The sequence below is a fragment of the Trachypithecus francoisi genome, unplaced genomic scaffold (assembly GCF_009764315.1).
Source record: "Trachypithecus francoisi isolate TF-2019V2 unplaced genomic scaffold, Tfra_2.0 Lachesis_group9, whole genome shotgun sequence".
Lineage (NCBI taxonomy): Eukaryota > Metazoa > Chordata > Mammalia > Primates > Cercopithecidae > Trachypithecus > Trachypithecus francoisi.
Genome location: NW_022681474.1, coordinates 72,922,793 through 73,066,971, shown reverse-complemented (window position 1 = coordinate 73,066,971; position 144,179 = coordinate 72,922,793). Strand labels below are relative to the sequence as shown.

Here is a 144,179-nt window from a genome sequence, read left to right as displayed (position 1 = left end):
CTTGATATTTAATATGTGTCAGTGATGACAACTGTGTTTGGTGCTTGTGCTTAAAATTGGCCACCTGTAATCAAAAAAAATGCTCATCTTTCACTTTTTTTTCCCCTGAATCTGAATTTGGCCTCAGAATCTTTCCCAACACAGTGCCAGTGGGATCCGTAATACCTGATCAGAGCTGGCCTGTGAGTTTAAACCTATTATTTTCTATCTCTTGTGCCTTTCCAAAGTCTGTACTCTAGCATACACAGAAGCAGATACATATATTTTAATAAAATTAACTTATTTGACTGGCTTCAAAGCATGCACTTGCCTTATTAAAGTGATGCCATCCATCCTGTTTTTTATAAAAGGTACAACTCTTGAACACCAATCAAAGGATTTTCTCTGCAGCTTCAGGGAATGGTGAGATAAGAGTAGAAAGTTAAAAGGACTTATACAGACAATCATAAAAACCAGTTCTAAAAATGAACTTTAATTTGAACAGTTTAAGTGCAAAATTTTCAAAAAGAGACTTGTGGTGAAACCACTTAATACCCAACATTTCGTGTTAAGTCTGCATGCGTTCCAAATAAGGTGTCCCCCCGTCCTTCTAAATTACTGAGCATAAAAGCTGTAATGTTATATGTTCCCGAGGGGCAGAGAGTAATTCAGACATGAAATAATTTTAATAGAAATCATTCCTCTTTTCTTGGCAAGAGAAGAATTTCAGTAGGAATTTTTCAAAATTACAAAATATCCTTCCCTGGGGGATCCATGCCGCCACTTAGCAGATTTCTCATTTCATTTAACACAAATATTTTGATCCTCAAGGGGAAATCTGCTCAGTTACAGTTTCTGCGTTACTGTCTCCCAAAGATAAACGAGGTGCTTTTCTCCAAAATGGACACAGGAGAGGTAAGGTGGGAGGAAAATAATATAAATCCCGGGAAGAAATTTCTAAAACCGATTGACCAAAGCTCTTAAGAATGGAAACAATATTCAATTTCTATTTCATTTTCATCTCAGAATGCTTTCAAACAGGAGAGATACTATTTTTTTTTCCTCCTGGGAAAATTAGCTTGAAAATCTGCCTGGAGGGAGCAAAGAAGAAGGTGATTTTGGAAAGCAATAGGGCTTCTCTTTCCTTCCTAGTTCAGGTTATCACAGTGGCCTTCTGGAAGGATGGGCAGAGAACACTTCAGGCCTGCATCTGGGTTTAGCTGAAAAGTGTTCTCATAGAGAAGCCGTGTCTGCTGGGGAGTTGAGGGCGAGGATGCTTTCTATTTGCTGACCTTGAACTGGGTGCCATCGTTAGCATTGAGTGCTAGCACACCTGTGCAGAAGATGCAATTTGTCATCTGTGCCTGTTGCCAAGTGTCCTCTGCTCTCCAAGTCTTCTGAAACTGAGTATTTAAACCTGCCCTTCTCAAGCAATGTTAAAAATGATAGCTTGTCTTATTGATAATTGTATTGGGACTCCACTTTGCCAAATGACAGGCAGACTGATCTCCCATTTGGGATGGTGAGGTGTAAGTGGGTTATACTCCATTCTCTAGTGGTCCTGTAAAAAATGCTGGGCTTGAAGTAAATAACTCAGTGGTGATAAGCACCAGGAGTTGGTAGGGAAAATAGGTATTTCTGTGTTCATCAAACTAGGCATCTCTCTATTCTGTCACTCTGAGAGACTGACATTGCTTTTAAGGTCAACTTTAGCACCATGTTTTAGTAATAAAATCATTTCTTTCTTAGAAGGTAATGCATTTAAGGCTTTCAGTGGAGGAGGCACTAAATGAGCTTTCAACTAAACTTTGGTGTCTTCAAATAAATTCAGGTTCAAAGCCCCTTACATGCTAACCTTAAGCATCAGGTTTCAGGTCCCAGCATTTGAATTAAAAACTCTAAACCTTAAAAACATGAAGCCATAGACCTTGTATATCTTTTCATCATTTTACCCCAGTAATGATCACAGTGGCTGGGTACATAGTGATCAATACGTGTTTTTGCCCCAGCATTCTAGAAGTGTTAGCGACACCAAGGGAAATTGCTTAAGAAGACTAATCAGAGCTCTGCTTCAGTCATGCAACATGTCTACCATGGATTCATGGTCGTTACAAAAATTCAGGGTCAGAAACGATTCTAACATACTAATAGTCCAATGTCATAGTGATCTTTATTTCCTAATAGAATATTAGAAGTTTCATTGCTTGACAGATAGACATCAGTGTCCAAGGTAATTGCCAGATGTTTTGAAATTAGGCTGTAAGCCCTTCTGCAGGAGAAGAAAAGCAGCTCCCCAAAACCACAAGCAGCCATTAAAAAAAAATACCATTACTCTTTAGAGTTTTTATGACCATTTAAGTTCTAAGAATTTTTAAAGTGGTATGTAAAAACACCATAATGTCACAACTTTAAATTAGATTTCAAATGAGCCCCTTTGTAAGGAAGCAGACTTTATTAGGCCAATAACCTCTTTACTCTTTTCTGTTGTTAAAGGGAACTAAATATGGCCTGAGAAGGAGTCTGCACTTCTACATTGGAGTCCATGTGGACAAACTGCAGCCTAGCTTAATAGCTAGACAACACTGAAAACCTAATTTAGGATTATGTGCCTGTAACTGAGTCTTGACCAATCCCAGTACTGCTGAGTGTTCAAACTGTGTAAAAATAATGCAAATGCCCACTTGTAACTAATCCAGCCATTCTGTACCTCACTTCCAATTTCTGTGCCTCATTTCCCTTATTTTGTCTATAAACCTTCTTCCACTACGTGGGTATGCTGGAATCTCCGTGAATCTGCTGTGACTCTGGAAGCTGCCCAATTCATGAACCATTCATTGCTCAATTAAACTCCTTTAAATTTAATTCAGCTGAATTTTTTCTTTTATCACTGTCTTCTGTGTTGACTATTGTCAATTTTAGGCCTAGCAGAAGTCTCTCCTGAGTCAAGTACATAATTTAAGCCCTATACTCATGAGGCCAGGAAGAGGGTTAAATTTCCCGTGGCCAATTTCAAGAAGAACAAAGGCTCACCTAGTTCTTTTCATTTTTGCAAATGTGGGCTACACAACTTATCCCCTGAAATATGGAACAAGACAATATGACTATGTGAGTATCAACACATCTCTACTACTAGTGAATTAATATTAATAATAGCAGTTATTAATATTAAGAACAAATATATTTTGAGTGTTTACTATGGACCAAACTCTGTGCTAAGCATTTAACATAAAATCTTCATGACAAACTTGTAAGGTAATATAAATAATACCCTTTTATAGAAGAGTAAGATAAGGCTCTTAGAGGTTAAGTGTCAGATTTGAAGCCAGGTTTATCTAACTCCAAGACCACCTTCATTTTGTTATGCCAGTCTGTCTCCCATACTACTACTTGTGAAGTAATTTATTATTGATAAAAGACTTTTAAAATTTATTCTGTTTCATTGAGTGAGGATTACTCATCAAGTGCATGATCTTTGTGGATTCCCTTATGGGTAGGGAAGCAAGGTTAAAAGTAGTGCAGTTCATCCAGATTTGTGCAGCTGGGAAAAGTTGCATGAGGTGGGCCCAGTATCAAGGTACTCTTACTCTTCGTCCTGTGCCGTTTTCATTACATCAAAGATATCCAAGATTTCAGGGCCAGTGAATGTCCATAGCTTGCTACCAATGTACTTTTCCTTGGAGGTGCAACTTGAACTGAGAATCAGAAGACACAGCCAAACTTAGCAAGTGTTTATCAGACATACTGCATTAGGCATTTCATCCACATTCCTCAACTTCTGGGAGTTTACACAATGCAATACCCAAGCATACTTATGAAAGTTAGCTCTTGGAAAATGGTAAGCAATTCATATATGTGAACCCAAGTATGAAATAAATGAGTAAACGTATGCATAATTTAAAAAATTACTGAGCACAAAAAGGATTCAAACTGTAATTTCTGCACAATTCCTTAGTTTAAATGATGGATCCCATTTCAACTCTTGCCAGTTCTAAGATAAGTAAACTGTTATTTATACTTAGCATGAGAGAAAGGCCTGAAAGACTATTCTATATAGGTGAGTTAGAAGAAAGATGAAAGGTGTTGGGTGGGCCTGAGAAAAACTATTGGTTCTTATTTCTATGACCTTTTGCTAAAATGAGTTATTCAAAGATGGGGACCATGTGTTATTTTTAACTTCTTACCCCACTTCCTCCAATGCCCAACAGTGTCTAGAAACAGCATTCTAACCAACAGTAATGAATGGGCTTGGGCATTTGTTTACCCCTGATATTGAAAGTAGAATAAATGGGATATGTGGATTTTTCTGGAGAGTATGTTCACAGATCTTGTTGGATCCTTGGAATGTATGACTGCAAATAATAATAATAATAAAAAAACCTAAATTGACTCTCCATCATGACTGCATATTAAAATCATTTGTTCAGCTCTTGAAAATTGTGGATGGCCCCTCACTGGGACTACTTAATCAGAATATCCTGGGAGTGGACGATGAGGGGTAGAAATCAACAAAATACAGATTAGTACAGTGCACTAAAACTGTTGACCATCCCTAATCTAGAACATAGTATTGTCAGTTATTTGAATGAGGAAGGAAAATAAAACTTGGAAAATCTTGTGCATGTTTCTTGAGGGTGGTGTAAGTGGAGAAGAAAAAACAAACAGAAGAAAATACTTGCTTATCCTCAAATTTATTGGTTTTTATCTTTTGTTTTCTGCGAATAACTTTTGATCTATTTTGCCAATGCTTTTCTTATGAACTGCCGCAAATATTTTCTATAAGTAGGTGGAGGTGTGGTATAGTGTTTGTTTTGGATTATTAACTGTTGTTTTAATGGCAATCAAGAGAAACAGATTTTGACTAAACAAAAAATGAGAGTATTGAAATGATTAGGGATTCTTACACAACCGGAGAAAATGCGGAAGATCCAGGCCTCTGGGAAAGCCAGAACATGGAATGCCCTAGCAAGCCCCTCAAGACCTCCACTCCCTGTGTTGCTCTATCAAGGTTCAAAATCTGAGAGGCCAAAACTGGTTCAGGTGTCTTCCAACTATGCCCAAAGGATGTGTATAGCCAGTGGGAGTCCACCTTTGTGTTTAGGGAACAATTCCAGGAAAAAACGTTTTAGAAACTTGCAATCATGGCAATAGATGTCTACTCTATTCATCAATGAATTCTGGTTTAACCTAGTCTAAGACAACTTTCAAGATATAAAAATGCAGAGGAGATAGACAAGTCATGGCTTCAGAGGAGGAAGTCCACTAGAGGATTACATGTATGGGTTATGGATTGGATTGGTTGTGGTTCACATTGAAACATGGTTATCAAAGGACAGCGATTTTATGATACTTACCCTCAGACAACTGGTAAAGGATCCACAGTATGAGCCATATAACTGGTTAATGCAGGGCTTACATGGTGGCTGGCAGGCCACAGAAATGGAGAGGGCTGGGGCCTAAGCAGGGTGTCTCAACTTCAGCACTGTTGATATTTGGGGTCAGGATAATTCTTGGCTGTGTATGTGTGTGTGTGTATATATGTGTATGTGTGTGGGGGGGTTCTGGCCATTCTAGCAGCACCCATTCCCATCTTGCTTAAATAAAGAAAACTAAAGAAGGGAAAAGGAAGTTGCCCTTTTGAGAAAACTAAGCGCTTCTCCCCTCCACAGGATGGAATTTACTATGTGCTAACTTCCCTACAGTCAGAAATGTCTAAGAAATTTATCCCATTAAGTAAGGGATGGGTGATGCTGCCTCATTTGAAAGTTGTGTGTGATGCTGCAGGAGTGTGGAGAAGGGTGCAGGGGAGATTGGGCCCGAGAGATGGAGAACCTAGGAAGGGGTGCAGGGAGCACCTGCAACAATCAGTATGCCAACAAGACCTGGGAGCTGGTGAGAGTAGCTGGGGTTTAAGTCAACTTGCTGGGAGCCCCAAGAGGGTGGAACAGTGGAGTAGGTGGCTGAGGGGATGACATGCACACCTGCTGAGGGTTGAGCCACATTTAGGGCCACAGAGTAGAGGAGGAGGCCAGTTTGCCTCAGGGGTCTTCCGAAAAAAAGTAACGCATGTGCCTATGAGAAAAGCCAGTGTTTGGAGACTGGGTGCCCCAAAACTAAATGGTGTTCAATTGAACACGCATCAGAAAGGAGGCAAAGATCTCATTACCATGGATACATGGGTGGTCCAATTATGTTAATCGGGGTTTATGGTCACAATGGAACCAAATAAAACTGACTTGATGTAAGGTAACGGGGCACCTGGTCTAAGGATCCTCAAATTCTCTCGACTAGAATCAGGATTGGTCTCTGAGCCTGGAGCTAGGCTGAGCCTGAAGTGCATGGGGATTGGAGGTTTGCAGGGCAGAAGGGTGGACAGGTCATTATCTCCAGTTCAGTCTCATAGATGTTCTATGCTTACATTGCCTGATTGCTGGACTCGCACCGAAGCCCCGGCTTCTGTAAGAAAAAGGGTCTCACCTTGCATTCTATCAATAGCACCAAAGGGAGTCTTCATTTCCAAAGGTAATTGCCGCAAACGTGTTACACAATATCATTCATTACTTACTAGGATTGAGTGCTGGAAGTACATTTCACAAGATAATGAAGTTGTTTCCCAGGACTGAAATAACCGGTTTTCTGACTCCTAGGTTCATCCCACATTAGGTGTATTACACACACACCTGTCAAAATAAATAACTTACTTGGGATGTGTCAGAACTCACAACAAGATGATGAGAAATGTGTAGGGTTGTAGAAAGCAAAGCAGAGAGGCTGAGTGAGTGAGGGGAAAATAATGGTCCGTGTCAGCAAAGGGATAGCCCAGCAAGAGAGATGAAAGCATAGTGAGATTTTAAAATGTCCGTCCACATTCCCGTTCTTGCAGGTTTCAGTGAACAGAGCCACATGTGGTCACACCAAAAATATTGGTTGGAAATGAATTCCTGGCTGCAGTGGTGTCTCATGAAGCCAGCTCTGTAATTTACAAAGCAGCCAAAGCCGTACAACTGAAATGGGAGTTTTCAATCAGGTAGACTGAGACTAGTGTGGGGGAAATCATACACTAGTTGGAGAAATACATTTTTGTCAGGCAACAGGTGTCATTAAAAAAAAAAAGAAATTGAATAATCTGCTCCAGACAGGAAGAGTTGCAGGCATGGGTTTTCAACCATAATTATTAGATGGAAAATTATTTTAAAGGAAGCTTTAGGAAATATTCAGAATAGCTTCCAAGGAGAAATGATGAGCTTAGAGAGGCATGAGGAAACCTGTTAGCAATAATAATAATGATGATAATAATAAATAATAGTAACAATGAAGGAGGAGGAGAAAGTGCAGGAGAAGAAGAATAGGAAGAGGAAGAGGGAGTGGGAGAGAATGAGAGAGAAGAAATAAATCTTGCCTGATCCAACTCAATAAAGGAAAAAGTGAAACATGACATATACAAGGTCTAGATAAACAAGCCAGTCACAATTAGAAAAGGTGGTCGGGACGGGAAGATGAGCATGAGTAACTATTGCAGGGTTAAATATGTTTCAATGGCAGCCGTCATGTCTTTTGTGGCGTCCTTGTTGAGCAATACCATGTAATAAAACAACTTGAGTGGCACCAGCAATTTACAGTCATGTCTGTTGTGTATCTAATGAGCTCCAATTCAGTGCAGCAGCATTCCAGTCAAATGGACACATGGAGGGCCCAGTTCTGCCACCTCTGGGCTAACAAAGTCTGAGAAGGAACTGAGCATGGGCAGTTGGCCCAGGCATCTGAGGCTCTGGGTGTCCCCCGACGCTCCCCCACCCCACCCCCACAATCCTGCTGCTGTTTCCTCCTCAGCACAACCAATCATAGTTCAGGAAATTTTGTGATTCAGCCATCAAAACCATCACTTTGCCAAAGACAGAAGAAAAATTAGTAGAGACAGGAAATTCCTGGAAGAGAAAGCTGTTGTGAGAGCTAATAAACCCATATTAGGGTTTGCTTTTTAACCTCCAATAACATGACTGTTATGAACATTACTGTCAATAATAAAATGAATAACAGAGATTGAATCATAGCAGTGAGGAAAAAATCATGGACTGTGAGGGCAGAGAAACATAGATTCAAACCCTGGCTATTAAGGGAAAATTGCCTACTCTCTCTAAGCCTGTGTTCTATTGAATAACACTATTATTTTGTTAGTATTAATTAGAAGTGCCTTTACTGAGTGCTTTCTACCTGTTAGGGCTTATGTGAAAGTATCTACAGCATCTCAGTTAAACCTCACCTTTATAAGATAAGAACTATAATTTTCCCCATTTTACAATTGGAGAGGCCAAGAAAGACAGAATAACCTGCATGAGGTTACAGAAATACTAAGTGGCAGAATGGGCATTTGAAGTAGGTCTGTTTAGCTTCAGAATCTGTGCTCTTAACCTCCACGTAAAAATGCCCAGTGTAGCCCCTGACACATGGTGAACAGCTCCTATTGGTACCGCCACTGCTTTAAATCCATTCTGGAACAAGAAGGCATGTAAATAAAAGAAAAGAACAATTATTGCTGGTGGTGTTTTTTCCATCATAGGAAGTATAAAATGCCCTGCTGGTTCTCACAGACATTTTGCCTGGAAAATTGTGAAGACTTTGCCTTCACAGGGAAATGAATTAAGTGAACAAAATCAAATGGCAGAAAAACTTCTCTTTTCTGAAAGGGCTTAGGGAAATGTGCCACTAAAACATGAGGCCTCTGGAAGAGGCTGATGTTTCTGCTGCAGTCTTAGAAGACTTGGAAGTATAGGCTCTCTTGCAATGGGTTGATTAGATTTTTCCAACTATGCTCTTTTACAGACTCAATAATGTTAACTGTGAAAGTCCAAACAACGTCAAATTTAATCTTAAATTAAAAGCTTTTATTTACTGGAAAATCTGGGGTGGACAAGATTTAAGAAAGAGTTTTGAGTTGCCTGTGGCAGTTGACATTTCCTTGGGACTGGATTTGCTTAGATATTTTATTTCCTTCTGCAGTTGTACTTTTTGATATAAGAAACTATAAACATTATTAAAGGAGATAATTTATATGGAAATAGCTCCTGTTAAAGAATTTTACACTTAATTTCTTAATTAGGTAAGAATTACTGAGTTCTGGCTAAGAGAAAAATAAAAAATAAAAACGGTGAGAAAATAGGCCAGGTGATTAGCAATCTATTTTTAGGACTTGACAGGCCAGTTTTATTCCTAAGAAGAAAAAAGGCTTAATCTATTTGTAGAACTTGATCATAGCCCAGAGCCATTTGTCACTGCAAGTTAAAAACCTTTCTGCTAACTTACTACTTTAAGCAGCCTATACTAATCCCTCTGGAAACCCAATCTTTTTACCTTATCACCAGATGGTACCAAACATCTTTAAGGGGGAGAAGAGAGGTGAAAGGGAATGTTTATTTTTTGATTTTTTTAATCTAAAAAATGAATCCATTTAAAATGTTAAATGCTGAAAGAATGAAACGTACAGGGCAGGTAAACCAATCTTCCACGATCAGCAGTTTCATAGCATTTGTTGTCTTTGGCCAGGATCACTTTCATGTTTTCTAAGAGATTTAATTTGATAATATCAGGAAAAGACAGTCTTCCTAGAGTCATGTTTTAAAATGTAGAAAAATATACATTACATAGAAGTTATCATTTTAACCATTTTAAATACACAACTCAGTGACATTAAGTACACTCACAGTGTTGTGCAATCATCACCATTATCTATCTCCAGAACTTTTCCATCATTGGAAACAGTTTTTAAAATAATTATAGATTTCCAGAAAGTTACAACGATAATGTAGTGAGGTCCTGATAACACCTCACCCAGTTTCTTCCAGTGGTTATAGGTTATACCTTTGTCCATTCAGGCTGATATAACAAACTACCATAAACTGGGTAGCTAATAAACAACAGATGTTTATTTCTCATGATTCAAGAGACTGGGAATTCCAAAATCAAGGTGCCAGAAGATTTGTTGTCTGGTGAAGGCCTGCTTCCTGGATCGTCAATTACTGTTTTCTCCCTGTAACCTTACATGGAAGAATTGCAAAGGAGCTCTCTGGGTTTTGTTTTGTTTTGTTTTGTTTTTTTAAATAAAGGCACTAATCCTATTCAAAAGAGACCGACTGTCAGAGCTAATCATCCCCCAAAGGCCCCACCTCTTCATATCATCATATTGAGGAATTAAGTTTCAGCATATGAATTTGGGAGGGACATGAACATTTCATCTATAACATCTTATATAACTATAGTTCAATATCAAAATCAGGAAACTGACATAGGTAAAATGTGTGCATGTAGTTCTAAGACAGTTTATCATATGTGTAATTTATGTAACAACCACTGCTATCAAGATACAGACAAGTTTGAATGAAGGTTACAAACCTCACCTCTAATAAAGTCCTTTAATGAAAGTCTTCATAAACCCCTGTTTATAATATAGTTACCTTATATATTTACTCTATATATGTTGGGAATCACACCACACTTATATCTTTTGCTTTAATCATCAATTATAATCTAAAAGTCAAGAAGAGAATAATGTATTTTATTTACCCATATTTTTGTTCTTCCTGTTGTTATTTCTTCTTGATATTCCAAGATTCTTTCTTTAATCACTTCCTTTCAGTTTTAGGAACTTCCTTTACAAATGGTCTACTGGTGACAAATTCTCTTAGTGTTTGTTCATCTGAGAGGGTCTTTACTTCCCCTTTATTCCTGAAAAATAATTTTGCTGAATATAGAATTTAGCATTGACAGTTCTTTTGTTCCATGACTTGAAAAATGTATCACTTCTTTCTGCCCTTTCTGTTAAGTAGTTTCTGATGAGAAATTCATTGTGTTTGAATTGTTTTAATCCTATAGATAAGGTGGCTTCTCCCTCTTGCTGATTTCAAGATCTTTTTCCTTTATTTTTCTGAAGTTTGAGTATAATGTGTCTTTGTATGGATGTTCGAGTTTAACCTGTTTGGGATTCACTTGGCTTTTTATTTATTGTTTATTACTTTTGCCAAATTTTGGTCTACTTTTTTTTTTAATCACCACCCTCTTCCTCTCCTGGTATTCCAATGACATGAATGTGAGCTCTTCTGTTTTAATCCCACAGGTCCCTCAGAATTTGTTCAGTTTTTTTGTTAGTTTGTGTTGGCTCTGTTATTCAGACTTGGTCATTTCTGTTGCTCTATATTCAACATAACTGATTTTTTTCCTCTGTCTGCTCCATTACTCTATTGAGATGATCCCTTGAGTTTTTAATTTTGGTTATTGGATTTTTCAGTTCTAACATGTCCATTTGGCTCTTCTTTATGTCATCTATTTTTTTTTAATTTTGCTGTAACTTTCTAATTTTACTTTTTTCATTGTAATGGCAATTGCTTATAGAATCACTTTTTGGGACAGTTGCTATAAAATGTTTGTTGGATGATTTGTACATATGTATTATCTTGGTGTTGACATATGTTAATTGTCTTTTCTCATTTGAGTTTAGATTTTCCTGGTTCTTGATATGATAACTGATTTCTGATTGTATGCTGAGTATTTCAATATTATTTTATAAAACTCTAGATGTTATTTAAGCCTTCTGTTTTCACAAGCCTCATTTGACACCACACTGGCAGGTGAAGGGGGATCCTGCCCATTACTCCAGGTGAAAGTGGACATCTAAATTCTGCAGATCACCTTCATTGACACGACTGTGTCATTCTTTGGGCCCCAAGGTTTTCTCTACCTTTTGACATCTCCTTGTGTTTTCCCTCTATATAATGTAGTGGAGAGTTTTTAGCTGTAGTTAGCAGGAAGAATAAGAAATGTGTCTATGGCATTCCATCTTGGTCCTGAACCGGAGGTCCTCTGGTCATTTTATTTTATTTCTTTTTTTGTGTGTAGTTGGTGAAACATAGCCTCCAAGTGAAACTATAGCAATAATGATGCTTTAGGTTGAATCATTCAGATGCTTGTAGACCTTACCAGTTTATTAACTTCTTTTTTTTTTTTTTTTGAGGCGGAGTCTCGCTCTGTCGCCCGGACTGGAGTGCAGTGGCCGGATCTCAGCTCACTGCAAGCTCCGCCTCCCGGGTTCACGCCATTCTCCTGCCTCAGCCTCCCGAGTAGCTGGGACTACAGGCGCTCGCCACTTCGCCCGGCTAGTTTTTGTATTTTTAGTAGAGATGGGGTTTCACCGTGTTAGCCAGTATGGTCTCGATCTCCTGACCTCGTGATCCGCCCGTCTCGGCCTCCCAAAGTGCTGGGATTACAGGCTTGAGCCACCGCGCCCGGCCATTAACTTCTTAATGAATTGTACACTTCCAGAGAAGAGCAGCACCTATTGGTCAATGACTGTTTCTACCACATAAGGCAGAGGCAAACTGTTTGTTTTTATAAAAAATGTGTAAGGAAGATTAATATTATTTTCTTAAAACCGCAACTGACTTTTTTCTTAGAAACCATTTAAAGAGTCTGTTTAAACACATCTGGAGACTTGCAAATGATAGCCTCATTCTAAGCTTTCGGGTCTTGACAGGGAAGAATTATGCTCTAAAGTGACACATGTCATTGATTATTAAATAAAGACACTATGGAAGGGAATGGAAAGCATAGCCTTCAGTGTATTTTCTTCTTCTTCTTGACTAGAATAAATCTGCTGAATTATGAGCTTTAACTATCATGTCACAGAGAAAGCAGCCAAGGTTGAGTACACCTGCTAATTATAGGCCCAGCTCAGCAGGAACACCCAGTTGCTACCAGCAATCCAGCCAAATCACAACCTTTTCTTAGAATGAAAATATCCTTATTGTAGTCTGAAAGTTAGCAAATGGATTTAAGAGCTTTTAGTTTTAAGTTTCTATGATTCCTACCTCCAATGACACTGTGTAGGATGATATACATCTGAAATTGGACATTTTTTTAAGAGTCACATAATAACATTTTAGTCTTTTGCAAGCTGCAGTCTGTTGCAACTACTAACTCCACCATCGTAACATGAGAGAAACCGTACAACACAGAAACAAATGTGTGTGGCTCCATTTCAATAATACTTTATTTACAAAACAGGGAAGTGGGCTAGATTTGGCCAGTGAACCATAGTTTGCTGACTCCTGGTATACACCATGGGGCAGGATACTTTACTGAAATATTAATTTATATTTTTTTCCCTGTAGATTCTCATTTTTTCATTCCCCTATAGATAGCTTTTTTCATGTTTTCTTGCCTTAGGAATTTTGATACATAAGAAATCAGAAGTAGCCTGAAATCAACTTTTCTTCGCCCTTCCTCTGAAATGCAAGGCAGGGGTTACAAGCTGACATCTGGAAGCTTGAATATGGCCAATGACACATTTTGCTTGGCCCAAGTGATGTTATTTGATCTAGTAACCAGTATTTAACAATCAGGATGTTTTATATAAAAACACAGATTCCTGACTTTTCTTTAAAAAATAAGCAGATCTGGCACAATGGGGCCTACATCCCTCATGATAACAACTGGCTACAGCTGAACAACAGATACCTGTTTTAAACAGTTTTCCCCAGTTCCCACTACTCCTTCTTATCTTCTGAAATAAATGCAACTGTTAGATGACATTATATTTTTTCCTTGACTTTTTTATGATAAAGAATTATTTATTTATCCTAGTCCCTATACCAGTCTCTATATTAATACACATAAACCTTTGAGTGCGTTCTTTTCTTGTCTGCCATCCTTGATCTGAGACCATTGTAAGAATAATGCTAGGTGTCCCAGATGAAGATGGAAGAAGAAAAAGACTTTAAAAGGATAGGAGAAAGAAGACATTTCTCTAAACCATCAAGTGTTAAGATGACTGTGGAACCCCAAGACAAATAGAGTCAGCAGTATTCTGTGTGGCTCTGGATGTTTTAAAGCATGTTGCAAGTGCTTTGGTACTCTCTGTATGAAACTGGGTCAGCCATTGTGACGGTCTCAAGGAGAATGTTATGGAGGTTATACTGGGTACCTTTTGTGGCAAGAAACCATGCCATGTCTTCAGGTTTCTCTTTGGCACTCCTTCTGATAGCGTTCACCAACTATGTAAGAAGTATGGCTATTGCGAGGTGGCTATGTAGAAGGACAACGTAAAGAGACCCCATTGAGAAAAAGATTTCCCAGGAACCCCAGGAGTTCTGGCTCCCAGCTTCCTGAACATTCCCAGCCCAGATCCAGATATATAAGTGAGAAACCTTCAAAACGACACCAGCCTCAATCACCATCTGACTGCAGCTTTGTGAAAGATCCTGAGCAAGAACTACCTGGCAGAGCCAGTCAATCTTCAGAGCAAGATAAATGGCTGCTACTGCTTTAAGTTACTGTTCTGGGATATATATATTTTTTATGCCAAAGAGATGCCTGTGCTCTGGTGTTCATGGCAGCATTATTCACTGTGTGTGTGTGTGTGTGTGTGTGGTGTGTGTGTGTGTGAAGTGCAATTCTCAATTTGCGTTCCAGTCCAGGGCTTTGGATGAAGATTTTGGAAAGTTCTTGGCAAGCTCTCTGGACTTCTTTCCACTTTGTGTAGTTGCATGGTAAACAAATACATACACACCATAGAGAGTTATTTCTCTAAAGCTCCTCCCATCTTGTCTATGCTCCTATATACAATATCTTGAAATCACAACAATTTGGATATGGAAATGTGTGTGACATCATTTTTGAAAAGAAAAGTGGTGGGTTCAGAGTCACTCTGAGGGAAAAGAATTTTTAAAAGTAGTTGAGAAAGGAACCTGGGGAGAGATTTAAAAGTGAGAGAGGAGGGGTTTGATGAGGTCCCAGAAAGCTTTCCTGTAAATGAAGAACAGCTAAATGAGCCATTTGTAAGCAAATAACTGGAGAACTGAAGAAAAATGAGGAGGGGACTGGTTTTTGTTCAGGCCAGGCAATACAGGTAGTGCTAAATTTGGCAGCAGCAGAACTGAGAAAACAGCAAGACTCTTAATTGCTATTTCTAAACCTTCTTGTTGAGGAAAGAAAGAGGAGAAGCTGGGAAAAGATGTCTAAGTGTTCCTTCTACTCATCAGACGTCTCCACAAAAATAGATGGTTAAATTATCTTTTGGCCCCCATAATTCCTATAACTTCAGCTTATGGGCTCTGGGGAAAAGGAAGTATTGTAGGATTTCTTCAAAATAAATTTTTCTCAAATCCTTGGCCCCTTATATTAAGAAGTCAAATATGTGCCTGCAGAGAATGCCATATGCAAAAATGTAGCAAAAAAAAAAAAAATTGTGCAGCTGAAACTACGATATACAGTCTTCTGTGGAAAGCAATACTTTCAACAGACTTGGCCTCAGAATTTCATGTATTAAGATGATAAAGTGGCTTATGAATGACAGAAAGACAAAACCAAGCAACAAAAAGGAAATTTGAAGCAGCATATCTTCACAGTCTCTTTAAAAGGCATCATCATTTCATCTGTGGTAGTAAGATCTGGGCCATCTGCACCTGAGTTACCCAACACTCCCCTTGAATACTTCTAATTGCAGGGGAGAGCACAAATTCTGTTTGAGGTCAGGAGAGAGATAACGGCATTCTGACCCCCTCACCTGAGTATGGCAAGAAACAAGCACTTTTGGTTCTCAAAAGTTCATTCTTGTCACAGTATGTAGAGAAAATTACCTCAGAATCATGCCCTGGGCCTCCCGAGGGCCATAAATTCGAGACAGGAGATGATTCCAGAAGGCAGTGAATTTTTTCTCCATTAATTTGCATCCCTTAAGACACCCAAAATGAAATGGTTGTTAGCAGCAAGATGAGTGGTTCCAGAAAGCAGCATGGATGGAAATAAAGGGTTCCTTCTTTGGTTGAAGTTAACTATAAGTGTTTAAGAAAGGAATTGCCAGGAAAAAGTACTAATAGAAACAGACGGAAGGAAGGAAGGAAAAAAGGAAGGGAGGAAGGAAGGAAGGAAGGAAGGAAGGAAGGAAGGAAGGAGAAAGAGAGAAAGAGGAAGGAAGGAAGGAAGAAAGGGTGGGAGGGAGGGAGGATGGAAGGAAGGGAAAGAAGGAGAAAGAAAAGAAGGAAAAAAGACACTTGAGAATTATGTTAGACATCCAGATATAAAAGAACCTCAAAGGACCCATCAAATCTAACCAAGATAAAATCAGAAGTGTCTTATTCATAGCCTTCAATTAAAATATAGCATTTATAATTACCATACAGTGCAATGACCCAATTTTTATAAATAATCTGAATGTTGCTTTTAAAGGCAATGGTGTCAGAAAGAAATAAATTCTTTTGAACAAATCAGTCGATTCCTTGCACTATTTCTATAGCAACTAGAAAGAAGATACAAGGCTTGGCATCAGGAGATTCTAAGTATGAAAACGCAAACCATTTCAGATTGTTTATCAAGTTCGGTACAAATAATAAAGCAGTTAATCTCATTGGACTTCCTAATTAGACTTTTAAAAGTCCTTCACGGTTTTGTCAACATCATCAAAGGAATGAGTTTCCACCCTGGCGCCCTTGAACACCTCAGAAGGCTCAAAGTTAATAGTGGGGTCCTCAAGTTATTTGCAGTATTTCAAAAAGCCTAATGCAAATGGCACATTTATCTGTGTAACTGTTATGAGTTCTGAGCCTACATGATCCAATATCTACATGGAATCACATTCAAGCAAAGCATAGTCCTAAATAGCATTTAAAAAGGGAGTTTTATTTTTCATCTTAAACATATGAACAATACTACTCCATAATCCCATCCATGTTTCTTGGGTCCCCCTTTCTCTCTTCTCTTTTTTCCCACCCTGCACCACCTAGAGCCTTTCACTCAGGAAAACCCCCAAAATGCTTCCTCCACCTGCGGCTCTGGGAACTTTTCTCTTTCACTCTCATCCTTTTTTCCTTCTTCATTTTGTTTTCCCCCACTTGCTTCTTATGTCGCTTTCTCTACCTTCTCTCATACTCTCTTTTCACCTCTTGCCACTTCCTCTTATCTTGCTTGACTACCTATTTTCCTGTTTCTGCCTCTTCCAAGGGCAAGAAGGAGCAGTCTGCTCAGCCGTGGAAACCAAACAGAGACAGCAGCAATATCAGTTCGTTTATTGAGTGGAAAAGTATCTGTTAATCATTTGAGCATTTTACAGGGATTTTTTCTTCAAGTGACATCTTATTTTCTAAGTCAAGGATAGGAACTTAAGCCCTTCCTGGTTGACTTTCTCCTTAGCTATTCCTGCCTTAGAGGTGCCCCTGTGGTACCTTCAGAGAATCTCCATGGCACCACCACATATAGTTTTTAAAAAGTTGTATAGTGATTGTTTTCTTGACCACTGGTTTGGCACTGTCACATTAAATAACTTTTTAGGTGTGTGTGCCATACTTTCGAACCAGACTGCATACTCTTTGGAGACAGGAGATAAGGACAGGCTATCTTCTATACTATGTTAATGTGTATCAACATTGTTAACACACATACATGTTAAGGTTAATACTATAGAGTTAATGACACTAAAAATCATGGGCTTACTTTTTTTAAGCAAATTTATTTTTTCTAGCACAAGGCACTTTCTCAAGTGTATGCCAAGGGCAATCATTTTATAAAATATTCTACAATAGAAGTATTCTGTGCAGGTTATGAGAAAAGCCAAAACTATATATACTTCTTTGGAAGTTCCTGGTACTGGTTAGTCTCTTGCTTAACTTGTTTATTCCATCAGATCTAACATGTACTTAGTGGCTCAGTCCATTTGCGCTGCTATAAAAAAGCACCTGAGACAAGGAAATTTATAAAAAGAAAAATTTATTCCTTAGATCTCTGGAGGCTGGGAAGTTGAAGGTCAAGTCATCAGCAGATTCGGTGGCTGGTGGGGGTGCTCTGTGCTTTCAAGGTGGCTTCTTGTTACTGCATCCTCACGTGGCAGAAAGAGTTACCTCCATGACAGTTAACTCAGATGACAGAAGGCAGAAGGGAAAAAGGCCTAATTAGTTCCCTCTAGTGCTTTTTAAAGGATATTAATTTTATTTGGGAGAGGAGAGCTGTCATGATCTAATCACCTTCTATCAGAAGGCCTCACCTTCTACCATCACCTTGGAATTTCACTTCCAACTTACGGATTTTGGAGGGACACATACATTCAAACTATAGCATTTGATCACAAATCCCCCTTCCCCTTTCAAAACGTCCCTCAACGTCCCACAGAGTGAACATGGAGCTCCCTTTGGTAAACTGTGGCCTAAGATCATATAAACCAAGACATATCTAAGATAAAATCTTTTTCTTGTGACTTTTCTGTTTTTTACTTTACCTTTTCTTAACAAAAGTTAATATTGTAATCAGGTGTGAAACAGAACAATGAAAACACAGGGGTAAAAACACACAACTCTAAAATGTTCATTTTATACCATCTGTAGTGTGTTTAATTCTGGCAGCCTTTGTAGAGTCCATTTTCTCCTTCTGCAGGTCAGGCTTGAAGTGATACATGCTTTTTGTTTTCTCTGGACACCAATCAGAGAAAGTTCTTTCAACATCTGGTACTGCTTAAAAGCTAAAAAAGAAAAGGAAAAATAAAAAAATTCACTTCATGAAAAAGCTATTAGTAGGCAGGGAAAGAAGGCCTTGGTGTTCTCACAAGGCAAGGAACACTTAAGGACAATTTAAAAAAAATAAAAACAAATAAACTAGAAATTTGAAGGCAACTGACATCTATTTCCATTGACAGTTCATTGTCTGGTATATAAAATGATCCACAACAAAACACTGTTCCTTTCTTACATAAAGAATAAGCTCTCAGACACGTGAAAAGGACAGCCCAGGGGGGAAATATGGGAATACTATATTGAATTATGTTAAATGGGTCACAGTCAGTCACTAAAAGGACATTTCCTAAGAAGCAAATAATCAGTTATTCAAGACTAGCCCCACAAAGTAAAGAGAATGGTGAGGAACAGACAGTTATGATCACAGGCAAGCATCCTGCTCTGAGAGAGGTCTCATTCCTGGGGAAATTGCTGAGATACTGCTAATCATGCTCAAGGGGGAAGCCCTTGCATTTTATTGAGGCCATGAAAGATTAGAAATAAAATTGATAAACAACAAAAATACAGAAGAAATCATTCACTCATTCAAGAAACACTTTTTAAAGCACCTCTCAGGGAGCAAAGGGAAACACTGAAAATAGCATGATATCTTCCTTCCAGGAGTTTAGATCATAGTAGGGAATAAAGATATTTGCAGGGGTGACTCTAAAACCAGGTAAGATGTGATTAATTCTGTAAGAGAGACAAATTGCTCTGAAAGTTCAGAGAAGGATGAATCCTTTAAAAAAAGTTTTTTTTTTCTTTTACAATGTACTGATAATTTATGTGTAAGTCATTGTTTAGAACAAAGATAAATAAAATGATCTCTACTCTCTAAAGACTAGTATCTCTGAGGATCATTCACAATTCTAATAATCTTCTTTGCACCCAACCACCCACCTTTTAAAATGGAGTTTAGAAAAACATGGTCTTTTGGGACATATCTGGCCCACTGCCTGTTTTTTAAAAATAAAGTTTTATCGGAACATGGGCACATCCTGTTTACATATTGTCTCTGGCCGCTTTCAAGCTACAACAGCTGGGGTAAGTGATTGCAATGGAGATAGTATAGCCAGCAAAGATGGAAATATTTAACATCTGGCCCTTTACAGACAAAGTTTTCTGGCCCCTGTACTAGAAGACAATCAAAGATATTTCATTTATTTGATTATGATAAGGAATGTGATAAGGAATCTCTTTCCTATACTATTTATGTACTAAATAATCTCCATCACAGATGGTGGACAATTGTTCTCATTTCAACATGATGTTAGAAAGTGCATCTACAACTACACGCTCTGATTAGAGCTTGGGAGCTCCTTTAGGATGTCCACATTTCCTTGTTACCCAGATACATTAGAATCTAAGTTCCATGCTTGTTTTTCCTTCACCATTGTAACCCTGTTGCTGGGTGCTAAATTAACATTCCTATGATAAAAGAAGATTAGGCCTGGAGAGATCTGTAAACTCTTCCAAAGTCACACAAGAAATGCTGGCACCAGAAACAGTACTCAGGGCCTTTCCTTCCCCAATGGATGTTACCTTGTCTTTTCTAGAAGTTTCTCCCCTGGGCTGTTGCAATGGCTTCTTATCTTGTCTCACAGACTATATTCTTGCCTGCAAAAATTCATTGCTATCAGAAGGACAAAAATCTCTAGTGCTTTGCTATTATTGAAACCTTACCAACATTTCAAGGTTTAGCTCAACTGTTCCTCCTTTATCATGACTTCTAAACTCTCTCACCATCCCCTCCAAATGAAATGCTGTGTGCCTCCAGAATGTTTATTTGTTGTAAGGAAAAATGTGTGCTGTAGTAGAAAAATATGTATTGTTTAGAGCATCGTCTTCCAAGTTATCTGATTCTAGCTTTTCATTGCCTTTGAGCTATTTTACAACTCTGTAAGTTGCAGATAACTGACAGTAATGCAAAACAATTCTTGTTTATAAATATGCAAACAATGCTATCAGGTGAAGGTTCAGTTGACTTCCCTCCCCACTGTGGAAGAAGTCAGTTTTTTCTCAATTTGCTCGTTTGTTACAATATTCCAGATCGATATATGGATTCTATATACTTACTCTTTTACTTCTCCTTTCAATTGGTTTAATATCTGCCTGACTCCCTTATTAATAATGATTTAGGCTGGGTGCAGCAGCTCATGTTTGTAATCTCAACATTAAAAATTAGCCAGACATCATGACATGTGCCTGTGATCCCAGCTACTCTGAGGCTGAGGCAGGAGAATTGCTTGAACCCAGGAGTTTGAGGCTAAGATGGTGCTATTGCACTTCAGCCCAGATGACAGAGTGAGACCCTGTCTCAAAATAATAATAATAATGACAAACAAAATTGTTAACACATTTTCATTTTATACCTGTATGAGAATCATGATTTGACCTTTTAAAAAATTGCCACTTAATACCTTTGCTTATTGTTTGGTTCTCAGCTACTATATGCCAAGCTTAATGCTAGGAGCTGGGCATACAATGATAATCAAAATAGTCACGGTTCCTGCCTTCAAGAAATTTATGTCTAGTGGGGAGATAGAGTTAAAAAAACAAAACAAAACACAGATAAAAGAAAATATTTAAGGGCCATAAGGAAAAATTACAGAATGTTCAAGAGAAAATCACAGAGAAATTGGTTTAGAGTTGCAGTGAGCAGTGAGGAAGTTAAACAGGTACCCCTTAGAAAGTGTCATCAGAGCTGAGGCCTGAAGGTGAGAATTAACTAGGCAAAGAGAAGGAGGAGGAACAGTTCAGGCAGAGGGAAGGTACAGGACAAAGTCCCTGGAGTGGGGTGGAGACGAATTGCAACATAAGAGGGACAGAGTGACAGCAAATGAGGACCCTGGATGCCAGATTAGGCAGGGCCTAGTCCCCATAGTCCATAGTTTGGATGTTATGTTCAACAGGAGGATGCTAAAAAGTTGTACAAAGATCCCTCCATTTTCACATAGAGAATTGGTCAGATTGGAAGCAGGGGTCGTTGAGAAGATACTAGGTCTAGTAGCATTTCTATAATATCTTTTTTAAACACTTATTTCAGTCTACCTTCTAATATAAGGGTGAGTACTAGAGTTAACCTCCTGAACTGAGGACAGAGATGATGTGTTATTTATTTCTGAAGACATCTAGTTTTTTGCTTACATAAAAGGCGTGAGGTAAATGCTCATTGAATTGAACACTAGTCAGCATTCTGATAATAACAAGAGCTAACATTTATTGGGTGCTTACTATGATTCAGACACTGTACCAACAGCTTTGCATGAATTATGTAATTTAAAACTCATAACAATTCTATCAGGCAACTTTGATAATTATTTTCATTTTACACATGAGATAACAGAGGCTTAGGGAGGTAAAATAACTTGCCTGAGGTCATGTAATCTTCATGTTGGATAAAGGCAGTTTTGCCTAACTCTAGAAACTGAGCTTTTAATCAGAAGCTGTATTCTTTCCCATTCAAATATTTGAATATCAAGTTTACCAAAGCAGATGGTGGTTCACTATATCTGTCTTTCTTTTTAGCCCTTCAGAAGATTTATTAGGTTGGTGCAAAAGTAATTGCAGTTTTTGCCTTTATCTTTATTGCAAAAACCTGAATTACTTGTGCACCAAGCTAGTACAATTTGACACCTGTTTTTACAGATTGCCTTCAAGCTCTGAGTAAACATTTTGGAAATCACAGCCTCCTTCAGACGCTGTCGTTTATACTTTCTGTTGTCCCTTCAAAGGGGTTTGTCATTAACATCCAGCACAGAATCTGTCTTACATCAGTGATTTGTGTCATCTCCAAAATAATTTTATGCCTAACAACATCACCTATATTGTTTGACAGCAGAAGTCAAACCATGAGCAAAATGGACCTATTCACTGCAGCTCCAGTTGAAACATAGATAAAAGAATAAATATTTGCCAAATATAAAGGAGCCAAATTCAATAGGGAAAGGACCATTCTGTTTCAAATTCTTTGGGAGTCTCAAACAATGTAGGAAGGGAAGAAAAAATAAAATGTAATTGAATATTTGACTTCATTACATTAATGCATCTTCACTGCATTCATCTAATCAGACAATTGCACGGGAAAAAATATAATAGTACCAGATTCACTCCACATGAATAAAAAGCAATTTTGGATTATCTTGCTATATTGACTTCTCATCACAAAGAGTTCAGTTTCTTTCTCTTGCATGTAGCTGGGGAAAATTATAATTGCTTTAACTGGTTTTGATTGACCAACTGCTTTAACAGGACCATAAATATAGATGTCAGAACAGCAAACACTAAATGTTTATTTCTGTGATCCTTCTCTAGATATTGACAATCTGACCCATGAACCCGCCAGCAGGTAATCTCATAGATCATTTTCTCTACGGGAGATTCTTGCAGTTGGACAGGTTTGTCAATACCTCTCACAGAGGGTTTTGATCAAGGACTGCTTTGTAATTGTCTGGAAGATACATTAAACACCTCACTTTCCCCAGGGTTCTAAAGACAGAACAGTCACTTCAAGTGTAAATTGCTCACACCAAGATTTTTCTATCTGGCTATTTTAAAAAGTATGTTTCAGATCCTTGCTGCTTAAAAAATTTCACAATCATATAAATATGACTCTCATACATTTTTCTGAAGCTATTCCCTTGCTCATCAAATCAGAGCATTAAAAAAAAAATCTCTAGTTGACAAATCTTTTTAAATTTAAAGAATACGACTGCTTGTTGCTCTAGTCAACCAACTCCCACCTTAGAAACGCCATTAGGTGTTCATATGTTTCTATTCATCCTGACATGGATATACATTAATTGACATGCAAAACAAATAATGGACAAAATCAGCAGGGTAATTTATACCATTGACTCTCTTTTATCAAAAATACTTAACAAAGTGGGGGAGATTTCATGGAGGGTGTGTGTGGAGCCTCAAATGATAGTATGAGATAGTTGAAAGGGAAAAAAAATTGAGTAGGAAATAGAAGAAAAGAAGAAAATGTAGGAACATTGAGGGCAGACCTGCTCCTTACACAGATGAGAGGCAGAGGAGGTCAATGGCATTGTCTTCCTCTTCCTTGTACCCCTCCTACCTCCCCACATTGATCCCAATTTGTATGGAAAGTCAGGATTTGACTACAACATCTGTTCAGTTCCTTCTCTTCCCCAAGCATTTTTTTTTCCAATATTTCTTTTTCTGATGTCACTGTTGCCAAAAATCTCTTTTTGTCAGGTAGGCAGAAAAACAAAATGGAGAACATCTGTTCTGAATTATTTTTCCCTGAGCATGAGTTACTAGTAGGGGGGAATAATAGAACACTTCTAAATTATTAACAGGGTTGTGAAATTTCAAACACATTGGTAGGGTCTACGGTTGAGGGGTGGGAGTAGAGTGGGAATTACAGCATTTGTATAAGAAAAAGTCTGCAAAGTGTACCTCTAGTCTGATCAAAACACTAATCAACGTGGACTAGCTGGTGCCATAGGTCATTAGGAAGAAATAACCCAGTGCACAATTAGATCAGCACAGTAAAGAGAAGAATTTGATCAATTTTAACATGGGCATAACCACCCAATTGCCTTGAGAAAATGTTAAGCTCTGCTACCTGAGAAGACACCTGTGAATCCACCATTCAGATAACAGCCGTTTTCTCTCTAGCTAAGCTTTTATGCTGAACATCAGAAATTCACTGAAAGTCTCTGTAGCATTAAGCTCAGAGGCATTCAGGGTACAGTGGCCTTAAAATAGGGTCAGTATTAGTATTTATTGACCAAAAAAGCTATTATAGATGATGAGGAGGAACCTCTTTCTAACAAAGCCTAGTCCATATACAGTACAGTTAAAACAGGATTCACATTTGAGAAGAACTCATCATGAAGAACAAATAAGCATAAAGAAGACAAGAGATTTAACAGGGAGGGGATTTGGGACTAAGAAGACTCCCGACAACCATTCTCAACTTACTGTACTGACATTAAAAATTGCAAATTTAGGAGGCAAAGGAGACAAAGTCAATTCTTCCATGTATTTCATCCTCCTACTCTAGGAATTAATAAAACAGCTCTTAAACACACAGGTGAAAGTGTGAATCTAATGATTCACACAGACCTAATGATTACTGGACCTAATGATTACTGGAAATGTTCCCCAAAATTCACAATTTGAGAGCAAGTTGTCACGAATTAATTTTATCTCATCACTCTATTCAAATGGATTATAAAATAAACTTAAATTGCAAGCTTCCCATGGGCAATCTTATCACATCTTTGGGGTCCAATCTGAAATGGGAGTTGTGGTATTTGTTATGGTTAGTAGAAGAAGTTACATTTCATGTTAAAATATTCATACAACACCTCTCTTTATCCCTTCTAGCTCTCATGTGAATATGGTGAGAGCTATGGCTAAATCTCTAATCATAGCTGCACAATGACCAAAAACTCACTCATCACGAATTCCCTCTCTAAGTCCTTCCACAGAGGGGTATATCTGCATACTGGTAAGAGATTGGATTTCACAGAGACAAGTTGAGCTGGAGTCTCATCTCTTCTAATTACTGATGATGTGACCCCAGACAAGGTTATGTCATACCCTTGAGCCTCAGTTTCCTCATCTATAAGTTGAGGATAATAATGTATGTACCCTGAGGAGTTGTGAGGATAAAATGATATAATGTGAAGTGGTTGACCCAGTGTCCAGTGAGTACTCAATAAAAATTAGTTGTTGCCATTACACCAGTTTTGACCTGCTACCTGTAAACTTAGATGATACATTGTTTCTGTTTTCTTTAGACTAATTAACAGTCTTAAACACTGTTAAGCAAGTGTCCAGGTGGCATCGTGTCTCTCATATGTGAACAGTGAGAGAAAAGCAAAATTGTGTACATGCTTTAGTATTTCCAGAGTTCTTATGCTTGTCATCTCCTTTGATCGCCACAACATTTTGTGAAGCAAGGTGAACATTATTATCCTCATTCTGCAGGTGAATACATTGATTTACAGGGCAAAGGGACTTGATTGTGTTCTCTGCAGTAGATTCAGCTTACGTTCTCAGATCTTTTTACTTTCATGTAGAATAAACAAAAGAAAACTGGTTATCTCTGGTCAGCATTGAAGTAGGCTTCTACTCAGCCAAGTATTCTAGTTGAATGTGTGTATTTTCCCAGGTTGATGTTAATCCTATCCTGGACTCAGCTGGCTTATGAAGCTCCTGGAGCAACCCTTTAATCTATCCTCCAGGTATATCCTAGAAAACAAGACATCATATTCTGCAATGTAATTTTCATCATAAGGTCAGTTGGAAGAAACCTTATCTGAAAAATAATTTTGCATTCATCTATGATCTAAATATTATTATTAGATGAAATGAAATTATCAAAGTAAGAGATTCATAATGATGTGCTTCTTGGCTGCTTATGAAATTGGTTTTATTGAGTGGTCATCAGTCATTATTTTTTTCAATTTAGCTGATTCATGTAAAAATAAAAATAATTTTAAGGAACAAATGTGTGATTATTACAGCAATATGATAATACTGTCTGTTAAACTCATTCCACCAATGTTTGAGTGACTACATTTTGCCATGATTTAGGTTCTAGGGATGCAATAGTGAACAAGGTACAGTCCCCAGTCTCAGACAGGTAAGCAGGAAAATGCTTCATAGGGTGGTACATGCACCACAGTGAGTGAAAGCACTTAAAAGGTTTGAGAGTTCCCAAAGTTTGGGGGTCCCCAAAACTACCCTCCCTTCTGACACCAATTGAAATTTTGGGGGACTCTGAGACCACCTCAGGATCAATAACTTGCTAGAAATACTCACAAAACTCACAGAAAGCTGTTTTACTCATAATTATGGCTTATCATAGCAAAGGGATACAGATGAAAATCAGCCAAGGGAAGCAGTGCATGGGGCAAGGTTCAAGAGAATTCCAAATGCCAGCTACCAATTGTTCCTGCCCCTCAACAGTGGAATCACAGACATTGCAAACTTCTCCCAGTAGCAATGTGTGACCATACATATGGAGTATTAGTGTCCTCAGAAAAGTTCTCCTGAGCCCTGATGTGCAGAGTTTTTATTGGGGCTCAGTTACATAGATATGGTTGACTATTCATGTTCCTGACCTTAGTTTTCATCCTCTATGGAGGTCAAGCCTATACACCCCATGGTGATCCAAAGCCCTCATTGTAAATCGCACTGTCAACTTGCACTATTAGGTGTGGCCCGAGTAAACAAAGACACTCCTATCAGGCAGAACTTTCCAAGGACTTAGAGATTACCACCAGGAATCAGGACAAAAATCAGGATTGCGCAATATTAATTCTTCTCCAAACAATCACCACACCAATTTATAGTGCCAAAAAAGACTTCTTAGAGTGAAACATTGTAAATGGAGATCTGGAGGACAAGAAGGAGTTAGTCAACAAATTCCAGCCAAAAGGAACAGTGTATACAAAAGCTCTGATTATTATCTAAGGAAAAGCTTAGATTATTTGTGGTACTTCAGAATGTCTGGAGCAGAAGATATGAGAGAGCAAGTAGCCAAAGATGATCCTGGAGAAGATAGCTGGGGACAGATCGTGTGATGCTTCAGCCCTTGTGATGTGTTGCAGCCAGCTTGATATAAGTTCAACAGAGTCAGTTGCTAAATAGAAATTTTTCAAGCTATTGTTCAACAGTTATTATTAAAAATTAAGTTGCTGGGTGTGGTGATGCCCAGGTAGTCCCAGATACTCAGGAGGCTGAGACATGAGGATTGCCTGGGCCCAGAGTTCAAGGCCAGTCTTGTGCAACATAGTGAAATCTCATCTCTCACTTTCTAAAAAATATTTAATTATATAAACTTATGACTAAGTAAATCATATTTTTAAAAATCTTTAAAACTTATCACTTCCTAACTACTGACTTTACTATTATCTAGGTTCTTGAAGTTATTTATATCTATTATATCTGTATAGTGGAAATTATTTCCAATCCACTCTTAGTAGCTTCAAGTTGGCCATGGTAGGATTACTTATACTTCAGTAACTGGCAAGTGCTAAAAGTCAGAGCTGCTGTCTCTTTCCAAGAACTGATGGTTAAACATTTACCAGCACAACACCTCTCAGAAGCAATATTTCTTTGCCCACTTTTTGATGGGGTTGTCTGCTTTTTTCTTGTAAATTTGTTTGAGTTCTTTGTAGGTTCTGGACATTAGCCCTTTATCTGACGAGTAGATTGTACAAATTTTCTCCCATTCTGTGGGTTGCCTGTTCACTCTGATGGTAGTTTCTTTTGCTGTGCAGAAGCTCTTTAGTTTAATTAGATCCCATTTGTCAATTTTTGCTTTTGTTGCCATTGCTTTTGGTGTTTTAGACATGAAGTCCTTGCCCATGCCTATGTCCTGAATGGTACTACCTAGGTTTTCTTCTAGGGTTTTTATGGTATTAGGTCTAACATTTAAGTCTCTAATCCATCTTGAATTAATTTTCTTATAAGGAGTAAGGAAAGGATCCAGTTTCAGCTTTCTACTTACGGCTAGCCAATTTTCCCAGCACCATTTATTAAATAGGGAATCCTTTCCCCATTTCTTGTTTTTGTCAGGTTTGTCAAAGATCAGATGGCTGTAGATGTGTGGTATTATTTCTGAGGACTCTGCTCTGTTCCATTGGTCTATAACTCTGTTTTGGTACCAGTACCATGCTCTTTTGGTTACTGTAGCCTTGTAGTATAGTTTGAAGTCAGGTAGCGTGATGCCTCCAGCTTTGTTCTTATGACTTAGGATTGTCTTGGCAATGCGGGCTCTTTTTTGCTTCCATATGAACTTTAAAGCCGTTTTTTCCAATTCTGTGAAGAAACTCATTGGTAGCTTGATGGGGATGGCATTGAATCTATAAATCACCTTGGGCAGTATGGCCATTTTCACGATATTGATTCTTCCTATCCATGAGCATGGTATGTTCTTCCATTTGTTAGTGTCCTCTTTGATATCACTGAGCAGTGGTTTGTAGTTCTCCTTGAAGAGGTCCTTTATATCCCTTGTAAGTTGGATTCCTAGGTATTTTATTCTCTTTGAAGCAATTGTGAATGGAAGTTCATTCATGATTTGGCTCTCTGTTTGTCTGTTACTGGTGTATAAGAATGCTTGTAGACGGGTGGATCACGAGGTCAGGAGATCGAGACCATCCTGGTCTACACGGTGAAACCCCGTCTCTACTAAAAAAAATACAAAAAAACTAGCCGGGCGAGATGGCGGGCGCCTGTAGTCCCAGCTACTCAGGAGGCTGAGGCAGGAGAATGGCGTAAACCCGGGAGGCGGAGCTTGCAGTGAGCCGAGATCGCGCCACTGCACTCCAGCCTGGGCGACAGAGCTAGACTCCGTCTCAAAAAAAAAAAAAAAAAGAATGCTTGTGATTTTTGCACATTAATTTTGTATCCTGAGACTTTGCTGAAGTTGCTTATGAGCTTAAGGAGATTTTGAGCTGAGACGATGGGGTTTTCTAGATATACAATCATGTCATCTGCAAACAGGGACAATTTGACTTCTTCTTTTCCTAATTGAATACCCTTGATTTCTTTCTCTTGCCTGATTGCCTTAGCTAGAACTTCCAACACTATGTTGAATAGGAGTGGTGAGAGAGGGCATCCCTGTCTTGTGTCAGTTTTCAAAGGGAATTTTTCCAGTTTTTGCTCATTCAGTATGATATTGGCTGTGGGTTTGTCATAAATAGCTCTTATTATTTTGAGATACGTTCCATCAATACCAAATTTATTGAGCGTTTTTAGCATGAAGGGCTGTTGAATTTTGTCAAAGGCCTTTTCTGCATCTATTGAGATAATCATGTGGTTTTTGTCTTTGGTTCTGTTTATATGCTGGATTACATTTATTGATTTGCATATGTTGAACCAGCCTTGCATCCCAGGGATGAAGCCCACTTGATCATGGTGGATAAGCCTTTTGATGTGCTGCTGGATCCTGTTTGCCAGTATTTTATTGAGGATTTTTGCATTGATGTTCGTCAGGGATATTGGTCTAAAATTCTCTTTTTTTGTTGTGTCTCTGCCAGGCTTTGGTATCAGGATGATGTTGGCCTCATAAAAAGAGTCAGGGAGGATTCCCTCTTTTTCTATTGATTGGAATAGTTTCAGAAGGAATGGTACCAGCTCCTCCTTGTACCTCTGGTAGAATTCAGCTGTGAATCCATCTATGAACAGACATTTCTCAAAAGAAGACATTCATACAGCCAACAGACACATGAAAAAATGCTCATCATCACTGGCCATCAGAGAAATGCAAATCAAAACCACAATGAGATATCATCTCACACCAGCTAGAATGGCAATCATTAAAAAGTCAGGAAACAACAGGTGCTGGAGAGGATGTGGAGAAATAGGAAGACTTTTACACTGTTGGTGGGATTGTAAACTGGTTCAATCATTATGGAAAACAGTATGGCGATTCCTCAAGGATCTAGAACTAGAAGTACCATATAACCCAGCCATCCCATTACTGGGTATATACCCAAAGGATTATAAATCATGCTGCTATAAAGACAAAAGCATATGTATGTTTATTGTGGCACTATTCGCAATAGCAAAGACTTGAAATCAACCCAAATGTCCATCAGTGACAGACTGGATTAAGAAAGTGTGGCACATATACACCATGGAATACTATGCAGCCATAAAAAAGGATGAGTTCGTGTCCTTTGTAGGGACATGGATGCAGCTGGAAACCATCATTCTCAGCAAACTATCGAACAGAAAACCAAACACCGCATGTTCTCACTCATAGGTGGGAACTGAACAATGAGATCACTTGGACTTGGGAAGGGGAACATCACACACCAGGGCCTATCATGGGGAGGGGGGAGGGGGGAGGAATTGTATTGGGAGTTTTACCTGATGTAAATGACGAGTTGATGGGTGCAGCACACCAACATGGCACAAGTATACATATGTAACAAACCTGCACGTTATGCACATGTACCCTAGAACTTAAAGTATAATAACAATAAAATAAAATTAAAAAATTAAAATGAAAATTAAAAAATTAAAAAAAAAAGAAACAGCAATCATCAGCCTCCAAAAAAAAAAAAAAAAAAGTTCGATTTAAGAATCACCTTTAAAAAAAAAAGAAGCAATATTTCTGTATTGCTTTTGAGCACAAAAAAGATAGCTGGCTGGGCGTGGTGGCTCATGCATTTAATCCCAGCACTTTGGGAGGCTGAGGTGGGTGGATCACTAGGTCAAAAGATCAAGACCATCCTGGCCAACATGGTGAAATCCTATCTCTATTAAAAATACAAAAATTAGCTGGGCGTGGTGGCTCACGCTGTAGTCCCAGTTTCTCAGGAGGCTGAGGCAGGAGAATTGCTTGAATCCAGGAAGTGGAGGTTGCAGTGAGCTGAGATTGTACCACTGCACTCCATCTCAAAAAAAAAAAAAAAAAAGGGCTGGAGATTTTAGGTTGGGAATGATATAAACTTTGTTCATTGAGAAGATAATTTAAGTTTCTAGTGGAGGATGGATTTACTGGACACGACTGGATGCAAGGAGTCTAGTTGGAAAGTTGTGAAGCTTTCTTCCCTCATAAGGACAAATGGGCAAAATCTGTCTCCAATCCCAATACCAGGGACAGCTACATCTCACCAGAATATCTGCTTTTCATCTTATGCATGCTATAAATCTCACAACTGGTCATTTTTTCTTCCTCCCACTTGGAAATATGAAACTAAATTTGTGGTACTCCACTAACAATTTATGCTGTACATGTTTTATGCCCTTTCATTTTCTCATCCTTATTTTTCCCTTTGCTACAACGTTGTAATTTTTAAAATTTATCCAACTGTATTGTGTGTACTTCTAACACAAGATAGGCAGAGTCTAAATGGATAAAGATTTAAAAGGCAGCCTGTGTCCCCCTAGGTTCACATTTATAAAAAAGAAACACCAGTAAAAACCCACAACTTTTTGTTGTTGTTGAGTGATCTTTCACTGATTTTAGCTTGGGCTTGAGTTTGTCCATATGAACAGGGAAAAGAGAGGATATTTTCCCTCCCTATTAAATCTGAAAGGGTTTCATTTAAAAAGTGAACCACAGGCAGGGCATGATGGATGATACCTGTAATCTTAGAGGTTTGCAAAGCCAAGGTGGGAAGACTGCTTGAGGCCAGGAGTTTGACACCAGCCTGGGCAACACAGCAAGACCCCGTCTCTACAAAAAATAAAAACATTAGCCAGGCATTGTGTGGCATGCACCTGTAGTCCCAGCTACTGAGGAGGCTGAGGTGGGAGGATCTCTTGAGACAGGTGTCTTCAGGGTCAGCTCTGAAGGAAACACATTGCCCTTTTTTCTACCATGATGACATTTTACATTTGTTTTACATTTATGCTTTCATTCAATCTACTAATCACAACAATTCTCTAGGTGGACATCTTTAATCCTGCTTTAGAGAGGACAAAATAAGGATTTGGAGAGGCTAAAGAACTTGTCCAAGCAGCAGAAACAGGATGTGGGTTCATGTATCTGCCTCCAGCCTATCCTTGTTTCCTTCACCAGTAAATCCTCTACACAGAGTTCAAGTTCAGCTTTGAGCCACTGAGAGGAGGAAGTGGGAAGGGAGAGAGCTGTGATTGTCTGCAAAGCTAAGCGGAATAGGTATTTCAAAGCTGTGCATATGGGACACCAAGAAATCTTGGATGTAAAGACCCATCATACTAAATTGTATTTTGGAGAAATCTCAAGACCTTTTCTCCTATCTTCATTAGCACTTGGTTTCTGAGAAACAAAAATAATCATGATAATAGTTATAATAATGATAGAGCCCTTTACTTGAATTGTTAATGAACTCACCCCAACCCCATGACTGTGTTGTAGGTACTATTATTATCCCCATTTTATAGTTCACGAAACTGAAAGAGAGCAAGTTAGGTATCTTGTACAGGATGAATAATTAATATGTGCTGAAGCCCAGGGATACCAAATCCCCAGAGCTGTCTTGCAAAATCTATTATGTGTCGAGGCATTGGGATGATCTATGGACTTAAAAGTTACAGAAGGTAGGCCAGGCGAGGTGGCTCACGCTGCCTGTAATCCCAGCACTTTGGGAGGCCGAGGTGGGCTGATTATGAGGTCAGGAGATCGAGACCAAAATGGTGAAACCCCGTCTTTACTAAAAATACAAAAAAAAATTAGCTGGGTGTGGTGGCACATGCCTGTAATCCCAGCTACTCGGGAGGCAGGAGAATTGCTTGAACCTGGGAGGCGGAGGTTGCAGTGAGCCAAGATCACACTACTGCACTCCAGCCTGGGTGAAAGAGTGAGACTCTGTCAAAAAAAAAAAAAAAAAAAAAAAGCCACAGAAGGTAAAATGTTTATTTTCTTATGATTGTATTCTAAGGAATATTCTGCATATATATAATATCTGCCATCTACAGCACATTCGCATAGAAATTATAGCATTAAATCTCATTATTCTCAAGAAAATAATTCCAGGTATTAGAATTCAGAAGGAGGAAGGTGTCCCCCTTTAATCTTATCCCCACTGGACCCAAAGAGGTACTAAGGTGTTAAGCACAATGTCTAAAATTATCTGTATGTGTTGGGAGTGAGGAACCACACGAGCAAGTGTGGAGAAGGGCAGCGGGTCAGATGAGACTGATGTATTCAGTTTGCTGCACAGATTCTTGGAAACATCTCATCTTTTATTGTAATTCCAAAACTGTTGTAAAGAGTAGTTTCACTTGCATCCTGTAAATTAAGCATTTCCATAAAACTTAAATTTTTTCTTTGCTCCTGACTCCCAACTATAATTAGAATAAGCACAGCCAAAAAAAAAAAAAAAAAGAGAGAGAGAGAGAGAGTCACATGCTTAACACATATATGTTTATTGAATTTCTAAACTAATTGTGGGCAACTGAAACATTTTATCTTTCCTTTTGTTGCTGTCTGGACAGCTCACATTTAAACAACGAGGTCACAGATGGTACCTGAAAAAGTGGGGGTTCTGAAACTGCTTCAATGTGCCCCAAAAGATAAAGCCACCAGTCCCCTCTGATTCTTCCTGACCCTTAACAGTTATTCTCTTTGTTGACATATGACTTTTGATATATCATACCCTCTTAGATAAAGAACGGTGATGCTTTGGTTCTGCGCTATAATGGATAATGTGGGGCTTTATTTGAGGTTTATTTTGAATAAAGAGATTTTTCATCCTATAATTGGGGATTAAAGACAATAGTGATATTGTCCAAAACTTCCCTGACATTCTGATGTCTATCTGCCAAGGTCCTAACATACAAAACACTTTCTCCCTTGTGGTATACTTCATAGATAGGTAACTTTAAAAAATAACAGCAACGAAACTCAACAACCCTCTCTGCAGGTGCCATGCAATAGAAAGAACTCAATTAACTCCATTCATAAATGATCTCTGTATCTGAGAGAACTAGGAGAATGTTGTCTCCCACGTTCTAAACCCCATGCCAGCTGCTCGTTCCAGGCCTCCATAATTAATACCCTGGACTTCAGCCACAATCTTCTCACTACTACAGGTCCCTGTTTTTTTCTGTTTCCTGTGTCCCCTCCGAATCTCACTGCTCAGTACTCTGTGATCTCCTTTAAAGGCAAATTTAACCATATCTTTCCTCTCTACAAAGCCCTTTAATTACTTCGTTGCCTTCAATTTGAAGTTTTACCTTCTTAGCCTGGCACATAAGCCCTTCCAAGGTATGACCTTTGCCCATCCTGTAACTTTTCTCCAGGTGCTAGGTCTAATCGTTAGAGCTAGACCCACCTACTATACATATGTGAGTTAATTTTTACAAAAATCCTATGAGATTGGAAACACAGTCCTCATTTACAAATGGGGATACTGAACCTCAGAAAGATGAAATAAATTGGCCAAATAATGGCACTGGGATTCAACATTTCATGGCATCAACATATTTTGACCAGTTTTTCCCACTATCTCATAGTTCTGTCCTTTGAAACTACATAATGTGGCTAACAAATCCAGTTTAAGAAAATGATGCCTCCCTCTGCACTTCCACCATATTTTGGTTGGTCTTTACACAGAAATTGGAGCATCTCATGGAGCCCTGGAACCTGGACTCAAAGGATTTGGAACCAGGAAAAGGCAAAGCCCCAGAACTTAGGGAAGACACACTCTTAGTGTCTCATTCCTGCTTTCTGCTCCATCCCTTCTCCCACTGCAGACTGGATTTCTCACTGTGTCAGCAGACAGCCTTATCCCAACCCCTGAGGTCAATTTGAATAGGATTTTAACCGTGATTCCAGCTCACCAGGAGGAGGAACCTGATTGGCTCAGCTTGGATCAAGCGACCACAATGTTTAATCAAGTGCAAACCATAAACATGGCTGCCTAGGGGCCGTCTTTATGAGTGATAAAAAATGACCACAAAAAACTTAAACGTTTAATTTTTTTTATTAGTCAATAAAATCTAATCACTGGATTTTGTTCAGATTAGGGTCCATGTTTTTAGTCTGGTTAATTCTAATTTTTTTTTCCTCTTGGTTATTATTTCAAATTACCTATGTGCAGATATGCATTCAAGGAAATGTTGGGTTAATGATAATACAAAAAACAGCCTTTCCTGCCAATGCCTAGAACTGCCATCATTCACTAAAGTGGCAGCATGCTTGTCTCCCCCTCACATCCATTTCCTTAGGAAAAGAGTAACTCTTCTAACTCCTTGCAGACAATTTTACATTGATAAGAATAAGAGTAATGCCTTCCTTGAAAACAAGTTTAAAGAAGGTGAAATGAGGCTGGGCACAGTGGCTCACACCTGTAATCCCAGCACTTTGGGAGGCCAAAGCAGACAGATCACTTGAGGTCAGGAGTTTGGGACCAGCGTGAACAACATGGTGAAACCCCATCTCTACTAAAAATGCAAAAATTAGCCAGGCATGGTGGCAGGTGCCTGTAATCCTAGCTACTTGGGAGGCTGAGGCAGGATAATCACTTGAACCTGGGAGACGGAGGTTACAGTGAGTCGAGATCATGCCATTTTACTCCAGCCTGGGAGACAGAGTGATACTCTGTCTCAAAAAAAAAAAAAAAAAAAAAAGGTGAAATGTTGCGTGGAGTCACTGGTACCTACCAGGAATGAGAAGGACACTCCACCAGAGGCCAAGGATCCAAGCTACAGGCTATACTTTTCACAGCTGTGTTCAGATGTAGAACCACAAAGGCAGGTTTCACAGTTGCTGAAGACACATGCTCTGATCATGCCAAAGCCTGTAGTAATTTTTAGGCAAAGACAGGTGTAGCTGTCTTTGACAGGAGAAAGCTGTCTCCTCCTGGTTTTTTCATTGAAATAGCTCAGGGACAATGGAAACTGCAAATTAACAGCCACACCTGCTTGACAGCAGCTGTGGCCTCCTGTGGGCTAGGTTCTTAATGACTGCACTGGTGAGGTAAGCATAGGGAATACAGTCCAACATGAATGCAGAATCATGTATGATACAGACTCAGACACATCATAGTTACATCTACATGAAAGCAAGTTATTTCTTTTTTCTGGATCTCAGTTTCTTCATCTGTAATATGGGAAGAATAATATCTTCCTTACAAATTTAAGTAATAACTGAGCAAAAATACATGTATTGATGTATATTACATTTCAATGGATACAGCAGGCACATAAGTGGTAGCAATGAAGCTATGTATTTGCTTTGCTCTATCTTGGTTATGAATAACATGAATAATTGGTAAAGACTCAGAAGAAGATGCTTATCAGTGCTTTTGTGATTGCTCTCATCACTATGTTCATTGGAAAAAAAAATAATCCACATCAGTGACGAAACAGTCATTTCTTTTCTTTTTTTTTTGTGAGACAGTCTTGCTCTGTCACCTAGGCTGGAGTGCAGTGCAATGGTGTGATCTCTGCTCACTGCAAGCTCTGCCTCCTGGGTTCACGCCATTCTCCTGCCTCAGCCTCCTGAGTAGCTGGGGCCACAGGTACCCACTGCCATGCCTGGCTAATTGTTTTGTATTTTTTTTTTTTAGTGGAGATGGGGTGTCACCCAGTTAGCCAGGATGATCTCGATCTCCTGACCTCGTGATGTGCCCGCCTCAGCCTCCCAAAGTGCTGGGATTACAGGCGTGAGCCACCCCGCCCGGTCAACAGTCATTCTTTACTATTCTTATTTGTGAGCACTCACCATGTGCTGCCATCTGGAGGCCAGGCTGGTAGAGAAGGGACTGGGTCCAATTTCAGGTCTATCACTAAACTCAGCAGCTGTGCAAGCTCTGAAAAATGGCTTAACTTATCTATGCCTCAGGCTCTTCATCAAACATCTGACTTTTATCACAGGTTTGTTGCAACCAATAGAAACCATAGCTGGAAAAGTACTTTGGGGATGTGTCTACAATATACACAGCAGTAAACATGCTACTGAGATATTCACCCAGACAGACTCCCCATAAATAGAGAATACTCTGGGAGAAGTTCAGAAGGAAAAACCCTGACTTCTGCAAGAAAGCTAGCTGCCTTCTATGGGCTAAATCTACAGATGTACTCTTATTGGAGTTAATTCAATTTTCCGAGGAGTAGGAGTAAAAACAATTTCATTAGGATCCTTGACTATAATTCTTCAAGCATAAACTGGTGCTTGTCAGCTAGTCATTGCTTAGTTGCTTCAATGTGCATGTTCACAGATACTAGTATTCCAAATTTAAATTTCCTCTCCTAGGCATCAACCACACATTTTCTCCTCATTGCTCCTCAGGAGGGAGCATTTCCTCATAGAATTCAAGGCCACCATATTGGTGGAACTCCAGGGGAAGGGATGGAGGGGTCAGAGTCCTCGTCCTGACTATGGTTCTTTCTTCTCATTTTTTTTTTTTTTAGAGCATGTGAGGTTGGGCTGACACTGCTTTTGCTTCAGGATGCACCCTTTATCATTGTCATCATCACCATCCTTATAAAGTATCAATAAATAGCAAATACTCTTCAGATCTATGGTGAAAGTGGTCATATTTATTTTTCAGCAATACTGTTTGAGTTCTATATGTCAGAATAGCATGAAGTTTTCTATCTCTTGATTTGATTCTCCATTCTTTGAATTTTCCAAAAACCAAAAATTAGGTTCTAGGAGCACAAAAAGAATATGAAAGTCATTCAGACTTACACATACACTCAATATCAGGAGAACAGCATGGGGGTAACTGCTTCCATAATTCAATTACCATCCACTGGGTTCCTCCCACAACATGTGGGGATTATGGGAGCTACAATTCAAGATGAGATTTTGGTGGGGACACAGCCAAACTGTATCATTCTGCTCCTGGCCCCTCCCAAATCTCATGTCCTCTCATTTCCAAACACAATGATGCCTTTCCAACAGTCCCTCAGAGTCTTAGGTCATTCCAGCATGAACCCAAAAAACCAAGTCCAAAGTCTCATCTAAGACAAAGCAAGTCCCCTCTGCCTATGAGCCTATAAAATCAACAGCTAGTTAGTTACTTCCTAGATACAACGGGGTACAGACATTGGGTAAATATACCTGTTTCAAATGGCAGAAAGTGACCGAAACAAAGGGGCTACAGGCCCCATGCAAGTCTGAAATCCAATAGGGCAGCCATTAAACCTTAAAGTTCTAAATGATCTTGTTTGACTCCATGTCTCACATCCAGGTCATGCTAATGCAACAGGTGGGCTCCCATGGCTTTGGGCAGCTGTGCCCCATGTGGCTTTGCAGGGTACAGCTCTCCTCCTAGCTGCTTTCATGGGCTGGCATTGAGTGCCTATGACTTTTCCAGGTGCATGCACAGTGCAAGCTGTTGGTGGATCTACCATTCTGGGGTCTGGAGGACTGTGGCCCTCTTTTCTTTGCTCCACTGGTCAGTGCACCAGTGGGGACTCTGTGTGGGGGACTTTGACCCCACATTTCCCTTCTGCTCTGCTCTAGCAGAGGTTCTCCCATGAGGGCTCCATCCCTGCAGTAAACTTAATTTGAATTTCTCCTCAGAAAATGGGCTTTTTTTTCTACTGCATCATCAGGTGGCAAATTTTCTAAACTTTTATGCTCTGTCACCTCTTGAATGCTTTGTTTCTTAGACATTTCTTCTGCCAGATACCCTAAATCATCTCTCAAGTTCAAAGTTCCATAGATTTCTAGGGTAGGGGCAAACAGCTGACAGTCTCTTGCTAAAAACAGCAAGAGTGACCTTTACTGTAGTTCCCAACTAGTTCCTCATCTTCATCTGAGATCACCTCAAGCTGGACTTCTTTGTTCATATTACTACCAGCATTTTGGTTGAAGCAATTCAACAAGTCCCTAGGAAGTTCCAAACTTTCCCACATCTCCCTGTCTTCTGAACCTTCCAAGTTTCTAGGAAGTTCCAAAGTTTCCCACATTTTCCTGTCTTCTTCTGAGCCCTTCAAACTGTTTCAAACTCTGCTTATTATCCAGTTCCAAAGTTGCTTCCACATTTTTGATATCCTTATAGTAGCATCCCATTCCTGGTACCAATTTACTGTATTAGTCCATTTTCATGCTGCTATGAAGAAATACCTGAGACTGGGTAATATATAAAGAAAAGAGGTTTAATTGACTCACTGTTCCATATGGTTGGGAAGGCCTCAGGAAACTTACAATCATGGCAGATGGGGAAGCAAACATGTCCTTATTCACACGGTGGCAGGAAGGAGAAGTGCTGAGCAAAGAGGGAAAAGCCCCTTGTTAAGCCATCAGATCTTGTGAGAACTCACTCATTATCACAAGAACAGTATGGGTGTAGCCAACCCCATGATTCAATTACCACCCACCAAGTCCCTCCCATGACATGTGGGGATTATGAGAGCTATATTTCAAGATGAGATTTGGGTGGAGACACAGCCAAACCATATAAGGTCTCTTAGGGAAGAAAGAGGCCTTAAAAAAAACATGGGTAAATAAATTGAAATATCCCTGAAGTTTGTATGTGATTCTCTGAGGAGGTGAGCTATAATATGAGATAATAAATAAATAACAATAAATATATGTTTATATAAGGTGTCGTGTTTCTCCAGGATTCATGTCTTTCAGAACCTGAAGCATGGTAACAGGTGATGTGCTGAGAAGAAAAGGAACTTCACTATCCAGAAGTCTCATCTAATAGCATCTGCTACCATTGAATTTAGAGCTCTCCTGGGCCAGCAAGTAACCACTTCCACTGAAAATCCTCAGACCTGGCCTGTTAAAGACAATAAGCATGAACAAAACCCTAAACTGTATCAAGATCCATGATGAAAACAACTCACAATCAGTTTGGAACCAATGGCCTCTTGAAGTATGAGAGATCAATCTCAGTGTGTCTAGACCACATAATGACATCTTATCCCTATGTATCAGGAATTAGCAAAAGACTCTAGTGAATAATCTCCTTGTTGTAGGCAAAGGTACTTGTGCCCTGAGATGATCCATGATGAACAGGGATATGATATCCATGGACATCTTGGCCTACTTGATTATTTTTTAAATGTTGTATCATTGTGTATTGACTATTTATCATGGCTAAGGTTAGAGAACAGAGAAGAGAAGGCAGTAGCAGGAACTGGGGAATTATGCTTTAATGGGTCAAAGTCAAATGGTCTCCTTTCTTAGGAAAGCATCTTAGTATGCTCCCCTGCCATCCTACTCCTTCTGACTCTGACTACTCCATAATGTTTATTGTCACCATTAACAATGTATGTCTCTAGGGTCTGGTAGACCTCAAGAAAACAGTGAAAATTCCAATGTCAATTACTCACAAACAATTGGTTTTTGATGGAATCACGAAGTTGGGCTTATTACTGGCTCCTTTTATGTGAATGATTAAAAAGCCAACAAGTATATCAAGACACTAAAAAATCAATGGCAGTTCTTGACTTGCTACATACAGGAAAAAAGATGAGAGAAAAATAACCTTAAATTGTTAGCTCGTTGCACAGGGGCTTCTGGCTGAGAAGTTCAAATTCAAGCTAATCCACCTGTTTCCAGTGTGCTGGAGAAAGAGAGATATTCCTTGTCTCTGATTTATTATGTGTTCTTTGTTAAATACGGGCTTTGTATGTGGTCTCTAACTTTCATTGCCAGGTAAGATGAGACCTATTGGCAGTAGAGCCCTATGCATTTGGTTTGGAGCAATGGAAGTAGTGTTGAACGATGAAACAGGAGACCTGGGTCCTTATCCTGCTCCTGTTTTTTATTAGCTGTGTGACCTGGCATAAATTGCTTAATATCTCAGATCTCTATTTCATTTTATAAATGAGGAAATTGCTTCCTGACTTCCTGGCCTTACCAGGTGGTTTTGAGGTAATTAGGCAATGTGAATTAGAAAATTAGGTAATATGAATTAAAGAACTTTTGTTTAAGCACTTTGAACAAAAAGGATGCAAGCAGTTAACACATTGAAGGACTCATTATTGCAGATAAAATTGGCTCTGGGCTTTTCTTGTAACTCCATTCGGGGCATGCTGCCAAATCTAACAAAACCAATCAATTCCCAAGCACCATTTTAAAGACTCACATTCACATATGCTCTGCCTTTTGACCTCACCTCTATACTAAAACTGGTTTCCTGAAGGTCAACAGTGATTTTTCTAATCAGTACATTTAACATTAACTTTTCCTCAGTTTCTATCCTCAACCTCTCCACAGCTATGATGCCACTTGTCATCTACTCCTTGAAATTTCCTTCCACTTAGGTGAACCTGAACTCTTCAAACTCCTCTCTGGTGTCTCTAACTGATTTTTCTCCACTGATTTCTTTTTCTATTCCTCAAATTCAGGCATTCTCCCAGGTTTTGCTCTTGTTCCCCTTCTCTAAGCCCTTGGCAATTTCTTTTATTTCAAATCTTTAAGTTGTGCCACAGTGCCCCTCAGAACCACCATGTCCATTTGATGTCAGCATCATCATCCCTTCTATGATCTATACACATGATCAGGACTCATATTCTTAGTACAGAGGTGAGAAACTTCATTTAGTTTGGTCTTATGCCTCTGTCCCACCAGTGATTAATCCGGGCAATGTTCCTCCAAAATATTCTGATTTCCCCCTCCCCTCTAGGCTCTCATAACCTCTCACCAAGAGTCCTTTAAAATCGCCAACCTATGGGGGTAATCATCCTAAAAGCAGAGCTCCAGTCATTTCTGATGACACTATTATTCACACATATCCTCCTCTGACTTTCCCATCCCATACAGGGCACCATAGCCTGGTAACTGTATGTTCCCCTCACCTGAGCCCCAACCTACCTGTTGGAGGATGCATTCATGACTTCCCCACATATGTTCAGGATTCCAATCAAACTTAATTTTCTAACCCCAAACACCCAATATTTATCACACAAATAAATAAATGAATGACTGTATGTATATTCAGTTTCCTTCATTTCTTGTGTCTGAGCATAGTTTTTTCTACTTTATCAGCGACAACATTTCCGGTCTTTCCATCTCTCAAAACCCTGTTGATTACAAGACTCAGTACAAATGCCCCTCCTTCTTGAAGCTTTCCCTGATCCTATCAATCAACGTAATCACTCTCCCTCTAGAATTAGGGTGTTACTTCATGGTCATATGGTACTGGCTACAGTCCATTGTATTCCTAGGTGACTTTCCTATTCCTCCTCTTAGATCAAGTACTCTCTGAAAGGTGAAACCATGCCTTTTTCATTCTTGTCATCAACAATGTTGTGCATACTGCCTTATATGTAGTTGAATTAAACTGAATGATATTGCTTAGGGAAACTCTCAATTTTGGTTGATTTAAAACTGGCTCTTAAGCTATTAAAACATGAGCAGAATTATTGGTTTCCCAGGTCAGATCCATTATCTGTAATAATATTCAATTGCCTTCCTTGGGTCTATGTTACTTAACTGAAGCTTACTGAGCACAAGTGTTCACCAAAAATCATCATAACTCTCACAGAAATTCTTTAAATATAAAGTTATCTTCACTTTATAAATGTGGAAACTGAAGCTCAGAGAGGTTAAGTAAAATTAAACGATCACACAGCTAGTAAATGGCAGAATTGAGATTTGAGCTGCAAACGATGTAATCTCAGCCTTGAATATATAATAAATATTAAGGACAGATATTTGACTTCATCCAAGTTTTTCTCCCTAAGCCAAATTAACTTGTTTATCCATGGATCTTAATTTAGCCTCTTGCAAATCAATTTATATTTTTAACTTGTGCTACCTCTTGCTTTCACGAGTTGAGTCTTGTCCTAATCTCCTTTGGCTTAGATGCAAACTTTTGGAAAGTGTTGCTATGTCTGAATGTACTCAGCTGTTCATTGAAGTAGATAAAGCCATAGATGTTTCCAGTGGCAGCTGTCTGCAAACTCCTGCCATGTTTAAAAAAATAACTTAGAAAACTAGGCTCCTGGGGCCAAAGAAGCGTGTGTAATTTATTGTAAGATGGAAAATACTTTAGGAAGCCCAAGAGGCAAAAGAAATCTTTTCACCTACTTCCTGCAGGAGCTCCAAATGGCCAGGCTTATATTTTTCCAGTTGCAAAGGCAGATTTTTCCCTCTGAAACTCACAAAGGCCTTTGTGGTAAGTATGAATTGATGGAAAAGTACACTGAAATAACTTTCATGCTTGTACTGTTTGCTTTCTATAAATCTGATGAGCAATGACCCCTAGCAATGACATGTTATTTCAAAATAAAGCCATCAAATCCATCAAACAAACATTTATTGAGCTGCTACTCTGTGCCTATCTCAGATTATGGTTGGGGCATGCTCTGGGCTTCCTAGAATCAGGAAGTCAGATACATGGCAAGAGCTCAATAATCATGTTAAATTGAAATCAGCATGGCCTTGGAACTCAAGTGTTTGCTCTGAAATAGCCTTTATTGTTTCATATAAAAATGGGAGAGGTAAACCAGGTGATCCAAAGGTCCCTTTCAATTTTTAAACAACACAACAAAAGAATGTTTTCAAAAATTATTCTGTACTCTGGTGGCCTCATCAACGAGGCCATACAGAACGCATAATCCTATGAATTATATATAGATATATCATACAGGATGGTGAATTAGCCATGTTGATGATTCCAATGCAGTAATTAGAGCCAGTACAGGCTGTATTCAACAATATATAATTTAAATAGCCAGTGAGAATAAACAATGGTAAAAATATGTCATTTAGTACATTTAGCAAGAAAAAATATAACATACCCAGGAATATACTTAAATGAAGGATGAAGAATATACGTTGACAAAACTATAAAACTTTACTGTGGGATGTAAATAAGATGAAAAATGGAAAAACTCAATATGTTCTTGAATAAGAAGTCTCAATTTAGTTAAATTAATCTGTAAGTTGAACCCCATTTGGGCTCTTTTTGGGAATATAATTAAAGTTAAATTAGAGGTGACTCATAAGAATGACATGTTTGAGAATACCCAAGCATTTTTGAAAAGAAGACTAATGACAGTAAGTTTTCCCCCAACAGACATCTCTTTGTGTTATAAAGCTACAAAAAAATCAAAGGAGTTTTGTATTGATATCAGAAAAGACAGATAGATCAATAGAAGAGAATGGAAATCCTAAAAAGCATATATTCTTGTAAAAATTTAGTATATAATTTAAAATCAGCAGATATACCAGTCAGACTAGGCTAAGGCAGGTAACAAATTATTCCCAAACTCAATAGATTAATACAATTGACTCTTCAACAATGCAGAGATTATAGGTGCTGGCCTCCACACAGTTGAAAATCTACAAATAAACTTTGACTCCCCAAAACTTAACTACTCACAACCTACTGTTTACTGGAAGTCTTACTAATAACAAAAACAATTGATTAGCATGTTTTTGTATGTACTATGTATTATATACTGTATTCTTAAAATAATGTAAGCTAACAACTTATTAAGAAAATCATAAGGAAGAGAAAATATAGTTATTATTCATTAAAAGGAAGTACATCATCCTAAAGGTCTTTATCCTTGTCACCTTCATGTTTTGTAGGCTGAGGAGAAGGAGGAAAAGGAAGAGCTGGTTCTGCCAGATAGTCTAATGTCAGCTATTTTCTGGTACTGCTTCTTCTATGTTTTCTTCCTCGTTGCCTGATACTGGTTTGGAAGCACTTATCTCTATCAAGTTGTCTTCTCTTAATTCCTTTTGGTGTGGTGTCTATTAGCTCTTGAATTTTTTTTTCCAAGATCCATATTTTGAAACTCTTCACCTCCCAACTTTTTTCATCATATCCACAATCTCTTTCATGAATTTCTTAATGGACTCTGCTGTAAATCCTATATCATGCACAACATCTGGATACAGTTTTCTTCAGCAGAAATTTATCGCTTCAGGTTTGATAGCATTCCTGGCTTTTTTTTTTTTTTAACAATGATGCCATTTTTAGTGGTGTAATTCTTCCAGACTTTCATAATGTTCTCTCTATCGGGGTTCTCCTCCATAGCGTTAACATAGAGTACCATGTGTAATGAGCCTTAAAGATCTTTATGACCCCGATCTAGAGACTGAATCAGAGATATTGTGTTTGGGGGCAAGCATATCATTTTGATGCCTTTGGCATCTGGGTGGCCAGGGGAATTATTCAATATCAAAGGAACTTTAAAAGGCAGTCCCTTACAAGCAAGATATTTCCTAACTTCAAAGAGAAAGCATCAATAGGACCAATTCAGAAAAGGGGTCTACATTGCCCAGGCCTTCTTGTTGTACAATCAAGAGACTGGCAGCTGGTGTTTCTCTATTACCTTCAAGGCTTGGGAGGTTAGCAGTTTTATAGATCAAGCTGCAGTTCTGATTATAATGATCTGACTACATTTGCCCAAAGCAGTAGAGTTAGCACACCCCTTCCTGCCTTAAATCCTGGGGCTCACTTATCTCCCCACTAATAAATGTCATTTGTGGCTTTTTTCTCCCCAGAATAGGACACTTTGTCTGCATTAAAAACCAATTCATATATCCTTTCTTCTCAATGATTTTTTCAACAGGGTCTGGGAATTCATCTGCTGCCTCTTGGTTGGCAGAAGCTGCTTCTCCTGTTATCCGGATTTTTTAAAAACTAATCCTGTTTCTAAAATTATCAAACTATCCTTTGCTGGCATTAATTTCTCCAGCTTTAGATCCATCACTTTCCTTTTGCTTTAAGTAATGACTTCACTTTTTCTCAAATCATATTAGAATCTATAGGCATGTGTTTCTTATAGCAATCCTGCACCCACATAAAAGTTGCATTTTCAATATGACAAAAAAAGGTACTTGCAAAAAGTAGAAGATTTTTGCACCTGCTTGCATAACTACAGTGACAGCTTCACGGATTTCCTTTCCTTTCCTTTTTTTTTTTTTTTTTTTTTTTTGCAATGATCCTTACGCTGGATTCATTTTTCCTGAAATGATGGACAACCACAATTGCAGACCCCAATCTATGGTACATAACAAGCAATTCTTTTTCTTGTAATTTCATGACTTTTCTCTGCTTCTTGGGAGCAGTTCCAGTATCACTAGGGGCACTTTATGTGATTACCATGGTGTTTTTCAAGGTTTAGGGTATTGCACTGAACATGAAAAATATGCAAGAACCATGAGAGATCGCTTTTTAGTTTGATGCACAATTTACTGGAGTGATGAACTGTTCATGTGGAGATGATTAGCTTCGTACATTGTTTTATGCAGATACTTGCCACATGAGTTCACTACAATAACTACAGGAGGTGGCTATGAAATTATTACCATAGTATAGTATGCCCTATAGTTAATTTTACACAGTTATCATTTAATACTGCATCTTTACATTTATTTACATTTCTCTCAATCAAGAATGGCACCATGTGCAGTCTAGGTTTATGTGACTAAGTTTTAATAAACTTTAACTTTTTATAATATATTTGTATATATTTTATGGTAGTAAACGATTAAAAAACTACCTACATATATTTTATGTGTTCTTGACATAGCTACCCTTTCGTTACTTTTTTTATTTCAAGGCTATGTGGTTCATCTGTGCATTTTTCAAATTGTCACAAATCTTCACAAAATTTTCCAACATATTTTTTGGAAAAAAATTTGCATATAAGTGAACCCACATGGTTCAAGCCTGTGTTGTTCAAGGGTAAACTGTACAACCAAAGTTTATATCATGGTCACTCTATATAGCTCAGAGCAAATCACAGGCTGAGGAGAGGAAAGGACTTTGCTCCACCAGTAATTAGCGGATCTAGGCTGATCTCCACTATCCTGTGGTTGAAATATTTTTAAATATGTGACCTCCCTGATTGCAAGGCAAGAGGGCTAACAGAGATCTCATGCGTGTTATTAAATGTTTTTCCTGAATATAACAATCTTAAGAACTTATGACCTGCAAGAGTGCTGATAAATTGAGTAGGTTATGAATATTACATGAGGAATGAATGTTTCTGTCACAATGGAGAATATATGGATCATTTTTCAAAAAGTAGTATATAAGTAAACTTATTCAACATTTTGATTAGTCGATGAACATTTTCAGATAAACTAAAGCTAAGATAATCTGTTGTCAGAAAAAAAAACCCCAAAACAACAACAACAACAAAAAACCCAAAAATGCATTATAAGAAATGCTACAGTAAGTTCTTCAAGCTGAAAGGACATGACAGCAGATGAAACATGAACTCTAGATGTACAGAAAGGAACAAAGAACATAAAAAATGTCAAACACATGGGTAAATTGTACATTTTCTTCTTCCCTTAATTTCTTTGAAAGACAATTGATGGTTTAAAAATGTTAACACTGCATTGTGGGGTTTGTAACACATTCAAATGTAATATATGACAATAGGCAAAGAACCATTCTTTTAATTCCTATAATTAGAAAGAATTACATTGTTGCAAGGTAGTTATCTTTTCTGTGAAATGATAAACTATTAACTGTAAGTAGATTATGATAAATTATTGATACATTTGGTAACCTTAGACCAACCACAAAAAAGTTATAGCTAAAAGGAAATAAAGAAATTAAAAGGGAATACTAAAATCTCTTCAATTAACCTTTTCAATTAAGAAGGCAGAAAATTAGCAACAGAGAAAGATCTACAACAGAAGATAGACAAATAGACAACAAATAACAAAAGAGTAGACATAAACCCAACGGTATCAATAATTCCATTAAACATAAATGCTAAATAAGGAGACAGAGATAATCAAATTGGGGAAAAATACAAGGACGAATTATATGCTAATGACTAAAAGATGCATATTAAATACAAAGATGCAGAGACTTTGAAAGTAAAAAGAGTGGAAACTGTATCATACAATGGTAACTATAAGAAAGCTTGTGTGGCGATATTAATGTCAGGCAAAGTAGACTTAAAGATAAGGAATACTATCAGAGATAAAGAAGGACATTTTGGTCAGTTATATAATGAGGAAAAATCAATAAAGATATAGATAATTTGTACCTCAATGACTGATGATTAACTATTCTTGTTAAGTGCATATGAAATGTTTACTAAAGTAGACCATATGTTGGAGTATAAAACGAGTCACAATAAACTTTAAAAACTGAAATAATTATGGAGTATGTTTTCTGATGACAAGAAAAATAAACTAGAAATAATAATAATAGTATGTTCTCAAACTCCCAAATATTTGGCTATTAAACAACACATTTCTAAATAACCCATGGATCAAGAAAAAAAACCACAAGGGAAATGATAAAAAAATTATGCATAGCTTTCCATTCAACATTAGATGAAATCTATAAATAGCTTAAAACACAAAACTATCAACACTTATAAAAAATAGAAGAAATAGAAGATCTGTATATTTCTTTATCTATTACAAACTAAATTTATTTAAATATCTTTGTTTAAAAATACCTCAGGCTCATTGATTTCAATGTTAAATCCTATAAAACATTTAAGGAAGTAATATTATTCTTACACAATTTTTTTTTTGGTAAAAGAGAGGAAAAAAAGTATACTTTCCTAGTCATTTTAAAAAGACCAGCATAACCCCAGTAGCAAAACCTGATGAAGATATTATAAGAAATAAAAATAAAAGAATAAGCCTCATAATTATAGTTGTGAAATATTAACAAATGAAATACAAAAATATAAAAAAGAAAATATAGCATTACCAAAGGACTTTTATCTCAAGAATGCAAGACTGAGCTACCATTCAAATATCAATTAATGTAATTCACAACATTAGCAGAATTAATAGAGCATAGCTTTATAATGATACAATAGATGTAGGATAAACAGTTGTCAAATTAAACATTCATTTAATTTTTTAAAAAATAACTTCTCACTCTAGGAATAGAAAGGAACATTCTCCATCTAATAAAGGGACCTACAAAAAAAAAAGGCAAAACAAAACACAATGGCCAGTAAATACCTAATGTGGAAAAATTGCATACTTCCTCCCAGCATCAGGAACTAAGCAAAGATATTTGCTCTTACCATTTCTATTCCATTTTGTACTGGAGGCCCTCGCTAGTGCAATAAAGTAAAAAAGAGTAAAGTCATAAAGATGGGAAAGGAAGAAGTAAAACTATCTTTATTCACAGGTAACATGATTGCTTATGTAGAAAATACTAAGGAATCTTTAAAAATACCCTGACAGAACTAATAAAATTATGCAGTAAATTTCTAAGATTCAAGGCAAGTATACAAATAAATTTCTGTATTTTAGCAATGGCAAATGGGTGTAAAATAAAATTAAGAGAAATAATTCATTTCTAAGAGTATTAAACATATAAAATATTTAGACATAATTACAGCAAAAGATATGCAAGATGCCTCTACCAGAAACTAAAAACATTGATGAGAAAAATAGCAGACCTAATAAATGAAGAGACATACCATGTCTTAAATTAGAATACTATATATTATTATTAAGATACTCATTTTCTCTAAATTGCTCTATCAATATAAAACAATTCAAAGCAAAATCCCAACACACTTTTTGGCAGAAATTGACAAGATGGTTTAAAAATGTATCTAGAAATTCACAGGACATTGAGTAGCCAAAGCAATTTTCAAAGAGAAAAAGAGTTGAAAAATCCACAATAGCTGATTTTAAGACTGTATAAATGATATTGTAGACAAGTATGAGGTGGTATTGGCATTAGGAGTGATAAAAGCATGAAAGGAACACAACAGAGTCCAGAAATAGATATACACATAAATGATCGTTGACTTTTTACAAAAGCTCTAAGACAATTCAGGGAAGAAAGGAAAATCATTTTAACAAATGAACTGGAATAACTGGATAAGCACATGGAAAAAAATTAACCTGAGGCCCTACCACACCAAGAAGTAATTTGAGATAGATTAGAGACCTAATGGCTAAAGCTGTTAACTCTAAAGAGAAGGAGACGTGAATGAAGGAGAGGAATTCTAACAAAGTCATGAAGATTTTTAAAGAATGAAAGGACCCTGGAATCATTTTTTTCCACTTTGTAGATGACAAAACTGGCCCAGAGAGGTAAACAATTTGTCCAATATCACACTGGTCATGTATTTTGTTTGACATCAGTATTCTCATTTTATGTATTCCTCCATTTGAGGATTTTTTCCAGAAAGCTAATCTTAATAGTGCCAGGGTACCCTAATTGTATCCCAAATCCAGCTGTGACAGTTTATTGACTGCATTCAAATCTAAGGCTGCCACACATCAATCAAAATAGAGAGTTAGGCAAATTAAAACTGCTGGTTTGATATATGGAAAAAAGTAGCTTGGAATGGGAGTGATGGTCCATGGAGAGATCTGATCCATGACACATGATCTATCAATTAAAGAACCATTTAATAAATCATCTCCTACATATCAGGGAGTCCCAGAGATACAACAAATGGTAAAACATTATTTCAGTCCAGAATCTGCAGACATATTTTTGAAGTTACGTGGTAATATTAATAGTTTTATGCAAAACACTTTATATATATAAATTAATTTAATCCTTATAAAAATCTGGCTGTTAGAAATCTTTTTTTTTTTTCCATTTTACAGGTCAGAAAACTGCTTACAGGACTATTAGGTAGTGGGGTCAAGATTCAAAATCAGGTCTTCTTGATTTCAGAACTCAAATTATTATCCTTTCTACAGTACACTCATACTATTACTACTACTAGTACTACAACTACTACAAATGGACACTAGTTATTGAATTCCACTTTTACTGGGTACCCTAAACTATACATTATAGATATATGTGCACATATATTTGATTAACAGATGTTGGGGATTGGTTCTAGAATCTCCTGCAAATACCAAACACCATTGGATGCTTGTATTTGTTCATTTCGCACTGCTGTAAAAATGCTATCTGAGACTGGATAATTTATTTTAAAAAGAAGGTCTAATTGACTCACAGTTCTGCGTTGATGGAGAGGCCTCGGGAGACTTAAAATCATGGTAGAAGGTGAAGGGAAAGCAAGGTCCATCTTACTTGGCAGCAGGAGAGAGAGAGAAAGCAAAGGAGGAAGCTGTGGAACACTTTCAAAACCATCAGCTCTCGTGAGAACTCACTAACTATCACAAGAACAGGTTGGGAGAGCCATCCCTATGATCCAGTCACCTCCCCACCAGGTCCCTCCCTGGACATGTGAGGATTACAATTTGAGATGAGATTTGGGTGGGGACGCAGAGCCAAACCGTTATCAACGCTTAAGTCTCTGATATAAAATGACATAATATTAGCATAAAACCTACACACATCCTCTCATATTCTTTAAATCCTCTCTAGATTACTTATAATATCTAATACAATGTAAATGCTGTGTAAATAGTTGTTATGTTGTATTGTTTAGGGAATAATGACAAGAAAAAATAGTGCACATGTTCAGCACAGATGCAATTTTAAAAAAATATTTTCTATCCACAGTTGTCTGCAAATAGAAAACATTAAAAAAATCCACAAATGTGGAACCCTCAGATATGGAGTATCAACTGAATATATATCTATTATATCAATTAATTTATCCATAATATATATTTTAATATATGTTATATTATAGATATCACATATTATAGTCACAACATATTATATCAGATATATTACATATCATATAACATATATATAAAATATATATGTTATAGATATATTGTAATAGTGTATAAAAACTAGATTAATAGATATAATAGATAAATTATAGATAAATAACAGCTATCTCATATATAGATCTATGTGACACAGATCTACATCAGATATAGATATATAGATATATAGATAAATATCATATATATATCTTAATTGTGTAACCTCTCTGTTCTCTGTAGAAGAAGTTTACTGTTCCCACAAAGATGAAACTAAGATTGAAATAAGCTCATGTATCTTTGTATTGTGAAGTGAAATAGGCTAGGCACAAAAAGACAAATACTTCATGATCTCACTTACACGTGAAATCAACGTTGAACTCATCCAAGTAAAGAGTAGAATGGTGGTTATCAGAGGCTGGGTGGGAGGAGGGAATGGGGAATAGGAAGATGTCATCTGAAGGGTGCAAAGTTTCAGTTACTCAGGAGGAATACGTTTTAGAGTTCTATTGCACAGCCTGGTGAGTGTAGTTAATCATAATATATTGTATATTTCAAAATTACTTAAAGAGATTTTAAATCTCTCACCACCAAAAACAATAAGTGCATGAGGTAATAAATATGTTAATTCATTTAGCTTCATCATTCCACAATGTAAACATATATCAAAAGGTCACCCTGTACCCCATAAATACATATAATTATTTATCAATTAAAAATAAAAAAATCATAGGAGGTGAGATATTTACCCAAAGTCAAGTAGCCAGTGAATGATATACCTAATATTTCAACCTAGATATATTTAGAGCCAAATTTAGTGGGTCAGTCATTGCAATGACACTGTCTTACTGATATTGGAAACTACTAGCTTTCACAGCACTGAATACAGTGCTTGACGAAACCCGAACAACTGAGGAAAACCAGATTAAGGCACCATTTCCTGGATTTTAAAAGAAAACACTCCGTACAGCCATCTGGGTTTCAAGATTGAACTTTTCCTGGGAAATGAGTACCACCATTCTCATCACCTGTACAATGCCAGGGACACAGGCATGATTGAAAATGTTCATCTAATGCAAGGTGATAATACATTTATGTATATATGGTAGCATAAAGAGTTGAGATTTCCAAATGACTTACTCTATTTAGTTTTATCTAGTTATTTAGCATACTAAAGTAAATGAATGCAGCCTGCCTGGCTATCAAACCAATCTCTTAATTCCAAAGCACCCAAATGTGTGTTATTTTTCTTTCTTTTTAATACACGTCAGTGGTTCCGATAATGTCACTGATAAAGAAGTCAAAGCTTTTTAAAATTAATGTTTCACATGCCCTCAGAAATTCAGTTTTTATTTTAATTTAAAACAAAAATTCTTTTTTTTTAAATCATACTTTATGTTCTTGGATACATGTGCAAGAACATGCAGGTTTGTTACATAGGTATACATGTGCCATGGTGGTTTGCTGCACCCATCAACTCATCATCTACATTAGGTATTTCTTCTAATGCTATCCCTCCCCTAGCCCCCACCCCCAATAGGCCCTGATGTGTAATGTTCCCTTCCCTGTGTCCCTGTGTTCTCATTGTTCAACTCTTACCTATGAGTGAGAACATGCGGTGTTTGGTTTTTTGTTCCAAAACAGAAATTTCTCCCTCCCTCTCCTTTTTTTCAGGGAGTTTCCTATTTGAAAGCAGTCAAGTGTATGTTATCATTATACTGAAAGTCTCTGAATGATTTTTAAAAAGATCAAAGTCCTTTGTTAATTGCTAAATATAAGATATTTAATCATTTCATTGTGATTTATTGGGCTCAAATAGAATATGACAGCCTCCTACAAAATTAATGTAATGGTAATAAGTGAATAAAGTAGCAAAATATAATATGATTTTCAAACGTTAAATCAACATAGATTGTGGAGAAGTTTGTTAAACTCAGTAACTTACTTCTTTCTCTTTCTTGAGAATTAGAAATTTGTTCAGTTGACCCTACGAAGAAAAATTGTGCAAATACAGACCTCTTGGTTGGCTCAATTACATCAAAACATAAAGAGGATGTTATTTTGCTCTTCACAAAATCAAGAGCTATTTTGTCAAACAACAAGAAGTTACTTGACTAGTTCTTTCCCTCCTACTGTCAGTAGTCAGGTAACAGTCAGCTGGGAATGTTTTACACGTCCTCTGCTTTCTTGTATTTTTAGTTTTGATATTTGAATCTATGTAACTGAAAGCACACTCACCACAGTGTGCTAAATCCCAAGTGGATTTCCATGTTTCTTCACCAAAAACTCTATGAAAGCTAAGACTAATGTCTTTAAAATGGATTTTTGAATCACTTAGTCTTATATTTTGACAGGGCTATAGTTTTATTATGACTTCAGTGGGCAATGGCTGGCTCTCAGTATTTCTCCATAAATTTGTGACAGTGAAGTTTTTACAGACTACTTTGCATTAATTTTTAAAATAGCCATACTGATATTTATAAATTTGAATGCATAATACCTTTCAATGCAATCACCTTGAAAAACACTAATTTAATTTCAATGATATGGGTATCACTCCAAATAATATTTTAAAATCTTTCAAAGAATTGGGCATTGCATATTTTTAAAAAATCTCATTGGCAGCAAATTTTCACTCTTTGAGCCTAAAGTAATCGACAACTAGCACTTTAAACTAGTAAATAACTAATATATATGCTGTCATCCTTGAGGAATGATTCAAAGTTCTTTACATAAATATATGAAGTAATATAAATATTCACCTCTTTTCTCCAGTATTCTAAGATGCTTTTACATTTAATCTTTAATTCTCTGTGATTTATTTTGCTGTATGATGCATTACAAGGCTACGTCCTGTTCCTAAATTGTTATTTTCTCCTGCCAGAGAGTTTATTGAAAGAGTATTCCTTTTCCTTACTAGTTAAAAATATTACCTAAAATACCTTGGGAAGAAACTGCTCAGTTCGTGATGGTCACATTTCTCTGAAAACTACCCGCACTCCCAACTCCCAAGCTATAGAGGGTGATCACTGTGTCCTGATGGCCTGGACCGATCATATTTCTCCTAGGGATTTGGAACAGGGACTGAGAGTTAGGTGGTCCTTGTGCCTGGAACTGAGAACATCTAAATGGAAACTAAGGATACTATGTGCATGGAGAGGCAAGTCTGCAAAGGGAAAAGGAGAAAGCAGATGTGCACTGAAAGACAGCGATAAGAACCATGTTGAGGAGCTCAGAGCATGGAGACAGAGTGAGAATGACTCAGAAAATTCTTGACACTTCCTGATTCCAGCCACTGTGAAGTCTCTGCTTTTGGGTGCCGGAGAGTAGCCTTATGGTAAAATTTCACTTTCTTATTCATGTTAACTAGAATTAAGTTTCCTTTGTTTGAATTTAAGAAGCACGTTGACTAAGTGTACTGGGTTGAATTGTGTTCTCCCCAAATTTATGTTCACCTGGAACCTGTGAATATGACCATTTTTGAAAATAGAGTCTTTGCAGATATAATTAAGTTAAAAAGAAGTCATACTGCATTAGGGTGGGCCCTAACCCAGTGACTAGTGTCCTTAAAAGAAAAGGGGAATTTGGACCCAGACACAGGGATAATGCCATTCGCTATGGAGGCAGAAATTGGGGTGACACATTTATAAGCTAGTGATCCCCAAGGATTGCTGATAACTACTGGAAGCTAGGAAGAGGTAAACATGTATCCTTCCCTAGAGCTTTCAGAGAACAGATGGCCCTCCTGACACCTTGATGTTTAATTTCTGACCTCCAGAACTGTGAAACAACACATTTTTGTTGTTTTAGCCACCCCGGTGATGTTAGTTTACTTGTGGAAACCAATATACTAATAAAGTAGTTTTAGAACACACTAGACTCTAGTTTTTAGTTTTGTTTCATTGGTATGTCTGCATAATCCTACAAGAACATCACACTGCTTTGTTTTTGCTTTTTAGTGTATTAATATATGGACTGGCAGTTCCCTCATTATTTCTCTTCAATATTTTCTTGACTATTATTATTCTACAATGACCCTGGGCTCTTTTGATAAAGTCCAGGAGACTTAAAAAATAATTTTTTAATGAGTTTTTGTTTAGCTTTTTACTGTTAGTTTATCAAACTATTTCATTTTGATCAGAAAGAATGATGCCTACACTTCCTACTTTGGGGAATTTATTAAGGTTTCTTTCCGGCCTGGTATTTTGACAATATTGGCATTCTTTTGTGCATGTGAGAGTAGGGTTTTTCTTCTCTTGAAAAACAAAAAGTAAAATCATTGCTGTTAAGCACATGGTTTATTTAAATCCTACTTTTACCCTTATTTCTTATTTCCCTAGTCTATCAAAAACAGTGAGGTGGGTACATATTTCCCAATATGACTAAAATTTTGCTAAATAACCTTTTTTTTTTGAGATGGAGTCTCGCTCTGCCGCCCAGGCTGGAGTGCTGTGGCCAGATCTCAGCTCACTGCAAGCTCCGCCTCCCGAGTTCACGCCATTCTCCTGCCTCAGCCTCCCGAGTAGCTGGGACTACAGGCGCCCGCCACCTCGCCCGGCTAATTTTTTTGTATTTTTTAGTAGAGACGGGGTTTCACCGTGTTAGCCAGGATGGTCTCAATCTCCTGACCTCGTGATCCGCCCGTCTCGGCCTCCCAAAGTGCTGGGATTACAGGCTTGAGCCACCGCGCCCGGCCTGCTAAATAATCTTTACATTTTGGTTTATGTACTTAGATGTCATGTTATTTAGTGCATTATATTTACAGCATTCATTTTAGAATATACTTTTCATCACTACAAGATATTTAGCTTTCCCTTATTGAAGTGTCCTTGACTTGAATTCTGCTTTATTTTCTATTAGTATTATTGGCCTCTTTTCCTTTAGAATTTGTATAAATTTCCCCAATGTTTTACATAGCTTTTTCTATTTTTTATTGTTTTTAACTACCAAATAAATGCAACTTTCAAAAAATTCAAAAACATGCAAGTATGTAGGGAAAAATCTGAAGATTCTTACTATATCAATCACCCACTGCAACCTCTATTCCAATGCTAATCACTTCTACCCAAATAATTAATGTCAACAATCTTGTGGGTTTCTTTTCACATAACTTTCTATTTATTTGTCACTATATATTTATTTACTACTTTATCCAGATACCTGTAAAATAAAAATAAAGTTAATAAATGATTTATATATAAAATACAAATTTACAAGTATGTATTATAAATAATAAATACAATAAATATGAGCTCTTACATATGTTTAGTCATACTGCTCCCACTTACATATGTGTGAAGGAGCTAAGGGCAGGTCAGGAAAAAAGGACTCTGCCCACCGAAAACTACCCTGAGTGCCATATGAAATATAGAAATCATCTCTTAGAATACAGAGGAGACACATTTAGACATTTAGACTAGAGGACCTAAGTTTTCAGAAGGGGGAACCCCCTAGGAGATGAGCCCACCTCTACGGCTTTTGTTCTTTGGCCATTTGTTAATTCTGGGCATTAGGCAGGAGCTGAAACAGTGGACTTTTCACCTACAAGGAGCAACTACCAGAAAACAGAGAACAAGTAAAGCTTTTTGCGTAGACTTGCTGGAAATCTCAAGCACATCACCAGTTTGTATGTGTGGACTTGTGGTGGGTAGGGGAGGGTTTTCAAGTTCATAGCTAATTTTTCTTTCAGGATACTTGCTAAATGTGGAAGGAGTATTTCCAGGGCTCTGTCTCAACCTTGACTCGGCACAGTCCCTGATTGGGTTAAAGTGACTTGACATCGCTCTATTGATCTAGCAGGAGACTGAACATTTTCTGAAGGAAGGTGTCTCCTGAAATTACTAAACATTTTTAATATAGAATATGCAACATTCAAAATACCAGAAAGCAAGGACACATGATTAAAACCAAGAGAAAAATGCACAATAGAAACAGATCCATAGATAATGCAGTTATTAGAGTTAGCTAAAAATGTTTAAATTATCATAATTAATACATTCAAGAAAACAGAGAGAATGATAAAGAAAAATAGATAAAAAGATGGTAAGTTTTATCAGAGAATTAGTAATTCAAATGAAGATTTCAAATTAATATTCCAGAAATTTAAAAACAAATGGTACTAAATAATTTTTCTGAAACTGTTTTTCCATTTATTAATTTCTTACAGACATACTTTACTGGTAATAAATACAGTTCAGTACTTCTTTCCATGTAGATTTGTCAAAAAGATCACTCCATGGAAGTATATACAGGTATCACTTGTTCCTTTTTATGGCTGCATATCATATGGATATACTATATGTGATTTAACCAGTCCCTTATTGAGGAACGTTTGAGTTGTTTATCATTTTTTTGTTATTGTAAATAGTGATGCAATAAGTAGCCATGTGATGTGAAAACGTATACTATTTTCAACAGTATACCTTTAAGTTAGATCCCACAATGTGAAACTCTTAAGTCAAAGGATGAATAATGTCTCATTATTTTGTGGTCACTTTTTTTTTTTTTTGGCACACCTAGAGAAAACTATTATCTATATTACCTGCTATTAAACTAAGTTAACACCTATTATTAAGATCAGTGAATTTCCTACTGATTCTTATTTGATACCACTCAACCAGAAATCTGGTGAGAAATAAAGAGTGGCAAGATTTTGCTATTTTTCCAGGTACTTTCCAAATGCCATATGAAGTTCCCAGTCATTCTTTTATTCTATAAATATTTATTGAATCTTATGTGGCAAGGATAGATTCATTTTCAACTAGCTGTTTAGATGTTTGATATGGTTCTCTCAACTTGATTCTCCAACATATAGCTTAGAAAACAGAGAGAATTTTAAAATACATCTTCAGAAAATGCACATTTATAAAAGTTACATTAAACAAAGTAAAATGGCAAGGTCTGCGCATACTCTGATATTTTAGCAAAAAGAAGTTCCATATCTTGAAAATAAACTATTCCTGGAGATAGTGAAATATAATCACTTTTCATGGACATATTTCAGGAAATAATATCTTTAGTTGGAGATGATTCAGAAATTAAGATAGTTCATTACGAACAGTTTTTAATCAATTCAGAAAAGATAAGCAGAAAGATGTAGGAGACAAAAAGCAGGCTTTGGAACTCCAAAGACAAAGTTTGAACTCTGCATTGATCATTTTCTACTGTGCCCTTGGGTAAGCCTCTAAGCCTCTCAATGTCCTTACTTGTACAACAAGAGTGAAGCTATCCTCACTCCAGGGCTGTAGCGTGGTGACTGAGGCCCGGCTCTTGAGGCTCCAGTATTTCTCACCAATGGCAACAAGTGTTAAAAACCACAAATGTTCGAAACAACAAATGTTGCCATTGGTGAGAAATACTGGAGCCTCAAGAATCATGCTTTTTCCCTCCCTGCCAAGTCAACAATCACACACCCACTAACAACTGCATTCTTAGAACTCCAGCAAGTGCATTGCCACTGTGATACTTGAATTTCATATTTTATGAAAAAGACTTTTCCAATACTTAGTCCCTTGCTCTATCAGGTAATTAGTAGAGCTTTGACAGTGTTTCTTTCCTCTGCAGATGAACCAGTGTCTATTTGTATTTATGGAGATTTTCTTCATAAGCACCTCATCCTGTATCAGTAGATCTTATAATAACTATGCATGCATGCCCAGCTACATGAAGAGGCTGTGACCTGAATGTATGACATATCTTTAGACTAATGTAGGGCATCATTGTGAGTTACCAGTCACTTAAAGGTCCGGTTATATAACATCTCTTTTAACCTCCTGTGTGAATAAAATATTCTTGGCATATTAAATAAGTCACTTGTCAAGAAGGCAAAAAGGGAGCTCTTCACTGGATGGATGAAGTGACATGTTCATATTCTTCCTATTATTTTATGGTCTTGGGATTGTAAGAAAAGCCTTTTTTTTTTTTTTTTTTTTTTTTTTTTTTTTTGCGAAAACGCGTTGTTTTACAGGGATAGGAAGCCTTAAATGCTGGTGAAACTTTATTGTTTATTCTTCTCCAGGGGACCTTGCTCTCTCATTCAGTAATTTAGGAAGCACAGTCAGTTTCTTTTTGAAGTAGGCAAAACAATAGATTGATGCTCATTAACCAAGATTCTCAGTTCCAAGGTTAACTGAATAGCTCTCATCCTCATGGAAAGTTTGCTTGACAATTTGAAGGACAGAGCCTACCTGGGTTCTAAGGCCAAGGTTTTCTCCAAACTCATCTTCTCTCATGTGAAGCCATTGAGCTTTGGGGGATGTTCCAGCAAGCAGCTTATGATGCACAGGAGCTTCACGCTATTCAATCCAGACTCCAGATGGAAGTAATCTGCATTCTATGATTTGACTGCCCCCATCACTATTCACTTTTATTCCCCCTACTCTCTTCAATGATTACATTGATGTTTCCCAAAATGTGCTCCATGGAACCCTAATACCTAAGAATGTTAATAGGTATTACACTTGGTAACACTGGCTCAAGCGAGGATTAATCTGTTCATTTACTGTGGGACCTGTCAGGGCATTTATATTCTTTAGTGTCTAAGAGGGGACTACAATAAGCTGTATTTTTTCAAGTATATTTTGTAATTACACCACTTCCCATCTTCTTTTTGTTGACATCTTATGGAGTATACTACTTTAAGATATTCAATTTTACTAGAAATAAATATTCAATTTTACTAGACTAGTATCGTATGGACAATTAGGTTCATATCATAGATCTTTCTACATGAGTTTTCCTGCCTTTGCACTACTGCATCTATATTAGTGTCATTGGCATTTATATTGTTTGCCATATGTGAAGAGGCACCTATAGGCAATTGGTTCCAAATTGTGTGGTGGTATCTTTAAAAATCAACAAAGACCATTTAGGTATCATCTATGTGTGGTGGTAGGATGGTGAAGGGAGGCTCCTCCACCTCTCAAAGCTAAGATATTTCTCTCTATAAGTGAGGTTTCTGAAATTCCCTTGGTACTATTTATAGGCGCTCATGTTTTTTTTTTTTTTGTTTGTTTGTTTGTTTGTTTGTTTTGAGACGGAGTCTCGCTCTGTTGCCCGGGCTGGAGTGCAGTGGCCAGATCTCAGCTCACTGCAAGCTCCGCCTCCCGGGTTTACTCCATTCTCCTGCCTCAGCCTCCCGAGTAGCTGGGACTACAGGCGCCCGCCACCTTGCCCGGCTAGTTTTTTGTATTTTTTAGTAGAGACGGAGTTTCACTATGTTAGCCAGGATGGTTTCAATCTCCTGACCTCGTGATCCGCCCGTCTCGGCCTCCCAAAGTGCTGGGATTACAGGCTTGAGCCACCGCGCCCGGCCAGGCGCTCATGTTTTTAACCTGAATATCAGGCGGTACGTTTTTGTGGAGCAGCAACAATTAACTGGCTAAGATTTCAGTTGGGATAAGTTGTGATGAATGCATTGTCATATCAGCAATCAGATATTGGGGCAACAGGACACAGCATAGTGAAGTTTTGATTAGAGGTAAGAGAAAGAAGGGAATAAAGAATTAAATCTACAATTACTTTGGGGTGAAGTCCAGACAGCTAGAGGAGCAGCAGACTATGAATCCAGATACATCCAAGCCCTGTTTTCATCACTTAATAATTAGGCCTTGTGTAATTTACTTTATTTCCTTAAGCTTCAGTTTTCTATCTGCAAAAGAAAGGCGATAATAACATGTACCCTACAGGGTATGGAGAATTCAATGAGAAAGTACGTAATTAGCATCAGCTATTATTATTATAGTTACAATTATTAACTTGGTCCTTTGGATGGCACATCAAAAATAAAGCAGTTATTTACCAATGAATCACATGCTTTTGTTGAAGGAAGGAAACTCAAAGGGACATTGTTGAGAAAAGTAAGTGAGTTCTTTGTCATTGACATTCTCTCTTTCATGCAACTCAAAAATTGTGATCCAAACATCTCTATTTATAAATGGATTACATCATTCAAAAGGAAGAATGGGATTCTTTCCTTAGGCTCGAAAAATTGATGGATCCTGTGATTGATATACTTGTATTCAGTCTTCAACTTAGAGGTATTCAATTTGATCATCTATTTTTGGAGTTTAAGGAAGATACATTTTACTTGTATGTGCTTCCTAGGTTTTGTTAGTAGTCAATATCTAATTCAATGAAATGTTACACCATCAACGATCTGTGAAACAAGGCACCTCCAAACCAGTATTCAGAATTGTCCTTTAAACATTGCTCCCTTCACTTGTTGGCACAGCTGTTGTGTTCTATCCAGGAAGACCTGGAGAGTACATTCTCTTTGCGAGAGAGAGTTGTCTTTTTAGTTCTGCTTTAAAGTTATTAAGAGAAGAATCAAGCTGACATTGAATGCTGATATATAAATACACTGAGGAAGAAAAAAGTCCTCTTGGGATAAAGGTGTGGATGAAAACGTCTCTCCAGATAGCTCGGTGAAAAATAGAATTATTTTTATTGATGTGTCAAATAGAAAATCATCTTGAAAAAATTCTCTTTCTTATTTCCCTTCAACCATTTTTCTGTTTTGTCGTCATTTAATCATTATCAACGGATACTTACTAAGCATCTAGTACAAGCAAGGTGTACTGTTTAGCTCCAAGATTTTTGTTTAGCTCTTTGAAATAGTTAAAGTATTTAAAACACAGACCTGTCTCCTGGTTGGAGCATTAAAATAGAGAGACACACATATAGGCCACATATAAAACCAAAGGAGTGATATATAACCAAAATAATAGTCCACATTTATTGAGTGACTACTATGTGCTAGGCATTTTTTCTGTGTTTTATGATTATTAGCCATTCAAAGCTCAGACTTTTTATCCCTATAGTGTAGATAAGAAAATCAGGGTTTATGAGTTTAGTAACTTTGCTAACAATTTATTGCTGGTAAATATTGGAGACAAGGTTTGAACCAATCTATCCTCTGAGTCCTCTCAACCAACATAGCACACGTATAATAAAATGTATTGAGATACCTAGAAGATATCAAATACCTTAAAGACTGTTACTGATATCAAGAAGAACAAGGATATTTTACCATAACTATGGAGGCCACTGCAGTTTTAGTTTTACAAAAATTTCACCAGATACAGAGTGCTCCCATATATTATTACTTCCTCTTCTTCACCCTTCCCCACCACCAGTTTTCCCTATTATTGACATCTTTCATTAATGTGGTGCATTTGTTATAATGTACATGATGAGTAAATATTGGTACACGGTTATTTAACTAAATCTCATAGTTATATTAGGACTCTCTCTGTGTTGAACGGTTCTATGAGTTTTATCTCATGTATTCTCCATTAGAGTATCATACAGAATACTTTTGCTGCCCTAAAAATCCCCTGTACTCCTATTTATCCCTCCCTCCCTCCCTCTCCTTAGCCCACTGAAAGCCACTAATCTTTGTACTATCTCTATAATTTTGCCTTTTCCAGAATGTCACATAGTTGGAATCATAGAGTATGTAGCTTTTTCAGACTGGCTTCTTTCCCTTAGCAATATGCATTTAATGTTTTTCCATGTATTTTGAGGGCTTAAGATCTCATTTCTTTTTATCACTGAATAATATTTTGTTGTCTGAATATACCATAGTTTAACCATTCACCTAAAGAAAAGTGCCTTAGTTGCTTCCATATTTTGGCAATTATGAAGTTGTAATAAACACTCAAGTGCAGATTTTTGTGTGGACATGTTTTCAACTCATTTAGGTACCAAGAAACGTGATTGCCAGATCATATGCTAAGATTATGTTTAGCTTTGTAAGGAACTGCCAAACTATCTTCCGAAGTGGCTGTACCATTTGCATTCAGCAACAAATGAGAGAGTTCCTATTACTTCACACCCTTGTCAACATTTGGTATTGGCAGTGTTTTGGATTGTAGCTATTCTAATAGGGGTGTGGTGGTGTCTCATTGTTTTAATTTGCAATTGCCTAAAGATACATGATGCTGAGCATCTTTTCACATGCTTATTTGCCATCTGCATATCTTTTTTTGTGAGGTGTCTTTTCAGATCTTTTGCCTATTTTTTAAGGGTTGTTTTATTTTTTATATTGTTGAGTTTTAAAAGTTGCTTATTTTGGGTAACAGTTTTTTTTTTCCTTTGCGTTTTGCAAAAATTTTCTGCCAGTCTGTCACTTGTCTGTTCATTCTCTTAACAATGTATTTGAAGAGCAGAAGGTTTTAATTTCAATAAAGTTCAAGTAATCAATTACTTTTCGATGGATTGTGCCTTTGTTGTTACATCTAAAAAGTCATCACAGTGGCCAAGTCAGCTTGATTTACTCGATTTTGTCTTCTAGAAGTCACACAGTTTTGCATTTTACATCTAGGTCTATGTTCCATTTTCAATTACATTTTAAGAGAGCTATAAAATCTAAAATAACTTTTTTTTTTTTGCAAATGGATATCTAGTCATTTCACATCATTGTTGAAAAGACTGTCCTTTCTCTATTGAATTGCCTTTGCTCCTTTGTCAAAAATCAGTTGGCTATGTTTTTGTGGGTCTGTTTCTGGCCTTCTACTCTGTTTCATTGGTCTATCTATCAGTTATTCACTAATATCACACTGTCTGGATTACTGTAGCTTTGTAGTAAATCTTAAAGATGGGTAACGTCAGGCTTTCAACTTTCTTCTTCTTCCTTTTTCAATATTGTGTTGGCTCTTCTGAATCTTTTGCTTTTTCATATAAACCATCTAATCAATTTATAGCTAGTCACAAATTAACTTGTTTGGATCTTAACTGGAACTGTGGTGAATCTGTAGATCAAATTAGGAAGGCTGATACCTTAATAATATTGTGTCTTCCTATCCATAAACATGGAATATCTATCTATCATCTATCTATCTATCTATCTATCTATCTATCTATCTATCTATGTATTCTTTGTATTCTTCATCAGAGTTTTGTAGTTTTTATATTTATATACACACAGTTTTTATATTGATACAGACATACACACACAGAAAGAGAGACAGAGACAGAAAGAAACAGAGTGAAAGATTACTTACACTGTATAGATCCTAAAGGAAATATAAAACTATATGCTATGAAAATAAGCTAATATAATCCCTTATTTTTAAAATGGAGAAACAGAAGCCCAGAAAGAAGATGAGATTGGCCCACCAACTGATTAGTGATGGAGGCAGGACTAACACCCAAGTTTTCTGACCTATAGAAGAGTCAAAGACTAATAGACCTTTTTTGGTTTTTTAGTTTGGTTTTATCATAACATCATGTAGGATCCTTGTACTAGTTACCTATTGCTGCCTAACAAATGACCTCAACATGTAGCAGTCTAAAACAACAAAATGTATTATCTCACAGTTGTGGGCCAAGAATTCAAACCTGGTTTACATGACTTAGCTGAGAGCCTCTGGCAGAACATACATATTGGGTTAGAACAAGATGTAGTCTCATCCAAAGAATCAAACGGGTGAGGATGCACTTTCAAGCTTATCCACGTGTTTATTTGTGGGCCTCAGGTTCTGGCCACTTTGTCCTCTCCAAAGGGCTACTGGCTTCCCACCAGATAAATGATGAGAGAGAGAGGAAGGGAGAGAGAGAGGAGAGAGAGAGAGAGAGAGAACGAGTTCAAGATAGAAGTGATAGTCTTTTATAACCTTGAAAATGACATCTTGTCACTCCTGCCATATTCTATTCATCAGAAGTGCGTCACTAAATGAAACCCATGCTCAAGAGAGGCGATTAGACAAGAATGTGAATACCAGGAGGCAGGAACCATCAGGTGTCATGTTCAAGGCTTCTACCATAACCCTGCTTTCTGGCTTCAGTCTTTTGGCGACAAAGTAATCAAGAGATAGAAGCAATTGATGGTGGAATCACACTCAGTAGCATTCTTTCTTTACTCAGAGAAGAACTGAACTATTGATCATGGAGGAGATGACCACTGATACTTCTGCATAATAATATACTTTGATCTTTCATGAAGTCACCAGCAAGCTCTAATTTAAGATCACAGCAACACTGTTAAATCTATTCTTCTCTGCACATATAGGCCTGACCATATGTAGTTCTCTCACCAGAGGACTTACTACACACACACACATAAAAAACCTATCACATATCAGAAAAGACTTTAAAATTTCAAAAACCTTTAATCTGAAATAGTTTTCTGATACACCTTTTAAACGTGGTTTTAGAACACATACATGCAGAGAATATATGATTATAAAACTCAATAATGCTAAACTGGGAGCATCATAAAAAAGCAAAGAGAGATATATCTATTTTTTTATCTCTTAAAAAAAATCACCTTGTCTTCAAAACAGCCCTGTGAGCTATGTAATACTATTATTTTGCACATGAGAAAGGGAGATCTGAGAATTTGCTCAATTTCATGCATCTTTATTTGACCCAGAACCTTGATTACATGGTAGCAGGATTAGATTGAGGTAATCTATATGCTTCTGAACCAAGCAAGAGAGAGAACGAAAAATCCTGAAAGAGGGGAAGAAATCCTCGTGTGCCTTCATCTCATAATTGGACACTCCTTCTTTGGCCACTTTCTTTGAAAAGATGCCTTTTTAAAAAGACTGCTGGAGGCAGAGGGAAAAAATGTGATTTAACCTAGGGTTTAGAATAAGTCCTGTGAATCTCTAAAACTTTGTTGGAGATGTCATGCACTGGAAAGAACTATACTTAAAAGCTTCAGGCTTTTCTCTGATTCTTCTTTTTTATGATTTGTGAACATAAAGTCATTATGCAGATGTTCTCTGCACTGAAAGACCACTTTGATAAACCTTGAAGTTTTTCAAAGATAAAGCAAATTTGAAAATAGAGAGATTCAAGAAAATGTGGACCCAAAAGCCGAATAGTTCTCCATAATAATGTAGAAAGCTATTTTTACTTTAGTTGGCATTTCATCCTACTGTATTATGTTTCCCTTAGGAAAATGTGTTTTCCAAGTTAACATTTAGATTGATTAAACTCCAAAAAATATTTACCGTACTTGGATAATGGGCATGAATTATTTTGCCATAATTGGGGCAGAGGTCAAAAAGACCCTGGAGATAGAAAGTGTCATGGCAATGTTTTCATCTGATCTTGAAATGAATTGGATTGAAATTTCTAAAGCTCTATTTTGACTGTTTTGTAGAAGTATCACATATGGTGTTTTCCAGAATGAATAAACCAGGCTTTTCAAAATATATTGATGTTATCTATTGTGCTAATTTCAAGGAATGAAGAGAGGCAGATAATAAGGCCTAATTTCTGTGAGACCTAGTGGGAATTGCTCTGAAAAGAATGGACTTCCCTGATGCCAGTCACTCCTGGAAGAAAGGTTGCCTTCCATGAAAGAGTAAAAGGGTCCAGATATGCCCTCCTATTGTTAACAACTAGAAAACAGTACAAAATATATGAAACAATTGTCTTCCATCATTGTACAACAGACAGTTCAGGGCTGTGATTTCTGAAAGAAGATAAACAAATAAAGTGAGCTTCACAATTGCCCTGGCTTTATGCCTGGAGGCATTTTAAAACTATGGTACAGGGAGGGGGAATCCAAACATAGTCTAGAAGCCTTGTTGATCTGGAGATACAGCAATTGGAAACCAGAGATGGTGAGGTGGCTATAATTTGAAAGGCAGATTACTGAGAAAGGGACATATGCAGAGAAATGGCTCCAGAAATATGTGTGTGTCTGTCCTTGAGTCTTTGACTAAATACCAATCTGCACATGCAAGAGTGACACAAAGTTGGACAAAGAACAACTTCTGAGAAAAGAAAATTTAGTAGGGTGGGAGGGCAGGGGGTGCAAACCAAACAATTCTCAGATTTTTTTTTTTTTTGGAGATGGAGTCTCATTCTGTCACCTAACCTGGAGTGCAGTGGTAGGATTACAGCTCACTGCAGCCTCACCCTCCCCTGGCTCGGGTAATCCTCCCACCTCAGCCTCCTGAGTAGCTGGGACTATAGGCATGTATCACCTTGCCCAGTTAATTTTTTGTATTTTGTATAAAGATACACCTCTGGCATGTTGCCCAGGCTGGTATTGAACTGCTGGGCTCAAGCAATCTGCCTGTTTTCACCTCCCAAAGTGCTGCGATTACAGGCATTAGCTACCATGCCCAGCCAATTCCCAGGATTTATACAGGATTTGGCATCATGTAAATTCCAAAGCCTCATGAAGAAACCTGAGTGATTACACAGTTCATCAAAGACTAAAGGAAAAGCTATAGTCTACACCCAATGAAAATGGTTAAATTCAAGACTCAAAAGGATCAAATTGATATGCAAATTGTTTAATTACCTGTGGGAATACAGTAAACATTATTTAAAGAAACATAACAAAATTTAGAATTCTACAAAATAAAATCACAACTTCCAGGATCCAATACAAAATCACTAAGTGTACTAAAAAGCAGAAAAGTTTAATACATAGCCAGGATAAAAATGAGTCAAGAGACATCTGGTTTTTAGTCTGAAAGGTAAAGCGCTTGAAGGTTGTCATTCCCATCCTCACAACAAGAAAAATCAGCCACTCTTCTTAAATCCATCAGAGAATTGATGCCACAGGACAAACCACTAGTACTCAAATTACGAGATCACAATTAACCACAGCAGAAGCCCAGGAGCAGAAACCTTGGTGGCAACCAGTATTGGGGTAGGAAAACTTAACCTGTAATTGATAAATTGTTAGAGGCTCAGTATGGGTGAGTGTGACAGTTAAAAATTCCAGATAGAGAGAGTAGTCTTGGGGAGGGGGACACATATTTATGTGAATTTAACTTCTAAGAGCTCTACAAGTTCTCACAGCGAAGATTAGAGAAAAATCTCCTTGTTTCAGCAGGAAGAAGGGAAAAGCAGGCATTTTGGAATATGCCCAGATAATTTTGTTTTTCTTAACAATCTCTCCCTTCAAGAGAAAGTATTTTACCACAGTCTAGCGAACTGGGGTTTTACTAGGGCCTAATTGACCCAAGAGAAGGGAAATACCCAGTCCCTACTGGCCTTTCCATTTCACCAAAGAGTGAAACAAAACAAAACGTTATCAAAAAGCATTTGTGAGTATCACAGCTTGGGTGTACAAGCAAGCTAAAAGAATGAGACCAAATTATAGGATGATAGAATACTTTACCTTTCCCCACATGTTACAAACACATTAATAGGTCTTTTGTATAATAAAAGTGTAATGTAACTATGTCTCAGAACTTATTTAAGAGGAAATCTCTAGAAAAGCCTCAAAACAATAGGGAGACAAAAACAGTACATCAGAGAAAATTTTTGCATCTGACATCTACAGCTGTAGCAAACAATAAACACAACCTAAGCCCTAGCCATCTAAACATAAAGCCTCATACTCCATGCCTACTTAGTTCAGATTGTTTTACCCAATACATCATATCCGGCTTTCAAAAAATTACAAAACATACCAAAAGACAAAAAAGACAGTTTGAAGAGACTGAGCAAGCATTGGAACAAGACTGAAATGTGGTAGAGGTGTTCAAACTATTGAACCATTAATTTAAAATAACTATAATTAGGGCTGGGTGCAGTGGCTCATGTCTGTAATCCCAGCACTTTGGGAGGCTGAGGCAGGTGGATCACCTGAGGTCAGGAGTTCAAAATCAGCCTGGCTGACATAGTAAAACCCCATCTCTACTAAAAATACAAAAAATTAGCTGGGCATGGTGGTGGGCACCTGTAATCCCAGCTACTTGGGAGGCTGAAGCAGCAGAATCGCTTGAACTGCTTGAAGAGGGTGGAGAATGCACTGAGCTGAGATCACGTCATTGCACTTCAGGGTGGCAACAAGAGCCGAACTCCATCAAACAAACAAACAAACAAACAAACAAAAAACCACTGCAATTAATATATTAGGCATTCTACTGGAAAAAGTAGACAATATGCAAGAGTAGATGGGTAATGTAAGCAAAGAGATGGAAACTCAATATTGTTAAAATATCAGGAAGAATGAAAAAGAAATACTAGAAATAAAAAACACTGTAACAGAAATAAAAAATACCTTTGATGGTCTCATTGGTAGACTGAACATAGCTGAGGAAAAAAAGTCAGTGAGCTTGGAGAAGTTAATCAAAACCTCCAAAATTGAAATGCAGCATGTAATGACACCTTGGTAATGCTGTAGACTCCTGAGTGTGCAGTGAAGAGGTGAACTTTGAAAAGTCACATATGTGAAAAAAAATGCACAGAGCGAAAAATGAAAAATACAGAACAGAATACCTAAGAACTGTAAAACAATTACAAAAGGTGTAACATATATAATAAGAATACCAGCAGATGAAGACAAAGAGAAAGGAATCCAATGAGATATTTGAAATCATATTGATTGAGAATTTCTCAAAGTTAACACCTCCAAACAACAGGCACCAAAAAAATCAACCCTTAGGCATTTAATGTTCAACCCTCATAAAATCAATAACAAAGAAAACTATGAAAGAAGCCAGAGTGGGAGGGAAGCACCTTCCCTGTAGAAAAGCAAAGATTAGAATTACATCAGACTTCTCTTCAGAAGCCATGAAACAAAAAGAGAGTAGAATGAAAATATTTAATGTGTTGAAGAACAAAAATAGCCAAACTTGAAAATTTTGTATCTATGAAATTATGCTTCAAAAGTGAAGAAAAATTGAAGACTTTCTCAGATAAAATTAAAGGAATTTGTTGCCGGTAAACCTACCTTGCAATAAATGTTAAAAGAAGTTCTTCGGAAAGAAGGAAAATGCAATAGGTTAGAAATTTGAATCACATGATAAATGTGGATCATAAATAAATACATTTTATTTTTATTATTCATGATTTACACAAGATATAAATATTGTTTAAAATAATAAATAGCAACAGTATATTCAGTGATTATCACTTACTGATAAATAAAATGAATGGCAGCACTGTTATGAGATACAGGAAGGGGGAATTGAAAATATCCCGTTGTAATGTAACTGCAGTATCTATGATGTGGTACAGTGTTATTTCAAAGAAGGCTTGGATTAGTTGTAAGTGTACATTGCAAACTTAAAGGAAACCACTAAAAAAGTAAAAGTGGTATAATTGATATTGATAATTGACATTTTGAGTCTGATCTTTCAATGGGAGAGATAAACAATGAGCAAATAAATAATAAGATACGTAGTATATTGAATGATATTGTTATGGAAAAAAATAAAGCAGTGTATATGTTTTGTTTGGGGCTTTATTCAAACATATCAACCATAACAAGTTATCTCTGAGACACCTAGGAAATTGGAATATGTAATGGTAATTTATGTTACTGTCAGCTATGTTACATTTGATGATGACATGGTGGTTGTGTTTCCAAAACAAAACGTGTTTATCATTGAAAGATGCAGACTGAACTCGGATGAACAGAGCAGCATATAGAGACCCACATCATGAACTATTGCTCCAAGAACTACAACAGGAACATACCAAGAAAGCTGAGATAATCCACAGACCCTTTGAAAAAGGTGGATTGCCACTGCAGGCTCCGTGGAATAGTTGGGAACTGCGAGTTGGCTTGCTTTCTCAGCCAGGAGGTTTGTAGCCTGGGCAAGCTCTCAGCCGTGCTCGCTGGCTGCCTGGGAATAAACTTGGTGCTGTTGGGGAGTCAGACTGACCTTTTGGGCTGTGGGTTACATAAGAGCTGGGTGGGGCCTGTGACTGCTGACTTTCCCCCACTTCCCTGGTGACCTGTGTGATGCAGCAGAGGCAGCTATAATCCCCCTGGGAACAACTCCATTGGCCTGGGAACCACATCCCCATTCCCCACAGAGGTCACAGCAAGTCCCGCCTGAGGAAAGTCTGAGTTCAGACATGCCTAACCCTGCCCCAACCTAAAGGTGTTTCTCTACTTGCCCTAGTAGCTAAAGACAAAGGACATAATCCACTGGGTGGTCTATGGCCCTGCCCACCACCTGAGAAACCTGAATATTCATCCAAATGCCACCTAGTGCAAACTTGTATCCTCCCTATACAACTGCAGCTGATGAGCTTTTCAAAGTGCCACTTCCTGGATAGAGGCAAACCAACACAAAACTAGTGCACTTAACAAAAAACAACCAAGGACCCTTCACTCCTCTGCTACTCCACCAAAGCAGGTGCTGGTATCCATGGCTGAGAGACCTGAAGATGGATCACATCACAAGACTCTTTGCAGATGCTCCCCAGTACAAGCCCAGAGGCTGGTAGCTACACTGGGTGGGTACATCCCGAAGAGAAATAACAATCACTGCAGTTCAGCTCTCAGGAAGCCCATCCCTAGGGGAAAAGGGAGAGCACCACATCAAGGGAGCACCCCATGGAACAAAAGCATCTGAACAGCAGCCCTTGAGTCCTAGATCTTCCATCTGACATAGTCTGTCCAAATGAGAATAAATGAGATAAACAATTCTGGTAATATGACAAAAGAAAAGTTCTTTAACACCCGTACAAGGTCACTCTAGCTCATCAGCAATGAATCAAAACCAAGACAAAAATCTCTGAATTGCCTGAAAAAGTATTCAGAAGGTTGACTATTAAGCTCATCAAGGAGGCACCCAAAAAAGGTAGACTCCAACTTAAAGAAATCGAAAACATGACACACGATATGCATAGAGAAATCTCCAGTAAAATAAATAAATAAATAAATAAACATTCACAACAAAACAAAACAAAAACAACTTCTGGAAATGAGCAACACACTTAAGAGAATTGCAAAATGCACTCAAAAGTTTCAGCAATCAAATTGAGTAAGTAGAAAAAAGAACATCAGGGCTCAGAAACAAGGATTTCAAATTAATTCAATCTGATGAAGGCAAAGGAAAAAGAATTTTAAAAGACAAACAAAGCCTCTAAAAAGTCTGGGATTACGTTAAATGACCAAACCTAAGAATAATCGGTATTCTTGAGAAGGAAGAGAAATCTAAAACCTGCTTGGATCTAGACATCCAAATACAAGAAGCTCAAATAACACCTGGGAAATGTATTGCAAAAAGATCATTTCCTAGACACATAGTCATCAGGTTATCTAAAGTCAAGATGAAGGGAAGAATTTTGAGAGCTGTGAGGCAAAAGCAAGAGGTAACCTATAAAAGAAAACTTATCAGATTAACAGCAGATTTCTCAACAGAAACCATACAAGCTAGAAGGTACTAAGGTCCTATGTTTAGCCTCCTTAAACAAAACAATTATCAGTTAAGAATTTTGTATCCAGTGAAATTAAGCTTCATAAATCAAGGAAAGTTACAGTCTTTTTCAGACAAAAGCTAAGAGTATTTATCTTTACCAACCCAGCATTATAAGAACTGGTAAAAGGAGCTCTAAATTCTGAAACAAATCCTTTAAATCCACCAAAATAGAATATTCTTAAAACATAAATCTCACAGCACTTATGAAACAAACAAAAAAGGCCAAGATATTCAGGTAACCAATAGCTCGATGAATGGAATAGTACCTCACATCTCAATACTAACATTGAATGTAAAAGGCCTAAATGCTCCACTTAAAAGATACAAAATGGCCGAATAGATAAGAATTCACCAACCAAGTTTCTATTGTCTTCAGGAGACTGACCTGACACATAAGGACTCACATAAACTTAAGTTAAAGGGGTGGAAAAAGATATTCCATGCAAATGGTCACCAAAAGCAAAGAGGAGTCAATATTATTATATCAGACAAAACAAACTTTAAAGTAAAAGCAGCTAAAAAAGACAAAGAGGGACATTATGTAATGATAAAAGGATTAGTCCAACAGAAAAACATCACAATCCTAAATATATATGCACCTAACACTGGAGTACCCAAATTTATAAAACAATTACTACTAGACCTAAGAAATGAGATAGACAGCAACACGATAATAGCGGGGGACTTCAATACTCCACTGACAGCACCAGACAGCTCATCAAGACAGAAAGTCAACAAAATCAATGGACATAAACTGTATCCTACAACAAGTGAATTTAACAGATATATACAGAACATTCTACCCAACAACTAAAGAATATACATTCTTTCATCAGCACAAGATAGACCATATGAAAGATCACAAAACAAGTCTCAACAAATTTTAAGAAAGTTGAAATTATAGTAAGTAATCTATCAGACCACAGTGGAATAAACTTGGAAGTTAACTCCAAAATGAACCCTCAAACCATGCATATACATGGAAATAAAATAACCTGCTCCTGAATGATCATTGGATCAACAAAGAAATCAAGAAGAAAATTTAAAAATTCTTTGCACTAAATGATAATGGTGACACAAACTATCAAAACCTGTGGGATACAGCAAAAGTGGTGCTAAGAGCGTTAAATGCCTACATCAAAAAGTCTGAAAGAGCACAAATAGAGAACTGAAGCATCAAATTCTTTTTAGACTAAAGTTAGCATTAACTACCAGCTGGTGTTAATTTCTGCTTATACTTAGAGCGCTCAGAAATTGTATAATTTGTGTGATCCTTGTTAGTTTAGCAGCATTTTGTCCTAGCTGAAACATGATAATGAGATTTTAAAAGATTTTTTTAAAGGAGCTCAGTGGTTAAAAGTCAGCTTACTTAAAATGCTAACATACAAGATGTGTGTGTATGTGTGCATGTGTGCGTGTTTGTATTTTAAGGACTTTATGTTTTTGTTTTTGTTTTTGTTTGCTTGTTTGTTCTTCTCTCTTAAGATCTTGCTTGTTTTTCTGGAACAATTTTTTTTGTCTTCTCAGTTGACGGAATTTTGTTTTCACCTGATTTTTTGACTAAAATGGTTATTGCAACAGAGGCTACTTTTAGGTTTTTAAGGAATAATGTAATTTAGACACTCAGAAATGTCTTTGTTAAAAAAAAAATCTTTTAAGTGCGCTGTGAAAGTGTCTCCCTCTAGCACCACCAGACCTTTTCTCTTTGTATCTTAGAATGCAAATTTTGCTATGTGATTTTCACCTGAGTTGTTTCCTTTAATATGAAAATTTAAGGCTATTTAGCTGACAACTGCTTATGGTTATAAAACAGGTTTATCAAGAATCTGAAAGTCTAAGAAAAAAAAGTGGGAGGTCTTTATAAGTCTATAAAATGTATTTCTACTGGCATGCCTAATATGTCTATATATTTATATGTTGTGTACACAATGTTTCACTACTAAGACATAAAAGAGCTCCAATTGGCTTTTAAAAAGCGCTTAAATGAGATACTAAAACAGTAAAGACTAGTCAAATGCCTTTTCAAATGTATGTGGTTTAAGTAAAATTTTTAATAAATAAGCTAGCCTTAAAATTATTGGTAAAATAATATTAAAAATGTATTAAGAATTGCCAGCATATGTTTTGGTTTACATTTATTAATAAAGCAATTTCATACTTATCCCTGCCAAATACTGTAAGGTGTCAAAATTTGGCGCAGGGCTTACAAAACTATAAACCCAGTCTAAAACAGAATGATCTTTGCTTGTGTAATTTTTAATAAATAAAGCATTGATATCAGTTTAATGAAAATAGCTGCATCTTAAATTTAGTAAGATTACCATAACTTCTAATCTTGTGGCTTTAAGCATTCTAGTCCACAGGCAATAGGGAGGCTTGTTTCAGGAAAGTGCTATTATCATCTTGTTTCAAAACTAAACTACAAACTAAGTCCTTTCCAAAGTTAGTTCTGCCTATGCCCAGGAATGAACAAGGACAGCTTAAAAGTTAAGAGCAAGATGGAGTCAATTAGGTCAAATATTTTATCACTGTCTCAGTTATAATTTTTCAATGGTGGTTTCATAACTTTAAATGATGATTATCACAGTTTTCATAAATAATCTAGGTAATCAATTATAACAATTTGGTAAATGTAATGAGATGAATACTTATAGATAAACTAAATTCATAACTTCTAAATTCATAATTTAGAATGCAAAGTTATATTAAATTAAATAATAGATATTTCATTATTTGGGTATTTTCCAATAATTATATATTGTAGGAAAACATTCTTGCTAAAAAAAAAAAAAAAAAAAAAAAAAAAGTGTGTCCTTTTTAAAAAAAAGGTGAACAAGTTTTGTCTAATTCAAAGATTATTTAAAGGTTATGTGTAAAACAAGATAAAAGGAACCAGAAAATAAAAAGAGATCCAAAGAAAGTTATAAAAACAAAGAGGTATTTTTTTGTGGTAAAAGAGCTTAAAAAGAAATAATTTTATGTGAGAAAGAATCTTGTATGGTAAATTTAGTCCTAAAATAAAATGATTGTTTAAGAAGGAGGGATGTTCAGGACAAAGCAGAAAGTCCAAGCATGTCATGAGTGGTTGGTGCAAGTCACAATAGGGGATTTATATTAAAAAATCTTTAATGTGATCAAGTTGTCATATTGTTATTAAGTTTTGGTTTGCTTAGAAAAAACACTGATATTAACATTTTTAAAAATTAAGTTTATTACATCTATGTATCTCCCTTTGTGTGCTTTTAAAGTCCTTATGACATTGAGTTACAGGGCTTTGACTCCTGGATCTAAAAATGACACCAAGTGCTGCTAAATCTTAAACACTGACAGCAATTAAAGCCTCATCTTCAGGCCCCATAGAAGATACCAATCAAAATAAACTACATTCTTGAGACACAGGGCAAGAAATTAAAGCTATTCAACTCCTCAAGGCCCAGGGACTATTGTGGAAGAAGTGGGCACATGAGATTGTAAGGGCCAATTTTGAGATAAAATAAGTTCAATTTTTCTATAAATTAATCATTAATGTCAAGGGCATATTGATGTAAGACTGACATATGGGTCCCTCTGTCAGATTAATGAGATTTTCTTGAAGCATTAACTAACACTTTAATACAGGTTACAAAAGGCTTATGGAAGTTATATCTTATGGTCAAGATTAAAATGTTATATATTAGTTATAAAATTTAGAAAAACAAATTTAATTGGCTTCATGCTGTTTTTATTAGGACTCATTGTTTGGAAAATTAAGTCTTCTCTCTCAAAGAATAAAGGTTTTAACCTTTTTTTTTAATTTTTAGAGTTATCACTTTGGTTAAATGAATGATTTATTTTACAACAACCTCTGATCCTATCTTGTGATATAGTAATAATAATATAAGAACCCATTTCTTAAATTATTTATTTTACAAATACCTCTGATCCTATTTTGTGACATAATAATTATAATTCTTATTATTCTTATTGCAAATAACTGTTTTGCCATAAGTTAAAAATAATCACAAATAGTTTCTGAACTCTAGAGAAATCATCAAAGAGAAACATGCTCCAAATTTTGTTCGTAAGAGTATACTAAAAGCTGTGAATGATGTGCTTTCCTTTAAGGAATCAAACTTGACTTATGGAGCCAATTAAGCCCTTGGAAAAACTGGCCTCATTTTGTGTACACAGTCCACGTACAGGGTTTCTAACCTGTGGTAACTAAAGAATGTCACTTTCTGACAGGCCCAGAAGTCCCAAGTTTATCTTGAAACCTCAAGAGAAGAAAAAATTCACCCAACTCATAGGTATTTGATGACACAAACCTGTGACTGGGCTTGGCTTTAAAAATTCTTATCTGAGGTTTTAAAAGTTCCACCAAAGCCATTTTAAAAGTCTATGTAAAAAAATAATTATTCTTGCTTCACCATATACAAATAGTTAGGCCAAGTGTAATAAAGCAAGCCAGTTCTTCCATGATTTGTTTTTAGTAGAAATGGAAAACTGGAGAAAGAGAAATTTTTTTTTTTTTTTTTTTTTTTTTTTTTTGAGACGGAGTCTCGCTCTGTCGCCCAGGCTGGAGTGCTGTGGCCGGATCTCGGCTCACTGCAAGCTCCGCCTCCCGGGTTCACGCCATTCTCCTGCCTCAGCCTCCGAGCAGCTGGGACTACAGGCGCCCACCACCTCGCCCGGCTAGTTTTTTGTATTTTTTAGTAGAGACGGGGTTTCACCGTGTTAGCCAGGATGGTCTCGATCTCCTGACCTCGTGATCCACCCGACTCGGCCTCCCAAAGTGCTGGGATTACAGGCTTGAGCCACCGCGCCCGGCCGAAAGAGAAATTATGTTTCAAAACTATAGTATACCTGTTGTTACATTCTAGTCTTGCCTAATGTTTTTTCAATTTTTATTATTTTCTACATTATGAACCAAATTCTAATTTTTCTTGGCTACATGTCTTCAAAATAATGTTTTCAATTTTTTCCTTCTTTTTTTCCATTTTTCTTAATTTGGAGTCACTGAAAACTAAGTTGTGCTTTCTTAAAGCCCTCCAAACTGAAGCCAGACAATATAAACTATTAAAGAAAACAACAGCAGCTTATTTACATACATAAGCCACTTTCATACCTGCCTACTAGTATATGGATTTCAGAGTAATGTGGCCTAAATCAATTTTTCCAGGATTATTCTTTTGTTTGTTGTTGTTTTTCCTCCCTTCCTCCCCACTATTTCTCTTTATAGGACATGGGACTTCACAACCTGCTAAAAATTATCTTTTGGGACCTACCCATCTGAAAATTAACTGTTCTAGCCATGAGAGATTGGATGAAACCTGAGACCAGAGACTCAATTTCGTATAAAATGCTTTTGCCAAAATATTTTTTAAAAGAAAAAGGGGCAAATAAGAAAGGAAAATATCTTGGGCCCCCAGAATCACTAGGTTAAAAACAAACAAACAAAAAAAACTCAAGCTGGAAACTGCTTAGGGCAAAACTGCCTCCCATTCTGTTCAAAGTTATCCTTCTGTTCACTCAGATAAATGCATATCCAATTGCTTCCTTTGGAAAGGCTAATCAGAAACTCAAAAGAATGCAACCATTTTTCTCTCACCTATCTGTGACCTGGAAGCCCCCTCCCCACTTTGAGTCTATCTGCCTTTGCTTCAAGTTGTCCCACCTTTCCAGACTGAACCAATGTACTTCTTAAATATATTGATTGATGTCTCATATATGCCTAAAATGAATGAAACCAAGCTGTGCCCCAACCACCTTGGGCACTTGTCAGGACTTCTCGAGGCTGTGTCACAGATGTGTCCTCAACCTTGGCAAAATAAACTTTCTAAATTAACTGAGACCTGTCTCAGATTTTCTGGGTTCACAACTTTATGATCAAAAGCCTCAGCAAATTTTGCATAGAAGGGACATACCTTAAAGTAATAAAAACCATTTATGACAAACTCATAGCCAACATTATACTGAATGGGGAAAATTGAAGCCATTCCCCCTGAGAACTGGAACAAGACAAGGATGCTCACTCTCACCACTTCTATTCAACATGGTACTGGAAGTCCTAGTCACAGCAATCAGACAAGAGAAAGAAATAAAGGGCATCCAAATTGGTAATGAGGAAGTGAAACTGTTGTTTGCCAATGACATGATTGTATACCTAGAAAACCTTAAAGACACATCCAAAAAGCTCCTAGAAATGGTAAATAAATTCAACAAAGCTTCAGGACACAAAATTAACATACACAAATCAGTAGTGCTGTTATACACCAACAGCAACCAGGCTGAGAATCAAATCAAGAACTCAACGCCTTTTACAATAGCAAAAAGAAGAAAAGAAACCACCTTAGGAATATACTTAACCAAGGAGGTGAAAGACCTCTATAAGGAAAGCTACAAAACACTGCTGAAAGAAATCATGGATGACACAAATGGAAACATCCCATGCTCATGGATAAGTAGAATCAGTATTGTGAAAATGACCATATGACCAAAAGCAATCTACAAATTCAATGCAATTCCCATCAAAATGCCACCATCATTCTTCACAGAACTAGAAAAAAACAAACATGAAATTCATATGGAACCAAAAAAGAGCCCAAATAGCCACAGCAAGACTAAGCAAACAACAAATCTGGAGGTATCACATTACTCAACTTCAAGCTATACTCTAAAGCCACAGTCACCAAAAGAGCATGTCACTGATATAAAAATAGGCAAATAGATCACTAGAACAGAACAGAGAACCCAGACATAAAGCCAAATACTTAGAGTCAATTGATCTTCAACAAAGCAAACAGACACAAAAACAATAAAATGATGAAAGGACACCCTGTTCAACAAATGGTGCTGGGATAATTGGCAAGCCACAAGTAGGAGAATGAAACTGGATTCCTCATCTTTTACGTTATACAAAAATTCAACTCAAGATGGATCAAAGACTTAAATCTAAGTCCTGAAACCATAAAAATTCTAGAAGATAACATTGGAAAAACCCTTCTAGACATTGGCATAGGAAAAGACTTCATGACTATGAACCCAAAAGCAAATGTAACAAAAACAAAGATAAATAGATGGGACTTAATTAAACTAAAAAGCTTCTGTGCAGCAAAATAAATAATCAAAAGAGTAAATAGACAACCCACAGAGTAGGAGAAAATCTTCACAATCTATACATCTGACAAAGGACTAATATCCAGAATCTCAAAGAACTCAAACAAGTCAGCAAGAAAAAACGAACAATTCCATCAAAAAGTGAGCTAAGGACATGAATTGCCAGTTCTCAAAAGAAGATATACAAATGGCCAGAAAATATGAAGAAAATGCCCAACATCACTAATAATCAAGGAAATGCAAATCAAAACCATAATGCGATACCACCTTATTCCTGCAAGAATGGCCATAATCAAAAAATCAAAAAATAATAGATGTTGACATGGATGTGGTGAAAAGGAAACACTTTTACACTGTTGGTGGGAATGTAAACTAGTACAACCACTATGTAAAACAGTGTGGATATTCCTTAAAGAACTAAAAGTAGATATACCATTTGATCCAGCAATCTGTCTCCTGGGTATCTACCCAGAGGAAAAGAAGTCATTATACAAAAAAGATACTTGCACAAGCATATTTATAGCAGCACAATTTACAATTGCAAAAACATGGAACCAGCCCAAATGCCGATCAATAAATGAATGGATAAATAAATTATGGTGTGTATATGTATGTGTATATATATGTGTGTGTGTGTGTGTGTGTATATATATATATATATATACACACACCATGGAATATGACTCAGCCATAAAAAGGAATAAAATAATGACATTTGCAGCAACCTAGATGGAATTGGAGACCATTATTCTAAGTGAAGTAACTCAGAAATGGAAAACCAAACATTGTACATTCTCACTCATAAGTGAGAGCTAAGGTATGAGGACACAAAAGCGTAAGAATGATACAATGGACTTTTGGGACTTGGGGGAAAGGGTTGCAGGGGTGAGGAATAAAAGACTACATATTGGATACAGTGTACACTGCTTGGATGATGGGTGCACCAAAATCTCAGAAATCACTACTAAATAACTTAATAATGTAACCAAATACCACCTGTTCCAGAAACACTGGACAGAATCACTTATATGAAAGCAAGATGGAAACCTGGAAAGCATCCTCCAGTCAGAGAAAGGTTAGGATTAGGAGAGCCCTTTGAGAAGTGGAGAGCTACCTGATGCCCACAGAGGCCAAAGAAGCACCAGTAAAGCCTTCTTCATCCTGGATCATTTGCTTGTAAGTGCTTGCAAAGCAATAAAAAGGAATGGCTTGTTCATTTCTCCAGTATTAGGGTTAGCTTACGATAACAGGTTAATAGGCCCCCTGAAAGAAAAATGCTGGAGCATAGTGTAATGTGTTCCAATGCTCCAGTATTCCTCAGAGCAGCAGTGTAAGAGACATACCTATATGGCAATATAGTTTAGCCCCAAACCATACTGTGCCTGGGTTGTGCCCAGTCCCAGAACCATGTTCTACCTAGAGAGGTAAGCTCTAGGAATATGTTCACAATTGTTTCCTTCATGAGAAAGCCAATAAATGCATTAGGGGGATTTTAAAAAGCTTTTCTCTTGTTTATGAGAAAGATAAATAATTGAATTTGAGTTTAGGGCCTCAGTTTGGGGGCAGGTTTTAAAGATTGGTTCTAGTCCTACTGAATTTGCAGAGACAGTGAGAGAGCACACACACTTGCCTGCACACATACACATATGATGGCATTTTAAGGATGCCAGCCTATTATTCACCCAGGATGATTCCAGCTAAATGAAGGGAACAGGAAGGAAACAGTTTCCAGAAAACAGAGGTATACCAAAAGGAAGCCACCGCTTTGGGGAAATTGAAAAAAGGTTAGTGCAATTACACAGACGGGCTACAACACTCTTCATGAATAACACATGAGCAAACTAAAAATAAGACAGCCCTCCATAATGCTGTGTATTTATGAAGCGATAGAAGATGTAAATAGGTCACTTATTGGGGACATCTTAGGCTAGTTGAATGGCTATCTCATTAAGAGAAGTATTTGGTATTTGTAGATATACAGATGGGGCGGAGCTCCCATTGAATGATATAATTCACATTTGACACTTAAATTGGCATATTGAAATATTTTAGAAGGACTGTAGTAATTCTATCTCATCACAATCTGTGAAATGACTGAGGACCAGTATACTCATCTAGACAGGTGACAGGCAGGATTAGAGGAATGAGACAAGCCGAGCTGTAAAATTTCCTTTTACCTCCTGTCCAGAGGTCTCATGTCTATTTAGGCAGAGGTTGTAGATCTGTAGACCAGCCTCTGGTGAGAATTCTGTTGCTTTTGACCCCTCTACAGTCCTGGTTTAAAGAGTCAGATTAGTAACCAACGTTTTAAAACTAGGATATCACTGGAATTTCCAACTTCTCTGGTTGAAATGGAAAGACCCAACAACATCAGTCTTGTGTTTTTGCATGTCTATAATTAATTGGAGTTCAGCAGCAACTCCCACATGAAACTGGACATGTAGTTTTTGTTTCCATAGGTCCTCACCTGCTTTACTTCATTTATAGGCTTTCCATTTGCATTTGTAACCCCTGATTTGGAGACGTTTATGCATGCCTGTCCTTTTACCACCGCTGTTGTTGCTTTGTGGGGAAATGTGGGGAGGTAAGGTAATCCCAAAGTGCTGGGATTACAATGGTAAGCCACCATGCTTGTCCAGAAATACATTATTAATTCAATTTTACAAATATTAATTCAATACCACAAATCGCTATGCAAGGCATATGGGAGGGAGGACACATGGGAATAAGGGCATGAGAAACAAAAGACATGGTTTTTACTCCCAAAAAATCCAGGAAAGGCCATTAATATTTATTTAAAAAGTAGTGAATTTGAAACGAAAACATAGTAGTACATATAAATAATTTGTAATCACTTGCTAGATTAGAGGAAAAAGAAAATTACATGCTATTGGATTTCATCATGAAAGCTGTTTTCTGTGGATAAACAAAGATAATATAAAAATGGTGAATACTGTCAGTTTTCTGAAGGAAACTTTTGAGTAGTTGTAAAGAGGTTGATAGTACTTGTTCCCTTGGAATCACGCTTCTTAAGGTATTTTTAAAATAGTTTGAACCATTACATTCTTTTCCTGTATTTTTTTTAGGGACCTAAAGAAGGTGGAGTGGAGGCAGAAGACAGAAGTAGGCAGGGAAATAGGAGAAAAGAGTAAAAAGAGAGAATGATGAGAAAGGGTTAAAAAGGATAGCATATGTGTTAAAAGTAGATGTTTGAGTTGAAACTAGTTGACATGAAAGAGAAATTGAGAGAGAGAGAGGGAGCTGCTTATATGTTCTTCATTTGAATATTGATGAAAATGCTATAGACACTTCTCTTATCAAGACCAACAATATCTTCACATTGGTGAATCCAAAGATCAATTCCTCAGTTCTCATCTGATTTCTTAGAGCCATTTGAAGTAGATAATCCTCCCATCCTCTAGAAATACTTTGGCTTTCAGGACGCCATACATTGCTGGATTTTCTAACTTACCGGCTGCTCCTTGTCCATTTCTTCTGCTCATGTTCCCAATCTTAGTGCTAGGGGACTCTGAAGGGTCATTGCTTGGGCTCCTTTGCTTCTCCACAGACCCTTAGGGATCTAATTGCCTCATGGTTCTAAATGCCATCTGCATGGTAATACACCTCAGCCTTGAACTTCAGACTTTTGGATCCACAACATACTCAACATCTCCACTTGACTGTCCCATAAGTGTCTCAATTTTAACATACACAGAAATAAATTTCTCATCTTTTTTCTTAAAGTGGCTTCTCCCTCAGTTTTTTCCAACTCAAATAATGGAAACTCCATCCATTTTGGTTTAGGCCCCGAACCTTAGAATCATCCTTCACTTACTTGTTTCTCTCATCCCACATCTAATCTGAAAATTATTTATGACCTTAAAAATCCAAATTCATACTACTTCTCACTTCCATCACGTGTCATGTTTGTATAAGCCAGCGTTATCTCTTCCCTGGGTTGTGGCAATAACTTTCAGACTTTCATTCTTATCTCAGCAACAGTCAATCTTCAACACACACAAAAAGGTAAATTATTTTCATCTAGGAGATCACGTACATTCTCTGCTTAAAACCAACAGCTCCTCATCCTACTTGGAGAAAAATTTAAAGTCCTTAGAATGGCCTCCATGCTTGTAAAACCTGGTAGCCCATTATCTTGCTGAGTTCATTTCCAAAAATTCTCTCTGCTCACTATATTGCAACCATACTGCCCTTTTCGGTATTCACCGAACATTCTAGACAAGCCACTGCCTCAGGCCCTTTGCATTTACTGTTCCCTGTGGTTAGATTGCTTATACCATAGGTATGTATTTCCATTATTTGCTCAAACGTTAGCTTCTCATTAAGACCTTTCTGAACCACCCTATTTAAAACTGAACTTTGTCAACTTGCAAGTCACCTCCAATTTCTTTTTTCTTAAAATCTTTCTCTAAAGCACTTATTACTATATTACTCTTTTAATATATATCTTCGTTTTGCTTGTGTTTTTTACACCTCCACTAAAATGTAGGCTTCCTAAAGGAAAGCATTTTGTCTGTTTTACTCATTGCTCTATCCCCAGTACTCAGAACAATACTTTACAAATAGAGGTTCAATAAAGATTTATTAAATGAATGAATGAATAAAATGAGGAAGTAGTGTGACTAGTTCTTGGATCACATAGCTGCCTCGTTTAAATTTCAGGTAGCATCATGGCTTCAGGAGAATCAGTTTCCTAAACCATTGCTATGGTTGAAATGTGTCTCCCAAAATTAATGTGTTGGGACCTTAATCCTGAATGCCACAGTGTTAGGAGATGGGACCTTTTGGGGAAGTGTTTACATCATGAGGGCTCCACCATTATGAATGAGTTAATGCCATTATAGAAGAATTTGGTGAGGGAGTGTGGTCCCGTTACCTTTCTATCTTCTATCACGTAAGGACACAGCAAGAAGACCCAATGCCAGCACCTTGATCGTGCACTTTCCAGTCTCCAGAACTGTGAAAAATAAATTTCTGTTCTTTATAAATTATCCAGTCTCAGATATTCTGTTATAGCAGCACAAATGTAATAAGATAACCATCAATTAGGATGCAGGAAGAAAGTGCAGGGCAGATTCCAATGTGTCATCATACTAGAACCCATTTGGCCTTTTCTGTTCTTTTTCACTTGGTGATATGCCCTGCTCTATTCCCTCTCCACCCACCCCCCTGCTGTGGGGACATATGCATAAACTGAGAGAAAGGTAGTTGGTACAACAGTTGAGGGTGATATGGGAGTCCTGCCATTTGCCCATATAGCTTTCTTGTGCTCTCTAGACTTGCTTGTGTCTGATACCAGTGGTACCACTTCCATCTTATGAGGATTTCTGTTGAGCCCTCCGAACCTTATGCCTTGATGAGTCTGGTGAGCCAGCCCCTGATGGGCATTCATGTCACATGGCCAGTTGCTGTATCATATCTAATACTGTATCTGTAATAGGGTTCAGTAGCATGCAAAGGAGCTGTTTTAGAATGGCCTAGAGTTCTCTGCAGTACATAGAACGGCCTTGCTACAAATACGGACCTACGTTTCTCCTAATACGATTTGCCATAAACTCTACATAACATACATTCTTAGCACAGGTACATCTAATACCATAAAGCTTGGTAAGTCCGTGCCCCAAGTGTCAGGGTTGCTTGTACCCTATCTTAGGTTTTTTTCAGATCGCTTTCCTGCTCTGGGACCCATTCAAAGCTGGAAGTCTTTCATGTCTCAGTAAATGGGGGAAAAGAGTCTTCCTCCCTCCCTCCCTCCCTCCCTCCCTCCCTTCCTTCCTTCCTTCCTTCCTTCCTTCCTTCCTTCAGATGGAGTGTTGCTCTGTTGCCTGGCTGCAGTGCAGTGGTACAATCTTGGCTCATTGCAACCTCCGCCTCCCAGGTTCAAGCGATTCTCCTGCCTCAGCCTCCCGAGTAGCTGGGACTACAGATGCCCGCCACCAAGCCCAGCTAATTATCTGTATTTTTAGTAGAAATGAGGTTTCACCATGTTAGCCAGGATGGTCTTGATCTCCTGACCTTGTGATACGCCCACCTTGGTCTCCCAAAGTCTTGGGATTATAGGCGTGAGCCACTGTGCCTGGCTGGAAACAGTATTTCTAAGTGTGGAATACATTACATCCAGAGGCTACAAAAACCTACAAGGCATTATGCTTCCTTCATAGTTGGTGCCAGAGGGCTGGGGAGAAAAGTTATGAAATGCTATAATTTGTCATTTACTTTGGTGGGGATGTCCCAGCATAACCCAGATCATTAGACTTCAAAAAATGTTCTTCAAGTGTCAAGCCCCTGAATATTCATAAGGTTTATCATTCTACCTTTTGGAGCATATGTGTCTTACAAGGCTTTGTAGCATACTTCCACTTCTTATTCATACCATATAATTGACATATGTCATTGACTGAGAGGACTCATGTTCTGATCCAGACACATATGGTTCAGGTCCCTTCAAACGATATCTTTTTTCTCTCTGTCTTTTATTGTTATTTTTAAAAATAATTTTGAGACAGCATCTTGCCCAGGCTGGAGTGCAGTAGCACAATCACAGCTCACTACAGCTTTGGTCTCCCAGACTCAACTGATCCCTCCACGTTAGCCTCTCGAGTAGCTGGCTAAAGTGACTACAGGTATGTGCCACCACACCCAGTTAATCTTTTTTATTTTTTGTAGAGACAGCATCTCACTCTGTTTCCCAGGTTAGTCTCGAACTCCTGGGCTCAAGTGATCCTGCCACCTCAACCTCTCAAAGTGTTGGGATTACAGATGTGAGCCAGTTGGAAAAGAAGTATCTGACAGGTTAATATCAAGATACAATATGGCTGAAATTGTAATTTGCCCTACCACATATATATCTGGCATTGCAGCTGCAATTGCGGCTACTTGTTGAGTTGAATTTTGGGTTATCTATTCTCACCCTCCAGGATCCATTTGGTTTTCACAGGGGCATATCTTGGTTGGAAAAGGGGGAAAATACAGTTTCTTAGTCTTCTACTTGGCTTTTCCCACTACAATAGTTCTTATCCCCACAGCCCATAGAAGCAATGTATAGGTTCTGACAATTCTCAGGTATGTTTATTTCAATTATACATTCAGGGTCTGGGAGAATGACCAGGGAGTAGGTCCATGGACCCCAGTAGACTCATAATAGGCAGGACCTGGGCCCGAACTGCATTTATTACATGACTCCCATCTAGCCCTACTCTAATAGGTATCCATGATGATACTCTGGGTCCCCAGATATCAATGTTAATTTAGACTCTCTTTCAAACAGTTCTTGAAATATTTGGATATTTATCTTTTTCCAGTGTAGAATTATTTGAGTAAATGCCTTGAGATTCCTTTATGGATGAACTGATGGAATCATTATCAAGTAACTTTCCCATGGTATTATGGAATCTTTTTCCCTGGGGACATGACCTTTCTGTCAGTCAATATATTCTAGGTTTGGGAATGGTTCCAGTCAGGATATTGGACCAAAGATTGTAAATTTTTATTGGGGTATCTACCATCAGCCTCTTGATCTTCTGCCTTTGATTTCTTCTCACTGTATAATTCGAATGATACCCTCACATTATGCCCATCTATCTTGGGAATATTCTATTCTATTTACCAACTTCTTTGTAGTTTTCAGCGCAGCCTCTTTGACTACCACTTTGACCTTAATAGATATTATGAGAATGGTATCCTCCTTGCTTTTGTAATTTAAGTGGAGCCACCTGGCTTCTAAGAGCTGAGGATCCTCTCATCCTCATTGTTTTCAGGGAGCCAGTTCTTTTTTTCCCCCCCTCCTCCCTCCCCATGATAGGCCCCAGTGTGTGATGTTCCCCTTCCCGAGTCCAAGTGATCTCATTGTTCAGTTCCCACCTATGAGTGAGAACATGCGGTGTTTGGTTTTCTCTTCTTGTGATAGTTTGCTAAGAATGATGGTTTCCAGCTGCATCCATGTCCCTACAAAGGATGCAAACTCATCCTTTTTTATGGCTGCATAATATTCCATGGTGTATATGTGCCACATTTTCTTAATCCAGTCTGTCACAGATGGACATTTGGGTTGATTCCAAGTCTCTGCTATTGTGAATAGTGCCACAATAAACATACGTGTGCATGTGTCTTTATAGCAGCATGATTTATAATCCTTTGGGTATATACCCAGTAGTGGGATGGCTGGGTCATATGGTACATCTAGTTCTAGATCCTGGAGGAATCGCCATACTGTTTTCCATAATGGTTGAACTAGTTTACAGTCCCACCAACAGTGTAAAAGTCTTCCTATTTCTCCACATCCTCTCCAGCACCTGTTGTTTCCTGACTTTTTAATGATTGACATTCGAACTGGTGTGAGATGGTATCTCATAGTGGTTTTGATTTGCATTTCTCTGATGGCCAGTGATGATGAGCATTTTTTCATGTGTCTGTTGGCTGTATGAATGTCTTCTTTTGAGAAATGTCTGTTCATATCCTTTGCCCACTTTTTGATAGGGCTGTTTGTTTTTTTCTTGTATATTTGTTTGAGTTCTTTGTAGATTCTGGATATTAGCCCTTTGTCGGATGAGTAGATTGCAAAAATTTTCTCCCATTCTGTAGGTTGCCTGTTCACTCTGATGGTAGTTTCTTTTGCTGTGCAAAAGCTCTTTAGTTTAATTAGATCCCATTTGTCAATGTTGGCTTTTGCTGCCATTGCTTTTGGTGTTTTAGACATGAAGTCCTTGCCCATGCCTATGTCCTGAATGGTACTACCTAGGTTTTCTTCTAGGGTTTTTATGGTATTAGGTCTAACATTTAAGTCTCTAATCCATCTTGAATTAATTTTCGTATAAGGAGTAAGGAAAGGATCCAGTTTCAGCTTTCTACTTATGGCTAGCCAATTTTCCCAGCACCATTTATTAAATAGGGAATCCTTTCCCCATTTCTTGTTTCTCTCAGGTTTGTCAAAGATCAGATGGCTGTAGATGTGTGGTATTATTTCTGAGGACTCTGTTCTGTTCCATTGGTCTATATCTCTGTTTTGGTACCAGTACCATGCTCTTTGGTTACTGTAGCCTTGTAGTATAGTTTGAAGTCAGGTAGTATGATGCCTCAAGCTTTGTCCTTTTGACTTAGGATTGTCTTGGCAATGCGGGCTCTTTTTTGGTTCCATATGAACTTTAAAGCAGTTTTCTCCAATTCTGTGAAGAAACTCACTGGTAGCTTGATGGGGATGGCATTGAATCTATAAATCACCTTGGGCAGTATGGCCATTTTCACGATATTGATTCTTCCTATCCATGAGCATGATATGTTCTTCCATTTGCTAGTGTCCTCTTTTATTTCACTGAGCAGTGGTTTGTAGTTCTCCTTGAAGAGGTCCTTTACATCCCTTGTAAGTTGGATTCCTAGGTATTTTATTCTCTTTGAAGCAATTGTGAATGGAAGTTCATTCATGATTTGACTCTCTGTTTGTCTGTTACTGGTGTATAAGAATGCTTGTGATTTTTGCACATTAATTTTGTATCCTGAGACTTTGCTGAAGTTGCTTATCAGCTTAAGGAGATTTTGGGCTGAGACGATGGGGTTTTCTAAATATACAATCATGTCATCTGCAAACAGGGACAATTTGACTTCTTCTTTTCCTAACTGGATACCCTTTATTTCTTTCTCTTGCCTGATTGCCTTAGCCAGAACTTCCAACACTATGTTGAATAGGAGTGGTGAGAGAGGGCATTCCTGTCTTGTGCCAGTTTTCAAAGGGAATTTTTCCAGTTTTTGCTCATTCGGTATGATATTAGCTGTGGGTTTGTCATAAATAGCTCTTATTATTTTGAGGTACGTTCCATCAATACCGAATTTATTGAGCGTTTTTAGCATGAAAGGCTGTTGAATTTTGTCAAAAGCCTTTTCTGCATCTATTGAGATAATCATGTGGTTCTTGTCTTTGGTTCTGTTTATATGCTGGATTACGTTTATTGATTTGCGAATGTTGAACCAGGCTTGCATCCCAGGGATGAAGCCCACTTGATCATGGTGGATAAGCTTTTTGATGTGCTGCTGAATCCAGTTTGCCAGTATTTTATTGAGGATTTTTGCATCGATGCTCATCAAGGATATTGGTCTAAAATTTTCTTTTTTTGTTGTGTCTCTGCTAGGCTTTGGTATCAGGATGATGTTGGCCTCATAAAATGAGTTAGGGAGGATTCCCTCTTTTTCTATTGATTGGAATAGTTTCAGAAGGAATGGTACCAGCTCCTCCTTGTACCTCTGGTAGAATTCAGCTGTGAATCCATCTGGTCCTGGACTTTTTTTGGTTGGTAGGCTATTAATTATTGCCTCAATTTCAAAGCCTGCTATTGGTCTCTTCAGGGATTCAACTTCTTCCTGGTTTAGTCTTAGAAGAGTGTAAGTGTCCAGGAAATTATCCATTTCTTCTAGATTTTCTAGTTTATTTGCGTAGAGGTGTTTATAGTATTCTCTGATGGTAGTTTGTATTTCTGTGGGGTCCGTGGTGATATCCCCTTTATCATTTTTTATTGCGTCTGTTTGATTCTTCTCTCTTTTCTTCTTTATTAGTCTTGCTAGCGGTCTGTCAATTTTGTTGATTTTTTCAAAAAACCAACTCCTGGATTCATTGATTTTTTGGAGGGTTTTTTGTGTTTCTATCTCCTTCAGTTCTGCTCTGATGTTAGTTATTTCTTGCCTTCTGCTAGCTTTTGAATGTGTTTGCTCTTGCTTCTCCAGTTCTTTTAATTGTGATGTTAGAGTGTCCATTTTAGATCTTTCCAGCTTTCTCTTGTGGGCATTTAGTGCTATAAATTTCCCTCTACACACTGCTTTAAATGTGTCCCAGAGATTCTGGTATGTTGTATCTTTGTTCTCATTGCTTTCAAAGAACATCTTTATTTCTGCCTTCATTTCATTATGTACCCAATAGTCATTCAGGAGCAGGTTGTTCAGTTTCCATGTAGTTGAGCGGTTTGGATTGAGTTTCTTAGTCCTGAGTTCTAGTTTGATTGCACTGTGGTCTGAGAGACAGTTTGTTATAATTTCTGTTCTTGTACATTTGCTGAGGAGTGCTTTACTTCCAATTATGTGGTCAATTTTGGAATAAGTGCGATGTGGTGCTGAGAAGAATGTATATTCTGTTGATTTGGGGTGGAGAGTTCTATAGATGTCTATTAGGTCTGCTTGGCGCAGAGATGAGTTCAATTCCTGGATATCCTTGTTAACTTTCTGTCTCATTGATCTGTCTAATGTTGACGGTGGAGTGTTGAAGTCTCCCATTATTATTGTATGGGAGTCTAAGTATCTTTGTACGTCTCTAAGGACTTGCTTTATGAATCTGGGTGCTCAGGGAGCCAGTTCTTTAAAAGAATCTTTTACTGCCCTGGTCTACCAAGGACAGCTGTCACTGAGCTTAAAGCAGCTTTCAGTAGCACGTTCCTTATCACTTTGGTAAATAGATTGTCCTCTATTCCCTTCCATGGGGCATTATTGACTTGTGCCTTTTCTGGGTTTATGTAGAATATCCAGCCTAGCAGGCCTTTTGATCACTCCCTCCACCATCTGTCACATTTCTACTTCATTAGGTACTGGCTACTGCTTTTTCCAGGCTACCAAGAGCCATCCTAGCAGCGAATTAGTACTGTCTCCTGGGGTTCTTGATGGGGTGTAAATCCTGTATCACAGGACAGTGCTCACATATTTGATGAACTCATCCTATTCCAGCTTCTTTTTCTGTTCTCCTTAATACAGAATCTTTGGGATGCTATCTCATATAAACTTTCCTGGCTCCTGCTGGCACATGCTAGTGAAATACTGCAGTTTCCTTGATATATAGCTCTCAGTGTCTCTTAGCAGACTCAGATCTTTCCCAGGTGTATTGTATTGCAACTTTTTCCGTGATCCAGTGGCCAGGAGGGAAAGCAGGTAGATCATGATGTGTGCCATTTTGCATAGCAGAAGCTTGAGCATCTTCTTCAAACAAAAGTGGCATGCTGAATTTAGCATTTAAGAGAGAGGAATGGACCATTTATGAATGACTAAAGGGCTCAAGGGAAACTGAAGGAACCTAAAGATTCAATATTTTCCAGTACATCAGTCAATATGCTCCCATCCAAGTCTTAATGTCCTACTCCTTTCTGATCAGGACACTGCCCTTACTGTAGCAGATATGCTGGCATTGAAAATTCAGTCTTCTGTGCAGTTTCGCCTCTGTGAGGTGCTCAATGTTTTTCGTCCTCTGGCTGTAAAAGATGAGTGTTTCTTTTTATATTATCAAGGAGGCCCTCATGTTTTCACACCTCATCTTATATTGGTGATATTTCACCCTTAGACTTTCATTTTCATCTCAATTCTCCATTAGTGGGAGTTTTAACAAGTTCTCAAAATTGCATAACCAGTGATAGGATTCTTACTCTGAGGCTAGATGATCCTTCTAAATCTCATCTTATAGTTGTGTTCCTGGAACCACTTTGACAGATACTGTCTCAGGTTGACTTCCTCAGGAGACAAACTCCAAGATGTTGAGATTTGCATGCACGAGGTTAATTGAAGAATGTGTTAAGTAACAACATCTCTGATGAGTGAGAGTTGCAGAATAGGGCAAAGGAAGAAGTAGAATTGTGATGCGGTTGCAAGAGAGGACTCAGCTGACCCTATGGTGCGATATGGAGCTGTGCTCCTCTTTATAGTTGTCCTAACTGAGTGAAGACCCTTCCTACCTCAGCACCATCAGTTATTGGATGCAGCTGCTCCCTGAGAGTGGGATGTGTAATATTTGATGAGGTAGCTTATTTTAGCCTAGAACAATTCCTGCAGAGAAACTCAGTTTTGAACTATCAACATTCTACACTTCTTGCAGCCCCAGGAATGAGTGTCTCAGTCTTGAAGGTGTATTTGGGCAGTAAACCACAGAGTCTGCCTCTGTTCCCAATAGAGACTTGTTCAGTTAATGAGTGAATAGTCCTTTTTGGGTTATAGTTGATTCCTTTTAAATTCTTTACAGCAATTACCATATCACCTTTAATATCATAATTACTTGATCAATATGTATTGAATGAATAAATGAAGGAATGAATTTTAGGACTATTATCCATCAGTGGCCATACTAGGCCTTAGTTAATATACTGGAGGTTTTAAATATAATCCTTCTGCATTGCAGTTTTCCAAAGTGTGCTACTGTTACAATGAAGGGTGACGTGGCTTTACCATTTGTGTGAAACAATGACTGAAAAAAGTCACTTTGAAATGTGGTGGTGTGAGTAGACAACAGCTGAACTCAATTTAATTGCTGTTCTGCTCTTCAGTCATGACGTCAGACCCATGAGTGCCTGGTTGATGTCAATTCATTGACATGTACTGCCTCAGATAGAGGCTGAGTCTTGCTTGCGGTGGAAATGCCTAACAGCTTTATTCTGAATACTTAAGAGTATACCAGAAATGCTTTAAAATTCTTTCTTGGAAACAGATTGTTGGTAACTGCCTTATTTCCCCTCGAAATACATAGTTTGTCACCACATGCTTTAATTCTTCATTAAACAATGTCAACATTCCACTTGGTAGGAATAATTGAACCCTTTCCTTAGGTATAATTATCCTGATGAAGGTAATTAGTCAACATAGCTACTTATGAAGGAGCCCTGAATTTGGAAGGGATTCAACTTACATGTACTATGTAGTAGAAATTTAGCTTGGCATTAGATTCAACTCAGCAATAAGTACAGCCTCACTGAGGGTTCCTTGGTTATTTGGTTGGCTTTTCCTTTGTTCCTATAAACGTGATGTCTCAGGAACATCTAGCACAAAGAACACAGCATGAATTAATCCCAAAGCATACATGCTATGCAGACACAAATTATGTGTACATATTATTTTTAAAAGTAATGAAAACACACATAAGAAATTAGAATTCTAATTTTGCTTTATTCTCTCCTGCCTGTTTGCCATCTTATTAAACCTTCGGATAATGTTGTACATCCACATAAATCTCTCCTATGTCATCAACATTTGGAGTTTGGATTTCACTAAACAAATATACAGTGAAGCAACTCTTTATTGGCTTGAGATCTGAAGCAATTTGTGAGGATGAACACTTCCTTTCAAATATTAAACTTTTTAAGTGATACCCAGACCATTCTCTTTCTGGGTAAAGAGGTAAATAAATTAATTCAAAGACTTTTAAATCTCCATTGCTAAATTTTCTGGAGTGACAGGAATGCTCTATATCTTTACAGGAATTTGGGTCAAACAGGTGTTTTCAATTGTCGAAATTCAGCTAATGATCACTTTTACATCAAAGAAAAAGACTCAAGACACATATTGAACTCCAATGCTATGTATTCTGAAGAATGTATGGAGAAGTACCGATGTCTGCAATGTAATTTGAAATACATCAAAAAATAAGATGGGTTGATGGATGAATAGAAGGATAGGTAGATGGAGAGTTACATGATAAAACAAGTAGAGTGAAATGTTTATAGCAGTATCCAGGTCACAGATATAGGTGTTCTATGTAAAATTATTTTAAATTTTCATAATAAAAACCATTGAAAAAAATTGCCACTGGCAGTCCTCCTGCAGTGCCATTGAGGCAAATTTTGATCAAAATGGGCAGCAAGTAAATTTGTCCAATGTTTATTTGGTACTTATCCTGGCAAAGTTGATGCTGAGAATGATATTTTGCTAGAAGTCCATACTTAGTCTTGCTCTACCTTTCACTGTGCTAGTGGAGCAGCTTCATCCTTTCCTTCTGATTCTTATTTCAGCAGGAAGAATGTGAACAAGTGCATCCCAATGCTCTGGGATTCATTGATTCATTGATTGACTCAACCATCTATCCTTACGTTCATCCGTCCTCCACCCATTTATCCAACTTTCCTCCATCCATTCATCCATCCATCCATCCATCCATTCATTCTTCCTTCCTTCCATCCATATCTACTGTATTTCTGTCTTTGGTGCAAGAAATTTTAAAGGTTATCAAGACAGAATTCTGCAATTAGAAAAAAAAAAAAAATCTTATGGTGTCATGGGGATGTTAACATCAAGTCACTATTAGTGAAAGTTCCACTCTGACCTTGTTTATTCACTTTGTCAGACAAAATCATTTCAAAACCAGGGATGTGATATAAGATATATGAAGATATACTTGTCTGCATCTGGAACACTTCAAAAGTGGTGCTTTTGATTTTCATGGCTATTTCCAAAGCCACAAAATATTCTAGTCATGAATAAAAAGCCAAGGCTTTCCTGTGGGAAACTTTAGAGGAAATCTAACAAAACTTTTCTCAATTGGAGTAAACCATTATATACTACTTAAAAGCATTTTAGTAGCATATAAAACCAAACTAAAGCCTCTGAAAATCATGAGACCAAATCAAATGTTAAGTTTAGAATAGTCCCAACTGAATGCATCTCACCCAGGTCCTGCCAAGGGAGTTACTGCTCCCTCCAGGGCTGTCTCCTTTTTTATTGGTTTTAATTAAGTTTTACAGGATAAATTAGTTCACCATATTTGGATAACACTTGCACACACAGATGAAAAGTTCCTTTTTTTTTTTTTTTCAAATAAGTACTTTATTGCTGAAATAGCAGTCTATGTGATTCAACTACTATTGAAACTCTAGTCAATAAAATGGTCCAATGTAGCAGGAGGGAGAGAAGATGAATAAGAGAGTCAAAGAGAAAAAAGCAGAGCAGAGGAAATGGAAAGGAATAGAATATAGAAGAGGCAAGAAGAGAACAGAGAAAAACCAGGGAATGCAGGTGAAGCCATAGGGCTGTAAATAAGTTGGCTCCCTTAGTAACAGCCAAATGTGGAAAACTTACTGGCAGATATCAAACAAGTCTCTGATTCTCTTTGCTGCCACTCTGTAGTCAATAAACTGCTAGTTCAAAGTCTTCCTACTTTATTGTTTGCCATTGGAAACAAAAGTGCAAGGTACTCTGTAATCCTAAGAACCAACGATCCAGATTCCCATTCTTGGCCCTTCTATATCATCTAGAATAGAAAAAATATTTCTTTTAGCTATTCCAGCTTTGGTATTAAAATGCTTGGATGTTTTCCTTCACCTGTCTTTACCTCAGCTCAGGTATATAATTAAAAATACAAACAAACAAAAAAAAAACTTTGTTGCACCAAAGATAGAACTAGAAGCTTACAGCCATAGGTCCTTCCACATGATGGTGCTCATCTTTCTGTTTCTTATTTTCTGTCTTAAAAACTGGAGTGGCTGTGACTGGGGTTTTAAAATGATTTGGTTGATTATACATACACATTTCTGATGGCATCACAGGATTTTAATGTTGGGAGCTATTTCAGTTACGTGGTGCATTTCGGGTGTTAAAGATGAAGAGGTTATCGCAATTTGGTTATTCCTGGATGCAAACTCAGAGATAGAGATGAAGGCACAGGAAATTTTTTAGTGAATATTCATGTAATTGACATTTGTGTAATGAAAGAGAAGGAAGGAAGATTGGTCGTAGGGAGAAGTCAGGCTGTGGTGAAGTCTCAATGAATGTCTTAGCCAACTTACAGGGCTCTGGAGCTGAGAGGACACTCCACAGCTGTTCCTTTTTGGGACTAGGACTGGGCTTTTATGCTCCTGGATTGACCAGTCATTGGATACTGACTCTTCTATCAAAGCAGCATACTGTTCGGTGAAACAACTCTCTTTAGCAAAGGCACTTTCTGAAGAGGGCTGGCAACTGAGGTCACCAGCAGCACTCACAGAAGCTGCAGGTATAAATCCTGCCTTCCTAAAGGGAGAGTTTCTGGCACATTATGGCATTCACTACAGGGGGTATTTTTTTAATGTTTATGTCCCCTGGTATGTGGCATCCATAATTCCGCTTGGTTCTTTGAGCCACCTCATAGATGTACAGTTCAGTACTTTTTTCAGTTTCAGGTTGGTTCTCTGAGCAGCTATAGCTGCAGCTTCAATTTTCCTAGTAGCTTATCTTTCAACTTTGGTTTGAAATTGAGAAAGGCCAATGTGTCTCATTGGAGAAATTCCATCTGCTCTGATTCCTAGACCAGGAAGGAGCAAACTATGATGCATCAATGAGCAATATGAAGGTTCTGGATTGGTTTCCACTAATTTTTCTGATCTGTTTGCTAGTGCAGAAATGGATGAGGGTTACTTTTCCGTTTCCTGCTCATAAAGAATGTTAATATGAGTTTCAAGTCAATCCACTGGTGGATCTATATATTTTCCTTAGAGAGCTTAAGAAGAGCTCACTAAATAATATTCTTTTCCACCCATCAATCTGTGTTAGGAAGATGTATGACTGGTATCTAAGGTGCTGTCAGTGTGTTATTTTCCATGTTCCTCTCACATGTCAAATATAAAAATACAGCCTGTCAGTGTAAGGGTGATATGGGGCATTGTTCACAGAGACTGTGAAAAATCCTGTAGCGCTCCCTGATTCATCATTTCAACAACCTAATCATTTCAAAGCCCCATCTAAACAAAACAGTTAAGGCCATTCCAACTTAGAGGGTACTGAATCCGGCTCGATTCAGAAAGGAGGGAAAAATCCTAAAGGAAAAAAAAATGTTCTAGAGAAAATAAGAGAAGCCTTGTCTTAGTCTCCAATTTCAGAGTTACTGATCTTTTTCCAAAGGTTGTTTATCAGTTAATTATTCTCCACCGCACCTTGCACCCTGACATTTTTGCCGAAGTGGCCGGGAGGCCTCGTTAAATCAGAATTTCTACTTTCGGCTCACCTGTCACAGCTAAAGGCTCCCTCAAATGCATTGACATCGATTAATATTTAATGATTGAATAGTAGAAATATTGGCTCAGCACTTTTTTCCTTTTTTTCCCTTGAATTGAAAAAAAGAGCTTTTAGAATGGATTCTACTTTATATACCCAGTTCTAAATTTTTACAATGAGAAATTTACGTTTCCCTAGTAAAGGAAAATGACAGTATGTGCTCCAGGAAAAAGGCTTGACTGCAATGGGGAGAACTAACATTTAATGAACACCTGGTCTTTGCTAGGTAGTGTATGAAGTAGTTTTCATAGTTCATCTCTAATACAGCACCACTACAAGGTGAATATCATTATTTTTATTTTACAAATGAGGAAACAGGCTCAGAGAAGTTAGTGAACTTGCCTGAGGTCCTATATTCAAAGGCACAGTCAGTATTTGGATCATGAGTTGTTTGGTTAAACCGCTGATACTCCTTTCAAACAATTGTTGCCTCCCTGGGAGACAAGAAATGTGAGGCCCATTAACTCAATGCCCTAAGGATTTGACTCCAGCAATCATTTTGGGTCTCTGTGACTCAGTTTTCCCATCTGTTAAATGGGCTATAAGCTCAATCTTGAATTCTAGTTTGGGATCTTTTAGGAAAATTTTATTCCAGGGCAAGTAGAAAAGTATATAAAAATGCTAGGAAAAATTACAAAATGTATAGGATACATTTTCAGGGAGATCTATTGTCATAACAATGGCAGTGCAGAAGGACTATGCAGAAGGGAAAGAGTGGGCTTTGGATTCCAACAAACCTAGATGAAGTCCTGCTTCTGTTACAGTGCAGTCACCTAGGGCATGTTTTGTAACCTCTTCAAGACTCTCTCTCCTCACCAATGAAATAGGGATAATAATTCTTTCTTCTCAGTATTTTTGTGAAACATAGAGGAGAGAAAGTGTTTAAGGGGCCTAAAATCATGTTTGGCACATAGAAGGCAACTGTGAACTCACAGATTGTTATTATTAATATTGTTAATATTAATATTGTTATTATTAGTGTTGAAAAGGACATAGCCATTATATCAACTTTCTTTTTCATTTCCAACTTTTAAGTTCAGAGATACATGTACAGGATGTGCAGATTTGTTACATAGGTAAACGTGTGTCTTGAGGGTTGGTTGTGCAGATTATTTTATCACCCAGATATTAACCTAGTATCCATTATTTTTCCTGCTTCTCTCCCTCCTCCCACCCCCCACCCTCTGACAGGCCCCAGTGTGTGTTGTTTCCCCATGTGTCCATGTGTTCTCATCATTCAGCCCCCACTTATAAGTGAGAACATGCAATATTTGATTTTCTGTTCCTGTTTTAGTTTGCTAAGGATAATGGTCTCCAGCTCCATCCATGTCCCTGCAAAGGACATAATCTCACTTCTTTTTATGGCTGCATAGTATTCCATGGTGTATATGCACCACATTTTCTTGATGTAGTCTATCATCGATGGGCATTTAGGTTGATTCCATGTCTTTGCTATTGTGAATAGTGCTGCAGTGAACATATACATGCATGTGTCTTTATAATAGAATGATTTCAATTTATATTCCTTTGGGTTTAGAGTCAGTAATGGCATTGCTGGGTCAAGTGGTATTTCTGCTTCTAGGTCTTTAAGGAATTCCCATACTGTCTTCCACAATGTTTGAACTGATTTACCCTCCCACTAACATTGTAAAAGCATTCCTTTTTCTCCACAACCTTGCCAGCATCTGTAGTTTTTTTTGACATTTGATAACCACCATTCTGACTGGTGTGAGATGGCATCTCATTGTGGTTTTGATTCGCATTTCTCTAATAATCAGTGACATTGAGTTTTTTTTCATGTTTCTTGGTCATATGTATGTCTTCTTTTGAGAAGTATCTGTTCTTTTCCTTTGCCCACTTTTTAATTTTCTTTTCTTGTAAATTTAAGTTCCTTATAGATCCTGGATATTAGACCATTTTCAGATGGATAGCCAATAAAAATTTTCTCCCATTCTGTAGGTTGTGTATTTACTCTGTTGATTCTTCTGCTGTGCAGAAGCTCTTTGGTTTAATTAGATCCTATTTGTTAATTTTTGCTTTTGTTGCAATTGCTTTGGCATCTCCATCATGAAATCTTTGCCCATGCCTATGTCCTGAATGGTATTACCTAGGTTTTCTTCTAGGGTTTTTATAGTTTTGGGTTTTACATTTAAGTCTTTAATCCACCTTGACTTGATTTTTGTATATGGTGTAAGGAAGGGATCCAGTTTCTATTTTCTGCATATGGCTAGCCAGTTTTCCCAGCACCATTTATTAAATAGGGACCCCTTTCCCCATTGCTTTTGTTAGGTTTGTCAAGGATCAAATGGTTGTAACTGTACAGTCTTATTTCTGAGTTCTGCATTCTGTTCCATTGGTCTATATGTCTGTTCTTGCACCAGGACCATGCCATTTTGGTTACTGTAGCCCTGTAGTATAGTTTGAAGTCAGGTAGCATTATGCTTGCCTCTTTGTTCTTTGTGTTTAGGATTGCCTTGGCTATTCAGGCTCTATTTTTGGTTCCATAAGAATTTTTTTAAAGTTTTTTTCTAATTCTGTGAAGAATGTCAATGGTAGTTTAATGGGAATAGTTTTGAATCTATAAATTACTATTGGACAGTATGGCCATTTTCCCAATTTTCATTTTTCCTATTAATGAGCACAGAATGTTTTTCCATTTGATTATGTAATCTCTGGTTTCTTTGAGCAGTGCTTTGTAGTTCTCTTTGAAGAGGCTCTTCACTTCCCTTGTTAGGTTTATTCCTAGGTATTTTATTCTTTTTGTGGCAATTGTGAATGGGAGTTCATTTGCGATTTGGCTCTTGGCTTGCCTGTTGTTAGTATATAGGAATGCAACTAATTTTTGTACATTGATTTTGTATCCTAAGACTTTGCTAAAGTTGTTTATTAGCTAAAGAAGCTTTCGGCTGAGATGATGGGATTTTCTGGATGTAGGATCATGTCATCTCCAAAAAAAAAAAAAAGTAGTTTGTTTGACTTTCTCTCTTGCTATTTGAATATTCTTTATTTCTTTCCCTTGCCTGAATAGGAGTAGTGAAAGAGAGTAACTTTGTCTTGTGCAGTTCTCTAGTTCTTTCAGTTGTGATGTTAGGTTGTTAACTTGAGATCTTTCTAGCTTTTTATGTGGGCATTTAATGCTATGGATTTCTCTCTTAATACTGCTTTAGCTGCATCCCAGGGATTCTGGCACATTGTCTCTCTGTTCTCATTAGTTTCAAAGAACTTTTTTATTTCTGCCCTGATTTCATTATTTACCCCAAAATCATTAAGGAGCAGGTTATTCAATTTCCATGTAATTGTATGGTTTTGAGTGAATTTTTAAATCTTGAGTTCTAATTTGATTGTGCTGTGGTCTGAGAGACTGTTATAATTTCAGTTCTTTTCCTTTTGCTGAGAGTTATTTTACTGCAATTTATGTGATCAATTTTAGATTAAATGCCATGTGGTGAAGAAAATGTATACTCTGTTGTTTTTGGGTAGAGAGTTCTGCAGATACCTATCAGGTCCACCTGATCGAGAGTTGAGTTCAGGTTCTATATATCTTTGTTAATTTTCTGTCTCGATAAACTTTCTGTCAGTGGGGTGTTAAAGTCTCCTACTATTATTTTGTGAGAATCTAAGTTTCTTCGAAGGTCTCTTAAGAACTTGCTTTATGAATCTGAGTGTTCCTGTATTGGGCGCACATATATTTAGGATAGTTAGCTCTTCTTGTTGAATTTAACCCTTTACCATTATATAATGCCCTTCTTTGTCTTTTTTTATCTTTGTTGGTTTAAAGTCTGTTTTGCCAGAAACTAGCATTGCAATCCCTGCTTTTTTTCTGGTTTTGATTTACTTAGTAAATGGTCCTCCATCCCTTTATTTTGAGTCTATGTGTCTCTTTGCATGTGAGATGGATATCTTCAAGATAGCAAACTTATGGATCTTGGTTCTTTATCCAGTTTGCCATTCTGTGCATTTTAATTGCGGCACTCAGCCCATTTACATTTACAGTTAGTATCGTTATGTGTGGATTTGATTCTGTCATCATGATGCTAACTGGTTATTTTGCAGACTTGTTTATGTGGTTGCTTCGTAGTGTCACTAGTCTGTGTACTTCAGTTTGCTTTTGTAGTGGCTGGTAATGGTTTTTCCTTTCTATATTTATTGCTTCCTTCAGGAGCTCGTGTAAGGCAGGTTTGGTGGTGATGAATTCCCTCAGCATTTGCTTGTCTGAAAAGGATCTTATTTCTCCCTCACTTGTGAAGCTTAGTTTGGCTGAATATGAAATTCTGGGTTGGAAATTATTTTCTTTATGAATGTTGAATATGGCACCCAATCTCTTCTGGCTAGTAAGGTTTCTGCTGAGGGGTCCACTATTAGTTTGATGGGCTTCCCTTTGTAGGTGACCTGGCCTTTCTATCTGGCTGCCCTTAACATTTTTCTTTCACTTTGACCTTAGAGAATCTGATAATTATGTCTTGAGGATGAGTTTCTTGTGTAGTATCTTACTGGGGTTCTCTGCATTTCCTGAATTTGAATGTGGGCCTGTCTTGCTAGGTTGGGGAAGTTCTCCTAGATGATATTCTGAAGTATGTTTTCCAAATTGGTTCTATTCTCCCAGTCTCTATCAGGTACACCAATTGGCCATAGATTTGCTCTCTTTACATAGTAAATCCCATTTTTGTCAGAGGTTTTGTTCTTTCCTTTTTTTTTTTCTCTATTCTTGTCTGCCTGTCTTATTTCAGAAGGACAGTGTTCAACCTCTGAGATTCTTTCCTGTGCTTGGTCTGTTCTGCTATTAATACTTGTGATTGCATTGTGAAGTTCTTGTAGTGTGTTTTTCAGCTCTATTGGGTTGGATATGTTCCTCTCTAAATTGGCTGTTTTGTCTGTCAACTCCTGCATTGTTTTATCATGATTCTTAGATTCTTTGCATTGGCTTACAACCTACTCCTTTAGCTCAGCAAAGTTCATTTTTATCCACATTATGAAGCCTACTTCTGTCATGTCAGCCATTTCAGTCTCAGCCTGGTTCTGAGCCATTTTTGGAGAGGTGTTGGAATCATCTGGAGGAAAAGGAACACTTTGGCTTTTTGAGTTTTCAGTGTTTTTGCATTAATTCTTGCTCATCGTTGTGGGCTTGTCTACCTTCAATCTTTGAGGTTGCTGACTGTGATGGTTAATATCGAGTGTCAACCTGATTGTATTGAAGGATGCAAAGTATTATTCCTGGGTGTGTCTGTGAGGGTGTCACCAAAGGAGATTAACATTTGAGTTATTGAACTGGGAGATGCAGACCCACCCTTATTCTGGTGGGGCACCATCTAATCAGTAGCCAGCACAGCTAGGATAAAAGCAGGCAGGGGAACATGGAAGCATTAGGTTGGCTGAGTCTTCTGGCCTCCATCTTTCTGCCGTGTTGGATGCTTCCTGCCCTCAAACATCAGACTCCAAGTTCTTCAGCTTTTGGATTATTGGACCTACACCAGTGGTTTGCCAGGGGCTCTCAGTCACAAACCAAAGACTGCACTGTTGGCTTCCCTACTTTTGAGGTTTTGGGACTCAGACTGGCTTCCTTGCACCTCAGCTTACAGATGGCCTATTGTGGGACTTAACCTTGTGATAATGTGCGTCAATACTCCTTAATAAACGCCCTTTTATATATACATCTATCCTATTAGTCCTGTCTCTGTAGAGAATCCTGACTAATACACTGAACTTTAGATGGTGTTTTTCTGGTTTTTGTTGTTTTCTGTTCATTTGTTTTACTTTTAACAGTCTGGCCACTCTTCTGAAGGTGTGCTGCAGTTTGCTGGGGTTCCACTCCAAACCCTAGTTGCCTTGGCTTTTTCCTATACCTGGAGATATCAACAGTGAAGACTGCAAAACAACAAAGATGGCAGCCTGCCCCTTCCTCTGGAAGCTCCATCACAGGAAGTTACTGACCTGCTGCTGGCCCAAACATGCCTGTAGGAGGTGGCTGGAGACTGCAGTTGGGAGGTCCCACCCAGTCAGGAGGAACAGGATCAGGGACGTGCTTCAAGAAGCAGTCTGTTTCTGGTTGCTTTTTGGTAAGGCAGCCGTGCTGTGTTGGGGATCCCTTCAACCCCCAATTTTTCTGGGCTCTCCAAGGTCCACAGGCTGGACTGGCTGAGATGCTTGAACAGCCAAGGTGATGGCATGCGCCATTCTCTGGGCACATTATCCCAGGGAGAAATTAGAACTCTGTCAATTGTGGAACAGGGGTAGGGGTGGCCAGAGGCCCTGGCTGGGAGGATCCGCCCTGTGAGGAGGAGTGAAGTCCTGCTTAAAGAAGCAGTCTGGCCACACCTTGACAAAACAGCCGTATTGTGCTGGGGACCCCCTCTGTCCCTGTCAACTTGGACTCTCCAAAGCCTACAAGCTGGAATGGTTGAGTTGTCCAGACAACCAAGGCAGTGGCCCACCCCAACCCCAGGCACTTCATTCCAGGGAAAGATCAGAGCTCTGTCAATTGAATATGGGTGGGATGGTTAGAGGCCCCAGCTGGGAGGTCCCACTCAGTGAGGAGGAATGGATTGGGGTTCTTCCCTAAAGAAGCAATCTGGCCACATTCTGGCAAAGCAGCTGTGCTATGTTGGGAGGACCCTTCCTTATTCAGATTTTTTGGAGTCTCCAAAGCATGCAGGCTAGAACAGCTGAGTCATCCAAACAACCAAGGTGGCAACATGCCCTCCTCTTGGGCACTCTGTCCCAGGGAGCAATCAGAGCTCTGTCTGTAGAATATGGGCAGGGGTGGCTGGGGGACTTTGCTGACAGGTCCCACCCAGTGAGGAGGAATGGATAGGGGTCCCACTTAAAGAAGCATATATTAATTTCATAAATGTACAAGCTCAATTTTATCATTTGTTGATAAAGATAGATACCTGTCTTTATTACATATAGACAGGTATCTATATGTAACAGGTGTCTCAATTTTATCATTTGTTGATAAAGATAGACACCTATATTACATATAGATGAAGACACAAAGGGGTCATTTCAGTGATTCAGTGTTCTAAGTGTAGTGATAGATTCAGGAATAGCAGGTTTCAATGGGCAGAAATGGGGTGCTTACACAGGTCTGAGTGTCAGAAAGGCCTTCTGGAAGAACCAGCTGTATTGCCTTTTAAGACATAAAGAGAGGTTTCCAGAAGTTGTGGATTGCTGGGTGTCTTACAAAGTCTGTTCTCTCCTCTGTGGTGCTAGAGATACAGATTTGCACATAGTTGCCCAGTATAAAACAAGATTATCCAGCCTCTCTTGTAGCTTGATGTGGCCAGTGCAACTGATTTATCATCAATGTGTAATGTGTAAACAATCTGCAGCCATTGATTAAATGAAGTGGCTTATGCATTCACCTATGAATAGACATTTGAGTTGTTACACACATGACAAAACTATGCAAATTGCATACTTTAAATAAATGCAGTTTATTGTATGTAAAGTATACTTTGATAAAGTGTAAACAAAGTAATAGAAAAAGAAAAGAGCTTACCCTTCAAGTTTTCTCTGCCTTCCTTCCTATGAGCTGAGCTACAAATCTAACAGTGACTCAGATTTGAACATTAAGTCAAGAACAACGTCCTAGGGGGAAGACAGAGGTGCTAAATAGTGAAAACTTAGGTCATGATAAAATCATGGCACAGAACTACCATGGAGGCTTGAAATTCTTATCTTTGGACTGATAGATGGGTATGAAGTAAACATCTGTCTTATTTAAGCCATTGTGTTTGGGGTCTCTTTGTTACAGAATAGTTTGTACTTTAACTGTACCACACCAGGCAATAATACCTGTATAATAACTTGGTCAATATTTTTGAAAGGATGTTCCAAGTGCCACCTGCATTAGAATTACCTGGGCTACACATTAAGAATGCAACATTAGGGCCAGGCACAGTGGCTCAAGCCTTTAATCCCCGAACTTTGGGAAGCTAAACGGGGGGCAGGGAGAATTATTTGAGGTCAGGAGTTTCAGACCAGCCTGGCCAACATGATGCAACCCTGTCTCTACCAAAAAAGAAAAAAAAATGCAACATTAAACAGTAACATTAAACCAACTCCTTATGGAAGAGAAACGCAGGAAATCTACAGTTTAAACATGCTCTTGAGTGATGCCTGTACAAACTGAGGACACAACTATTCTAGTTTATTAGCTTTCTGCTTTTTCAGAACCTGTGGAAAAGTCAGTAGATAGGGATCATCTTTTGAATCAAGTACATTTTTGTGTGAGAGGACATAAAAGTAGTCAGGAGCATTTTTTCCGTAGTTAGAAATTTGCGTAGGAATCGTGATTATACCCTTTTATCTTTGCTACTCAAACTTTGCTACATGCATAGCAGCCCCAACATCATACTGGAGTTTTTAGAAATGCAGCAGCTCAGGCTCCAGTGCAGATCTACTGAGTTAGAGTCTGCATTTTAAGACAATCCATAGATGATTCAAAAGCATATTAATCTTTGAGAAGTCTTGTGTATTCATTGAGGTGAAGAAATAAGTCTCCGAACCTTATTGATTGCATTGTGACATGTAATCAATAATAGGCCTGGCATTTATGTAAGTGGTGACCATGGTTAGGAATTCAGTGTGCAACCTTTAAAATAGTAGCAACAATTCTAGAAGTCAATGCTTTTTGTGACAGTGATTGTGCCAGATTTATGTACACTTAGGTGTGATGGTCCCTACCCTCGTCATCAGTTAGGCCCATAGTGGATATTCTGAGATTAAAAATACCTGGTACTCAGCTCTGGGACCACCTCTATTCCATCATTACATAAATGTAATCCCTTGTCTGGCTAAACACCCACCAAGTGACTTTCACACTCTTTAGTAATAAGAAGGCTCTTCTACCTGTCTTTTCAATTAGACACCTCTTAGTTCGCCTTCCCATGGACATTAGGAATTGTCTTGCATGTTGCCTGTAATTGTGTAATTGTGACATGGCACACAATCAAATGTGCATATCATAGTGTGTCAGTAGATATTCCAAGTACAGTGCGTTAAAATTTTCCACCCAGGCAGGGTTATGATCCCCGTCCTAGAAATAAATGTTTGTGGAAGGCTCTTTTATCAGATCTCTGGGTGGCAGGTCCTAACTGCTTTGATTCTATTCAGTAGTTTGGTTTCCACAATGAGACTGAAAGTTCCTTAAAGGCAAATGTCCTCCCTCCTTTTAATAGACTGACCAGGAAGGGACTGGCCTGGCTTGTCACTGCGGGTAAGGTTTGGATGACAGGGGAAGGATCATTACAGTTCCCTCTTCCCTTTTCTCATGGTTGGTACTATTGGAGGATAAATTTATACACCATGGAATACTATGCAGCCATATGAAAGGATGAGTTCCTGTCCTTTGTAGGGGCATGGATGAAGCTGGAACCATCATTCTCAGCAAACTATCACAAGGACAAAAAAACAAACACCACATGTTCTCACTCATAGGTGGGAATTGAACAATGAGAACACTTGGACACAGGAAGGGGAACATCACACACCAGGGCCTGTCATGGGGTGGGGAGAAGGGGGAGGGATAGCATTAGGCGATATACCTAATGTAAATGACAAGTTAATGGGTGCAGCACACCAACATGGCACATGTATACATATGTAACAAACCTGCACATTGTGCGCATGTACCCTAGAACTTAAAGTATAATAATAAAAAAAGAAATCTTATTTGTCATTGAGGTGAAAAATATCAACTTAATATGAATTAGTCTACTGTTAGGTATAATAACAATTTTCACAACTATTAACCATAACAACAACCTATCATTTATTGAGCTTTTCTTTTTCTTTTTATTTTTTTGAGATGGAGTCTTGCTCTGTTGCCCAGGTTGGAGTGCAGTGGTGTGGTCTCAGCTCACTGCAACCTCCATGTTCCAGATTCAAGTGATTATCATGCCTCAGCCTCCAAAGTAGCTGGGATTACAGGCATCCACCACCACATCTGGCTACTTTTTGTATTTTTAGTAGAAACAGGGTTTTGCCATTTTGTCCAGACTGGTCTCGAACTCCTGACCTCAGGTGATCTGTCCATCTCAGCCTCCCAAAGTGCTGGGATTACAGGAGTGAGCCACCGTACCCGACCATTGAGCATTTTCTAAGAACTTTACACGTATCACCCCATTGAATTATCCAAAATATCATGATAAATTAAGAAATGAAGGCTCAGAAAAGTTAGGTAATTTGTTCAAGATAGCTTAGTCAGTGAGTTGACCAGCTGGTGTTTGGCTCTGGAATTGTCTGATTCTAAATCCTCTTCTTTTACATACTGAGGTCTGACCTCTCCAAACAAGCCATCCAAAACCAGGCACACTAAAGCTGATTACCAATTTTGAGGTATAAAGCCAATGAGAATTCAGTGAGTTAAGTAAGATGTCACAATAAATCAATGCAAGATGCAAGATGGCGTGGGTAAAATCTGAAGGTTCAGGTTAATGTTCACATGCAGTGGACACTCACAGGAGTTTGGTTTCCTGGGTCCATTTCCACCTCTTACTAGCACCTCAGTTTCTGTGGGGGATTACTTCTTCCCCTTAGCATACTACATGGTGGGATCCTAATCAGGAGCCCTGATGTCCCAGAGCAAAAAAGTAGGCATGTGATCTAAAGCCACCTGGACACTCACTCCCTAGAATTTGACTCCTGAACAAAATAACAAGCATACAGTGCATGATTAAAGTTTCATTACCTTGGAAGATGACCCGACTGTTCCTGCTGTGGGTTCCTTCCTCTAGTTTCTGCAGTTCTTGATTCCCAGTTTCTAGTTTGTCATTTCTCCTGTCACTTTCAAACTTGGTCTCCAACTTACTAGTCAACTCTCTGAGCTCCCAGTATCCTTTCAATATATTTCCTCTTACTTAAGTTAGCCCAAGTCAATTTCTGTTGATCATACCAAAGAACCCTGATTGTTACCAAAGAACCTTGATTGACACACTATAGTTGTATTTTATCCACTGCTTGTACCTTTAAGAGTAAGTAGGCCAGGGGTATTTAAGCAGACTTACTGGAGACATAGAAGTGAGATTATATTTGCTCTTCTGTGTCTTCCACACAATACTGAAAAACAATGAGTCTTATTGCTTTATTAGGAATAAATAAAAGTAAATTAACTTCTAGGGAGTAGGTAGGAATTTTTGAAAGCAGAGTATGGGCTGAAGCCAGGGAGCTTCAGGTTGAATAGCAAACCTTCTCTACCTAGTATTCAATGACATACTCTTTAATTTAGTACATATGTACTTAAAATTTCCTACTGAACAAAGTTTCAATTTTAAAAATATCAAAATAAATACTTAAAAGGCATTTCAGTGATCTGAAGTACCTTATCCATCAAAATAACCAAAATTGAATTTCTGACCATTGGTTCATACTCTGCATTTTGTCTTCCAGTTGGATATCTGGTCAAAAAGGTCAGTCCTTGAATAATGAGTATAATCAGAGAGTCAGAATAGCATGCAGTGAGGCATAGGAGAAATTTCCTTCTCAGTCAGCAGGATCACTGTAGATGAAAGCCTACAAAGTTCTGGGTTAAGAGTAGAAACTATGCCTGTCACTGAGTATTTCAGCTGTGATATAAAAAGGAAAGTCAACTGGTATCCAAGCCCACAAAAAAAGGGACTGAAGGCAATTCACATGCTTTGTCTATCGGAGAGAGAAATCCATACAAATCGTTCCTTGTTGAAGGAAAAGTAAAGAGAAAAATAAAATGAAATATGAGGGAATATTAAACATAGTGCACCACGAAGAAAGAGTGCATTAGCCTAAATACATATAAGAGGAACAACCCTTGGAAAATGATTTGTTCCAGTAAACCAAAGAGTATATTAGAAAAATGAGTCACTAGCAGTAGAATGCAATACAACCAGACCTTGTGAAAAGCAGAAAATTATAACAAAAAAATTGGATGAGATGGGAAGGAAGATTCTTGAGTGAACAAAAAGGACTTCAAGAACACCAAAAACGAAATAGCAGTATAGAAATAAATAGAAGCAAAGAACGGAGTAGATACTGTAGAAAAGCAAATCAATGATGCATTGAACTAACTCTAGAACTCTAACAAAATGCAGAGGGAGGGGATAAAAAGATAAAAATAATGAAGAAAGAGATAGTAGCTATATGAGGCAGAGGATGAGATGAAATCTAATGACTTTACATGTTCAAGAGGAAAAAACCAGAGCAAGTGGAGATGAAGCGATAATCAAAGACATATGGCAAGTAAAAGGAAATTGTCTGAGTCATACAAAAACTTAAGTATCCAGAACAGAAGGATTCACTGTATGCTAGAAAAAAATCAAAGAGAAGAGAACCACATTTGAACATGACTGGCCAAAATGTTTGAATTAGAAGAATAAAAATAAATCCTACATTCTCCCAGGCAGAAAGAAAAATGTTGCCTCCAAAGGCTGACCTTAACCTTTCTGTAATAGCAAATGCCAGAACTGGAGAAAAGTCTTCATTTTCTTGGGAGAAAAGTTTGTAACGAAGAATTTTAAAGCCATTCAGATTGTATTTCCCATGTGACAGCAACAGAAAGACCTTCACCATTGTTAAAAGGCTCAGAAACAACTCACTAATGGAAGCCTTCTTTATTTAGAAATATGTAAAATATACCATGAACATCCAAGAGATGAAAATAATGAAGAAAAAGAGAAATTCTTGGCACTGTGCTGAGTAAGTCACACTGCATGCTAAACTCAATAATAAAATGGGTTTTGTAATTCAAAGCCAAAAGGGGTTATGGGGCTAGGGTTAGCCTTGCAGTTTCCCTGCATTCATTTACCTTTGCCACTTTTTCAGCACCAGATGTAACTCATGAGCTGTATCATTTACCCCACTGCCCTCCCTTTCAGATGAAAACTCTTGCAGTATTCACATTACTCTTCTCTATAAGTGCTTGTTAACAATGGATGACCTATGTACAATGTTGGGTCAGAGAGCCTGGAAAATGATGAAACAAAGAATTGCTTTTGTTCTACATAAAAGCAAAGTTGCAAAGAGCTATATTCTGGCCATTTTCAATGTCAATGAGCTTGACTAATGGTGTTCTGTATTTCTCAAACATATATTGAATAACTTCAATCATTGGGATTAATCTGGGACATAGTATAAACAACCCAGTGAAAAATTTTGTCACCATGGCCCTCTTCACTTTAACTATATAAAACAATTATGGCTACTAAAATTCCGTGAGGAAAATGCAGCTAAATGTTAATAATATTAACTAGTGGGTGGTGAGATTTAAGGTAATTTCAGTTTTTCTTACAATTTGCTGTAGTCTATCACAATTGAGGATATATTACTCTTATACTTAGGAAGGAATTGAATAACAAACCACAATACTCAAAGGATCCAAACAGGCAACTCACAAGCAGAAAACTGACTAGTAAACATACGAAAAAATACTCTGCCTCATTAGCAATAAAATACATTTAACAGAAAACCACAAAAATGTATCTTTTCATCCCCATCAGCATTGGCAATCATTTAAAAGTTTGGCTACACCTGTAATGTTGAAGGTGGGGAGACACAGGAACTCTCATACCCTACTGGTGAGAAGATACATTAGCACCACCACTTTAGAGTTGAATATTGCAATATCTAAGAGAGTTGCCAATGTACGTATCTGTAAATTGGCAATTATAATTTTAGATAATTGCAGCATTGCTTATGTATTAGTCTGTTTTCACACTGCTATAAAGAAATACCTGAGACTGGGTAATTTATAAAGGGAAGAGGTTTAATTGACTCACAGTTCCTCATGGCTGGGGGGGCCTCAGGAAACATACCATCATGGCAGAAGGGGAAGCAGGCACGTCTTACATGGCAGGTGAGAGAGGGAAGTGCACACAAAGCAGGAACTGTCAAACACTGATAAAACCATCAGATCTTGTGAGAACTCACTCACTATTATGAGAACAGCATGGGGGAAACCATTACCATGGTCCAATTACCTCCCAGAAGGTTCCTCCCTCAACACCTGGGGATTACAATTCAAGATGAGATTTGGATGGGGACACAAAGCCTAATCATATCAGCTTATAATGACAAAAAATTAGATACAAAATCCATAAACAGAAAAGAATCAGTACAAAGTCTGTCGTATACTCTAAACTGTGGTTACCATAACCAAACAAGAGCTATGTAAAACAATATGGGAAAACCCCAAAAACATAATAGTGAGAGAAGAAATGCAAGGTACAAAGGAGCATTTATAGTACAATTCCAGTTTTAAAAGCTTCAAAACATTAAAAACCAACCCCTCAGCCCCTATTTTGTTTATGCACATAAACATATATAGTAAGACTATAAAAGTATTCAAGGAAATGATCAATTCAAGATGGTGGTTATTTCAGGGGAAGGAAGGGACTTGACTTTGAACAAGGTTATCATAGAATGTTGGCAGTTCTGCAATGTTGGAGTTTTTTTTCCTTGGAAAAACATAAACATTGAGGCATGTATGTGAATCTATTAATATCTGGCAAAGCTTATAGTGGGTATAATTTTATTTGCAAGATATATGTTATAATAAAAATGAAAATAAAATATTAATAATGCATTTCATTTATAATATATTTTATAAATATAAAATAAAGCCTGCATTTACAATTTAACATGCTATATGATCACAAGCAGATAAAATATTTATGATATGAATCCTGAAAGGAAATAAAAAGAAAATCAAATGCCGGTTATATCTGAATGATACATGTAATTTCTTTGCTTTCTTTTATTTTTCTATATTTTCAAAATTTTCATTATGAGATTACATTATTTTTTAATTGAAAACTTTTAAAAACTTTACAAAAGTTTGATTAAAAATGTAGGCTTGGGCCTTATGACATAGGGTCTTGAATGTTATATTAGGTTTTTAGCTTTATGATACAGGCTATCCTTTCCCAAACTGTGTGCTATGGAACACTAGTGACTCTTGAGAGGTTAACTTATGTTGCTGGGAAAAAGAGTTCCATGGTTAATAAGTTTAAAAATGATGGGTCTCGTGCTCCCTGTTTCAAGAAGCACAATAGACATTTCTACGTTAAAGGCTCCAAGAAGTTCTACAGTTGAAAAAACCCACACACAACACAACAAAAACATATTTGCATTTGCTTAACTCTGTGTTTCCCAAATACATATAATTACAGATCCCTTTAACAAGGAGTTAATTTATTATCATCTAAGGGATATTATCTTCAGGAGATATGATTTGTGAAACTTCTTAGTTAGAAAAATCTCCAAAACATCATACAGACAGTGGCATGATGAAAGGAGAGATTTTGGAGGCTGAAAGTGGCAGTGTTGGGTAGGAGAGATTGGAGGTGGTGGAGGCAGGATACAAAGAGGTCAAGTGGGCAATAATTGCAGTAGTTGATTAGTAGGTGATAAGGGCTTCAGCACAGGACTGATGGCCTCAGTGAGCCTTCACCAAAATTATGCTTCTGGCACACAACAAACATTTGTTTCTCATGTGTTATAGACCTGCTGGGATTCAGCTGGTTTGGCTCCTGCATAAAGGTTGAAACAAAGTCTGTTCCACATGTCTCCTTGTCCTTAAACAAGAGGTTACCCAAGACCTCTTTTTCCTATGGAAACATGCAAACCTGTTTCAAGTCTTGTATCCTATCAGTTAACATCCCATTGGTCAAAGCAAATCACATGGATGGCCAACCCAAGTCTAGAGCTGTTGCACATTGCTTATCATGAAGCTGAAGCAAGACAGGGCTAAGCTTAACATCAAAGGGGTGGGGAAGTATATTCCTCCCAGGAAACTAGGAATGGGGGAGGAAGTGAATATTTGCTGAATAGCAATATAATCTATAACCCTGTCTCTGTCTATAAAGTGAAAAAAATCACTTGCTGGATTGTGGAACTATGCATATGTTGAGTCCATCAGTATGGATTCCATTTCTGAAAGACACCAAGAACACCATGAAATGATGGGGTTCAGCATGGCACAAACCTAAAGATAGTAAGTAGTATGAAATCTGACCCTGTTGTAGCTTCTCTTTTCTCCAGGTGTCATAACAAGTGAGTGAGCATGTAAAGTGTCTGGGAATTCCTGAGAAGAAAATTACTAAGAAATTAAAACAGGATTGTAAGAGCTTAACCCAAATCACTGTGCATGGCAAAGATAACCAGATGAGTAAAAAGCTCCTCATTCACATTTTACACAGCTTTCCATTAACTGATATTTAGTATTCAGAGACATGACACAGTCTAGAGTTCAGAGAATAGTTTCAATCCCCAAGGGAAAAATAGGAATGATTTTGAATATTTTGAAATAATGTGATTAAAACATAGGATCAAACAACCTGTTGCCTTTTTAGATCCTTAACATTTTTATTCCCAAATGATCTAGTGCTCACTGCATTCTACATTTAATACTCATAAAGATCATGTTCTATGGATTTTTTCCAATTGCTATCTCTATATTTTAACTATGTCAACATGATATGTAGGCAACCCTTCCCACTTGGAATAACAATATTTTATTGCTTCTTCCAAAAATTAACAATAAAATATTTTTCAGATTTCTATTTACTAGCTGGAAAACTTTGAAAAGCACAAGGCTTGTGACCAATTGTGCTGCAGGAGAATTGCTGGCGTTTGGTTCTCAGGAGTACTCTAGCCCTTCTCATTGTCACAGGCTCAATGACCTCATGGTCTTCATTCTGGCTCTGGGGGCAGGGAATCTGAAACTAATTTCTATCATGGTATAAGTGACTGATAAGAACTCCTGCTTGAAAAATGAAAGAGAAAATCTATAATGAGCACTGAAGATCAGGAATGGTAGGAAGGGATGCATTTTGGAGGGTGGGGACTGTCTCAGTGCCCATAACATCCCTTTAGGACAGCACCAGCATGTTCTACCTATAGAAATACATGCCTATACGAAATGGTTAGTGTGCCACACCGAGGCTATGAAGAGCACTTAATATGTGCTACTAAAGAAGAAAAGGAAAGAACGGGGGCATGAGACAAGATATTCTAGATTTACACTACATGTCTTCTAAGGAGTGTGATCCTATTATTTTTAAATTTAAATTATTTTTAAAATTATAACTCAACACAAAAACAAAATTCACAGGGTGATGGAGATGTGAAGCATTGAGAGATGAAGTGTCAAACAATTATTATTAACACTTAGTATTCAATCTTATACCTGTTGAGTCCCACCTGAGGAGTTAGCCATGGACAGAGATTCTCCTAGATACCAGTAACCATGTTGTGTAGGTTAAACTGTTCATTGCTATCCATCTGACATTTAGTCCTAGATTAATAACAATTATTGGCAACAATAATGATGATGATGATAGCTATCATTTACACAAAACAATCTTAAGAGCTGTGATGGTTAATTTCATGTTTCAACTTGAAACATGAAGGAAGATAAAGACTAAGGAAGACACATATAGCTGGTAACACACTATTTCCGGGGCTTTCTGTGAGGGTGTTTGTGGAAGAGGCTACCATTTGAAAGAGTAGACCTAGTAAGATTGGCCTTCACAACTTGAGTAGATATCATCCAATCTGTTGATGGCCCAAGTAGAACAAAATATAGAGGAAGAATGAATTTGCTCTCTTTGCTTGAGTTGGGACATTCATTTTCTCCTGACCTTGGACATTGGCATTTGCGCTTCTTTAACCTTCAGATTCAGAGCAGGACTTACACCATCAGCTCCCAGCATTCTCAAACCTTTGGGTTTGGACTAGGACTTCATCGGCTCCTCTGGTTCTCAGTCCTTCACGTTTGGATTGAAACTATACCCTCAGTTTTCCTCCAGTCTTTTTACTCTAATGTGCAGACAGCAGATTGTGAGATTTCTCAGCCTCCATAATTACATAAGGCAATCCTTCATAATAAATCTCTTTCTGTATGTTTATAATATATCCTATAGGTTCTGCCTCTATGTAGAACCCTCATACAAGAACAAATTACCATAGCTTTGATTTAATGTCTTCTAGTTTCTATCATTAATGAGAAAGATGAATTGTAGATGGTCTTCACCTTTTTAGGTCTCAATTCTATGCACTTATTTATTTAACAAATATAACTGAGCATCTACTCAGTGTAAGCCTTTGTTATGTAAACAGAATAGGTTCATTGCCAGATGCACACAGCAAGTCACTACGCTGAGACACTGGGTTGCAGCAGAAAAAGAGGTTTCATTATAAGATCATCAAATGAAGAGATGGCAGGGAACCTCAAATCCATCTCTCTGAGGAATTTAGTGTTAGGGTTTTTAAGGGTTTTGGAGTTGGCTGAAGAGTGATCATTGATAAGTTGAAGAGTGCAGGGTGAAGTCAAGAAACAGGGAGATGAATCAGCTGTATTATCATGCTGATCCCATTCATCTGTGGAGATCTGTGGAAGTTGCTGTGATTTGGGTCTGAAAAACATCTAAAGCAATCATTAAACAGAAGCCTTATGATTCCAATGTCAGAGTCCTATCTATAAGAAAACTGGGGATGCAAATGGTCAGAATCATTCCACGCAAGGAAATGATAAGTTCAAGATGGTGGTTATCTCTGGGGAGGGAAGGAAGGCACTTGATACTGGACAAAGGTAACAAAGGGGGATGGCAGTTCTGCAATGATTTTTACACACTGAGTTTTAGCCACAAGGAAGTGGGCCAAAGTACAGCCAGATTAACGCTTCATTATAACTACATTTCTGCCCAGAATCTGGCATGCAATTCTTGTCAATCCTGTGGCGATAGTTTCAGTCAGGTGCTGTGGAAAATGCCATACCAAAAGGAAAAATACACAATCTTTTCTCACCACAAAAATATAACATATGTATAAGTATGGATACATACACATCCTACTTACGTAGGTAAAATATATAACTTAATTATATTTCTTATTTATTTATATTAATATATACATAATTTAAATGCTATAAGACAAATGTATCAAAAATGCTAAGATATTCAAGAGAGAGAGACATTATTGGTTGGAGTGTGCAGGGGAGAAAGAAGAGGAACAGAGAGAAGGTTTCTTGTAAAGGGAGCTTTGGGGTGGGGCTGGAGGGATGGTAAGGCACTACAAAGTAAGGAAGTTGTCTAACAAAGAATATAGAAAAAGGAGACATTTTTGTCCAACGGTGGCAATTCCCACTTGGCTGCATTGCAGGTTATATGCATCAGGAATAGAGGGAGTAAAAGTCAGGGAGTTAAATTGGAAGCAGAGCATTGAAAATTTTGAATCTCCAGATAATGAGATTAAAGTTTATTTACAAGGTACTAGCAAGTCACAGAATCTCTTTAAGCAGTTGTTTGGCATGATGTGAGCTGCACTTTGGGAGAATTACTCTGGCATCATGGGTAGGATGATTTGGACAGGAAAGAGTGCAAGAGCAGCTTCAGGCTTCAGGCCACAGCAGCATAATAGGCCAGGTCAAAAAAAAAACCGTGGGCCTTGGCAGGGCGCGGTGGCTCATGCCTGTAATTCCAACACTTTGGGAGGCTGAGGTGGGCAGATCACTTGAGGTCGGGAGTTTGAGACCAACCTGGCCAACACGGAGAAAGCCTGTCTCTACTAAAAATACAAAATTAGCCGGGTGTGGTGGTGCATGCCTGTAATCCCAGCTACTCCGGAGGCTGAAGCAGGATAATTGCTTGAACCCAGGTGACAGAGGTTGTGGTGAGCCAACATCGTGCCATTGGACTCCAGCCTGGGCAACAAGAGCGAAACTCCATCTCAAAACAAAACAAAGCAAAACAATACAAACAAACACCCAAAAAACAAAAAACATGGGCCTGAACAAGGGGATAAATAATAAGGGATAGAAGTGAATAAATTTTTTTAGATGAAGAACTGATGAGGAGGTTGGGAGGCCACTGGGAGGATATCAGTTGTGGCTTATTTTTTGAATCCCCCCAAATTCCCGTAGACCAGGGTTTCTCAACCTCACTACTATTGACATTTAGACTGGATAATTTTTAGTTGTGAAGGATTGTCCTGTGCATGTTTAACAGCATCCCTGGTCTTTGTCCACTAGATGCTAGTATTACCTCTCCTCCAGCGTGAAAGCGAAAACTACCACTGACAGTGGTTAATTCCTTTGGGGGACAAAGTTATCCCCAGTGGATAATCACTGCCCTATATAGAGCCACTATGATAAAAAATTCAAAAAAAAATCCATAGACAATATATATATTCATATCTACTATCTATCTATCTATTATCTATCTATCTATCTATCTATCTAAATGTTAAGATATCTCCAAAGACTCCAAAATATGAGGGATTAGAAAAAAGCCCTGAGAGCCATCAGACTTGCACAGTATCAGCATCTTTGTAGAAGGAAGTAAAAGAAAGGCAATGTGAGTTGTGAGGATTCTGATACCAGAGTACTCCATATTTCTTATAGATATACACTGGAAAATGACTGAACTGGGTAAGAGTCTTGCAGGCTCTGAGTCATGGATGAGAATAAGGGGACCATGTTCCATAGGATCTAATGGTGATGGAGTAATCTGGGCCCTCTAAGCCGTTGATGATAACAAGCCAACCTTCCCCTCCAAGAGAAACTGTTAGCATGAGCTTCATATTGAGAAGAACAGGGACAAAAAGAGCAGGAAAAAAATAAAAAAGAAAAAAAGCAAAGTCCAGATGAAAAGGAGTTAGGGAATAGAAGAGAGAGATTCCACAAAATGCAAGCCTATGCATATTTAAACTACTTTAAGGTAAGAAACAGAAGAGGGAGTCCTAGAGTCATGAATCTAGAAAAGTTATTTAGCCCATTCCTCCCTCCTAAAAGTACACAAAAACTCATTTACTTAAGCATGAGCAAAGGAAAAAGTATGCAGTCTCAGAAGAATGAGAAGCAGAATTAATTCCCTATGACCTGGGAGGCACAAAGAAGGACATGCCTGCAAAACCAGATGAAGACCGAAACCCGGTATTTCAAAATGAGCTAAAATAAACCAAGCTAATGGTAGAAGCTGTGACAGAAATCACAAGTGGAATAACTCAGAAATGAGGTGATTAATGAAGATTTAAAATAAGAGATTACATAAGTTGAGAAAAAACTAGAAATAAATAAAATCATTTCACTAAAGAAGTTGAGCCAAGAGGAACACAAAAGCAAATAAACAGAATAATGCAATGAGAGAAATAGAACATGGAAAGGAAGAAAAAAAATTAAATCAAAATGATGTAAATAAAGTGTTAGAAAATAAAGCACCTGAAAGAAAATGATGGTTTAGAAATTTCAACATATGTCTAATATAGGGATTCCTAACCTAGGGCCCTTGGATGTCAGGATTTATGGGTAAAATTTAGGTGGTGCAATGAACTTGGTTAAGAAATATAGTATGTATATATTTTTACTGACCTCTGGCTGAAATTTAATGTTTTTCTTTAATTATCAACATATGCATTAAACCACAGTAGTATTGCCAGTATCTATGATTTTATCATCAAAAATAATCACAAAAGTCAAAACACCAAATTACAGTTTGGAAAAATAGTTCCAAATACCATTGATGCTCATCACTTTTTAAAATTTGTTAACTATATTTAGATCTTATTAATTAAGATCTATATCTCATTACTTAATAGTTAATAAAGAAGTTAATATATTACTGCAACATAATTTTAAATTGTTTTGACAACTGTATTTCAGTATAATTAGTTTCCTTTGAAATGCTGTATGTTCTCCTTTATACATCTAAAAATATTATTCTGTGAAACACTCCATTGTTTTTGCCAGACTGCTGCTTCCATGATACAACAAATTTGGTAACTACTGTTACATAAAAGGCATCTCTGAAGAGAAATTATAATTTGAAAACTTTCTTAAAAAAAAAAAACTATTAGAAATTATGTATTAAGGGGACTTGAAATTTGACCCATAATGGCCAACACCATCCTTTAAAGAAAATATCTTTAGTCTCTCCCACCAAAAAGACAAGTAGAAAGAAAATTATATTGTCATTAGAATTTTTAACAGCCATACTTTTAGGGCTAAAAAGATTATAGTAATATATTTAAGATACTCACAGAAAGAAAATGTCAGCCAAGAATCTTATGTTCAGCCAAACTGACTTTTAAGTACAAAAAGCCTATGGTCAACTGATGTCAACATGCAAAAACACAGAGAACATTGTTCTCATGTGCTCTTCTTAAGGAGTCTATCAAACCACAATGAAATAAGAATGGATGTAAAAGCAAGTGTTCACAATTTTTATGGCACTTAAAATAAGAGATTACATAAGTTGAGAAAAAACTAGAAATAAATAAAATCGTTTCACTAAAGAAGTTGAGCCAAGAGGAACACAAATGCCAATAAACAGAATAATGCAATGAGAGAAATAGAACATGGAAAGGAAGAAAAAAAATCAAATCAAAATGATGTAAATGAAGTGTTAAAAAATAAAGTACATGGGACATTTTTTATAAAGTATATGACATCCAAGTACATGAATCATTTCTCAAGTAATTTGTTTTCATTGTATTTTACAAAAGTATTGTTCCATAAAAGATTATTATAAAGTTTTTAAAAATCCCTGTACTAAAATATGAGTTTCAGACAACCAAATTTACTGAAAGCATGGGTAAAGAACATTAAATATCAATTTGCCTGTACAATCAAGACCAAAAATACACTATAAATGAGGCAGTCTAGTATGTAATGTCTACATGCTCTGACAATGTAGATAATGACTATGTTTTAAATGAGGGAACGAGGAATAAGGATATTATATTAAAGTTGGCTTCTAGTTTTGCCCACTGAAAAGGCCTAGAAACAGTGATCAAGTTATTAATAATAAGCATACGTGTCATGCAGGTTGTAGTCTTTAAACACTATTTCCTACTCCTTGGATGTGGATGGTTGCAAACTCAGGCAGAAATGTGTACGATGAGCCTACAGTGCACCAGAGAACAAGGAAGCAATCAAAGGTTGCTTGACTAAGCTTGTGTCAAAAAGAGTCAGCAGCTAAGTTGAAGAGGCTCACAGTGGCCAAAGATGGGATAATTACTCCAGAGAGTGTATTCTGATTAATTCGAACACATCAGATAAGATTAATTCCTTGAGTTCACAGATATATAAGCATACAAAACAAAATTATTGGTCAATTTTGAAGCTTGCTAGGAAACAAATTTATTATTTTTTAAACCAATAAATAAAGATAATTAAGCTATCCTGTCATTTTTATATGACCTGTATCTTAGAGCAGGGATCCTGAACGCCTAGGCCACAGAGTGTTACCAGTCCATGACTGGTTAGGAACCGGGTTGCACAGCAGGAAGTAAGTGGCAGGCAAGCAAGTGAAGCTTCATCTGTATGTAGAACCCCCCTCCATCTCTTGCATTACCACCAGAGCTCTGCCTCCTATTGGATCAGCTGCAGCATTAGATTCTCATGGGAGTGCAAACCTTATTGTGAACTATGCATGCAAGGAATCTAGGTGGTACACTCCATATGAGAATCTAATGCCTGATGATTTGTCACTGTCTCCAATCACCCCCCAGATAAGACCATTTCATTGCAGGAAAAGAAGTTCAGGGCTCCCACTGATTCCACACTATGATGAGGTCTACAATTATTTCCTTATATATTACCATGTAATAGTAGTAGAAATAAAGTACACAATAAATGCAATGTGCCTTAATCATCCCAAAGCCAACCCCACCTTCCCAGTCTGTGGAAAAATTCTTTCACAAAACCGGTCCCTGGTGCCAAAAAGTTGGGAATTGCTGTCTTAGAGTAGCCAGATAGTTGATAAAGTAAAACTTCTCTTTCCTGAAATACTCTAGATAACAAATATACTAAGAAAGCAATGAGATAATTAAAATATCACCATTTTATAACCTCTAGTATGTTGCTGAATCTGGCCAATGATCATCAGTGGCTGTTAACATCACAAAAAGTGTGACAATAAGATACTATGTGTTCTCCAGTGGAGGTATATAAGAATATCTGTGAAGTATTCTTTCCAAATAGGCTGGTCAAATCTCTCTATATAACTACCATTTTACAAGAAATACAGGTTACAGAGGAGGATATTCAATGATACCAAGTGGATGCATTCAGTATAATACAGATTGAGGTAAACTCTGTCCAATAAATTGTCGTTTCTTCAACAATAACTAAAAGGACCAAAAAAGATGAGATTAAGAGAAACTTTGACTTTAAAAATATATAAGGTATGTATCAATGAATTACAGTGTAAGCATTATTTGCATCTCCTCCCAGAAAACATTTTTAAAATGAACAGAGAACGTGAAAACTGCTGACTAGATATGATATTAAGAGATCATTGTGTGTTTTGGGTACTTTATATAATGGTTTAGTTTGAAGAATCTTAGTCTTTTAGAGATATTGTATTCGTTGAGATTCCTCTGGAGTAACAGAGGTAAGAGGACATATATAGAGACAGCAAGAGATTTATTATAAGGTGTTGACTCACTCAGTAATTGAGGCTGAGCAGTCACATAGTGTTCCTTCTGCAAGCTGGAGATGCAGGAAATCTAGGGCTATAGTTCAAAGGACTGAGAGCCAGAGAGCTGATGATCTAGATTCAGTCCAAGTTTAAAGGTCTGAGAACCAAGGGTACTGAGGGCAGGAGAAGATCTATGTCCCAGTTCAAACAGTCAGGCAGACAGCAAATTCACCCTTCCTCTATTTTTTGGGCTCTATTCAATCCCTCAGGAGGTTGAATGATACCCAGCCACATGGGGAGGGAAATTTGCTTAACTCACTCTACAGATTCCAATGCTAATCTCCTCTGGAAACACTCTAACAGACACACCCAGAAATAGTATTCAACCAACTTTCTGGACATCCCAAGGCCAGTCAAGTTGACCCGTAAAGTTAACCATTGCATACACTTTAAGTATTTGCAAATAAATGATGTGCTATCTGAGATTTTCTTCAAAATATTTCAGGGTGTTGGTGGCAAAAATATGGAAGAAAAGAAAAATGACTTGAGGTAATAATTGTTGAAGCTGGGCTACAGATACATGGAAGTTCATTTTACTATTTTCTCTTATTTTGTGTATTTTTGAAATGTTCCCTGACAGGAAGCTTAAAAAATGATATGATGGTACTGGTAGGCTCAGCTAAATTACTAGCTAGTATTTGATACTACAAACTTTATAATTATTTTATTCTGAGAAAATATTAAGGATATATAGTGTAGGTATGAGATGAAGAGGAAAGGGCTAATAATTATTCAAAGTTTTCCAGACTAGATTATTAGGGGAAAAGTGATTGAGAATAAAAATGAACATGAAAGAAAAACAAAAATTTAGAAAAGGATCTATCTTGTGGGAGTGAGATGATTTGAGCTTTGGGTACATTAAATTTGAGAGCTATGGCCACCAGACAACGAGAAAAACACATCTGAAGTCCGTTGGAAAGGTCAGTGCTAGAAAGGTAGCTTGGAGACTTAACTATTCAGACAGCAGAAGCCTCTGGTGCCTGTGACTCCACTGAGACAGAGATTGTAATATGCTATAGTTTGAACGTGTCCCCCTAAAAGCATATGTTAGAAACTTAATTCCCAATGCAATAGTGTTGAAAGATAAAACCTAATGGGAGGTGTTTAGGTCATGAGGGCTCCACCCTCATGAATGGATTAATGCCAATTATAAGAGGGTTTGAGGCTGCAAATCCTATCTTTTGCTGTTTCTCATGCATGCTGTCTTGCCCTTCCGCTTTCCACTATGGGATGACAGAGCAAGAAGGTCCTCATCAGATGCAGAGTCCTTGACCTGGGACTTTCCAGCCTCTAGAACTGTAGAAAATAAATCTTTGTTTTTAAAAATAAATTACCTGGTCTCTGGTATTCTGTTAAAGCACAGAACAGACTAGGACACAACGAAAGTAAGGAAGGCTGGTAAGATCAGCAACTTTGGGAGTCCCTATGTACAGAGGGTGAAGAAGAGACAAGGAGGAAGACTAAGACACCAAAACCCAGGGAATAGATGAGATTTACAATGAAGGGTGTATCAAGAATGTCACAGTTATAGAAAGATTAAATAGAATACCAAAGGAGAGAACACCATTGGATTTAGCAATGAAGAAGTTACCAAGGATTTCTGAGAAAGCACCTGGGCAGTCGAAGGAGATGTTATACTGTAAGGAATTCCACTGGAGATCATGACATGAAAGTGATGAGGTGAACTCCCTCAAAAAGTTTACTAGGGACAGCAAAGGAGGTACAGGAAAGCAACAAAAATGCCAGCAAAACTAAGAATGGGGAAGACCAGAGCACATTTCATAGACAGTGGAGGAAGCCCTGTGTAGAATCTAACAATAGAATTCTCCCTTCTAACAATAGAAGGGAGAGAAAGTGATGAGGGTGATAGGGAGAAGACCTGAAATGAGAGATCTTTAAAATCTTCCCACTCTCATATGTCATTCTGTCCCTGAAAAAATTTTTGGCCACTTGCCCTGGGTGATTGAGGCATTTACCACTTCTAGGGCAAGAAGCATTGAAAGAGAGGCCCTGTGTTGTTTGGAGTGACTAGAATGGGTGGAAATGAATTAATGGGTGAAGTTACAGCAGACCCCAGTCCTCCTTGCTCAGACTGTCCCATTTTCAGAAGGGCTTTCCCTGTGATTGCTGCCATACATTATGAGTGTGTTTTGTTTTGTTTTGTTTTGTTTTTTGAGTCGGAGTCTCGCTCTGTGGCCCAGGCTGGAGTGCAGTGGCCGGATCTCAGCTCACTGCAAGCTCCGCCTCCCGGATTCACGCCGTTCTCCTGCCTCAGCCTCCTGAGTAGCTGGGACTACAGGTGCCCGCCACCTCGCCCGGCTAGTTTTTTTTTGTATTTTTTAGTAGAGACAGGGTTTCACTGTGTTAGCCAGGATGGTCTTGATCTCCTGACCTCGTGATCCGCCCGTCTCGGCCTCCCAAAGTGCTGGGATTACAGGCGTGAGCCACCGCTCCCGGCCTATTATGAGTGTTAAATCAGCCTGAATGATGGTCTACGTATATGTGTTTATGAACCGTGGTCCTCTGGCAATTGACAGCATAGAAAAGACACTGTCTTAGCTTTTAAATAGGTTAGTTAGGTTCAGGAAAGAAGGCAGCAATTCTAAGAGCTCTTGAAAGACTCAAATTCATACACCATTGAGTCCTACTCCTGAGGAAAGAAACATGACTCTTCTTTGATGCTATGAGGTTCACAATTATTTCTCTCTGAGATGTTAAGGGCTATCTAAACACATAATGTGCATTTCATAGTCTTAGACGTTGTGTTTCAGGCACTGCTACTTTGAATATCCAACAATTTTAAATCAAGATTTTTTTTTTTTTTGAGATGGAGTTTCACTCTTGTTGCCCAGGCTGGAGTGCAAAGGCACAATCTCGGCTCACCGCAACACCCACCTCCCGTGTTCAGGAGTTAAATCAAGATTTTAAAAGGCCTTGGGATAACTAGGGAGTATCACCCTTAAGCAAAAGGATCTTGAGACAAAAGGTAACAATCATCATCATCTCCCATTTGCATAATGCTTTTAATTTTTTCAAAACCTTTTTTATATCTATTATTTCACTTGATCTTCACAAAAACCATATGAGGCTGTTCACTTTAAAGAAATGAACTCGAAAGCAGTGAGCATTTAAAATGCTTCCGAAAAATGCAGTAAAACCACAAAGACAATTCCCAGAGCATCTATACCATAGCTCTAACTTAAACTGTATTTACTGCAAATTGTATTGACTCGGAAGAGATGGTAACTCGTAAATATAGTTTCTCTGTCCTGAACCACATTCAAACTGCAGTTATGAATACAAAAGAGCTTTCTGAGTACATAACTGTAGTTTTGCTGCATTAAAGCAAAAGGCTGGCATTTGGACTAGAAAACAGCCTGTAACTATGTCTGTTCTGCATGGCAGGCATCTCAGGGCCTGCCAGCAATAGGGATGGATTTACATATATTGACTCTATCCAACATATGAGTAACGATCAATTTTCTTGATCTATTCCATTCTGTCAATCTGTGCTTTTGCTAGTAAATGAGGAGACATTGCTGTCAGCCAGAAATAGAGTTTCCTAGGCTTATGTGAGCTTTTAAGATCTCTTTTCTACTTAATTAAAAGATACATACGGTGGTTGACAGAGAGCAGCAGGCTAGTCAAAGTAACAAAATTTGCCACGTATACATGAGTTCCTGGAAGAAAAATCATGAAAGATGGCTAAATAAATGTAAAGGCAGACTTTCATTTCTGAGGATAGTATATTGTGATGTCAATTTTATTAACAGAAAAATAAATACAAAGGGACAAATGCAATTTGTCTGTCAGGAGTAGCCAGTAAAGGCATCCTTTTTCAGGAGTCGGAAATTACTCTTCCAGGTAATGATATGCAACCTGCTGGACAAAATGGAGAGAAAATGCTTTTCTTTTTGATCTCCCACATTAATGTACCATGTCATATTAATTCATTTGCTTTGGGCTTAGGTAATCTCTGCCCCAAAACTGTATGGGGATTTTAATTAGGTTGATGGAATAATAGATACAAAGCAGGTGAGAAACCTTGCCACTAAAAAGTCTAGGAAAACCTTGACACGTGTTGAGTTTCTTCTGGTTCCCTTCACCTCAAATGTGGCTGGTGATACCAGAGAATGCATCAGGCACCCAGGCACAATGTAAATCCCTTTCCGGGAGTGTTTTACAGTGGGTGAGTAACTGAATGTTTCTGCTGGGGTTGCAGTCACGCAACATTCTAGTTTCTACTTCTTTGACTTTCAAGTGTTTTGCATACATGGAGATTCTGAATCTGTACAAGTAGAATGTGGTTATCTACACATTGATTGACTTTAATTAATTACTGGACTGATTTGGGTTTGGCTTCTGTTTGTTTCCTTAGACACTCTCGAATGACAGTGTCAAGTACCTCTGGAAGTGTCTCCAACCCACCAGGGGACTGATTTTAGGAACTGCATACATTAGGGAGGAAGAATGCTTGATGTTCTATGCTATAGCGATGTGAACCAGGCCATGGATTAGAAGCCAAAAATCTTGGTTCTTGGCCTGGCTCTTCTATTGAGTTCTGTAATCATGAGAAGATAATTTCCCTTTTGGACCTCAGAGTTCTATTTGTAGAATGGAGATGTTTTAGTAGGTGCATGATTTTCCAACTGAATTTGCAGTGTCCTCAGCAACTATCACTGGGAGAAGGTGGATGGGATGCCAAAGATCCTTGCTTCTGTGACAACCTTAGCAGCTCTTTGGGGTCATTTTGCACAGTGTGCTTCCAATAAGATTTTGTTCAAACCAAAACTAAAAATGTTTTAAAACCTGGCACTAAAGGATCTCCAATGTTTCCTACATTTTCAACAATCTAGGACCAACATTAGTTCATATAAGTCTCTCATCCGTTGGGTTTATAGTTAAAAATTATGTTTTCTAAATCCTAGGAATGTTTTTAGTTTTGGGGTTTTGTTTTTGTTTCTGTTTTTGTTTTTACTTTTAGTGATGGGGTCTTTCTGTATTGCCCAGTCTGGCTTTGAACTCCTGGGCTAAAGTGATCCTTCACCTCAGGCTCCCCCGTAGCTGAGACTACAAGCATGAGCCACTGTACCCAGATCCAGGAATAGATTTAAGCTTAGTCACCTCTTATTCTCAAATGGTTCTTCCTCATTTGTCATGTCTGACAATAACCTCCATTTGGCTAGCTCATAGATGTAGTGTCTGGCAGATAGGATGAATGCAATAAATAGGTATCAAGTGACTATCTGGTTCCTATAAGATTTATACTTCTAGATTTTAACTAAAGGAACTGATAAGAATGACTAAAAAGTGAAAGGTCAGGCATTTGGCCTAAGGGGTGCCTAAGAAAGACATAAAAATAAAATTAAGGTGTCTGATCCCTAAGATTCAAGAGGTTGACACGAATTCTACATTTATTCCCTAATCCATCTCATTTGGTTTGGAAATGAAAAGAGACATACGGTGCTCTTTGAAAAAGCTGCATCTCTTTTTTGATCTCCGCCTCCACTACCACCGCCTTGACACATGGTGCTAGATTCTGATGCTGAGCCTTTGCCCTCTGGAGATAGTGGAATAAAAAAGTTCAACTCAACCAAAACCACCAGGGACAGCACCAGTGGGAACTGAGATTGTCCCAGAAAGGAAATGGAAGCTCCGCTAGTTAGACATTTCTGATAAGGAATCTGTGACCATAGCGGATTGGAAGCAAAAATATATATTTCCTTACAGTAAGGGTATTCTTCTTCCTATTGCGTCAGGTTTCTAAGGCTCACATTCAACCCCTAGTATTCATAACTAAATCTACTGGGACTGTTCTTTTTTAATCTATTCCTACTTCTTTTAAAACTAAGGAAGTCAAGACCCATGATGGTATGGAACTCGTACAAGGATACATATTTTGGTTGTGAACCTAAAAAATATGCTTGCCCTTATGAATGAATGCTCCTAGATGAAGAAGTGACTATATCTTTAGGTTTCCCTTCACAGAAGTAGAACAAAAGGTCTATGAGACAGTCAGTCACCTTATATTTATTGAGCATCTACTATGTGCCAGAGATGGTGATAGGCACTGAAGATACTGTCATACAGAAGACACACTTTCTACTTTCATGAAATTTACAATCTTGTAGGAAATACTCTCAATAAAGTTCTTTTGAGTAAAAACTAAAAAGTAGTCCAAAGTATTGTGAGCATAGTATAAAACAGATAGGAAGGGGATCCAACCTTATTTGGGGGTCCAGGGAAGGCTTCCCTGAGGAAGCAGTGGTTAAACTGAGAGTTGAGCAATAAGAAGAAGACAGATAAAGTAGGGTTATTCTAAAATTGCATCATGAAAAATTATCTGGACATTTGCTAAAAATTACGTATTTCCAGACTCCTTCTCTTGGAGTCTGATTAAGGAGATCAGGGCATGAGGTTCAGGAATCTGTATTTATAACACCCCCAAGTTGTTCTTGCAATCCGAGAAGTTTGGGAAATCCTGAATGAGGCGATGAACTGTTCCAGGTGAGAGACTATTCACCCTAAGGCATTGCATCAAGGGTAGAGAGGACCTGAGAAAAAACGTTTTGACTAGAGCGTGGAGTGCGATGTCAGGTAACAGACAGAAAGGGTTTGCTAAAATTTGTTGTAAGACCTTGGAAATTGCACAGTAGCTGAGCAGACGCTTAAGTGATTACTGGGGTGTAGTAACGAGAGGACATTGACAACTGCTCTACAAAAGGAACTGAACCTGTTAATTCCTCAGAGGTACTCCCAAGTAAATAGTTTGCTTTTACTTTCTTTTGACACTAAGGAGAAATGTAGGTAACTGCATAAGAAGTATAGTTTGTTGAGAAGTCTTAGGCCGACCCCATTTTCAAAAACCCTTCCTATAATGATGCAAAAAATTGTGCAGAAAATTACTTTTAGGTTTACATTTTAGCAAAATGTAAATAGTCATGGCAAGGAACTTTCCTTCAACCACAAATCTGGTTGTATTCTCTTGTGTTAAACATTGTGCTTGAACCTTCTCAGCTGTTTATGCAACTAGATTTCAGAAGAGAATATGTGCCAAAAACATGAACAATTAGCTTTGCTTACCTTGTATTTCAGAGAAAGATGCACCGTATCTTTAGGTTTATAATCTCCAGCAATAGTTTGCTGAAACTGGCTCATACTGGCTCTTGAGAGCCAGTTGTTAGCATCTATTTGCAACTCCATGTTCAGTGATTTCACATTCGTAGCCTGAAATCAGCCATCATGGCAGCATTTACACTATGGAAATCAGCAATTTATCCCTGTGATTGCTGAGAGCCTGTTGTTAACATTTACCAGCACACCATGACTGACAGCTATTCACATTTTTTAAATGGTGGCTATTTATGCATGAGAATATTCACTGATTAGTCTCCTACAAATAAATACTTTTTTCTCACTGCTTTCCTTGTTATTAAAGAGGAAAGTCTTTCTCAGAATCCTCAACAGGCTTCCATTACTTCTTCTTGGTCAGACCTGGTCCCATGACCATTCAAGAGAGGCTGGGATAGTGAGTATCTAATCTGGCAAAGCTACCAAGTCAACTGGTAGCTTTGGTACCAGTTGGTACATTTGGTTCAATTGAATCCTGATTCAACTGTGAACTTGGACACAATAATAATCTTGAACAACACTCGAGCTGTGTTAGTAAGGGAGAAAGGGACGTCATCCTTGGTCAGGAAATGAACAGTATTTCCCATTTTAGTAATACAAGAAAGGGATGAATGTGGTCTCCAACACCCAGAAGACTGAACTGTAACAGAACTAAAATAAATTCTATTTTTGCTTGTTTTAACAGCTGTTGGCATTTTATGCCCAGCCTCTTACAGCAGTGGTTCTCCAAGTGTGGTCCTCACATTGGTAACATCAGCATCACCTGGGAACTTGTTAGTAATGCAGATTCTTGGGCCCCACCCCAGATCTCCTGAATCAGAAGCTGTGGTGGGAGGAAGTGATGGTGGAGGGGAACATGATAAAAGATGTGGTGCAGTCATCTGTGTTTTAACAGGTGCTGCAGATGATTGTGATGGACCCTGAAATTTGAGAACCTGTGTAAAGAGTGTCTAACTCTATCAGTGTGATAATGTGTAAAGTGAATTTCAGTGAATCAAAAACACCTTATTGGTACTAGGTACATAGTAGGCACTGTCATTCATTCATTCATTCATTCATTCATTATGCATTTATTAAGCACTTGCTAGTGTTATCCTATCTCACACAATCCATTCCCCACTAACAGCCAGAATGTTTTAAAAATGTAATCAGATTGTGCAACTTGCTTGCTTAAAACCTCTCAGTGGCTTGTACAACAAGATGAAATACAAACTCTAAGTCACTCCATGGCCTGGCCTGGCCTGCCTGCCTCTCCAAATTCCTCTTCATTGCCTCTTGGTTCCTGAACCAGGCTAATCTTCCTTTTATGAATGACTCTATATAGTCATTTTAGTTCCACCTTAAATGACACCTTTTCAGAGATCTCTGCATATCTTATCAAAGGTGCCTCAGCTTGCCCCTGTTTATCTTTATCACATTACTCACTGATTTTCTTCATAGCATATAAAACTATTGTGTCTGTTCATTTGCTTATTGTCTGATTCTTCCCCTAGAAGATAAACTCCATGTGGGTGTCCATTGCCTCTGTGTCTATGTGGGCCTTTGAATGCTGGAAGTCTCAATAAATACTTCTTGAATGAATTTCCAGGTACTGTCCTAGATGTTTCATAACTGAGATTTGGAATTGCTAGAGAAAATTTACAGCAGGAGTCAGCGCTTTGGCAGAGGCACATCATGTCTCTTTCTTTTTTTTTTGGTTGTAAATTGTAATTTATTTCGTTTGTAGAAACTTAAATTTACTTACAGGAAGTTCTTCAAAGGTTCATGAAACTCAGTTGTGAGATCAGTTGGCTTCAGGTTAAGAGTGGGCATTATGTTTATTTATTGACAGGGGATTACTAGGAACTTGAAAAACAATACAGAAATGTTTTTTATCTTGTACCACATCAGATAAGCAAGTAACTGACTCAGAAAATGTATGATAGCCTTATTGTTGTTTTCCCAGGGACTGTTCTGGAAATAGAAAGATGAAATCAGACTCCAGTGCCATCTAGTGGTCATGTTTAGTTCCTCGAAAAAAAATCCAATGCAGTCTAGCACTGATTTTTCACTTTTTGGGAGATATTAGGCTTGTGTATGTGTCTTTCCAATTTCAGATATCACTTTAGATATTTTAATAAATATTAGATTATTTTATAATCTAATTGACCAACTGATGCAAGTTGGTCAAATTTTTGTCCATGTTAAACAAAAATTAGAATCTCAAAAGTTTTTCATAAAATTTTCATCTCCTCTGGTCGTAACATAATTTATAGGATCCATAGAAACTAATGGAAATAAGTACTCTGGTTGCATCTAAAATGGATCATGGTCTGTGCTTATCTCTTTATACACACTCAACAGCCCTTCACAATCTAATGATATTCCCTACATTAAAAAGAGGAAGAGTAATACTCATAGAATTGGCATTTGTTGAGACCCTAATATATGCCAGGTATTTTTAATACATTATTTTATTTAATTATACAAACTTTTCAGAAGTAGTTTTCATCTGTGCCGATGAAGAAACTGAAGCTCAAAGGAGTTGTTAACCCAAAAACCCGTATCTGGAGATTGCAATTCGAGCCCTTCTGGCTGGCTCCATATCTCTGCTCTTTTTAATCATTTTCCAGAAGTTTAAAAGGAATTTGGATTTTTAACTTTTTTAAAAAAAAATTTTTCCCGCCACATCATGTCCCATCAGAAGAACAGCAGTTTGAGGGCAGGAACCACATCTAATGCCTGGCATGTAATATCTCAATAAGTATTTGTTGAATGAATTGAAGGAGGCAGGCTTGAAAAGGTTTCAGTTCTGCAGCCAGTCATTTGGTTACCATTCATATCAGTTATTTATTACTGCATGAGACTTGGTGGCTGAAAACAATAAATGATAAACATTTGTTATCTCAGAGTTTCTGTGGTTCAGGAATCCAGAAGCAGGTTACCTGGATCTCTCATGAATCTGAAGTCAAGATTTTGGCCAAGGCTATAGTCATCAAGGCTCAGCTGGGGCAAGATCCACTTCCAAGATCATTCATATGGCTGTTGGCAGTCCCCAGAAGATCTGCATCCAAGCTCATTTGCGTGGCTATTGGCAGGCTTCCTCTCCCTATCATGTGGGCTTCTCCACAGGGCTGCTTCACACACGTGGCAGCTGGCTTTCCCCAGGATGAAGTGATCCAGGATGGAGTGAGAGAGAAGGCTCAAGATGAAAGCCACAGTCTTTTTATAACCTAATCTTAGCAAGTGATATCTCATCACCTCTATTGTATTCTCTTCAATAGAAGTTATCCATGAAATCTCCTCCTACTCGTGGGGAGGAGATTAAGTAAGAGCATGAATATTAAGAAATGAGAGTCCTTGGGCCATCTCCGAGACTGCCAACCACCACATTCATGACATATCTATTGCAGATTGAGTCTTGAGATCACTCTGTAATATTACAGATCATTTCCTTCCCACGCTACATGAGAATCTCTTGTAATCTAGCTGAGACAGGCTCTAATAGTGCCAGTATTAGACAAATCCAAATCTTAACTCCTTCACTTTATAATTGTGACCCCGTTGCTTCATTTCTAATATATGAAGTAGGCATTATAATGGTATATGCTTCATAAGCCTTTCATGAAGATTAAATGAGAGTATCAGGAAAGTGCTTAGTATAGTGTCTGACATGAGGAAACTAAGCAATCACTTCTGGCTAAACAGTCTAAATATACTAGTGACTTTATTTTGAACATTCCAAAATGCTTTCCTATGTGTCACTTCCTGTTTTGTTTTATTCTCATTGTAATTGTAGTAATGTGGTAGAAATTGATACAGTTATACATATTTTAAATATTACCATTTAAGGCACTTAAAATTGAATAACTTACCAGTAGATATTGAAGTCAGGGGCAAGGAATATTCTCACTACCTCATTTCTATATAATCAGTATTTATTGTTATGGAGTTATAAGAATCATGTAAGTAATGAAACCAAAAGTTGCCTTAGAATAGACAGAGTCACATTTTGAATGTCATAAAGGAAATGTCTATGAACTAATCACAATGTATACACCACATTCTAAACTGCACTGTTATGGTAGCTTAGGAAACCCACATCCTGGCTTCAGTTCCTCATGCTAAGAGTATGGTTTTTCTGTTAAGTTAATGAAAAATCACCTCATGAAGTTGAGATCCTATCTCTTAATTTGAGAATGGTCTGCTAGAAAGCCTAGGAGACTTTCTTATGATAAATTCCAAATGATATTTTACCTACACCAACAATAAAACTGTAATATAGACCTAAAACCACAGATACATCCCCATTTAATTTCTATTATTCTCCAAGTCCTCAACCCCTTATCTCCCTTTCTCTCTCAGAAACCCCAAATTCAGGCCAAACAATAATGAAGAAAAACATTGTTGACTATGTGTCATAATCACATCTGTCTTTGGAAGGGAAGGCTCTATTCCCCAGATATTAGATTGAGCCTTGAATCATTTTCACTTACAAAGCTGATCTACTCAGAAGAAAGGTCATTTTATTATTAAAGCTTAGTGTCTCTTTCTCCCCCATTTTCTGTTTACACAAAAAATAATAAACAACAGCTTCTCTGATCAAGCTGTAGCAAACTCGTGCTGCTGAACTCATCCCATTTAAATGACTATAGCTTTCTTCTAAGTCCTCTGTTGTCTCACATATGCATGGGAGCTACCCAACTTTTAAGACTTTTGTTTATTGGTGTTTACAATGTGCTTTGGAGGGGTTAGGAGAAAAATGAAGGAGAGCAGGAGAGAGGGGTTGTTATAGATGAAGAAGTGGAGAAAACAATGTTTGATAGGTTTTCAACTCTAATTTACAAATAATTATTGGAAATATGTCTAAGAAAAAACAAAGTTCTAAACACCTTTGTGAGGTATCAAACAAGGTAGCTGGTGCCACTTCACTATTTCAAAGAGGGAAATATTTCACATTCAGGCTCCGTAAACGTTATGTTTTGTTCCCTGGCTAACAGGCTTGGTTCTTCTGGGAAGCCTCCAAAGGCAATAGGTCATCACTACCACTGATGTCCTTGTCCAACCCTAGAGACAAGCAAGAGAATCATGTCACCACTGACCTTTTGGGGGCTGACCTAATAGAACACTATGTTCTTCAGAGATGTTGAAGATTGAAGAGCATGTACACCAAAACACTCATACCACCATCATATAAAGTGTGTGGAATGAAATGGTGTCTGTGTGGGTGAGTGGGTGGGTAGATGAGGGCATGTGTGTGTTTAAACCTGTTGCATCCATATATAAATGGAGATACATAGATAAGCACATGTATATATCAACCTAATTATTTCTATATAATCACCAATCTTTAAGCAATGCTCCATGGTCAGACCACATTCGGTGTACTGTATACAGCCCTGGGTCACAGGGTCCTGAACAAGTTAAGATATATCCAGAGAATGAATCTGGGCTAGGGTAAGGTCAGAAACCACTAGCAACAATAATTAGAGGAAGAAAGTGGGTATGACTACCCTGGAGAAGTGAAGACATAGTAAGAGCAGGGTCACTTTTAAATACCAGAACACTGTCATCTGGTGAGAGGAAATACCAGCTATGTGTCTGTCCAAGGGCAGAGCAAGGACAAACTGGCAGAAGCAATGAATAGGAAGGTTGATCTTCAGTACATGATGGGCTTTCTAACAACTTGAGAATGCAGCAAAGCAATCAGATCAGTCAACTCAGCTGTCCTACCAGTGTCCAGTTCAACTAACTGGACCATCTCGCCCACGGGGCAGCCTAAGAAATGACGCCAGGTGCATTTTCAGAAATCCAGACTCAGATCATCTGCCCTGTACTGCTGATCCAACAGAATAATAATAATAATAATAACAACAATAACAATAGCAAACATTTATATAGTACAATTACTCTGTGCCAGACCCTGTGCAATTGTTTTGCCGATCAGAAGATAACAGCTCCAGAGAAATCTTTAATGCCTTCTGATGTGAAGCAGAAAGTAGGAAAATAATTCCTTTTTCTGTTGACAGAAAAGAGTAAGTGGAATGGCAAAGAATTCAACAAGGCAAAACAATATATCTCAATTCTTTGATTGCTTTAAAATTCTCTCTTCTTTTCAATAACACGTGGTATACACATATAGCAGAGTATTATTTAGACATAGTAAGACTGAAGTTCTGATACATGCTAAAATATGGATGAACTTTTAAAATATTATGCTAAGTGATGAAGTCAGGCTTATAGGATAAATGTTGTAGGATTCCACTCCTATGAATATATAGAACAGGCAGATTCATAGACATTGAAATTAGATTGAAGATTACCAGAGGCTGGGAGAGGGGAATGGGGAATTATTACTTAATGGGTACAGAGCTTCTTTTTGGGGTGATGAAAATGTTATAGTGCTGTTGGTTCCACAGCATTGTGGATGTATTTAATACCATTGAATTGTACACTTACAAAAGGTTAAAATAGTACATTTTATGTTACATGTATTTAACCACAATAAAAATTTAATTAAAAATTTTAAAAGGGATGTCAACCATTAAAATATTATTTCTTCCTTCTTGCTTACTCAGGGAAGAACTTGGTTTAAATGGGGATATTTCTGAAGAGAAGAATCAGTTTCCCAAATGGCAAGTCCTGGACCCAGAAAAGTCATGTTCAGGAGTGCCTAATGGAAAGAAAATATTCAGACTTCAAGCCAACAGTGGTTCCCAGGAACAATACCTTCCTGCGAAGAGGAGCCCCTGTCATGATGAACCCCTTGCTTTAGAGTAGTGCTGTCCAACAGAACTTTCTGTGATAATGAAAATGTTCTTTTTTAAAAAAACAAAACAAAACAACTTTTATTTTTGGTTCAGGGATTCATGCAAAAATTTGTTACATAGGTAAACTTGTGTCATGAGGTTTGTTGTACAGATTATTTCATCATGCAGGTATTAAGCCCAGTACTCAATTGTTATCTTTTCAGCTCCTCTCCCTCCTCTTACCCTCTACCCTCAATTAGAGTTCTGTATCTGATGTTTCCCTCTTTGTGTGCATGAGTTCTCATCATTTAGCTCCAACTTATAAGGAAGAACAAGCAGTATTTGGTTTTCTGTTTCTGTGTTTGTTTGCTAAGGATAATAGCCTCCAGCTCCATCCATGTTCCTGCAAAAGACATATTCTCATTCTTTTTTATGGCTGCATAGTATTCCATGATGTATATGCACCAAATTTTCTTTATCCAAACTGTCATTGGTGGGCATTTAGATTGATTCCATGTCTTTACTATTGTGAGTAATGCTGCAATAAATATTCATGTGCACGTGAATGATTTATTTTCCTCTGAGTATGAACCCAGTAATGGGACTGCTGGGTCAAATGGTATTTCTGCTTTTAGCTCTTTGAGGAATTACCATACTGCTTTACACAATGGTTGAACTAATTTACACTCTCACCAACAGTTTATAAGCATCCCCTTTTCTTTGCAACTTCACCAGCATCTGTTATTTTCTTCATTTTTTAAATAATAGTCATGACTGGTGAAAGATAGTATCTCATTGTGGTTTTGATTCGCATTTATCTAATGATCAGTGATATTGAGATTTTTTTCTTTGCTTTTGTCCACATCTATGTCTTCTTTTGAAAAGTGTCTATTCATGTCCTTTGCCCACTTTTTAATGGGGTTGTTTTACTCTTGTAAATTTGTTTAATTTCCTTATAAATGTTAGATATTAGACCTTTGTCAGAGGCATAGTTTGCAAATAGTTTTTCCTGTTCTATAAGTTGACTGTTTACTCTGTTGATAGTTTCCTTTGCTGTGCAGAAGCTCTTAAGCTTAATTAGATCCCACTTGTCAATTTTTGCTTTTATTGCGATTACTTTTGGAGTCTTTATCACAGAATTTTTGTTTGTTCCTATGTCCAGGATGCTATTGTCTAGGTTGTCTTCCAGTATTTTTACAGTTTTGGGGTTTTACATTTAAGTCTTTAATCTGTCTTCAGCTAATTTTTGTATATGGTGTAAGAAAGGGGTTCGGTATGCCCCACAGCCATTAGCCACATGTGACTTTTGAGTATTTGAAATATGGTCAGTATGACAGAAGAACTGAATTTTACATTCTATTTAATTTGAATTAATGTAAATTTAAATAGCTACATACATCTAGTGGCTATTGTATTGGACAGCACATGCTTAGTGAGTTTTTTCTGGCCCTTCTCTGGTCAGTTCCCTTCTCAAGATGGGAGTGGTAGGAGGGGCCCGGGGTCTACCATTGTCCTCTTCCTCCAGGCTCCAATCGGGGTAGTGTGGATGCCACAGCCATGAAAATATGTTTATCTGAGCCAGTTTAAGGAAACGTAGAATTAGAGTCTTATATTAGGAAGAGAGAGGCACATAGGAAATTGGCAAGAGTTGACTTTCATCCTAGCAAGTGCAGGCATAAAAACCAGAGTTGAGATAGAAGAGCCCAGGAGGTGAAGATGAGAAATGGAAGACTGCATGAAATTTTATGTTCATGGGGTCACCTGGATGTTACATTTCTCCCTGCAGATTTGGGGAAGAAAAATAGATTCTTCCTGGACCCGTTCAACCATGAGAGAGAATGTTTACATTTTGCCGGAGGCTGGGACATTCCTGGTTCCAGGTCTGGGTGTAGCTCAGTCTGTAAGATAGTCTGTGGTCTTCCAGAGCTGTGTTGGAATTCATAATAGATTTGGAAAAGGCGGTCATGTGGAATAAGTGCTGCAGCAATTTGGCCCAAATAAAGCTATATGGCTTCTCAATTTCCACCTCTTCATGTTCTTCTGCATGTCCTTAAATACTGCCTTCCTTCTAAGGTTTTCACATCTCCTATCCTTTTCCCCAAACTATAGAACTGAAGACATAGGTCAAAATCAGAGAAACCCAGGTTTGGCTGAATCAAGGCTCCAGTGAATCTGGGAATGAAAGGGGTGAATTATTAGCAATCCAGTTGCTGATTTTTTTTTTTCCTGTGAAAAATCCCTTTATTTACTCTGTCTTGGCAATCACTCGATTGATTTAGAAAAATTACACCTTAATTTCCCTTTGGAAATATTTGCAACAATGAAGAGGCGAATTACTTTTCTAAAGCCTTGGCTGCCTTGATGTGTCTGTACAGTGATGTGATTAGAGAATCACTGAGAAGCCAACAGAGCTCCCATCTCAATTAGCTTCTGTGGGAGGTGAGTGAGAAAAAGCTGCACCTTTGCTTCCCTTGACTGCTCACTGAATCCAATGAGGGAAGAGCACAGTTGTTCTAAGCACATGGCTAGCTTTGGATAAAATTGCAAGGTAATCCTCCGATTATTATAAAAATACCATCAACTTTTAAACTAGTGTATGATGAGTGCCTACTCCATTCCAGGCATTTCCCACGGATTTATATTCTAAAGCCTATCATCTCCTTGAAAAAGCAATTGAGGCTCAGGGAGGGTAAGTGCCTTGCCCTGGCTGCAGAACTGGTGGGTAATAGAGCCAAGGTGGGAACTTAATTCTGTTGGGTACCAAATGTCATAAATAGGGTGATTCTTGTGTTTAACCTTCTTGATCTCAATTTACTAGGTCCTCAGGTACCTGCTGATCTCATAAATTCTTATACCCTTGTGTTGCACTCTCAAGTCCCCTGCTGTGCCCACAGACCCCATACTCCCCACCTGACCTGTCTCTTTTTCCCTCTTCCTGAAATCTGACTTGGTCTTTTCTTATTTCTGCAGCAACTTGCTAGTATCACTTTCAGTAATTTATATGAAAAGATTAATATACTACTTATACCAGTGATATTTGCATTTGAAAAGAGGTCCTCTATGGGCAGTATTATGATAATCCAAAGGAATAACTCTGTAATATGAAAAAATTCAGGCACTTACTCTGATTGAGAAATAATTTTGGTACATCTGAGGGTTCATGTGTCTGTGTGTTTGATTAGAGGGTTGCTGCTAGGGAAAGACTTACAGTAGTATTCTCCTAATATAACCCATAGTCCAATGTTTTTCAATCTTTTTAAGTTAATGATCACTGAAGAACATTGTTTTTTCTAATCGTTTTTTCCCTAGATATACCACTATCTGTTTATGTACTAAATGTAATCTGTGCTTTATACATAAAAAGAGTAAGATATTTTAGACCACCAAGAACCAATTTTGCCCCATTGGGGTCAACATCACTATGGCTGAAAATGCATGCTGATAGACCAACGCTTGCCTACATTTTTGAGGGACAAGGCAACCTAGTAGTAAGAGCATACTGAGTTAAAAATTGCAATTCTGCTACTTCCTGGATGTGCCTAGGCAAGTTATTTAGCCTCTCTGTGCTTCAGTTCTCCTGTATGTAAAATGAGCATAAGAATAGTACTTACAGGCCAGGTGCGGTGGCTCACGCTCGTAATCCCAGCACTTTGGGAGGCCGAGGCAGGCAGATCATGAGGTAAGGAGATGGAGACCATCCCAGCCAACTTGATAAAACCCCATCTCTACTAAAAATACAAAAGTTAGCTGGGCGTGGTAGTGCGCACCTAAGGTCCCAGCTACTCTGGAGGCTGAGGTAGGAGAATCGCTTGAACCTGGGAGGTGGAGGTTTCGGTAAACCAAGATCGCACCACTGCACTCCAGCCTGGTGACAGAGGGAGACTCTGTCTCGAAGGAAAAAAAAAAAAAAAGAACAGTCCTTATATTGTAGGATTGCTCTGAACATTAAGAAGGGTATATATACATAAAGCACTTAGAACAGATCTGGAGACAGAGTTGAAATTAAGCATCATATAGTATATTTCTTGTTAAGGTGCATATAAAAGAAATATTATTTGTATGGTGCACAGGAATAAACTGGGATAGGAGCTGATTTTTGGGGGGTCAAATGGGACTTGAACAAAGTTAGTTTTGTATTATATACTTACTATAAGAAAAAACATAAACGGAAAAACACAATCTCAAATTGGCATATAACATTGAAATAAAACAGTTTCAAAAAATGTACTGATATGTTTGAACTTATTTGTCATCATTGACAAAAATTTTTGCTCAAATGGATGTGCTGGTAAATGGCCCTGGGGAGAGGCTTAAGGATCTTAAGTGTCAAATAACAATTATGAATTTAGAACATTTTTAGAAACAGTGATTTAAATAGTGCCTAAAGATAATTTTAATCACTGTAACTGTTTGAGCAGTGGCTTTAAAGAAGGTTAAATGTTTTATCACTATGGAGATGGATAGCCCATCATATCTCCTGACCGACTCCTAGCTTGCCTTTGGCTGTCACAAAATGGTTAGGAAGCTTTGGCTTAAATTGCCCCCTCACCCATTCCTGTGTAAGACAGGCCCAGAACAAATATGAATTCTTCCTAATGGAAGTCCTTTTTAGAAGCACATTACTAAATTGTCTTGGTCCAGATTAAAAGAGAACCCAAGCTGGGCCTTTTAAAGAGGAACTATTTCAGGCTCAGTTCTGAGCAGTCACCACACGGTTCACAAATGACAGGGGAAGCAGGGTGGCCTATGCAGCTACAGCTCTGAATGGGAGCAGAGTGGACACTAGCCAAGGACCAATATAGAGTGGATGCTGATGAGCAGGGTCTGGCCAGTAAGACTGGAAGCTAATTTATGGCTCTGAAGTCTGTTTCTGAGCTGGTTTCCTCCATACAGCCCAAGTACAGGATTCCACAGAGCTCATTTACTATACCCTTCCTCACTACACGGTGTGAAGAGTGTTGGTAGATTTCTAAAAATATGGAGTTAAATCTTTTCTTGCCTTTATTTGAATAATTCCTTGCATTTTATTATTGTTTCCCACCAGTGAACTCGGAGAAGAACTGCATGTTCCAGCCAAGCCTAATGATTGTTTTATAAATATTTATAAATCAGATACTATCTTCTTTTCTTTCTCCTCTCTCCCTGGCTATACATTATTTGAAGGCCCATTCTTCCCTTCCTAGCAGCTCCTTTGACGTTTTGCTGGGCTTGGAAGGTATTCGGAGTTTGACATTTTTCTTTGATTTTCTTGCCTGTACTTTGGGAGTCTTTGTTAAAAAGCTTCATTCTAAAGTATTTAAAGTTGGCCTCCTAAGGCTGTCTCATTGTTCACATGTGCTGAAACCAAACTGAAGCCTCTTTGTAGAGATTTATGCTCTTTCGGAGCAGAGAGAACCTGTTTAGTGAATCCGTTTATCAACAGAGGAAACCTCACTCTTGTTGAGATAATGTCTTATGCCTATCTAGAAAAACATCAGAAATGAGGAGGGGGAATAAAAGGAGAAAATAGCCAGAGCAAAAATGTCAAGAATTGAAACCAATCACCAGTTCTATACATCAGGTCTTATTCCTGGAAAGACTGATGTCCACTTTCTGGCAGGGAATGGCATTCCATCTATGATGTTTGGAAGCATGCCCCAGTGGCCATGGCTTTCAGAAAGTCATGCCGGACTAATTAGATTAAGTTAACTGAATGATAAATATTATGTTGGATTGATCTCAGTTTTTATTCTAAACCTGGAATCAATACAGAAGCTAATTGCTAAATAAATGAGAAGTTTTTTGTCTGATATCAATAGGTCCTTCTGATCACCACTGATCGTCATGGGACAATGTCATGGCAGGAAAAGGCACAGTGAGACTAATGGGATCTTCAGAGTGGTCAATACCTCAACTAGAACTTGCTTTCCTCATTCCTAAGTGAGCCTAGAGCCAAATTTCTTATATTAAGATTTTCCAGGAAACTAATATTGATAGCAAAGGGAGATTTTTCTGTGCAGGCTTCTTCACTAAGTGAGCTGTTGGAAGCAGGGGTATTCCATCTTCACTATAGGAACCATCACCCCAACAACCATCAGAAGAACTGCAAGGGCGATTAAGCAAGAGTATGTCAAGTTTCTACCATGTAACAGGACAGGTTTCGTACAAAGAGCTTATCCCACTTTCTCTCATTTTACAATGAAAGACACTGGAGAAACAGCACAGATAAAAATATTTGAGGCAACTGTGTGGGATAAGTGATATTATTCCCAATCTTATGAGAGATGAGGAAACTAGAACTTAGAGGAACTAAATAACTTGCCAGAGGTCAAAAAATGACATGGTTGGAGAAACCTGAGACCATCTGACCCCACAGCTGGTGCTCTGAAGCCCTTTACTACCTCCTATAGTAAGGAGCTGGGCCCTGGGGAGCAGTAGAAAGAACTCTTTACTGGCCTCCATTTTCTCAGTTGATGAAAACACTTAGAAGCCTTCCTGAGTTCTTCAATGATCCGGTAAAGTCCTCTAGATAGAATTCTTTGCTCTTCAAGATACCTCCAGTTAAGATCAAGACAAAAATTAGCTTTTAGAATATACTTTGGAGAAAGGAACAGCTCATTTTCTAGAGCTCTCTGAGTCCAGAGTCTTCCTGAAACCTAGCCCTGGGTTTTGAAGGGTGGTGTGGAGCTGCCCCAAGTGTTAATATAAGATGGAGAATCACATCTGGAGACATGCAAGTTCCTTACCTGCTGCCAGTTGAGGGGAAGAACCATGGCGTGATATGCACCAGACCAGACAGAAGGCTGGCTGCCAGCAAGCTGCCAACTCACAAACCACAAACCCAGCAAAGTACCAAAGTGCAGCCCTCTCTGGCCTCTGTGGAAAGGCACAGGGAAAGGGGCCTGGGAACTCGACTTATCAATTTTTAAAATCTAGGCAAATTAAAACATTGAAGAGTTTCACCAAATTAGACCTAGTAGACTGCATTCATCTGAGTATACAGCAGTGGTTTTCATACTTTTATATAATTAAACAATAGGCCCTTTACAAAAACAAAGTAGCGAGTAGATCTTTGCTCTATGAAAGGGTTAAAATTGGAGTTGGAAAGGGGACATGTGCCCACCTGATTACCTGCTCGGCTCACTTTGCCACTCAGACATCTCCAGAGTCCCCCAGGATTTGTAAACTATTCTCTGCTATATTTCTGGGAAACTCTACATTTATATTAATTTTGAATATATTTTATAAGCGAAGACCAATTTCAGTTCAATCAAACTAGTATATTGTCCTAATGCTCACAGAATTTAATTTGGTGAATTACAAATTAATGAAGTTTGGGCTAGGTGTGGTGGCTCACATCTGTAATCCCAGCACTTTGGGAGGCTGAGGAGGGTAGATCTCCTGAGGTCAGGAGTTCAAAACTGGCCTGGCCAACATGGTAAAACCCCAATTCTACTAAATACTAAAAATTAGCCAGGCGTGGTGGCTCCTGCCTATAATCCCAGCTACTTGGGAGGCTGAGGCAGGAGAATCGTTTGAACCTGGGAAGTGGAGGTTGCAGTGAGCTGAGACTGCACCATTGCACTCCATCCTGGGCAACAAGAGCTAAACTCCATCTCAAAAAAAAAATTAATGAAGTTTGGCTGACTTTATATAATGTAAGTATCACAGAATTTTAAAATAAGATTCTTATAATAGAACTTTTCGAACATGTATAGAATAGGTAGACAATTTAATGAACCTCTGTGTATTAATCACCAAGGTTATTAACATTTTGTCAATATTTTAGCAATCTCAACCCCTCTTTCTTTTCCGAAATATTTTAAAGAAAATCTGAGAACCCACATTATTTCACCCATAAATACCTCAGTATTCAACTCTAAACAGCAGGACTCCTTTTTAAGAAAACAAAACCCATGCCATTATGATATCTCAGAAAACCATAGTAGCTCTATAATACAATCGTGACATTTTAAGCTTGAAATCCTAACCCAATCAGCATTTCTCCAAATGCATTTTGAAGAATACTAATTTTGATGGATATTAACTGGTATTTTTAGACTAAAGAGTTTTATGGTCATATTATGTTGGGAAACTCATGATTTAAATAAAATTAGATTGTCTACCTGAAAAGTTTCTTAGGATTCTAATATGCTAAGTTACATGGGACCCTCAAAGAAGGAAATAGACTCTATGGAAGTTTTGAAATGTATTTGACCTCTGAAACTTTTTTTTTTTTTCACGAGACAGGAGAAGGGTTCCAAAAATACACTAGAGTAGAAAGTTGATTTCGGCCCCTGGATCATCTGTTTCTTAAGGCGCTTCCATATTTCTATTCCCCGGAGAGTCAAGAGTCCAGCCTTGCTCTCAATGATGATACACTTGAGAGCAGGGATTGTATCTTTGAAGAGATTCTTCCAAATAAATACCTTAAACAAAACACG

The 144,179-nt window shown here is 37.8% G+C and overlaps 2 long non-coding RNA genes and 1 other non-coding gene across 3 annotated transcripts; 1 reads left to right on the top strand and 2 right to left on the bottom strand.

Moving 5' to 3' along the window:
- Positions 1–18,415: 18,415 nt before the first annotated feature.
- Positions 18,416–20,116, bottom strand: LOC117082806. The gene is made up of 2 exons (XR_004436778.1): positions 20,040–20,116; positions 18,416–18,466 (listed from the first exon to the last, which is right to left on the bottom strand). It is a non-coding gene; the product is annotated as an uncharacterized LOC117082806 (long non-coding RNA).
- Positions 20,117–69,522: 49,406 nt separating this feature from the next.
- Positions 69,523–69,614, top strand: LOC117082905. Its single transcript, XR_004436830.1, has one exon. It is a non-coding gene; the product is annotated as a small nucleolar RNA SNORD55/SNORD39 (small nucleolar RNA).
- A 15,007-nt stretch (positions 69,615–84,621) lies between these two features.
- On the bottom strand, positions 84,622–132,985 carry LOC117082345. Its single transcript, XR_004436560.1, has 3 exons — positions 132,883–132,985; positions 93,337–93,466; positions 84,622–84,660 (listed from the first exon to the last, which is right to left on the bottom strand). It is a non-coding gene; the product is annotated as an uncharacterized LOC117082345 (long non-coding RNA).
- Between the last annotated feature and the right edge of the window lie 11,194 nt (positions 132,986–144,179).